At 37.8% G+C, this 144179-nt stretch overlaps 1 protein-coding gene across 1 annotated transcript; it reads right to left on the reverse strand.

Annotated features, from left to right (window-relative positions):
* Positions 1 to 32687: 32687 nt before the first annotated feature.
* On the reverse strand, positions 32688 to 114795 carry VEGFC (vascular endothelial growth factor C). Its single transcript, XM_075709631.1, is given in 12 exon segments — positions 32688 to 32802; positions 37348 to 37678; positions 37932 to 38041; positions 42126 to 42277; positions 53005 to 53195; positions 54781 to 54994; positions 114077 to 114245; positions 114247 to 114304; positions 114307 to 114414; positions 114417 to 114582; positions 114585 to 114698; positions 114748 to 114795. Coding segments are annotated over 12 exon segments (1776 nt in total).
* Positions 114796 to 144179: the final 29384 nt, after the last annotated feature.

Below are 144179 nucleotides of genomic sequence, written 5' to 3' on the forward strand. Positions count from 1 at the left end.
CAACTTTCAGTAAAAACTACTATATGTGCTTTTGATTATTTCCTTGGCATAGATGGAGGAAAAACCTGCCAAGGGTGCAAGCAAACAAAACCAGAGAAACTAGGTGCAGTCTGTTTTCCACCTCTCCTGCCTTGCCCCTTCCTTTCCCCTCAGGATTAATAAGATAAAACCAAAGATGACATTTGTGACTCTAAGACATACAATGTTTTGAAAATGCTCAGGTAGCTAGAAGTTTATATTAGTTATATTATTCTAGTGCTGGCTTTTAAAGCAAATAAAAACCTCAGGACCTTATTATTTATAACTCATAACTTAAGAAATCAGTTGTTAGCTTGGCTAGTAACAACCCAGATATGCAAACAATATTACTTCAATCTGAGAATAATCTTTAATAACCTAATCTGTTGGGTTTTTTTTGTCAAAGTGCCTAGTGACATTACATCTTTTCAATTTACAAGTAATACAAAATAATGGTAATACAAAAAAAAAATAATTCTAGGTTTAATTCAGAGAACAAATCTGTAGTTTCATAGAAACCTGTTGAATTTAGGTTTGGGAAACTGTGTTCAGAATCCATGCCATAATGAAATTCCTAACATTTTTTGCATGCTAATCACAGATGTCAAGGTGCCCTAAACATACTAGCCAGCCTTATCCTCTAGCTTGCAGGTATTTGAAACTTTTATCTTCCTCCTTTTAGGTCCATGCTTTACTAAGTTACTGAGAAACTTGCATTAGTAATGCAGGATTGCGTTAAGTTTTAGCTTTTTTATTTAAATCTCTTCAATTTTCTTTAGCAGTTCTCAGGTTTTGGAAAACTAGAACCACCTTGAATTCTTTAAAAAAGAGGAGAATTTGGGGGACTATTTAAACTCAGCATTGGGCTAGGCTATGTACATTATCAAAAATAGTCATCATTACTGCAAAATAACAATGGATAGTCAGCCTGTGTGATATTTATTCATCTTACATCTCTAAAAACTAAAAATGAACATTCAAAAGCCCTTAGTGTAAAAGTCCTAAAATGTCACTTCTGGTTTATATCAGTGAAACCAAGAACAGGCTCTAAGGAATTTATTTCTACAGAAAACATGCAAATGTACTCATTCTGTTAACAATTTTCATTTTTACATTGCCTTTCAACCTAGAAGAGCTTGGGAATTTTAAAAGTTTTACAGAGCAGCTTATAAGAGCAGCTTAGAACTGAATTGTGGTCAATTTGCCAAATCTTTATTTTTGTGGCACTTTGAGTGTTTTACAGTAATTTAGTTTATTTTTAAGGTGGAATCAGAGAGACAGAATTAAAAGACTAAGTTGTTAAACTGAATTATATTCCTGTGGGAGTGACGATGATACATTCACTTTATAAAGAAAAGTAAGAAGGGTCATCAAAAGTAAGAGGAGAATTTATTTGGATAAAACATGTAGTATTACTTTGAGTAAATACAAGTCTTAAGCTCTGAAGGTCAGGGAAATCACTCGCATGATCAATTTAATTCCTTCTCAAAGTATGTTAATGGGGGTAAGTGTAAAGTAGAAAGAAGCAAACAAGGAAGGCATAAATATTTGTATTTGTGTCTGTTGCACTAAGTCAAAACTTGTAAACCCACGGTGAATTAAAATTTTTCTGCGTATTCATGAGGACTAAGGAAGGACCTTGCATAAATTGGCCTGTCACGTTTTAGGAGAAGATCTATGGATTTTTGTCTCCAATTTATTCTTCCCTGTCAAGCTCTCAAACAGTGTCACCAAATCGGAACAGGCTGTGGCTCATTTTTTGAAGAGTTTTCTGGTTTGTGCAATCTATCCGCAATGATAATAGCTGCGACTATTTACTGGTTTAAAATGTAACCCTGTTAAATATCAACCAAAGGCTTCTGCAGGAGGCTGCCGTCTTCAGCTGGTGCGTGACTTAGCTGTTTACAGAAAGCCGACTGGATGTTTCTGGCTGTTTACAAAGTGGCTCCGAAGGTTTACTTAGCAGTGGTCTGCTTTCAACAAAGTTGTGCACGCTATTTCTGACTGATTTTTTTTTGTGTGTGTGTGTGGTGTTTTTTTTTTTTTTTCTTTTTTTTGGACTTCCATGAAAAGGGGGAACAGTTTGAGTTTGTTTAGGCCTACATTTCGCTTGCGAGCTGGCTTTAGAGCTTAGTTCAGAAGAAAGCGTGCGCCCTTCAGTGAGAACTGCTTCTGGAGGAATTATTTTCTGGGCAGATATTATAAAGGTTTTAGATTTGCTGGTACCTACCTCAATTTTGGATCCCAAAGAAGACTCGAATGGGAGTGGTTTAGGTTTACTTTTTATATTTTGCTTCTTGCTTTTAGTGCGATTTAGTATTGTTAGAAGGTCCTCAGTGAATATGAAGACAACAGCAGCACACAATTCTTGACCCCTTTTACCCCGTCATCCATAAGAATCAACCAGAGTAGTTTATGTCTTTTTCTTAAATTGTTTTGATGTATAATCGTACACATCTAATGATACATTTTGATTCTTAAAAACAGTTCTTCACTTGACTGTATATTTTTTTTTCCCCCTCTTGAGTTTATTTATCAGTTCACTACTCTGTTGCTTGACAGCAAAGCTGATTTCTCCTGATATGTTGTCTCGTACATTCCTGCAGGGAAATTGTCAAGCCCAATGATAAATTTATGATAGTACAGTCCTTTCCACTCCCACATTTGATCATAAACTAAAAGGTCTGTACCTTCTCCTGCAGGATCAAAGAGAAGTAACCTGGATTGTGAGGAAAAGAACTCCTTTTCCAAAATAAATATTTTGAATGACTGCATTGCATTGTAGGAAATACATAACTCTTATGGACTCCATACTATGAATTTTCTTCCTTGTTTTCACTGAACTGAAAGTTATTCTTTATATTAATTAAGGAAATAATAAAGTGAAATCAAAGTACACCTGCATTACTTGTAGGCTGTTCCATCTCTGATTTGATTTCCTGCCAAGGAAACCAGGCTCTTTGAGATGGAGACAATAGGCTGGAATCCATAAAAAAAAAAAATTTCAAAAAACCTAGCAGTCCTATTAGGTCAAAACTGTAAAATAAATGCATGCAACTTTTTTTTTGTTGTAAGCAGAGTGGCTTTAATGATTCTGGTCCTTTAATGCTCTGTTTTAAAATTTTAAAATTACTTCTGTATGTGTGAAGAGATTTTGGAACACCTCTGGTTTTGGATAGCTACTTTGAGATACCTTTAAATGTGTGATGGAATGTGACAAATCCATAATCTCATTTTAAAATCTTGGTCTTTCTTATCCTTATACCGTGCGTCTGAGAAATAAAAGCAAATTGTTTTTACAAGATACAAAATCATTATCATAGAATCATAGAATATCCCGAGTTGGAAGGGACACATAAGGATCATACTAATTCTTGCAGTGTGTTTGATGTTTCAGACTGTGTTTCTGTGGTGATTCTTCAAATTTTCATAGCTTCTTCTTCTTATAGGCTGCATAATAGAAATTAAATCTTAACATAAAAAGAAGGAATAAATTCATGATTAATGGCAGACATATGCAATTTTAGTATTTGTTTTCAGAATCAGTGTACATCTTACATTTACCACTTGTAATTACTTAGAATAATAAGTATTATTTCATCAAAAATATGCAGTGAGCAGCACATAAATTAATAAAAAAATCAGCACCTGGATTTCCTAGCATTACGAGACAAAATAGTTCACTGCTGCAATGGGGAAGTATTGAATGGTATTCTTCAGTCATCTATCTCAAATCTGATACTACTTGATATTAATTAACAGCTTGAATAATGGAATAAAAAGAATATGTAGCATATTTGCAGATAACAATGACCTAGAAGGAAGCCATGAAGTCTACAGGACGAGAGATTAGAATGGTTTTTAAAAATGGAAGAAAATATTTCAGAAATACATGATAGAAGGAAAAGTTGTACACCTAAAAGAGAAAAATCACAAGGCTGGTGGAATAAAGTAGGTGGAATGCAAAAATTCATGTTGGCATGCTGGGAAATATGAAGAGAAGGGTTACATATAAAACATGTCAGATAGTCTTTTTGCTTTAAATTAAGTTAGAAAGATGTAAACATGCTTTTAGAAGACACAATTCCATGAAGAAAAATGGAAGGACTTCAGGTTGTTTAGAATACAAAAAGAGAAGACTGGGTTAAATAGTGTTCACATAAATATGGGAAAACGCTACCTGAAAAGAATATTTTTATTCTTGTATTCAGATTTGGTAATACAAAAATCAGAATAGAATATAGAATTGGAAATATTTTGCTCCTTGTATATAGAAAAAAATCCTCAAGATACTAAACATAAAAGGAATAACATATTTTATCACATGGAAATGAAGAATAATATTGCTAGATATTCTTGGGTGCTGGAATATTATGATGTCAACAGTTCATGGAGTCTTTTACAAATATTGGATTGTAAAAATAAAATAAGAAATTAAAGTTGTATTGGAGTGCAAAGTGATGTCAGGGAGAATGACAGACTTCAAGCTAACCATAAAATCAGTGTCTGGAAGTAGCAACAAAACTTAAATTAATGACATTTATAGATGCTTTGAAAGGCATCTCTGGCATGATTACATTGCAGATACCCAAATATGGCAAGATCTAAGCATTTGAGGTTGATAGTAGAAGGCGTACAAATAAGAGTGAGAAACCAAGGACTTCTGTGTGTTTTAAAAAAAAAATCCCTTAGATGGCCATGGTGCTGTATATAAGAAAAGATGTAGTCTGTTTAAAAAAGAATAAGGCAAATTGTGACAAAGAAAAAGAGGTATCCTTATGTTGTGGATCAACCTTCATGTCTAGAACATGATGGTATACACCACTTCAGATGTGCAAGCAGTTCCATGCAGAATAGCATTGTGAGTGATGTATGCGGAGTAATTCTGTAATAATATATTAAACTAGTATTTTCTAGGACTAAACAATAGAAGAACTGGTTATTTAAAGAAGCAACATGCATCTACTCTTAGGTTCCCAGCTGAAAATAGCTAAATTCAAGTTCAGTCCCAGTGATATAAACCAGTCATTATAAACTAGCAGGTACATGTTCCTCTGAGCAGAAAGAGGAGGGGAGAGCAAAAGAGAAGAAAAACTCTGTAAGACCTGAAAAATGAAATAATATAGGAGCTTTGGTTGACTTTTCAAATTCTCCTGACTGGTGTGCATTGCATTTCTTTGGTTTATAATAATTAAATAGTTTCAGTCCAAGTCACAGAAAATTGTGGATGTGTTGCTTGAGAAATTTTGATTCTATGAACAATTGGTGGTGTATTTAACTTCTCACTAAATCTCACTTATTGATTAAAGAGAAAGCATCCTTGATTCATTAAAACCAAGCTTGCAGTCCTCACAAGCCCAAACAACCCAGATACAGTTAGTGATTTGTTTAAATGACTCTGATTCTTTTGAATAACTTGATGTCCTTGATAAAATTTGTAAATCAAACATGATCCTCCAGTACATGCATTAGAGCTGAAATATATTTTCTTAATTAGAAAGCAAAGGGAAATAATCCAAATTTGCAAAGATGCTAGCCTAGCTCAGTATAAATACTGAAGGAAGTGATGAAGGCTTTGTTGTGAAAAATACACGTGCATGGAGCTGTACTATGGAGCTGGGAAAAATGACCTGGACCTACTAAAATGCTGCGCTAGGTTGCTGACCCTTGGAAAACAGGTAATTTGTCCTTCAACACCAGCTTATGCTTCATAGCCATGTAACACTCCATAGAAACAATTTCAAAGTCATGCAAGAGCTGAAATGCTAGTTTTGAAAGCTATGTGTCTGGACACTTTGGAACCTAAATGTCGTTGAAAATGGAAGGTAACACTCAAATTTAGGCACATTTTAAAATTATGCTGTCAGCCTAGTCCCTGAAGAACAATAGAGGGTTGACATAGCTTTCAAAAGACAATAGAAGGAAATGCCTTTAAGGGGGCTGTTAAAGAAAAGCCTTGTAAAATAGCCACTAAGTCTTTTTTGACTCTGCCTTCACTCTGCCACAAGATGAGAGTATCTCAGGATGTGACTGTTATGGTGGTGTTGACGGGGTTTGTATATGAATGTTCAGTAAGGCTATGGTGTAACATTAGATAAAAGGTGTGAACTAAGAATAAAAGTATTTTGCAAGGAAGCATGCAGAATTACTTCTTCATGAAGTCACAGAGGTGAAGAGGGCAATTCTAATCCATTTTCTTATGAGTCTCATTGAGAGTGAAATAAAATCAAGTATTTGCCTTGAGGCTTCGTTTCAATGGAAGTCAGCTATGGGGTGAGAAATATGCCTGGACAGAGCAACAGATGTAGTATCTACTCCTGCTAACCCTATTATGATGTTGTTATAGCGTGAGGCTATGTCACCTGCAGATAATTTCTCCACACTGCTGTTTAGTGACACTATCTTGATGCCATCACAGTGTTTCAGTGTGTAACTGAAAACATAATTTAATTTGTAGGTGAAATGATAATTTACGTAGGCTTTGAAAAGTATCTTTGATTAAATAAAAATACAAAATGAATCAGCTTTTATCAGAATTGAACAGCATTTCTCATCAGTCCGCATGTAATCAGTATTGCCACATATAACCTTTTGACCACGTTTTTTGTAACTCCTTCCTCTCCTCTGCTGGGAAATAAAGAATCCTACAAACAAAAACCTGCAAAAGAACCTCTCCCCAACAAAAAACTTTCTACAATACATAAGGAGATGCTCCACTGTTTACCAGGTAGAGCTTTTTACCCCTAAACTCCACATTGGGCATACGTTATTTTTCCCTTTCTGATGCAGACTGAAATATATGGAAGCCTTCTTTGATATGGCTTCCAAAAAAAAAGGAGTGGGGGAAGTTTTAAATAACAATCTCACTTACTGCCTTTAACAAACAGGGTTGATGAAGGTCTCACCACTTCTACTCAGTAGAATATGTAAAAGCAAAGATTTGGGAGATTTTTCTGTTTAATTTCTCCCTTCTGACTAGCTTTCTGAGATTCTTTCTTTGCTCCTCAAAGAGCAGATTGCTACAGGTCAAGGAAGGGAACTTAATGTATTTGTTACAGTTTAGGAAGCATATGAAGTTTCACTTACTGCAAACAAATGTGGTACATGGAATTGCATCCCATTTGGCCAATCCTGCAAGGATATAGTTGCGTTCCTAGGTATTAAGAGGCTGGAAGAAGGTGACTCAGTAGTGGAAACTGTTTTCAGAATGTCTGCAAGCTTTATAAGGTGCATTTCATGTAGAGATTGGTCATAAGTAGGATTGTAATGTCTGTGAAACCAGCCTGTTGGATGAGTTCACATGTGAATGTCTGTTTTGAATAGCTCCATGGGGCGAAAATGGGAGGGGAAGATCTCCGACAGCATATGCAACATCTTTAGATTCCGGCCTGTGAAATGCTCTTCTAGACTTGCTTCTAGATAATAATTCAAAAGAATTCTTTACCTGAAAAAAATGAATGTCAAATGTTGTATAGCTTTGCTTACAATAGTAGGTCAGATGCTTAATTTCATTAACCACATTTTAGACCACATTCCCTACTTTCTGCTTTATCTGAAAGGATGGTGGTTCCTCCGGAAGGATGAATGTCTTCTCAGTTCCTCCTTTGAAATGCATATTGCAAAACTTCTTGGCTAAATGTACTGCTCCTTTTCTTGCAATGACAGCACCCTTTGAGGTAATTCTTCCTCCCTGCTCTTCTCATTTTATTCACTGTCAAAAACAAAAGGCCTACTGCTGGGATTTTTATATTCTTCTTGGGGCTTTTCCAACATCTATCACACAGTGCGTATGAGGTGTATGGAAAAGTCAAGAGGACGCACATTTTGGTGAAGCAGCAGCTTAAAACATAGCTCCTGTTGCACTTTTAAAATAAATTTCACTTTAAATATAAACTAAATTAAAAGGGTAAGAGATTGCCTCAGAAGAGGTTTGTTTAAATACTTACATTCGTGATTTGATTCTGTAGCTGTCTTCAGATGACCTTTAATTAAACAAATGCTTATTAGCTTATCCTTACAGTTTAGCAGCTGTCAGAATATGTAATTTTAAAGGTCAGCACTTAGGTAGCTATCTTCTAAATATCGGGGGGGGGGGGGGGGGGGGCATGCGGAGGAAGATCAGCGCTTGGTAGTTTGCTTTGCTTTGAATGGAAAGAAAAAGCCAAACAAACAGTAAAGTCTTAACAATCACTTTCATCATGTTTTAAAAGGCTTGTGCAAAGCCTTTCTCCTTTATGAAGCCAAGCAGGATTTGTCCCTTTATGATGATTGTCTTAGAGCGGTTAAAATGCAGGAAAATGAGTTTAGCAGCTGTCAAAATTAGTGCAACTCCAGGGACTAATAAAAAGAAAAACTGTAATGTTGACACATCAGATAACATCCTTGGGATGTGGGACAACACCTAATGTGCGTTTTGTCTGACCTACTATATGCGTGTGTGGCAGCCCTTGAGTATAGCAATTAACTTGAAGAGGGACATTCTGCTTGGGTTTCAAATTGTATATACTACCTAAAGGAGAATAAACATTTTACTGTAAGTCTGGGGTATCAAAACACAATCTGAACTTGTGGAGACCTGCATTGCAGTACTGATGCATGCTTAAATGCCCCTTATAAAATGTGTGTGCATTTGTTATTTCTTCAGTGTGCGAATGCGTAGATGTCTAATAATGCTCATATTTATAAAATATTTATCGGGTCTTTGAGTGAAAAAAGCCTACACATATTTTTTTTTTCAATGTATAGCAAGAAATGATAAGAATTACTAAGTATGTGTTCTTTGAAAATGCATCCAGATGCTGAAACAAACAATAAAAATATCATTTGAAAATATACGTATGAAAAAAGCAAAATGGTGTTTTAGGAGAATTTTGTTTCCAGAGTACTGGTTTAATTACCTTGAACTGAATAGGTCAGGGACTTGAATGCAGAAAAGGATAGCAAGCCAAAATGCAAAACAAAAAAACCAAAACAAAAAAAACAAAACATCACACTTGTAGGGAAGGTCTCTGTGGTGGGTTGACCCTGGCTGGGTGCCAGGTGCCCACCAAAGCTGCTCTGTCACTCCCCCTCCTCGGCTGGACAGGGGAGAGAAAATATAACGAAAGGCTCGTGGGTGGAGATAAGGACCGGGGAGATCACTCATCAATTACCGTCATGGGCAAAACAGACTTGACTTGGGGAAAATTAATTTAATTTATTACCAATCAAATCAGAGTAGGATAATGAGAAATAAAAACTAAATCTTAAAACACCTTCCCCCCACCCCTCCTTTCTTCCTGGGCTTTACTCCCGAATTCTCACCCTGCAGTGGTGCAGGGGGATGGGGAATGAGAGTTGCAGTCAGTTCATCACACGTTGTCTCTGCTACTCCTTCCTCCTCAGGGGAGGACTCCTCACACTCTTCCCCTGCTCCAGCGTGGGATCCCTCCCATGGGAGACAGCCCTCCATGAACTTCTCCAACGCGAGTCCTTCCCATGGGCTACAGTTCTTCGTGAACAGCTCCAGTGTGGGTCCCTTCCCCGGGGTGCAGTCCTTCAGGAGCAGACTGCTCCAGCGTGGGTCCCCCACGGGGTCACAAGCCCTGCCAGCAAACCTGCTCCAGCGTGGGCTCCTCTCTCCACGGGACCACAGGTCCTGCCAGAAGCCTGCTCCAGTGTAGGCTTCCCACAGGGTCACAGCCTCCTTTGGGCGCATCCCCCTGCTCTGGCGTGGGGTCCTCCCCGGGCTGCAGGTGGATATCTGCTCCCCCGTGGGCCTCCATGGGCTGCAGGGGCACAGCTGCCTCACCATGGGCTGCACCAGGGGCTGCAGGGGAATCTCTGCTCTGGCGCCTGGAGCAGCTCCTGCCCCTCCTTCTCCACTGGTGTCTGTAGTTGTTCCTCTCACATATTCTCACTCCTCTCTCTGGCTGCTGCTGCCCAGTTTTTCCTCCTCCTCCCCTTGCCCCCCCTTCTTAAATATGTTATCACAGAGGCGCTACCACCATTGCTGATGGGCTTGGCCTTGGCCAGCGGTGGGTCCGTCTTGGAGCCAGCTGGCATTGGCTTTATTGGACATAGGGGAAGCTTTCTAGCAGCTTCTCGCAGAAGCCACCCCTGTAGCCTGCCCCACTACCAGAACGTTGCCATGCAAACCCAATACAGTCTCCAGGCTTTCCTGGATGAATAGTGACCTGAGAAAGAATCCCCTCCCTCCTGCCCTAAAGACAGCGTGAAAGAGAGACGTATCTTGTAGGTCAGAGAAAGTAGGAAGAGGTTAGAATTGCCAGAAGTCAAGCTGAAGCGACTTTTGCAAGGAAATTAAAACAAACAAACAGAAAGATTCTTTAGATCTATAAATAAGAAGAGAACAAGATCTGTCTGCATGCGGTAACCTGTATTGGCCCCAAATAAGAGTAGTAGTTTGATTCACTTTTAAATAGTGATGCAAAAATCTGTAAAAGCCATATGGCTAATGGTTATGAATATGTGACAATGGAAATCACCTCTGTAATGATGGTAACAAAACTCAGAATGTAACATACTCCAAATGGAATATGGGTGGGAATTGGATAGGTGCTTTCAAGAGTTTTGACATTTCAGGTCTGGTAGCAAGTATTAAGAAAATGGGATTGAGGAGTAAAGGAAAAGGAAAAAAAAAAGTAGAAAATCAGAATAAGGTACAATTTAAGTTCAGGAAAGATATATCTTTCTAAACTAATGTAACCTTTGATAATTTCTAGTTCTGGTAATGTGATTAAGTATTTTCTAATCTCCCTAACTAACACTGTTCAAGCATAAGGCATATGCCTTCTGTGCCGACTGTGGTCATTGTGGTTTGTGTTTTGTATTAAACATTCTAAACTTGCCGTGGAGTACTGTTTTATGGCTGCTTCTGTGCTTTAAGAGCAAGGATTGCTGGGTCACTTTGATTCTGGGGATGAAACCTGATGCCCAGAGAGAGTTCCCCTCCAGGGAACTTCCCTTCCCTTATACAGGGTGCTACATAAACTCCTTGGTTTGTCTCTCATCGAAGACATGTTCTGTGTAAAGATTTATAAATAGCTGGCCTTGCCTTTACTACTGTAACCCAATACCTCCTGAATGTGATTCTTGGGACTACTAATGGGATGCAAAATAACAGTAAATGGCTTCTTGCTTGCCCGCTGAACCAACCTGCCTTCCAGTGTTCTCATTTGTGGGATTGAAAGCAGATCTCTGGCCCTCAAAATACAAAAGCTGCACTGCTACCACTTTTAAAGCAAGAACTGATCAATGAGGCCTGGAGAGAGAATAAAGGCTCTGTTATGAATGCATTAAAAACACTGGTTATTAATGGAAGTTACTGCACTGACTGCAGTGAGAAAATCTTGTTCTCCAGGGAGCTCAGAGAAAGTCTGCTTTCCAAAGGCAGAATTTACCTCCTGTTTCAAGTGGCAGTGTGGAAAAAACCCAACAGCTCTGAACCACTATTTCTTTTTCACAAGCAACTGGAGACAAAATTTATTAGAATTTTTTTCCTAAGAGATATTGGCTACTGTTGACTGACTGTATACAGAGAAAGGAGAGGATAGAAGACTGGCCAACAAAAGCTTTCACAACATTTTAACTAAGGGCTGGGACGCTTCCCATCTCTTTTTTTTTTTTTTTTTTTTTTTTTTTCCTTTTTCCTCTTCCTTGCTTAGGATGATTCATATTGTAAGTCTTCTAAAAAAACCCTGTCTTCTCTGAAAGTACCTTTTTGCTATTTTCAGGTAGACTGAAGCAGGTCAATCAGTAACAAAACAATCCCTTGGCTGGTTTGTTTGCCTCTATGATTTTGCTAGAAAATCTGTTGGCTATGCTACCAGATAGCTATAAAATTACTTGTCCTGCAGTATTAAATAGAAAATACATGGATTTTAAAATTACTGCAGCGCATAATTCTGTAAACTCGGATGCTTTCCTTACACATATATCTTTAAAGTGCATTCAGTATTGATGAAAGGCTTGAAAGCCTTATGGATATAACATTGTTACTGCAAATGTCTTGCATCATCTTGATAACTAAAAGCAACCTCTGGATGATAATTTGGCCTATTTCCATTTTTCAAAGGGGTCTGTATTGACACCATAATCATGCTAAATGTGCTGGTAGACTTAGTCAGATTCTTCTTCGCAGACATTGTCTGAATTGTTTTCACTGCCACTCAGGCTATACCATAATCTTCTCTCTGAAAGATATTCTCTTAAATGTAAATCTAATTGCTTTTTGATATTTTTGGGTAGAAAGAGGTTTGTGTTAAACATGTAACTGCTGTCAAGTTTTCAGTAGAGGAGTTTGTTTGCATTCAAAGAAAACTTGCACGGACTCCAGTGATTTCATGCAGGGAAAGCCTTGGGGATGCAGAAGTTACTGTTCAGTTTGTCCTGAAGTGGTGGCAATCCAGGTACTACCTGCATGTCAGTATGGAAGCACCACGTAAGGGAGAGAAAGGGACATCACCTCCTGTATGTGATTAGCAATCAGCTTCTTCCCTGACACCACCCAAAATCTCTTGCCATGGTAGAGAGATGTACTTTGTCCCCCTCAAGTAATTTGGACAGTAAATACGTTTTTTGGGGGGGGATTAAGCCTCCCCATTGCTGATGATTCATGTACGTCCTAACCCTAAGAACTCCTATGAGTCCTACTCCTGTGTGTCTCCCCTCTGCAGCATTTCAGTGCTAGGAAAAGGTCTTACATCTCCTCTACACCTCTCTGTGCTCTGCTGCTTAAGCCAACTTTTTTCCAAATTCTGTAAGAGTCACTTCAGGAGGCTGTTTGGTGGGTGGCAATGGATGCAGAAGGAGTATGCCTGGTATGCCATTTCAGGTGTGACACTCCAAAGCTCTCCCCTGCCGTGCCTACACACAGAGAAACACTCGCATGACTTTTTAGTGGCTTTTTGTGGCATGCCCTTCCTAGTCCCTTTTATAGAGGAAGATTAGATTAGATTAGTTCAGCACAGCTCTGGCTAGACAAACAAATAACACCGATGCACAGAGCAAGTGAAGCAGTGGAAGAGCTGGTGGGACTTTTCAAGGAAGGTCTGCAAAGATTCGAAATCTGTAAAGCAGTTCTACAATGTCCTGAATTCTAGTCTGCGTCTATACATATGTGGTAGTTGCATATTGGGTGAAAAGAGTTTTCTCTTTTCTCTCTGAAGTGAAAGTCTCCAAAATTATTCCTGATTTTATTAAACATGGCTGCAACACATGCTACAAAACCTACAGCTTGGCACATTCAAAAATCAATGCTAGTGGAAAGTGCTGCGGTTTCAGGGATGAGTGCTGAAAGCATGATGAACCTTTACCTTTGAGAATATTTTACCAGTCTGTCACATTTCTTTGTCACTCTTCTATCAATTTATCTGGAGAACACGATTTGCAGATTTTTTTAACAGTGATGTTTAATTGCTAATTGTTAAATTAATCTTCACCTAGATATGTTTCAACATCCGAGGACTTACATTCAAGATTGTCTTTTATTTAGAAGCTATAGCTTATATGGAAGTTTTGACTTTGAGGCAAAGCCTATTGGTTGGGTGGTTTTAGTCTCTATTGTGCTCACACTTGGATTAGATTATTTTAGTAGTTGTCTTGTAAATATGAATTAGCTTTTTCTGTGAACACCTCTTTGCCATTGACAGATTCTTTAAAGATGGTTATAGGTTATTTTTGCTTTAAGAAAGTTTTAGTTTGGGTGACATCTTCAGAAACAAAAAAAAAGAGAAAATTGCATTGTATTAGGTATTTTCATTTCAAATGTAATTATCATTTCAGAAGAGAAAATTGGAACTTTTACAAAACAAAATGATTACTGATATATGGAACATTTTCTGTGTTCGTATACTCCTTACAGGTTTAAGGAAATGAAATTCATTCATGTTTGGCATATCATATGCATAATACCATAGAGTTCAAAGTCTTGTTTTACACTTCAGCACTGGGAATCGGGATTTCCCAACACAATGCGGTCACGAAAAATGAATTAGCGCTGACGTAGAGCTCATGACCTCCTTGGCGCCAAGGGGCTACATTTAGCCAATTTCCTGCAAGGATATAGTTCAAGGAAAGTTTCTCACCGATGCCTAACGTAATTTATATGATCACATTTACGTTTTCTTTTAACTTTTATGGGGTGACTTTTAAAAAAAAAATCCATTTTTAATAGTTACTTGAATACCATTGCCTCACTGAAAGTAAGATTTCATTCCATTGCCTTTGTATATGCCCTGTTTGACTGTTAAGTCCCACGTTTTGTTATTTCAGCAGACTTCAAACACGTAATAAATAAATTTCCACTGGGTTGGCACTTCCTTTTTGCTTCCTGATGTAGGGATTGATTGTTCTTTGCAAGTCTCTTGGGATTTTTATGAGCTTTCTCAGAATGACTGACTTGACCACAAATTCAACCATCATAATTTTCAGAAACTGTTCACACAGAAAAGCTAATAGAGGCAATTTTTAGAACAATAGCAACTGCTACATATTGTATGAGATCAAATGCCTTCTCAGGTGTAACAGGAGATACAAACAATGATGGAATTGACTCAAAATATTGTTAGTCATGGGACTAGAGTCAGTTGCAGGGAAGGTTGTCAATATGACAAGTTGTGTAAGAGAATATTCTTAGAATAGGGATTTCTCACAAGGGTTGTCTTTACATATCCATAAAAATACTAATGTGGTTGTTTAGACTACAGTTTGGAAGCTTAGCAAGTACTGTGGAGATGAAACAACGTTAAAACTATTTACTGAAACCAGCTTAGGGTAAGAACATAGTAAAATTTTAGTTCTAAAACTAAATTAGCTAAATAATTAAATAATTAAGTATCTCAAACAGAAAAAAGACAAGAAACTAAATCATTAAAAATGTGTAATTGATAAAGCAGAAGTTCAGGGTTAAATTCAGGTGGCTAAAGATAGACAGACAGATAGCTGTCCAGTGGCATTTTAGATGTCCAAGTGAATCCTGGTCTCCTATAGGCCTTGCATTTATACCTGCCAGCCCTGAACTGGTGTGTCAGATATGCCTGGTGTCTAAAATGGCAAGAAATACCTATGTTCAGGCTCAGAAATCACCTTCTTATATTCTACCAACTATTCAATGGTATTAGCCTATACGTATATCATAGATTGATTTAACTGGTCCGTAATAAAATATTCTCTCTAATAAAACAGGATTAATAAAATCAGTTCTTCTTGACAGTTCAACAGAATTGCTAATGATCTGAGATTTAATATATCCTTCTTTAAGTACTTTTGGCTACAGCTGGGTTTTACTTCTCTTCTGTGCCAAACTGTAAAATATATGGGAAGGTGTCTGTGTCCAATGAAGAAACTTTGAAGGGAAAAAAGTGATGATCACTAAGCTTAATAGATTTTCTAACAAAAAATACTTTCAAATTTCACATTCTGTTAAACTATTGCTCATCATCTGTCTTTGCTGGTAAGATAGTTTCTCCAAAAATATAGATTTGAGCTATGATTCTGGTGCTTTGGCTACAAACAGGTTCAAGTTTTATATGACAAAATTCTTCAAGGTATACATAAAAAATACAGAGTACATTGTTTTGTAAACATTTGTAAAATGTAAATGAATTGGGATCAAGTGATTTTTAAAACATCTTATTTGGAGAAAAGGTGTGAAATTAAAGGATGATCATTACTGGGGAAAAAAGATAAGGAAGAAATAGGAGAATAGAATGGAAACTATAAATGAATAAAATACAGCAATATTAAGATGTTTTATACATAAATATTTCTTATGTGGCTCTTTAAAAGGCTCACACATTCAATATAGGATTTGTTCTGATGGAAACTGTAGGGATTACTGAAAAAAGGAAGTTTTTAATAGTAAAATACTGCTTTGAGTTTTGCTAACATTTATGTACAAAACAGAACCTTCCACCCTGGAGGAGCCCTAGAAAGCGATAACAATGGGACAAATAATTTCCTGACTCTGGGGCGATTTTCTATTTAGCCTAAGTTAGATATTGAGTTGGTATTGAACATTAAATTGTCTCACTAGTAGCTGATCTTTTGTGAAACACCAATGATTAGGTGCTCCAAAACTGTTCCCGTTGGCTTTTGGACCTAGGAAGGTCTCTTCGGTGAGGGGTGTGTTTTTGAGGCTTTGCCTTACCATTCATGCTTGCTTACAGACATCAACTATGACCATAAAATATACTGAGGTGCTGGGTGCTTTTAGCAGATGTAGCCCTACTAGGCTCATTTCCCCAAAACATTCAAACACAAGGGAATGAGGATGCTATCAGTTACAAAGATGAGTTATTTCATTAAATTTAATAGGAAGGAAAGTGACAAAGTAGCCTTGTGTATTTTGCCCTGGGTGTCTGTCTTCACACAGTTCACCTGCCTAGCATTCACTTCTTCTTTCCTGCCCTAGATCATTGTATTTGTTAGAGGTACTACAAATAAAGAATGAGGTATGAGTTATCCTCTGCACTCAAGCACTGTGGGTCACTTTTCATAGAATCACAGAAAAAAATAGTCTGGGGCTCCTGGAGCTCATCTAATCTAATCCTACCTGCTCAAACCAGGAGCAGCTTCAGGTTGCTCAGTTCCTTGTCCAGCTCAGCTTTTGAAAACCTAAGAACAGAGGTACTGAAACCTCCCTGGACAGCCTGTTCCAGTACCTAATGACCTTCATTGTGAATCGCTTTTTTCCTTTAACCTGGTCAGAATTTCCCTTGCTGCAACTTGTGATGACTGTGTCTTGTCCTCTTCATGCACCTGCAAGAAGCATCTGACTCTGTCTTCTGTACAGTCACCAGGCAGTGGAAGAGAGTGGTCAGACACTCCCCTTAGCCTTCTTCGTGGAGAACAAGTCCAGCTCCCTCAGCCTCTCCTTCTATGCCTTGTGTACCACCACCATCTCGGTGGCCTGCCACTTGGTTTCCTCCAGTTTACCCAGGTTGTGGTTGAACTGGGGAGCCCAAAACTGGGCCCCTGTCAAATGTGCTCCTGAAGGTGCTGACCAGAGGGAAATAATTTCTTGCCTTTTCCTTCTGTTTGTATCTCTTCACACAGCCCTGCTTCATTGCTGCAAGGGCACTTTTCTGGATCATGTTCAACTCGTTGCCTGCCTGGACCTTCAGGTCCTTTTGTACAAAGCTGCTTGTTAGACTGTCTGCCCTCAGGCTGTAGTGTTGCACGGGCTTATTCCATCCAAGGTGTGGGGTTTTGTATTTGTACTTTATGAGGCTTCAGTCAAACCTTGTCCTTCAGCTTGTCAAGATCCCTCTGAATGACAGCTCTACCCTACGCTATATTGACTGCTGTCCCCATGTTCTGTTCTGTTCCATCATCCAAGCTCTTGGTGAAAGAGTTCAATAGTATTTGCCTGAGAACTGTTGACCCCTGAGGAATGCCACTGGTAACCGTCATCCACCCAGACTTCAAACTACTAACAACTAGCCTTCAAACCTGGCAGTTTAGCTGGCAAGCTGAGTTTTTTCACCTGGTTCAGCTACAAGGATGCTACGGGACACTGTCAAAAGTCTTGTTAAAATAAAGGTAAATGACACCTACTGCTCTCCCATTGTCCCCAGAGTCAGTCATCTGATGATAGAAGAAAATTTGGTTAGTCAGGTGCACTTTGCCTTTAGTAAAGCCATTCAGGTCACCTAAGAAGCATAGACTTGTGTGTGGTTCACAATGAGTTTTTATTTTCAGTCTACATGGAAAAAAGTTTTGTACTTGAGTCTGATAGATTGGCCTCTCTTCCTGTTGTCCTGTTAGGACAATGTAGGACAGGGAAAAATGTCATTATTCCTAAAACATAAAAAGACAAGCTGACTTTACCTGATAATACCAAAAATTGTCTGTAGTGAATTGAATATTCTAGAGTGGAACAGTGAAAATGAATAAATTCTGTAATATCAGTTATCTAAGTTTTTGGATGTCTGATTTGGATTTCCTTTCAATTTTTTAAAATGCTTTAACCAATTAGAAAGTTTCTCTGGAGCCAACTTGGCACATATCTGGGTTGGACTGTTATTGCCCTATCAGATCTTACTGGCAGATTTTTTTTAAGAAGTCAATGTTCGCTAATACTGTGGAGCAGAAAACGAGATTGCACAGTTATTTCCTATTCCAAATATAGGGTAAAACTGGATTAAATATTTAAACACAGTAATTGTTGGAAAATATGTTTTGTAATGGTGAATAGTGCATAATTAGCATTCCTAGACTTACTATTAAAAATATTTCTGGAAAGTGTTTTAAGTGATGCAGAAGTAAGTGTCAAATATGCATTTAATTTATACTTAAAGAAAAAAAAAAAGCTTTTGTATGATAAACACAATATTTCAGACTAGTTTTTAGTCTTAAATAGAAGGACTATTATTGTTACATTACATATTCTACATGGATTAGAAGCTAGGTGGTCATTCTACAGGTATAGAATGCATACTGTATTTTCTATGCCAAGCAGCGTAACTCCTGTTAGAAGGAGTGACAAAGTAAGTCTGTAATCTCTGCTTATTAATTCCTAATTTATATTTGAATCAATTATTGTTGGGGTGGTCCATAAGTGACCCTTGGGAGTCTTGGCTTTAAGGTAAGCTCCCCTGCCCTTAATAGAGCGTGTGAAGGGCACTAGCAGAGGTGGTGGCAGAGGCTGCACAAGGCTGAGGTCGCTCCGGGGCCTTGGTGCAGGTCTGGACCTGCTGCCCTGGGGCACCGGAGGAGCAGCTGTCCCTCCAGCTTCTGCATCACTTTCGGGGCTCCGGCTTCTCCCAGCTCCTTTGGGAACCTGGCAGCTCTTGGTGATGTGAAGATCTGGGTACGTGACTCATGGATTAGTGTGTCACATTTGAAAAATTAAGACGCAGACTTCCTTTGCTCAAATGTCAAAAAAAAAAATTGCTGTTGGCACAGTCATTCACTTGGGAATAGGTGGTTACTTGACTGCTGTACAAATGCTACACTAATGAACGGAGTACAACATCACATAATTTTCCTACATTCTTACCACAGGAAAAAAAAACCATCAAAGGCTTTGATCCAAAGTAATTACATTTCTTGTTTTCATCCACCAGTTGTACAGTTTTACCATGTTGTGTGGAATGACAGCTGGAATCGTATATCCTGTATAAGCAACTACTATACAAGTTTGTACTTGGGAACTAAATGAGCTCAGAAATGTTTGTACAGACTGCCATTTGCTGAAAAGAACTGAAACTACTTATTAATTTGTCAGTGTATCTATGTCCTATATAATCAAGATAATTCAGCCATTTTAATAAGAATTTCATGCCCAATGTCATAATTTTCAGTTGTAACTAATGTGCAACTAGTACCTAAAATGAAATTGGAAAGGTAAAACTGCATTCAGCAGAGCACTTTTTCTCACCCAGCTGCATGAATTTAGAAATTTGCTATTAAGAGAACAGAACTGAGAGTTCGATGTCTGTTGCTCATTGATTAATTCAAAGTGGGAGAAGCTGTATTTAGAGTAGTACAAAGATTGATATTTTCATTATCACAGCTTTTCAAAGAGAAGGTGAGTCTGACTAGAGGAGATGCAAAATATCAGTCCTGCAATGTAAATATTTGAAGTTCTGAATCACTGAGCTCAATTTTGAGACTGTGCTGCTTTACGAGGAGAGAAACTATGTGATGCTACATTCAGGCCTTCTTCATGACAGCTTACTACTATGAAGACAGAAGGAGTAAACGAGGTTGTGTGGCATGACACTGGCTGTGGTATGATCACGGGGCAAACAGCAATCAGTCTCAGTTTGGGGAGTGGGGAGATTACCTTGAACAGCGAATCAACCAATGACTAAAGAGACAATGGTGGGACATAAATCACTGTACAATGATTGTGTATGAAATTAAGTGTTGAAGCTGAAAGGTGAGAGAAACTTGGAGAGACTTGACGTAACATTTTACCTCAAAATAACTTCCAGGAATACTACATAAAATAGACTTTCTTATCAAAACCTAAACATATAGTTCTCTTACTGGTTATATAATAGTAGGTAAATAATTCATAATATGTACTGGGAGGAGATGGTGCATCATGGGAAAAAAGGGGACACACTTGAAAAGGTTTAGGAACTGCTGCAGTATCGGAGCAAGACTGATAATCTCAAAGGCCTAGTACAGGGCTCATTTCTTTGCTCAGGGTAAAGTCTTGTATTCTTTATTGTAAAGAAATTATTATATTTGGAGATACTTTCTATTCCTAGTAATCTTTTTTTTTTTCTATCCATAATTGTATTTTACATAACAAAATGGGAAGCCGTCCAAAACAAGCTTTTCCCCAAGATTTCCCTTCATTTTGAAACCAAAATCTCTGATATTTTCTTACTCTATCTATATGCATACACATATGCATGTGTATACACACATATATATTTTTACACTCCATTTATATATATACACACATTTATACATATTTATACATATATCATATCTATATCTATAGAGCTATATTATACAAGCTTCCTTGGTTATCTAAATACATATCTGGTCTCTTCCTTGGTTATCTAAATATGTACCTGTAGGAATTTATCAGGTATTGTTCAAGATAGAATCATAGAATGCTTTGGGTTGGAAGGGACCTTGAGAGATAATTAGAAAACCTGTTATATTCCATAATTTAAAGGAAATATTACTTTTCCTTTTGTTTTGTTTAAACAGTAAGAACATAAAATATAGCATACTTTTTTGAGACCATTCAAAATGATACTATTTTTTAGCTGCAGATCAAGAGAGGAATTAAGCATCTTTTTGTTTGACTTGGATGCTGGTACCTAAATTCCACCTGTGAACCATTTCCCATTTAAAGCATTTCAGAATCTGACCTACTTCTGTGTGCAGATTCACTGAAACCATTGATTTCAACCAAAAGCAGTGGGAAGGGGAAAAAAAAAAAAAAAAGCCTTCTTGAGCTGCAATTCTGGCACTCTTGTGGGAAGGGGAAAAGATGGTTTTATTACTGATCTGGGACTGTTATGCGTTATTTTTCTCACTGTCTTTCCTACTGTCTTTCAAAGACACCCATTCCCCCTTTCTCAAGAACTGGAGAGTGATGTGGATTTTGTTGGATGTCGGTACCTTCTTGCAGTCAGTTGGGATTGTGTAGGAAACTAGTCAGGCATTTGAGTTAGGAACTGAAGGTAAATTATCTGTAAGGTTTTGTAATAAAGGAAGACCTTTGCTTCTTAGTAGGGTGTGTACAGATGTGGGGTTTTGCGATTCCATTCGGAAGGATGCATGAACTTAATTGAGCCAGAAAGGAGACTGTTGCTCTGCTCTTGTGAAGTTATTGGTGTTCCTCACAGAAAGAGTAGCTGTGGGAAAAGGTCAGAAACGGATCAGAAAAGTTGGTCAGAGGCTGTATCGTTAATTTGGGGATCAGACTACATACAAGTTGTATTATAATGTATGAGCTATATATGACATACAGTGACAGTGCCTGTCTCACTAGAGCTGGATACCAGATCTTAATACCTGGTTGTGCAGCACTTCAACCATTTTTAATTCCCATCAAAGTTTGCAGTGAAATAGAGGCTATGTCTTGTTTGTGTCTTGTCAGGGGAATTAGTCTACTATTTATGGACTGTTTAGAAAACAGATCAGCCTAATGCTGGTCTGAAAAGGCTTATGCAAGAGCAAAAAGCAACTTCTATTGTTTTTATTTTTCAATGCCTCTGTCATTAAATTTTTTTATTTCTTTTCATTTGTTGAAAATTTATGAAATATATGAATAGCACTGGAACCATGATTTTAGTGAGTAATATGAAAACCTTGCAGTGTTCTCTGACTTATTTGCAGTTAAGCATCTCTAGAGAATATGTTTAACATTCTTTTTTTCTGTTTTATTTTGGCATGAGAAGGAGATTAGATCTCTGTTAGGAATGCAAGATATTTGGCATAATCTGAAAGTAAAATAGGATTTATCAGAATTCTAACTAAGGAAAAAATTAGCTTTTGCAGTATTATTTTTTAAGTGCATTAAGGGCATATTTAATGTTCTCATACATAGTATGTCTCAGTAGCTGGAAGTATCCAGCTGAATAACTTTCTCTGTTTATGAAAATGTTTTCTACTCAGCAGATGACACTTTAGGTTGATGATTGTTTTCTTTGGTGTAAAGACAAAATAAAATGTATGCCGCACCAGTAATAAATAAGGAAAATATAACTTTGTCAAAGGGGAAAAACATACTTCCAGGGCTTTAGAGGTAGGATGGATCAGTTCTCATCAGTTCCAGAATATTGTTTTTGACTTTGAAAGACAATGGTATTTTTCTTCATTTCAGCTAAGACAAATTTGGACATGTGAGTGCTAAATATCAATGCACATGTGGGTTTTTGAAGATAGGCAAGCAGAACGTGTTATCTGATTGCTGCAACAATGGCTTTTTACTGCAAGACAATATGAAATTAAACAGCTTTCTCATTTAGCAGATAGCTTCATCAGAAACAATGCAAAGAAGACTTAAAATAGATTCATGGGCCATATGTAGCTCTCATATCTTACACAAAGTCAGGTTAAGTATTTTTGAAGCCCACTAAGTGAACTGCTAGCTCCTGTGACTCCAACTCTCCCCACTTCCCTGAGAATCCTGTATTTTCTTTAGTTTTCGAAGTGTGTGATGAGAAGTAAAAAGATGAAAATGGATTTTCAACCTTTTTCTCACAACTGGAGAAACAAGTTAAACATTCATCACCTCAAAACATCCCACCAGAATGACTGATGTCAATGATGTCGTACTGCTGATGAGCACTGTGAATATGAGTATGTTTCATTCTTTCGCATCATGCACTACAATAAAATGTGCTCTTGGTTTGTATGAGCATGTATAAATCCTTGTGAAAGTTATTTCAAGAAAGCTTCTTTTGTAACATTGGTGGTAGATACAGCGCTCACCATGTGAACTAGCCACAATGTCCACCAAATGGCAGCTGTACCACTGAGTTTGCACTGGTTCGTGGCAGTTTTCCTGCACAGAGTACAAATACAAGCATGACTCATGGGGAGGTTATCACAGTCAGGCAAAGACAAATATGTGTTACTGTACTGATGTTATATTTGAACTCATCCTGACTTTTGCCCTGAATTTATACTATGAAATTACTGATAATGTTGGGGATGAATGCTTGACAGACTCTTCACATGTATAAATAATGCAGTATTTTGCCTTTTAAGCTCTGATTTTCCTGGATGGTTTAAAAGAAAAAAATCAGACTTTTAATACTGACATAAGAGGAATTACTACGGTCTTATTCACCTCTTTAGTAATTTTAAACCACTGAAGTTTAAGTAGAGAGGCATTTTGTTCAAAGTGTTTTTCTTTTCTGAGATCTTTCAGTGGTTATACCTGACAAAACAGGAAGATGATAGCTTAGGAAATGGAAAATATTCCTTTCAATGAAGTATGTAAAGTATTAAATAATCGTATCAAGAGTTAGCATCATAAACCAAGAAATGCTCTAAAATAATCAAGTGCACACCAGGCAAGGCTGAACAAAGCAGATGGAAATTTAAGTATAATCAATAACTGTGTCAATTTACCCTACAAATTAATGTACTATTCTATTTAATATCTTTATCAATCATCTGGACGAGGAGATCGAGTGCACCCTCAGTAAGTTTGCAGATGACACCAAGTGGAATGAAGTGTCGGTCTGCTTGAGGGTAGGAAGGCTCTATGGAGGGATCCAGAGAGGCTGGATCGATGGGCCGAGGCCAATTGTGTGAGGTTCAAGGCCAAGTGCCGGGTCCTGCACTTGAGTCACAACAAGCCCATGCAACGCTACAGGCTTGGGGAAGAGTGGCTGGAAAGCTGCCTGGCTGAAAAGGACCTGGGGGTGTTGGTAGACAGCCGGCTGAACATGAGCCAGCAGTGTGCCCAGGTGGCCAAGAAGGCCAACAGCATCCTGGCTTGTATCAGGAATAGTGTGGCCAGCAGGAGCAGGGAGGTGATTGTGCCCCTGTACTCGGCGCTGGTGAGGCGAGGTGGGTGTTGGTCTCTTCTCCCAAGTAACAAGTGATAGGACAAGAGGAAAGGGCCTCAAGTTGCACCAGGGGAGCTTTAGATTGGATATTAGGAAAAATTTCTTCACTGAAAGGCTTGTCAAGCATTGGAACAGGTTGCCCAGGGAAGTGGTTAAGTCACCATCCCTGGAGATACTTAAAAGATGTGTAGATGTGGTGCTTAGGGACATGGTTTAGTGGTGGACTTGGCAGTGCTAGGTGTTAACGGCTGGATTCGATGATCTTAAAGGTCTTTTCCAACGTAAATAATTCTATGATTCTGTAACCACAGCAAAAATACAAAAAGATATGGAGGATTTTTGTACACTGTAGAACAATTGCAACTCACAACAGTAGGACGTCCTTAAGCAAAGAAAACCAAACATGTCATATCATAGATAAGAGAAGCATGGCAAAAGTGAGAAATGGGAATTAGTCACATGAACTAGATGAAGATAATTTATTCCCATACTTGTCAAGTCTCTAGAACCACAAAGTAATAGCAAGTGATAACATCCAGGACAGTTTAGTCCCTTCTCTAACATCTGCTGGTATGTTACAAGAATATGATAATCAATTAAATAGTAATGGAATCCAGGTCTTCCATTTTAAAATCAACAACAGTAGTTCAGAATATTATATTCTCTATTTCTGACCCAAATCTTATTTACTTATTTCATACAAAGTATAACAACTCAGAAGGCAGGAAGAGAACCTTTTCCATGTGTTCGGGGCAAAAAGATGTTGTTAGTACTTTCTGAATATCTACCAGATTTTACTTCACAGGGTAAACAGAAACATCATCAGTTTATCTATCTTGATCGACTTTAGGCATATAGTTATGCTGCACCACAGGCATTTGCAAAAGTGCATCTTCAGGTTAGGGAAAATTACTTTGGAAACTTGCCTCCTATGAACTGGGGGAAAGGAATGAGGCGTTTTAGGGTCTAAGTTTAGGATTTAGGTACCATTCACAGTGACTATAAAGTCAATTGTGGCTCTAACCCCTTATATACTTTTCCTTTGTGTCCTTTGGTTTTCCTCTTCAGAGATTCTTCAGTGATAAATAAGGAAATTTTAAGTGCTGATTCATGAACATTCGTAAGACTTAATTAGTTTTTGGTATGGCATTTCACTATGTTGCAAACTCCCACAGCAGGAACTATATAGTTAAGTGACCACAATTTGGTCTCAACTATCTGTTTTAAAACTTCCTGAACCATATATAAGTTTTGCTGTCAGTGGGTGTTGTTTCGAACGCACTTAATCTTAATTAACACTCCATTAATGGTGGGACGTTTAATTTTCTTTGTCTTATTTTTTCAGTCCTTTTCCTTGATGCATGCTTTGAGCTTTGCAGTGTTGCTCACCCTCTTGAAAAGCCAACAAGAATTCTAGTAGATACCTGTCGCTTCATTTTGTGTAAAAACAGTAACAAAAGTTATGGATGATGTCTTCTCAAGCTACAGTGTTCTAACAGCTGTAGTTACCTGTTTGGTAAATGTAAAGAGTTTTCAGGTAGAATGATACTATATTCATGAGTATATGTAGTCCTTCCCTCCTTGAGCAGTCAACGATGTTAGAACAACCTGTAAAGAACAGGAGTGCTTGATGACATTTACCAGGCCTTGCTACTCTGAAGACTGATCACAGTCTTACAGTGATGCCATTAAAATGAATAATACCATTTAAATCAGAAGAAAGAATCAGTGATGTCAGCAACAAGCTGCCTCCTGCAGACGTAATGGTTTTGACTTGCCTTTAGCTAACCTCTTCTTGATGTTCTTCTCAGAGGCCAGGAGAATTATTTACTTATTTATTTAGTCATGTATTTATTTTTCTTTCCTGAGTATTGATTTTTCTTCCTGGGAGTTTGAGAAGCTCCCTAATACAGATGGTCTTCAGTCTAAGCTAAAAGCAGGTCCGAGAAGCTGCCCTACGTGTCAGTCACAGAAGCAGCCAGGATCTTGGCAGCACTGGTGGCTGCAGCGACATGCCCAACTTGAAACCACTCAGAGAGAGTATGTTGGTTTAGGGACGCGCATACGCAGCATCCGCAGGACCCTGGCTGGTCAATGACTGAACTGGGACTGCGGGCTGTGGAAGGGGAGGTTTTATTAACCTCCTGCTTATTTATGGGCTTTTTGTCATATCATCGTTAGAGTTACTAAGTATTTTTCAAAATAAACGACAGGAAGTATATCTTATATTCTTTTACAGTATGTTTCAAAGAACAATGACAAGTAACAAAGTAAAGGGAAACATTAACTGGTAGATCTGCAATAGCTAAAGACGTGATTGTAAAGATTTGTAAAATCTGAAGGTTTGTAAACTTAATACAGTATAAATCTAATGCAGTAATGCACTGAATGAATAGATGAACTTTAAACGCTTCAATTCTCTAAAGCGTAACCTGTTACTATTAATCTTCCAGGAGAATAAAATACTGATTTTTACATATGCGTTTGCAGCAATATTAAAACATCTCATCGCTGCACTGTCTGTTGTTGCAAATAAATATATGAAAGTGCTGTCAGACAGTTTTATAGCTCCCCCACAAATGACACTAATGAGTACTTACTATGTATTTGAAAACTCACTCTCTTATTTTTGGAAACTGCCGTTGATAAATGCTTCACCTCTACATAAAGCATATATTTGTATTTTTTTCATAGTTTGGAAATGAAAGCAAATGTTAGTACTTCCTCTAATGGATGTAACTGACTTGATTTAGCCTCAGAAAAATACTTCAGTGTTTGCTTTTTTTAAGCTTACCTTAATTCTACTTGAGTTTAATTCCGGAGAAGCTTCCAGGCAGCACATCTGCTCATATGTTTAGATTTAAATTTTTTTTTTTCTGAAAGAGGTACAAATCCAAAGTATTTTAATGCTTCAGTAACAGGTTATTTGCCATATTTTAAAATAAGTATCTCTTAAATGTTTTATTAAAAACTGACTGGAGCAACTGAAACTGAAGTAGTATTTACCTTGATGTTATCCCATGGACTAAGTTGAGCCTAAAGCGTTGTGTGACTCAGTAGCTCTCTGCATCCAAATTACTGGACAGGGTGCAGGCTGGTGAAAAGCACATTCAGCTCATGAAGACTTACAAATACTGTCTATCCTTAAAAACGGCATTATCCTTCTGGGAAGGATCCTGTGACCACATTTCATGGGTCTTCACGGTGGTGTAAAGCATAGAGGTGGGTATGTGTGTGCTAAGGAAGAGCACAGACCTCAGGTTTTTTTGCGGTATGTTTGAAAAGTCTCCTTACCTGCCCTTGAGCCCTGGCTTTTTTCCAGACAGTGTGAATGAGACACAAACATAAACTCAATTACAAGGCTGAATTTAGTTCCAAAATGCTGTGCTGGACATCGCTGAGGACTGCATTGAGTGCAATGCTAGACTGCAGAGATAATATCCAGCTGAATTAAAGCTTGTGTTTTTTACAGGGAGGGTGATATCATAAATTGGCTTGTATGTTTTAAGTGTAATTAGCTAGGGTGATTTCTGCATCTGTTATTTTTATTTGCAAGTTTGCTTTGGAAGGCTCTCAAGTGAAATAATTTTTAGTTGCTTGGGCAGATGGGATTTACACACTTGGAAACTGAAGTTTCAGACTTCTTTTTAACACTCGTTCATATACGTATAGTTAAGAGTATCACTAGATAACTAAAAACAGATTAATCCCCATGTTGGCATGATTATTTAAAGTAGAGAGAGGAAAGAGGTCTTAATGGTAACAGAGAGGAAAGCAATGCCATTTTTAGTGAGAGATTGGACATAAAAGGGAAATGGAAGGGTTAGAGTTAACAGTGATATATCAGAAAGGCTGAAAGAGAAATACAGATATTCTTATGGGGAGACTGAGATATGGTCCAGAAATCTAAGAGAAGTAATTTAAGATGAGAAAGGGGGCAAAGGGGAAGAGTTCAGTGACCACATACGGCTGATTATAAACGTAGAAAATGGATAAAGAGTTTGCTGGAATTCACTTGAAAGGTCAGTGTCTGTCAGGAATGGATATAGTACTCTTACCCAGGAAAAATACCTGAATCTACAAAATGTTATTTTCATGACAATGTTTTGCTGAGAAGAAAAGGGAATAAATGGTAATATACAATTTTAAAGAGATTTCCATAGTGGTTTGTCAACAAGTAGCAATGCTCATGCAAAAGAACAAAGCATTGTGTTTTAAGATTCCACCCCCCCGCCCCAGTATGTGCTATGTTTTGTAATTCAATACATTCTCAAGCTGAAGTAAGGTCCCCTCATTTGTAGTTTCAGACCACAGATAAAATATACATTTTTATAATGATATATTACTGAAATTTTAGAAACTGTGGTATTGCACAATTGGTGACCTCTTAATGCTTGCTACTGTTCAGATTCCATTACAATATTTGGACATGAAAATCTAGACAAAATGAGTCCAGATATGTTATTCTATAAAAATATTTTGACCTATCCAGAGCTTTTAAGAATTTTAGTGTAATCTGGAGTCTTAAACCTGCATTAAACTGGCCTAATTTTATTAGGCCTTATTAGTCCTTCATATTTATTACAATAAAAAAATTAAATACCTGGTCCAATTGATCTTAGTATTTCATCACTCAATCAGAAGGTTGTCCTGTGTTCTTTCCCAGAAGTTTTATCTGAAAGGGAAAAGGAAAAGAGAAAGAGAACAAAAGGAAGCTATTAAATAAGTTATCAACTATTATTTTCATCTTTTCAATAAAGTAAAAAATCTTATAATATCAAAAATTATTACTATATCATATTGACTAAATTACAAAAGTTCTGAAAATTCTGAGTTGATCACCTTTAAACTTTTCTACTTGAGGGCAACCTTTTGTACCACCAAATAATGCAAAAGTACATAATATTTAATAAATAATCTTTAAATAATATATTCTTAAATTAAATATAAATTAAATAATAGTTAAAAGAACATATTCTGTTCCTCAGGCTAATCTGCTGATGAGCTTACTGGCTGCATAAATTATTCCATTCCTAGCTTTTGGCATAGATGTGATAGCTAGTTATATTTCCAGAAAATATATATATATGAGAGAGAGAGAGAGAGAGATGTTAAAATTCAAGGGCATCTGGAGTTGTCACTGAGATCTGAAGACTGAAAATGAGAATATTAAAAGCAATCCTAACACTAAGCCTTTCAAGATGATATGGTACATATGCGAGATTTCACGCTGGTCTTTCAAATAGAACTAAGAGAATTGGTTTGCTGTCAACTTGTTCAACATGAATTAAACAACCGTCAGCAGACTAACAATGCTCATGCTGTAAATAGCATGCATTCTGTTAATACAGGTAGAGAGGGGTTGCTCTGCATAGTACTATATTGAAAGAGTACAGAAACTGTTGTAAATTCCTGATGAAATACAAACATAAGTCTGTTTGCTACTAAATGTGATTTACTGCAGTTACACACGTTCCTGCCTTTTGTGGAAGGTACAGGGGTTTTAGACAAATAACAATATAAACTTTTTATTCAGCGTTAGTGCAGAATAACTTGTATATAGAATGATCACCTACATTTTTAGATCTTTCTTATTTATATATTTTAAGAATACTAAATTAAGATTTGAAATGAAGATGAAAATTGCAAGGAGATGATTATAATTAAATAACACTTCAAAACTGAAAACAGTGTAAATCTATCAGCTACTTTATATAATAGATGCAAGGAAGACCTGCTGTGCAGATTATGCCACCACTCTCTTTCTCCACAGATAAACTCTTGCTTAAATATAGATGATTTTGTGACAGTACTGAGATAAACAGAATCAGATTTTATCACATAGAATGGCATATCTGTAGCCTATACTAACAATAGTAATTGTGTTCTCGTGTATAAAGCATTTAAAAAAACCCCACTGTTTTCATGTAAAGCAGAATTGGAGAGCCTGATTAGCAGAAAATGCTATCAACTGCTTGCATAAATTATTCTACTCATCTGCATATCTTTGAGAACAGTTCACCAGTCACTTTGCTCAGACATAAACCTGATTTGTGGTAACTTTTAGAAGTCAGCTCTTTGCTTTCTTTAAATCTTAGTTTTACTTAATGATTTACATAATATATGTCCAAAAGTCTCAGTGGAAAGTTAAGAAATTGAAAAAAAAAAAAAAAAAAAAGAAAGAAAAAGATATTTGAGAAAGTAATTCTTATTGAATGCTGATGTTTGTAAGAAAGTTGGAGCTTCCTGTTCAGTGCTCTCATTTTCAAAATCCCTGCCTTCCCTGATGGGTTTTATGATTTTGGAGTGTAGCATGCTCAGTAGAAATCCAAAAATCTGCTTAGCCAGAATGATTTTTATTAGGTCTGTTTTCATGAACTCCCTTCAGATAGTTTAGACATATAAAGCAAGCATTGCTCAGTTTAGGAGGGTTTGTTTTTTTTTTTTTTTTTTTGCACAGTATTGTAACATGCACTTTTTATAATCTACACAGTATTACTTGTTAGAATTCAGATTTGCTCTGTCTTCACTTGTGCCCCCCTCCTTTTTAACCACAAGTACATATTTTATCTGTTAGATACTGGCTTCCTTAGCATCATTTCCTGGTTTCAGCTTTGGTTTGTCCTTCCCCCACTGCCTCTCTTCTGTATTGGGCTTGGATAGAAATTAAAAAGCCTAGTTTGGGAGCTTCACCTTGTTTTCTCAAGTCTTCATTGAAGTTTGCTCCTTAATTGTTTTGTTAAGGTATTTTATGCTTCCTTCAAGCGGCTGACATATAGAAGTGGGTGCCTGGATCTCTAGTAATACTGAATGAAGTTTCGGCTATTAACCTCTTGCTATTTAGATTGACATTGCCAGTTTAGACACTGTTGATTTGCATGACTATGAATCCAACTGATGGGAATTGTGTGTTGTTATACTGGCATGAAGTTGTGTTTCAATGTTAAATTGTCATCCTGAGTTCTACCTGCATTTGATTGCTGAGGCAATATAGTAATAAAGACATTCCTCAGTATTTGTATGCCTAAACTTCATCCTATTATCCTATTTGGATAACAAATAGCTGGCTTCTTAGGAAGAACATTGAGGACACTAGACATACAGTGGAAAGTGTGAACTCTCAAACTGCTTCTCATCCTGCCTATTTGTTAGACTGTCTCAACTCATGATGGGGGCTGAGAAATTAGAAGTAGCTTTCACTCAGTTTTAGGAACTCTGATATCTAAATATTCAAGGATCTAGAAAAGCAAGTCCTTATCACCAACTTTCTAGGAAATAATTAGAAATAATACAATTTAATTAATAACCCTTTTAAGAACAGCTGCTTAGAACCAGCACTTCAGAATAATGACATCTAAAATTATTTTTGCAGATCTGCCCACGCCTGTCACAAATTCTTGCTTTGCAGCTTTGCTTGTTCCACTTCTGCACCCAATAAAGTTTCCATAGTTTAACAACTTCCTTCCAGCTTCTGAAACATTTTAATTTTGAATAGATTATTCTATGCACATTGCTCTTCCCATGCAAGTTAAAAATCTTACCTCTTTTCAGAGTTGTAGATATTTGATTTCTCATTCTCTTTATTAAAGAGAAGTCCTGACCATTTTTTTATGTAGAGATGATGTCAATCCATACTAGACTGGTGGAAGTCCTTTCATATCCCCATTGGAATGTAAAATGTATTATTTTTCTTCAAAGTATTTTTGCACACAGATACATTTTTGACCAAGACATCTGATTGACTATATGTAAAAGTGCATCAAAGCATTCTGAATTATGTAGTTGTAAATTTTACAATATCGCCTGTAATACTAAATAAAAACCACAGTTGGGATTTCCACTTTCCTACTAATAACCTCCAATAGACATTATTTTACATTATTCTTTAGAAATGCTAACAAGAAGTAAAATAAAAAGTGAACATATTGGAATGTGAGTAGTTGCTGCTGTCCTTTAAACATAGTCCTTATCCTTGGGCAATGTGCAGGTTCTCCAATATTTTCATTAGTTATTAGTTGTACTTGCTTTGCTAGTTTTGTTCTAGAGACAGAAATATCACTGGGTCATGAAACACTAAGTATAACTCTTTCTGTTTCAAAGAAAGACATATATAACAGGTATGAGAAAATGTCTGTAGTCTTCCTTTCACAAAAGTGCTTTCTCTTAATCACCTTTCCCCCTTTTATGAACTCTGATAATAAAGCTGAATTGTAGTTCCTTTCTTTAGGCAGATGATTAAACATTCTCACCATTATATAATACAATTTCCATTTTATTTTAAACATACTTTGCATGATATAAAAATATTGATCACAGTGAGCTTTAACAATTGTTACTGCTATAAACAGAAATGCTGCACAATGGTTTTAGTGGAAATAAATTATATAGTCATTATCTCTTTTAAAAAAAAAAAAATCACAAGAAGGAGAACCTAGGCTGTTTGGTCATTGGCAGAAAATAAGTCCTTACTGAGTTCTTTACAAAACATGAACCTCAGTTATTTTCTACATTTGCTTTCCACATCTTGAGAAAAGCACAATGTGTCTGTCTCTGAAAGCCCCACAGGGTCTCTGGTGAACATTTAATTCCAAATATTAGCAAAGTTTCTGTTGTTCTTTTGTTGTAATGGAAAAATGTACACCAAAATAGCAAGTAGTGCTCTCTTCACTAATTCATAAGTGGTCTTTTCCAATATGTGGGTACACAGCGGCACACTTCTTCACTAAAATAAAATCCAGCATCACAGCGTTTCGTTCGGACTGTACACGGCGGTCTGTAACAACTAAAGAAATGAGAAAAAGCGGGCATTAAGATAACATGTTCATTTATATTAACCTGGAGTAGAAATCTGTGTGCATTTAGATTGTCATTTCTCGATGGGATATTTAATTGCTACAAACCCATATTTTTTTACTTCCATTTATCTTCTTGCAACTACTTTTAATTGGACTATTCTTCACAAAAGACAATGAAAGAATAATGAATGCTAGTGAAGAGAAATTATTCTATTGCAACAGATACCCATGAATATTTTTAACATATTGTCTGGTTGTAGTTGCATTCTAATCTTGAGTGGTACTTTTTAAAAATTAATTTTGAAAATATAGTAATATTTTCTGTACTCAAATTGGCTTGTTACAACCTATTGCATGGTGCCAGTTTGAGGTGGCAATCCAGAATCAGGTGATAATCAGATCTACCATCTTCTTACCCAGGACTGTTTCTCACCTTATTCACTAACGCAGTAAGACTGAGAGAGATTTGTCTACATATGTTACACTGTGACTCTGATCTTGAAAATGAGAACGTGCTTCCTTTCAAGTTGCAAACTGCTACAGCCACTCTCTGAGGCCAGTGGGGATATATCTACACTTCATACTGCATCTGTGTGCATTCTGAAGTAAGAGCAGAGCCTGCATGTTTATGGTAAATCTTAAATGAAAGAACAGAAATAGCCCCTATTTGATTAAAATAAATTTAACAGAAATAGAGCATTAAACCAAAAGTCACATCTACCTAAGAAGCAGCAGAATTTTTCTTCACAGGTTCCTTGACTGAAAAATAGAACTTACACAACGATAATATCTGTGGTTGTCCCTGAACTCTTCCTTTTCCTATTTTATTTTTCTATTAAAACAAGAACTTGACCTAAAATAACCTTACAATAACAATGCTAAATACTTTCTGGTGTATAATGGAGACAAAGTACAAGTCTGGGTTTTTTTTTTTTCAGATGCTGGCAATGAGTCAAAAGACAAAATATATGTTTCGAATTTCGACACAGTTATACTTAAAACTTGTATTTAAATAATGTGTGCCTGTTTGTGAAACACTGGTATTATGATCTATTACTCTAACCCATACTCACTTCAATTCAAAGACACTACAGTACACTATATTAAGGCGATGTCACTGTCCTCTTCCCTAGGCAATTCTTGTTTCAGGCTTGTGGCTACTCTTATTATTGTTGCAGATAAGTTAATATGTTGTGTGCTTGTTTTGGATACCAAGTCACTACTTTGCACTAATGTGTTTATGATATGAGGTCTGGATTACAGTTACATCAAGTCAAGCCAGCTAGTTCAACTAATGAACCTGGCTATGAGGAAAACAATAAGGAATGAGGAAGACTGTAAACATGACATTTATTAACTAGTCACATCTTGTTCAGTATTTTCAATGTCATTCATCATAGATTATTTCACCAGTGTGGTCTTTCTAATTAAGGGAGTAACATTTTGTGCCACTTGATATATCTGAGATCAGTGTAACAGCTCATGAGAATCTCTCAAAGCCCTGCTGATCTGTTGCCCAATAAAGTTTGGAAACAATGGTAAAAGGCAACAAAAATCACAGTGTCACTTGAGAAAAAACGCAAGTGAACTTTACCGTCTCGCATGTTTGCCAAAGAATCTAATACTCTGAGCAAATGGGCAACCGACAGTAGGTTTGTTCTGGGGAAAAAGGTACTCCACAGAGACGCAACGGATTAAACACTGAACTCACTTGCCTTTTTGCTCATCTCTGCCATGAAAGTCAGACTATTTCATGTACTGAATGACCGCAGAATGAAATAAGAGAAAAATAAGAACAACAACAAAAAAAGACAAAGCCAAACTCTTCCACCCACCTATGACATGTTGCACAAAATGAAAAGCAGTCACGTAATCATTAAATATGAGGAGTTCACTTTGTTTAGGATTCGTGCCTCCTAGTGAACTGTGAACTTCAACTTAACTTATAGTTGACAGTGCTATAAAGCATCTCTCCCATGTGAGTTTGTGTCTAGCAGCAGTCAAGGTCAGGTTACTGCAGTCTTATCCTTATTTGGGACATTTCAACAGAGCAAGAAAGCCCCTCTCCTCCTCTAAAATGCTTTGCAGCTGAGGTGCCTACTTATCTGGCCCTGCCAAAACTGACCAAAATAAATTTTTGAGGTGATAGCACAGGGTGAATAGTAGCAGAGTCATTGTAACTATATAAATGTTGCTTCCTTAGGAAACTGCTGAACAATAGACCAGGTCTTTCAAAAGATTTAGGCTGAATGTTGTTTATGGAATGCTTTCATGTCACAGATGTCTGTTTTGATGAGGACAGTCTGAGCATGCTGGAGGTAAGATAGATGTGCAGTTAATATGTATATAGCTGGCAGAGTCAGTGGCAACTTTCTCTTTTCAGTCAGTAATTGTGATTTTTGCTACCAAATGCTCACGTTTGAGATTTTGGAGAGTCTAACATCTGCACAGATGAAACTGAAGTAGGAATGCTACTTCTAGTGGTAGTAACAGCATGATCACCTTAAAAATCAGTATGTTTTATGGTGTTGGTGTTTTTTTTTTTTCCTTTTGTTTTTTCTTCCTATCCTAAATGCTATTTTGTTCCTGTCTGAAGCAGGGTCTAACACTAGAGGCAGAAGCATTTTAGGTACAGCGCATAAAAATGCAGGTGCTTCAAAACCAGCATGTATAAGGACTATCTGTCTGCATGGGGAACTGTCTAGGACATGGCTACAGGGGTCTGCTCATGTCTAGGTCTCGGCCATCTTGCACAAAGTTATAGAGTGGTACCTCCACTTATGTGGTCTTACAACAGCAAGGGATCTTTCTTTCAAAAGATAAACATGATGTTGCAGGGTTTTTATTCCTTTTACAGACAGCTTGTGGACACACCGAAAATGTGAGAAACCTATGCTAAGTGCTTTCTTAAGAAGGAGGAGAGATTGCATCTTCTATTTTCCTTGACAGCGCTACTATGTACAGGGCTATTGGTTGTAGAGCTATAGAGTAACAGCATATACAAATCTTTCTTCCTCCACACAAAGACAAACTGCTTAGAAAAGAGCAACAGCTAAAAGCATCCTATACCACATTGTCCTTGGAAGTGAGAAAGGGATTCAAACTCTTTATTGTATTCAACCACAACACAGAGAAAATCTGAGCTCAATTCCCTCCTTCCAATACTAAGTCTTTACATCAATAGAGGTGGCATCAGGTATCTATTACAGCATTTCTTAGCTTTTTAAATGCCTGACTTTTCCAGTTGTGAATGTTCTTCTAAAATACACATAGTTTATATGTGTAGCACTGCTGGAAGCGCATGCTTGAGTACCACTAAGGCTCTGTAATGTGCTAAAGCAAATGTAATAAGGTTGGTTTTTTTCCCTTTGTAAACATAAAATTGAAATAAGAACTGAACAATAGAGAAGAAATTATTTCTTATGTTTCTAACAACTCTTCTGTTCCACTCAAAAGGTCAAACACAGGAAAACAGGTAATGTCAGTTATTAATTTGAGAGACTTCAACGCAGGTCTCATTCCTAATATTACTCATTTGTTCTTTGTTCAAGATGAACTAATGTATACATGTATCTAGCAATATACTTATGCCAACTAATTACATGTTATATTAAAAAATACATAAGGTTTACTTTTGATAAGCAATAAATTACCACAGACATTTAAATGTCTCAATTTTCTATTTTTAACCTTTCTGGAATTGTTATTTGTCATTAATATAATACAAATAATTCCCATATATTAATAAATAAGTGATCTTTCTGCCCCAAATGTGATTGTTTCTGTTTTAACAAATTAATCTTACAGGAAAACTTTCCTCACAAAATATACAAAGCAGAAATAATACTCTTTGTTTCTCAGAAACTGAAGTAATTCACATTTTTATATATAGACTGCTACCACTATGGGTGTAGCAGTCGTGGAAGGAAAAGCTCCTGTGACACATAAAGAAATTGCAGAGTTTTCTTCCTGACCAAATCCCATTTTAAATTACGAATGTGGGCAGTGTGTTTTATAGTTATATATGTCTACTTTTCACAGAAATCACACAGAGCTATAAGACTTTTTATGCACTCATAAATCTTTAGTATCAGTTGAGTGAAATGAAGGATATGCAAAAATTTAGGAAGTGAAAATGAATGATGGTAATCTCCAGAACTAATCCCTGAAATCTAATTAGAAATATTTGAGTTATTTGAATTGCAGTATTTGGTTCTTGGAAAAAATAGAATGGGATTTTAAGCAGCATAAAAAAAACCGGGGAGCTTGAACTTACACCTCATTTTTGATGAAAAGAAAAAAAATCACATGAAGTAGTAGTAAGAGTACAAGAAACTAAACATGCTTTAAAATACTCTTTCTGCCTAGTAGTTTCCTCTTAGAGATGATAAAAGTCATAGAAGATAAAACTGAATTGAAGAGAGGCTTACTGTTTACTTAAGGCTTCAAAACAATCCAGCAAGACAGCTAATGACACAACCCAAAATTTTATACCTTAAACACAATGAAATGGCTAAAGACTGAGTTTTTACCTGCATGTCTGGTGATGGAACCTTTTTCCTTTTAAGAAGCATTTATTGGGAGATTCTATACATTCACAGATGCATTTTGCAGGATTTAGTGGCTGATGTTTAGGACAGGTCTTTTTACATACACACTGGCACTTATCTTCATCAAATTCCTTGTTAGGCCCACAGGAAGCAGGCAGAAGTTTGTTTTTGCACATGCATTGACACGATGATCTGTCTAATTCTTTGTGAGGTCCACAGCTTGAGGGCCGCACACCTCCTTTGCAGACACATTGACAGGTTTCTTCATCCAGCTCCTTGTTTGGTCCACAAATATGGAAGCCTTCAGATGTGTCTAGAAATAACAGCAGAGAAGTTGCACAATTATCAGAATTGTGTCTCTACCTATCCCGTATTTTTAAGGGAAGAAATGGTATCAAATTCATACATTTTAAGGTGTTTTAAGAACAAACATATGTCAAAAGACAGGCAACAACCGGTAATAGTATCAATAAAGATTCGACTATTTACTTTTCATGTTTTTAATTTCTCCTTTAGGTAAATCAAAACCTGGAACTATGTTTAATCATTTAAGCAAAACTGCTTACCAGAATCTCCAAGGTTAGAAGAGAAACCAAAATCATGCTGTGCCAAACATCTGCAAATTTGATTATTCCAGGTATGATTTTTTGGACAGGTCTTGTTTGCCACATGACACCTGTGGAATGAAATACACTGTTGATTTACTACCATAAGAACTCAAGAAAAAAAATTATTTTAGGTGCTAATTAGCTGTGTTTCCTTCCATTACAAGAACCTTTCAAAGAGCTTCAGCTCATTCATAATCTTATTTTTAACTCCTATCAAATCTGTTACTAATTAAGGTTCTCCCCACTACAGGAATCTTCAACCATTGGTTGAAGATACCTTCTCACATTTCAAGTTTTAGCTCTTACTTCTAAAAACTGACATTTGCACTTTCCTAATGTAGTTTGGAAACAGATCTAACCCTTGAATGTAAGTCTCATATAGAAAATAGACCAGTATAAAAAATCTTTGCATGCCAAACACCCCATAGGTGGTAACAGGCTTAATTTTCTACATTGTTTTTTTGCAGTACAAAAACGTTTTCACACACATAGACGTCAAAAGACAGCTGACAATAATTTCTGAATGAATGCTGTAGACCAAACTCTAATTTCTAAACCAAAATTAGATTATCAGATTCCTTTCCCCTTTATGTGCAAGTTTTGTGACATTTACTGACTCTTTCTCATCAGCCACTCAAATCCTGGACAGGCTTCTTGAACCTAAAGATACGGACTTCAGCAGTGATGCCTCTTCACTTTAGAAATTAAAGACAATAAGCAATTTAACAGTTTAATGCTCTTTACCTGCTAGAGTTTTGCAGCCAAGGTAGTGGTAAGCAAAGAAAGCAAAAAATCCTAACAGCAGTTGGTCTCTTTTTAAAGGATGCCTGAACTTAACTAGTAGGTACACCACAGATAAAATATTTGTGTGTTATTTGATCTTCCTTGCTTGCAATTTCTTTATCAGCACAGGTGACACTACAACTTTTAACAAGTCATGCCTAACTTCATGCATCCAGGCTGTGCCATTTATTAATTTTCTGTAGTATTTCTAAAATCCTCATCTGTTAAGACGGCACATAAATTAAACATTTTAAGCACTTTTCATTCCCCTGAGCACCATTACTCATGCATTCAAAAATGCAGGTGCTGGGACATTCTTCCGTGATCATCATTCAAGTATACCACTCCCCTTCACCACATTAAACGACTCTTTGCTTGTAAAGACTGCTGTAGTTTAACATCACCCTGCATCACCTCATGTTTTATCAAGCTGGTGTTTCGTGATTTCATTCTGCTAATGATCTCACTCTTGCTCCCTCACTTGGCACATACGTCCTTTTGCCTGCCTCCTGATTCTGCTTGAGAAATCGTATGGATAATTTACAGATGTATTATTGTATTCTGTTTTTAAAACAAAACAAACAAAAAACCCAACTCACACCTGGAGCAGCCTGGCTCTAGCCAGGAGTGTTCAAAACTAACTAAAAAGGAAGCCAGGGTGACAGTATGAAGAAAACACCAAGCACACATGAACGAAGAAGACAATGTTGATACAAAACCCAAGTTACCAGAACTTGAAGAGAATGATATGTATTTCAGTGTCAGGGTTGGAGACACCCAGCAAAAGGAACTGGAACTGCTTGTTTACAAATTCTGCTCCTGTTGCTAGTACAGAAAATTACGGGGGGATATGGCTGAAATTTTAAAATGACTTATTGTAATATTTTAGGAAAGTTCAGGAAGGCTAGGAAAAAAAAATCGGAGGCAAAACCACTTTGCAGAAAATTTCACTACCTCTTTCCAAATCATTGTCAACTCAACTTGGGGAAAACAAACAAACAAACAAAACCCCAAACAAACCCCATCAGCATGCTAACTTGTTACCTGTCAGTGTCAGAACAGATAATGCACAAGAGGGGGAAACATTTAATGTGTACAACATACATCCAAAACCACATCTAAAGTATGCTCATCAGCTCTGTAAGTGCCTACCTACAAACCATGGAGGGAAAAAAGTCATCATAGAGACTTGGATCTGAATTATGTATATTGAAGGCTGCTCTGCTCCCCGCCCCCACCCCAAATTGTTGAACTACTAAAACAGAGTGACAATTTTCTAAGTCAGTTGCACATCTTGATGACATTCTATATAAACAGAGAAGAATACAACTTAAGATACCATTAATCCAGGAGGTATTCTGAAACACTGGTTAACATGAACTGACGTGCCTCAGCTCCGCAAGTATGTAGAAGTAGCTACTACTTTGTAGAAGTAAAAAAAAAAAAAAAAAAAGTGGGAGAACAGGCAAAGACCTAGACCTTAATTATCAGGATAAAGTTGTGCAGAAAATATATTTTATATAAAAAAAGATCGACTATTTGTATTCTATATTACATGTCATTTCTCTCTTCTTTCTAACATGTGCCTGTGCATCATGGCATAAACCAGCCTTGAATTCTTATTAAATTAATGTTACCACCCTAAAACCAGAGATTATACTCTCAGGCTTTTCTTTTCAGTAATACAAACCAAAGTCATTACTATATTTCTGTTAAAATGAGCATGTTCATAAATACACACACATATGCAGGTCTGCCACCGTGACAAGAAAGTACATTTCCAAGTTTTGCCTTTACAACCATTTCACTAGCATTCAAACCTATAAATAAAAATGCTAAGGAAAAATAAGAAGTTGAAAAGAAATTGAGCACATTAGTACAAATTAAAAAAACCTCAGTGGGATTCTGAAAAGCAGCCAGGCACCCACCAGGAACATGTAAATATCTTTACTTTTGAGAAGCTAGAAGCACTCAGCTTGGGTTGGTTTTTTTTGTTTGTTTGTTTGTTTTGTTTTTTAGATTAATTTTCTTCTAAAAAGCCAAGATTTTAAACTTAAAAACAATACTTAAGAGTAGAGAAGGCCTGTATATATTCTGATCTAGTACTACTCTGTCTTGCCTTTGTTGAAACATGAATCCTTACTCACAGGACAGCCAGCTACCTGTGAGTGCTGCTCAAAGTCTTGTATCCGTACATTTACTTCCCTCTAACTACAGGTAGCTGTTTCCTGGCTAGAATAAACTCTTACAATGCTAATTACAACTGCTCTTAATCTGGAAGCACTGAGAAGCTGCCAAGAGTTCAGCATAATTTGACTTTATTATCGACTCTTGGGTTTTGATTTTTTATAATCTGTTAATCACGCAATTAATTAAACTATTAATAGATTTATTTCTTAGTATTCTTCTAGTCCACTGTTTATGATCCACGTTTTGATGAACATATTCAATAATCTGAATTTAAATACAATATAATCTCTGTTTAGCTGGAACATGTCAGAAAACATCCAGACTTTAACTGAATGAAAACAGAGAAGGTGACCTAGCTTACATCTCTGGGCATTCTGCACCATTCACTTGCTCTATTAAAAATGTCTACAATTCATTCTAGTTCAGCTTCTCATCATTGGTTCTTCCGTAAAGCAACTGTTATTGTTATGTATTTTTGGCCTACTAAATATTTATATATCATGAAATCATCATTCAGCCCTCTAAACCGAAAGGAAGGAGTTGTTCTAGTGTTTTAATAACAATTGCTTCAGTGCCGGATTTCTTCTATGACTTTTTTCATTCAAAAATCACCAAACAAATCAACATGCTAATTCTGTGGACCATCAATTAACCTTTTATTTCCCCTTCCCATTCTGTTTTATTTTCACTTCTGGTGTATGAAGATGTCCAAAAAGATTTGTCATCAAAGATTCCCTAAAAGCAGGCCTTTTTTTAACAGCTTTTTAAATAGGAAAATACAGTTTGAGACAGAAAATTGTCTATTCCTTGTTTGCAAAAGTAAGTATTTTTTGATAGCTTTTATGATTACTTTTTTTTTTTAAAGTTGATTTTATTGATGTTTCCTTCAAGCCTCAATTGCACTGTAGCTCTTTCCATGAAACAACCCCCACAAACAACATTATTTTTCATTTTTAAGTGACCTAGCCCCAGTTTATCCACTGGCTAAAAAGGTGCTGTGCTAATTACTTTAGTAACATTATCTCCATGTAAAACATATTAGCTCCTTTACAAAAAGCATTCTGCTACTACTACTAACGTGTATAAGTTCACCTATCTTAATTGTGAAAGTTTCCAGCAATATTTTTAAATCTACGGGTTTGCTCATAATGTGAAAGGAAAGACAAGTCTCATACTTACTGAGTTTGTGCTGCTGGCAAGGAACGTCTTATGATAGAATGAACTTGTCTGTAAACATCCAACTTCGACATGCATCGGCAGGACGTGTGATTGGCAAAACTGACGGTTACAGGTTTGGGGCCATGAGAAAGAGGCACTGTGATCTCAAACAACTATAAAAGGGAAAGCAAAGCAAAGCACTTTTTTTATAGACCAGTATCAGTACAACTAAAAATAGTATAAGGACATACAAAAAAAGCTATAAGGAATTTAAATTTGGGTTTCTGTTCTCTACCATCATTCAGTGACATATTCAGTTATACCGCTAAATCATCATGTGCAAAATGAGTACAATAGCTATGTTATGACAACATTTTTAGTGTTAAACCCTGTTATGTGCCTGTTTGCTTACTATAACATTTTAACATTGTTAAAAGAGGAGAAGGTACAAAGAATTCATTTTTCTAGGGGAAATGACTTCAAATTGGCAGCCTTTTAAAAAATCTAAAATGTAACATTTGGAAAGTGCTTCAAAAAGTTGGAAAACAAGAATAATTTTAAAAGGAGATAAGCTACAACCTAATACATCAGTTGCACAATTACAAGAGCTTGTGTAAAACAGCAGTATATGGGACTTAGATTAAAAAATTTTTGGATGAACAAGTTTTGAACCACAGCATACTGTATTTTTGACTTTCCAGTATTTCTATCAATGCAAATTATATGGTTACCCTAACAGAATGCATCTTGAACCACTAATTTTTTTTCAGGATATTAAGAATTATTCACTATTAATAAAATAATCATGTATGGCAATGAATAAAATCCTAATTTTAGTGGGAAATGTAGTTCAACTGGTGGAAGAGGACAACTTCAGTGATACCTTGTGGAAAAACTGAATGTGTGATAGACAAACAGTGAGACTCATTTCGTATTCAATTCAGGACACGTACTTTATCAAATTAAGGTTTCACTGTAAGACTCAAATCCCAATAGTATCCTGAAAAGTTAGGACATATATGTTAGGTCAAAGTCTTAAAAACTATTTTTGGTAGTATTTTTAATAGGATAATAGTGCACTGTTGCCTTTTAGGTGTTTAGTCACTCTTCCAAATATATCTAAGAATATTTCTGCATCTTCTGGGGACTTTACTACCCTTAAAAACATGGTCATTGGTTATTATTCCAGTTTCAGTTGACGAGACTGTATAACAAGACTTTAATTTTTAGCTGAAATCTATTTGCAATGCTTTTTTATAATCAATACCTTTATAGTATGGCGTATAGGCAGCATGCAAATGTAATGAAAATACTAGTAATTTTAAATGATCCAAAATATGAAGTACATCTCCAGGATGTCCTGAAAACAGTACCTTGCACCGAAGTACGCGAGCGAGCCTGGGTACTGACAAGCATGCAGGTGCAGCAGTGTGGGATATATTCACCAAGCACCCAGAAGGTAAAAGGGCATGCAACTTAAACCTAAACTGTATAAAGCATCGTGAACTCTGATAGATATTATCTATTTTACAGAACAAATTTTGACATTATTTAGTGCTGACCGCATCTGTAAAAGTTTAACATTAGGGGTGTCATCATACAAGGACTGAAATGGCAGAAGTATTATATTTGCATTTTGTTCTGTTACGGAAGATTACAGTGCTATTATTTTTGCTGCAAAAAAGTACCACATCTCTTACACTAGTTTTAAATGTGGGGTTTTTTTCCCCACTAGAATCTAAAAATGCAAACTGGTATATGTTTACTTTGCTAGAAGGAAAATCAAAACAGCAAATAGTTTCCTGCATCTTCCAAATACTGATGAAAAAACCTATCCATCTAGGGAGCTACCACGGAAAGAGTTTCTCTTGTTAGAGAGACTCCTAGCCAAAGCATGTTAACATTTGGATTCTTGCTCCAGCTGCAAAATAAACAGTACTTCTTAAAATTTTGGTCTTGAGTCATTAATAAGATAAGGGCACAAGTCCACTTCTAGTTTAAAGTTTGGTATCAATAAAACGAATGCCTAAATCAGTGTCTGCTTCTCTCAAACATAATTATCACCAGACATACCTCCAGGGTTTTCAATAAGTTCAACACAGACTTCTGGAAACAGACTTTCTAATCAACTTTTTATTATACTTATGATACTTTTTGGCTTCCAAACCAATCTTGGCTCCTTTACCCTTATCTATTATAAAAGTTCCTTTAAATGAATCACAAAAGGCATTCTTATCAAGATGTCTCATCCAAAAAACGCAATAATCATAACACAGAGCTATCATTTTCATACTAATACTTTATATGAAAACAGCTTTATGATCTGATTAATTTCTTTTTAAAATATCCACCTCTTTGAAGGCCATGGTAGGTTTTGATATAACACACAATCTAACTAGGAAATTGGAGAGGAGGAAGGTGGTGTTGTAGATAAAGAGACAGAAAGGACTATGTTTATGAAAAACAGCTTTCATTTCTGCATACAGTACACATCTGAGTCCTTTTGGGTGTCTGTTTTTTAAATACTAATCTTTAAACAGATGGCAAAATTCACCTACATACTCAAGACTTGGATCTTTTTTAAACAAGCTGAGCTTTCAGAAGGACAACACAACCATAGAGACCTCTGAAAATCTGGACAGCTAAGAATCTACAGATGCAAAAGCCTTTACTATATTAAATATCTTGCAAGAAAACTGGTTTCTAAACCACATACATGAATTGAGCAACAGAACAAAGAGTATGGACTTAATTACAATGTTACACATGTAGAGAGAATCTTGTTTTCTCTGCTCTCTTATGACAGTATGGACTTGCTTTTCCGAAGCTGAAGTAAAACTCATTGTAGGGAGAACTGGTAAAACTTAGTAACTGAAGAGTAGCTGATTCTTTGCATGGACCAAACTGCAGCTGACTAGAAAAAAGGGCATGCTCTCTTCTTCCTCTGTGCTTGGAGTAGATCAATTTGCCATACTGCAAAGCACAGCAGACTCCAGACTGCTGGAGATGGCAATGTAGGACTATTGCTACAATTCCAAACCACCTGAAAGAGGTCCCTGTCAGCCCAATTGTCCTACTGTTTGGCATCAGGGGTACACCAAAAGAAATTCCTCTAAAACATTTGAGATGTACCAATTGTAAGTGGAAATGATGGTGAACATGAATTATCTTAATCTACATTTATCCTTCCATTTAAACTGTGAAAGGTATCAGTTTAGAGGTGAATATTGCTAACAACTATTCCCATCAACACTTCAGTGGTGCAATGCAAAAAAAAAAAAACCTAGTTAAACAATGTAAAGGTAGACTAGCTTCCTTGACCTCATTGAATTACCTTCAGTTTGTTCAACTAAATTCTCTTAATAGCAATGTATTTTACATCACCCACTAGTAGCTACTGTTTATACATAAAGTAAAAAAAAAAAAAAACAAAGCCAACTATTTACGTTAGAGATTATATTATATTAGGTACTACATTTCTAGTCCTCACTTTTGGAAAGTGCTTAAAATGATCCATGAACTAGCATTTTGAAAAATAGTATAAACCAGATCTGTTTTCATTAATGGAAATGATGGAAGTTGGAATTATTGATATGTTCTTCCTACACTTTTTATTTGGCTGCACATGCTACTATGATACTATATTCTGATACATACTGAAAAAGGAGATTTTATTCTTCTCTTCTGAGAATGAAAATATATCAAGAAAAGATTTCACAAGAAATACATTCTTGAAAAGTAGTCTGTTGCAGAAAATGGATTTAATACTCAGAATAATCCTGTTTAAATAATCTCTGGCATTTTGAAACAAGACCCATTCTAAAGAAAAACTACATTCTGCTCTCCACTGTGATAGCAGCATCTCTAAATCCAATGAAGTTATTTATGTGTAAGTGAATAAACTCTCAATATACATAAGCTGGGTTTGAATTATCATCTTAATAAACCATTTAATATTAGGTAAGATCTAACCTTCTGGAATGCCTTCTGGTTTTGTTAGCATCTCTAATTTATTTCTTCCTCATCTTCTTCATCCAATAGAACAATAAGCTCAATATCTGTTGTCACTACACGGCATGTTTGGCAACACGTAACAGCCAAATGTCAATATCTAGAAAGGACATTTCTATGATATATGAACCATAACATCTGTGTATGAGGCTGGTTCTTGACTCCCTTCTTTTCTGACAATATTGCTGGTTGTGGGTACCATTGCTGGTATGCACATTGCCCACACAGGTACCTCTTCTTGGAGATCAGATGGCTTATATTTCTGTCTGATCCCTCATTCAGTAAAGGATTAGTTTTACTGTATTCTTAGAGGCCCACATCTTCTCTCCCTTCCCAACTTCAAATCATAGTAAAAATTGGACTAATTCATGCTACAGGCAATAGGGAAAAGACATTTCCTTCAGGTCTGTTCCGGGGGAAGGACTAAAGACAGACATTCAGAACCAAAGACTGCAAAGAACAAGCTTCAGTCCCCAAAGAACACGAGATCTGACAGCAGTAGGGATTAGGGCAGTTTTTTCAGTGGATAGCTTTTATTGCTTGCAGTTTTGAGAAAATGTTAGTAATTATAGTACATTAAACAGCAAATTAAAGTATATTAAATAAGCATTGCTAGAGTTAGAGGCAAATACTCAAAAGTTAAAAGAAAAAATTAGACTCAGCTTGCCCATGCTGTCCTGTACGTTTATGCTACCAACACTGCACTGCTGTCAGGAAACCAGTGGAAAACAACCACTAAAGCAATGTATGACAGCATAACTGAAGAGTATTATATATAACAAAACAAAACAACACAAAAAAACCCCCACAAAATTACAGTCAAAGCTCTGTCCTAACCTCTTCCATATGAGCTAATATCATAAACATGTCAGTAACATACTATTAATCTCAGTAACACATACTAATGAAAGCTCTGTGTAACTGAACACCACTTGAAAAGTAGTTAATGCATTTCACAAAAACTTAACACGTGCCATTCAGCCAGTCTAAGACTGTGTTGTCACAGAAACCCAGCTCGCAGATCTTCAATTTCTCACCATTTCTAGTATGTCTTTTCAAAGCACTGTGTTCATTCGCCCCTTGTCTCCTTAGGTCTTCACCCAATATGACTATTCTCCATGCCAACCTCACCTCGTTTCAGCCCAGCCAGCCAAAGTTTCCCTTTCAGTCAGCCAGCCCACGAAGCTTGATTTCCCTTCCCTCTTTTTGGGCACCATAATTTTTAGCATTCTGGCACACACAAATCATGTCCCAGCTACTTTTGGATCAACCAGGTTCCTTCCTTCCCAACATGATAAAGGTGGGTGTATCAATGACAGGCTCTCCCTAGAAGATTGGATTTAGATGCCTAGATCTGAAACTGTGTCAGATTTTTCTTCAGCTCCAAGTTATAAAGTGTTCTAGTGACAAATATATCCAAGTCTCCCAACAATTCCACTATGTCTTTTTTTTAACACTTAAAAGTATGCAGACTGTCTCAAAGATAACAAAACATACATTCCTAATACAAACAAGTGTCCTATCCTTTCCCTAAAATAAGGGAACATGAAATTTTTTTTCAGAGAAAAATAATCCAAATTTCTTTTTAAACAATAAACAATAAAGTGATATACACTTCTCTCTCACTCTGGTCTAAGAACAACCACTTTTGCTGAAGTTTTAAAGCAAAAAACTAAAAAGTAAACACAACACATCAAGCTGAGTCAGGTATCTGGCAGAGAAAATTTCAACCCCTATTGTTAAATAATAGCAAAGTTAGGGTGAGAATGACAATAGAATTTATAATGGAGTACGTTGGGTAATCTTAATATTAGGCTGCTTAAACTAGAGTTGCTTACCATTGAACAAGACTATGTGTGACTATAAATAATTTTTCCCCATTTTTCTGTATCAAGAAAAAATTCAAGAGCCTTGCACAGTAAATGGCTTAGAAATTTTGTGCTAAAACCATGACAGCCATTCGTACTATATGGATTTCTTTTTTTAAAAGTTTTGGTTGCAGGACTGGTTTTTTATTATTATTTTTTAAGGATATGTATTTTCTGTCCCACTCACCATTATCAAGATGACTTTATATCTGTCTGTCAGCCTAGCTAAACGTGAAATGTTCATCTTCAAAAATGAAGGAAGGTCATTTTTCTTCATACATTTGGATTACACAATCTGTAATAAAGTGTATTTTAGGCTTAATACTTAACCTTCATTCCACTGCACCAGCCAAAATTAAAAGGCAGCATATCCTACAGACCTGAACGTCAGCTTCTTATGCTTGTATTTTCTGCCTCCCAGTACAGACAGGTATATAATTAACGAACTTTTCAGACTAATACAAAGGTAAGTGAGTAATTAGATCACTTTTAGAATCATGTGTGCAACTACAAACAATTTTTTTTCCTGGATTTTCATTCTTTTACACATAATTTTTTTAAATCCTTGAAGATCAGTGCATACTCTACTTCTCAGGTGAGACGCACAGCAAGAGGACACGGGGCAAAGGTGTCTCTGAATTGCTCTACCCAAGCAGACTTGGCCTTTGGCACTCCGCAACCTGCAATTACCATGATGCCAAGTGCAGCAGTCTCCCTTCTTCCCAACCTTATTATTTTTTTCAGCTATCCAGCTTCCAGGCCAGAGCTGCGTGGTCCTGCAGACCACCCTGGAGTAGGCTCTTTCCAGTTCCCACACTGGCAGCGCTCCTCCTTTAGCCATTTATAGAGCTGGAGTGGAGAACAGAAACAAGGGTGGGACCAGAGTCGGGTCCACAACCTAGAGCTCTGCATGATTTTAACCTTTAAAAAAAAAAAACCAAACAAAAAACCCCAAACAAACCCTAACAGCAGACAGGAATCTCCAAATGCATGACCTATCAGAGACCCTGTAAAAAAATTTCCCATCTATTCCTTCTCACTGATCCATAGGAAAGCATATATTTTTGATTCACTGCACTGATAGCTCCTTCTTCAGACTAGAAGGACTTCACGCCATACTTTCCAGAAAAACTGTCGATTTCTATACAAAGTATTTCTTTGCTTCAGGGGCTAATTTCTTCTGCGCTATCATCGTATGTGCCAATATCCATTGTATCAGCACACATTAAATTATTATTATGATGACTGACTTCTGAAATATAATCAAAACTCTTATTTTCCTATCAGGATGAGGGAAGCTTATAATTCTAGATACTTTTCAAATACAGGATTTATGTCCCTGTCCCCCGTCCCCCAATTTACATTAACTACACTATGTTATTCTGATGGACTGTAGTTTATTTTGGCAAGTTTCCCTTAACTTGACTGACTCTCACTTTCCATCACTTGTGATCTTTGCACTTCCTAAATTGTCAGTAAGGCTGGCCAAATATAACCGGTGTAACAGAGCACAAGGTGTCTAGAGAGATTTTTCAAGCTAAGGATGTAAGACTGTTTGATTTCAAAACTCTAAACTGGGAAGAATGAAAATAAGCTATTTGAAAAATGGTACATCATCATTATTTATTTTACTATCTAACTTTTTTGAAAAAAAAAAAGTATTTCAAGGTTTATGTGTGATACAACAGGAACTTATCTGATATAATACATTTCATATATGTTTAATATGCTTGGGTTCCTTATCCTATCCTTTTATATTTTAATCACCTTTTTTTTTTCCAGCAATTTTAACAAAAACCATTTGGAATTTATACTGATATATCTCCCACTATTAATAGTACCTACTATATCATTACAATCACATAGAAAAATGCATGGGAAAAGGCATAAATGGTAAAGTTCAAATCAACTGAAAATTCCTGTGACATATGCATCTCCAAACTGTGTAAAGGAACACCATGTACATCTCAAATATGGCAAACAATTTCAAGCTGTTAGCTTGTTTCCTGTGAGAAAAGCTCCTCTAAATCTAATTTCAAACTGCTTAGAAAGATGTTTTCCCTTGAGGGACTATTACTGTAACCATGCAATAAGAAGATTTAGGACCTTTACATCAAATGATCTGAAAGCAGCCAAAAAAATGTCCATCTTGCCAGCCCAGAGGAAGAATGGAATAGGATGGCTCTTTGACATCTGCTCACTGCTTCCCTTCATCTAAAAACAAGTACCTATAGGTGGGTCATACAAAAGTACAGCTGAGGGACAGGCTGTTGCTGCACCACTCTTTGTAACTGCTGTTGAATTACTGACGTCATGGAAACAGAAAATAGCTATTTGATTAATAACAAATTAGAGAAAAAAACAGCAGAACCACATCACAAAACCAAAAACCAACCAACCACCTTTCCCCATAGACCTTTATTAGACAAGCCACCACTTACAAAGTTGGGCTATTGGGGTGTCACAGATGAAGAAGAAAAAAAGATCTACTGCATTTTATGAACTAGCCTAGGAGGTCCTCAAATGTTTTCCAAGACCTTGTACCACATCTTAAGAAATTGTCTCATATCCCAATCATGATTGTATAAACACCCCTTAGCAACTACAGGAACAGTTTTTGTGGAAAAAATGGTATTAAAGGCAAAGCGGAATACTGTTCTGTTTTTCTCTTAATACAGTTAAGTAGCTAGAAAGGAGGAACACAGCCCGAACTAGAGAACTATTGACCCCTCTCTGGACCACCACAGTGTTCCACAAGCCAATCTGGGAACATCTGACCTAGTCCATTCTCCTGGCAATCAATGACTTGCTCCCCATAAAAATAATTTCTGTGCTTAGCTCTTTTTAATTAATTTTGATGAAAGCTGATATCAACTTTCTTTAGATTTTAATGTCTGGAACTAATGCTAGAGCTTGCCCTCACAGTAAGACCTCCAGCTGAAAAGTTTATTTCCCATTAAGCACTTTCTCTGCAGGGTGAACAGTATGAAGTTTATCTTACAGAGTTTATGCACAAAAAATAAAGCTACAAAAATGGTGACTTATGAAAAAACCAAAAGATGCCTGGTTACTAACCATTTGTTCTTATTTCATTCAGCAAATAAAAGGAAAACAGTAGTGAAAATAGGTGTGTAGGGTACCTGAATTCCATAGAAGGGTCTTGAATCCAATACTTTTTTCTTCCTAATTCTCATCTGATATAGGGTAAGCTGTGGTCACATAACTTTAAAAAGATTTGAGATGATGACAGATGAAGAGATATAGCTATAGCTCTCTTCCTTTTTAAGGGTTTTTTTTAAAACTGCATTCTGTCAAGGACCAGATAAAACTGGAAATCAGAAGCAAGATAGAAAACTCAGAGATTAAATTGCTTGCTTTTACAGAATAGGTCAGAAAACAAAACAATGTTATTGCCTCTTTCTTCTTTCTAATAAATCCTTTAACATTTTCCTTTTCAGTCTCTCAGATCTTTAACTACTCCTATATCATATCATCACCAACGACATCAAGAACTTAAAAAAGAAAGTCAGTACTAGGCTAAACATTTTCTACTAGGCAAAAAAAAATTACTTCACTCAATAGACATGAACAGAAAGATGAATAGAAAGGGATTATTTACTCCAAACTGACGTGGTGCTCGAAGACCAGAAACTCTGTGCTAAATGCAACAACTCTCTCTGTAACTAGATCATCCTTCATTCAAGAAAGCTAAACTTTATAAATACATGGCAGGGGGCGGGGGGGAGGAAATAAGGTAAAAAAGGTCGTATTTCTTTGCTTATAACGTGAAAATTATATTTGCACCTTTCAAGTAACTAGAATTAGGACAGCTGTTTGTGGGAATAACTATGGGCTTGAACAAAACCAGCGTTGTAGTTTTCCTCATTTAAGCTATCTGAGTTACATTATTCCTGTGCTCTGTGGCTGTCTACCAGTAGCTCACACTTAGGATTGAAAATTCTTGGTGGAATATACCATTTCAGACAGACAGATTTGGTGAGAAATGAGGACAGAAAATGTGTTTTAAAAAATCAGGTTTTTTTCCTGTTTTCTTTATATCCCCTTTTCCTAATCCCCTCTCCAGAAGGCTCAGAGCACTAAGAAATTAATAAAAGAATGACATTTCCATGGGCTATGATTTTATAGTTGGCTTTGCAGTTGTGTATCTTCCTCATAAATATGTACTGCATCTTCAGCAAGATGAATCTAGTTGAAAAAGGAAGCAAGATTTACACTAAAATGAGTTTTCTTCAAAGTATCAGAAAGATGAGGCAAAAAGCAAAAAAGCCTGCAACAAACAAAAAACCTACCAAGTACTGTAACAAAAGCAAAATACCCTAACAAACATTTTGAAGTGTAACTATTTTTACATGATTTTTGAGAGAAATATTGTTGCAAGATAATGTGATAATTGTTATAGCTACTTAAAAAAGAATAATGCATGTATGCTTTTGCTTTAAAGGCAGCTCACAGGCTCAATGCATAATCTCTGCATACTCCTAACCTGATCACTAGCCCTGAACTTGAAGAATAAAAACCGCACATACACCTGAGGAAGATGCATTAAAACAAAACAAATAGGTACATTATACTAGTATCTCTTAATACACTAAAGTTCAGTTCCTAGAAGGCTTTATTTGCAACATGTATGCTGTCTGCATGTGTCGTAAAACAGTCTCCACAAATAAAATTACAGGCTAGTTTTCCAGAGGGTGCTCGCCTTGTACAGCAGGCAAATGGTAGAAGCAAAAAAAAGGATAGAATTAAGTTTCATGGATAATCTTGAAACTGAGAATGGAACATCGTAATTTTTTTTCCACTAAAAAAAAAAGAATATATTTTGGGGGAAAGAGTGTTAAACATTGTCTTCCAGGCAGTAGTCTCTTCAGCTGTTTTTTCCTATGTATTCTGAAATTGATTTTTTTTCCTTCCTCGTAGCAGCAATAAGAAGGTTTAAAATATGCATGATCATAAATGGATTTGCAAGGAGCACTTGGACTGCAATAAGAGTGAGAACTTACTGTCTTGCTGATGTAATTTGTGCTGATATTCATACACTGGAGTCCTTCGCTATTGCAGCAACCTCCACATCTGTAGATGGATACACATGGGGGTTTAAAGAAGGTGTTTGTAGTTGCTCCAAACTCTTTTCCCACATCCACACATACTTCACGTGGCATGCACTGAGTTTTTCTCCATTCAGTATCAATACCTGCCAAGTTACAGGGAATTTAATGTGTTATAAAGTAACTGTTTAAAAACAATACTCTCCTGCAGTAAATTAGTAGGATTTTTTTTTTTTTCTTAAAGTTTAGAACCAGAAAAATAATCCAGCCACCAAGCCAGGAAACATGAAATTGCTACTCTACCCTTAACTGGTTTAGTGGTGGACTTGGTAGTGTTAGGTTAATGGTTGGACTGGATGATCTTAAAGGTCTTTTCCAACCTAAACGATTCTATGACTCTATATGCATTGCTAGAGTCACACCCTTTACTCAGTGAAATACACATCTCTCTGTGTTAACTTCTACCTAATTTTTCTTCTTCATAGGGATGTGACATATTGTCATGGAGCAAAAGAAAAGTCACAGCGGAGCTAAGAGGGAACCTAACAAGGTTGGGCAGATCTTAGGCATTCACAGCTAAAGCTGTACATGTCCTTTACCCTATGCCTGGCGTGAGTGTCACCTTGAGTGAGTCTAAGGAAGTACTGCACGTCTCTGCAAATTAATTTTAACTGGTCCCACACAGTGCTTTGCTTGGATACTATATACTAAAAACATTACATGTGATGCCTACGCACTTAACATGAAAATAATTTGAATACGTTTACTTTGTTAACTACCAGAGTATAATATAAAGCAAAAGGTTATTATTTAGCAATTATATACACCATATGATTTAGTCTGAAAGGTGGTATTTGTGCCCAGATTATCTACACAAATTTGGGCAAACACTTTACATCATGTTACACAGCCTTTTGCTGAATACAATCTTACACTAAACAGCCATGACCTGCAGCAGTACAGGCCCCTTTATTCTCTCTTGGAACCAGTTTTTGGCAGGCTATTCAGCAAAAATGGAAATTTCAGCTAATGTATATCTTAAAGTCTCCATTAAGGTGCATGATTTCCAATATCATGTCAAAAAATACATCTCCTGCTATAAATCCGGTGTTTCTCTGCCTGCAAGCACTTGCTTAAACTGTAAGCTAATTATATTTTTATCCAGGCTATCTGAAACACTAAGGGGCATTGACATATTTGTTTGAAAGCTGTTTTTTTCTGGTTTGAGCATAACATCATGACAACTGCCCTCTTGTAACAGGAAAAAGTTACAAGTGGATTATTTGGTCTCCTAAAGCAGTAACACATAAGAGAAGAAAGCATTACCAGTCGTGACGTAATTGCAGAAAATGAGCAGAAACAGTTTGATGAATCCAACTGTTAGTGCCCTCTTTGCTTTCTGCAAAATCGTTACAGCCTCTACAAAGCAGGATTCCTTTATACCTGAAGACAAACACTCAACTTCCTGTATCTACTGAGCCAAGCAAGCAGTCTATACCTTTCTTACAATGGATGTACCAAAAATACATCTGCGGAGCAGTTTCTTTTATTATGGAAAGGTTGACTGTTAAAGATTTTATTTTATAGCCATTTTATTTTATAGCCATTACATCAAATCAAACTGCTGAGGGTGGTTTAGTGATAATGCTTAGCTTTTAAAATATTTTGACACAACAGACAAGCCTTTGGATTTTATTTTGTGTTAGAACGTGTTTTGTGTCCTGTACTTACTTTTCAGGATCTCTGCATTATAGTGTGCTGCGGCAAATTTCAGTGAATCATCTGATCTTGTGTCAAAGCTGGAGTGTTCCCTGTTGTGTTGCCAACCTCCTTTCCTCAATTGACATTTGAACATTTTCCAGTATTCTGGGTAAAGTACTGTCATGAGTTCATCCACACTGGACACAGACCGCAACTGCTCTTCCAGGTCTTTGCTTGCATGAGCCTGTCAAAGTAACGTGCAAAATTAATTACTTTCTCTATTACACAAGGTTTGCTGGAAACTAGCTTGAAAAACAACTCAGAAATTGTAAAATAAAGTTGTGCTCAAAGGGGTCCTCATTACAAAAAACTGCTTTTGTCAGTCAATGCCAACAGTACTATATTGACAAATACTGAAATGTTTTGCTTGTGCCACTGTTTCTTTATCATATTTGTCACTCAAAATATCTGTGTGAGAAAGGAGCTATAGAATTAAGCCTATGCAAGTACAGTTTGCAGATTAAAAAAAAAATTGCATTTTTATCTTGGAAAGAAAAGTTTTTGTGATAAAATTTTGCATGCCTAAACCCCAAAATATTTAAATGATGTTCACAGTATTTAAGATCATATACCCTTAAAGTAACACCACATTTTTGGCCATCTTCCCTTAGTCCAGGAAAATGAAAACACCCAGAAATGCAAAAATTAGAAAAAGTAAGAAAATAATTCAGGTGATTTTCTACCTTTTTAGGGAAAATCTTAATAAGCAAATTCTATTATAAAGCACTAATCCTTAAATCAATAGGAGTCAAGCACATTGGTACCTTTAAGGATCTGAACGGCATGCTCCCTCACTGCTAAGAGTTTCAGCTGAAACTCTTCAAGGACTGTTGTGGTTTAACCCTAGTCAACAACTAAGCACCACACAGCCACTTGCTCACCCTGCCCTCCCTGGTGGGATGGGGGAGAGAACCAGAAAAAAAAAAAAAAAATCCATGGCTTGAGATAAAGACAGTTTAATAGGACAGCAGAGGAAGAGAAAATAATAATAGTAATTAAAAAAAAGAATATACAAAACAAGTGATGCACAATGCAATTGCTCACCAGCCACTGACCGATGCCCAGCCTGTCCCCAGGCAGCGATCCCTGCTCCCTGGCCAACCCCCCCCAGTTTCTATACTGAGCATGATGTCATATGGTATGGAATAGCCCTTTGGTCAGTTTGGATCAACTATCCTGGCTGTGCCCCCTTCCCAGTTTCTTGTGCACCTGGCAGAGCATGGGAAGCTGAAAAGGCCTTGACTAGCGTAAGCACTACTCAGCAACACCTAAACCATCAGTGTGTTATCAGCATTCTTCTCATCCTCAATCCAAAACACAGCACTATACCAGCTACTAGGAAGAAAATTAACTCTATCCCAGCCAAAACCTGGACAAGGACTCTAAGCACTATACTCCTTAATTTGTTGTTTCGAAGAGTAGCCTCAAATCCTGTACTTGCACTTTCTTATTTGCTGGCTTTTACACAAACTCATTGGAGTTGCATTTTCCTAAAAGACTACAACTCAGATTTGCATTCTGATTCCTCACTTATCTGGGAGATTCCTCCATCCTCTTAGATGAAACAACATATTGCATCAAAGGACTGCTCTTATTCCCTGCCCACCCCCTCGCATCCATGAATTGCTGACTTCCCAAAGGGAAAGGCAGCAAGGAGAAAGAAAAGCATTGAAGAACCTTTAGCCACCTTCTCAGCCTACGTGGCCCTTAGATGGCAGTATGATACACAAAATATAGAGGTACGCTTTCTAAAAAGAGTCTAGCAACTGGCTGCAGACTCTCTACAGGTTACTACAAAACTTTTACCCCGATCCAAGTACAACAAGGCTGTAACAATGTAAAACGTGTGTCCAAAAGCAGAAATATGAAACTATAGAACTTGAAATTTAAGATTCTTTATCAAACTCCACTATAACAAAAAAAAAGAAAAAAAGAAAAAAATCTTTCAATTAAGTGATTTTGAACACTAGGCAAGTAAAATGACTGGTTGTGAACAGGCTGACCTGAACCAAAACTGCTCCTTGTCTCACAAACAACTAGAAGGGTACAAAACGGCACGCACTGGCGCATCTGCGTCCTTATCAGGCACCAATCCAGGAGAAGCACCACAGTAAGGCAGCTTCACAGAACTCATTTCTGTAAAGCTAATGCAGATTTCAAAGTCATTTTGTACATCAAAGTGTTATGAAAAATTAAAAAAAAAAAAGTTTTCACTAAAGCCTCGCTAACCACAGTTCGGACAGACTACTCTGTCCTGGGAGATTTTAACCATCAAGCTATCAGTGTCAGAAATGCGCTCAGTCAGGATTTCATCTCATTCCTTGCCTCCACAGAAAGGGTCATCTCCAACCCAAGCCACCCAGCAAGCAGTACTTTGGGGCCTTGCCTTCAAATTTGTTGACAACACGGAGCATCTCGCTCCCCTGTTCTCCTTGCAGGACACCACACAGGTTCTCAATCAGTGGGCCACAGAGCAAAATCCAAGCTGAAAAAACAACTAATTCAGCCGCTGCCTGCTTGCTTTCATCTCTCTCAAGAGGCGGTAAGAGCAGGGTTTGAACAGCCCCCTTCCTGCCGGGCAGTTCACTGGGAGCGCTGCAGCACATGCCCCTTGAGTAACGGGAAGCAGGGTGCTGCACCAGCACGGGAAATGCCAGCGTCGCAGATGCCTGCCTCCCGCGTGACGGGAACACGCATGGCACGGGAGGTCATGGCGTGGAGGGGGCATGTATATCCTGTCACAAGGCTGGATACCAGGCCATTACATAAAAGGCACAGGAATGGAAACTGTGTTTAGTCATCCTAGCTGATCCTAGGAGGCACCAGCAGATCACGGCGGTGACATGGAAAGAGAATCCAACCAAAGGTTCACCAGCCTTTGATGGATCCCCTGAAAGCCTGTGCAGCCCGCTCTAGACAAAACTGGTGTTTCAGATAGTCAACATACAGGCCTAGATCATCAGAAAAATAAATACTGAAACTCAAAATTACTTAGTTGATAAGAATCTAATATACGGAGCAGGAAAGAGGTTATGTTTGTTAGGAATAATCTGCGTTGATGAAATCCTCTCTGGTCAGGAAATCAAGTCATGTCTTTCCAGCTGGACAGCAAATTTGGTATACACATATCAAATGTATAAATACAAGTCAAAACATGAAGAAATTAGTGGCTTTAATAAAGTATTGTTTTCAAAAGCATTTCTTCCTGGATATTCCATGGGCCAGAGTGCCATGGGAAGGAAAGAGAATACTGCGTACGACATGAAGTGCTCCCTTAGTATGAACAAAAGGGAAACAATTTCTGTAGTAGATATATAAAATTACTTTTTTTTAAAAATGAATCATTATTATCACATCTGAATTACTTTTGTGCTCAGTTTAATAAAGCCGTCTGCTTGTAAAGATGGCTTCAATTCAAACTTAGAAATATACTACGAAAAACCAACTTGGATCACTAGAGGGCTTGTGTTCTCTCCCCTCTTCTGATTTAGCAAGAAAGGGAGAAGGAAATCCAGACATGTATACCAAATACAGTATATGAAGTACCCAGAGTCAGGAAAAAAACAAAAAGAATAGAAAATATATGTTGATTTTTCAGTATGTTTCCAGTATTACCTTGACACACAGATCAATGATCTCTTCTAGTATATTCACTGTAAGTCTACAAAAGGCATGTATTTTTGAAGTGCAGCAAATTACTCTCACCTGTGTCAAACTGTTTAAAGGAACATAAGTGTACAACAGTCAAACTTTATTGTTGACATGAACATCAAACTAAATCTTAAGTTCTGGCTGATTAGAAGAGTGTGTCCTGCATACAATAAAAGCATCAGATCATTTAAGGATTGTTAAAAAGTTTCTAAACTTTTAAGAGAGGAATGCAACTGCTTCTGTAAATACAATCATTGTCTGGCAACATTTTTGATTTTGCCCAATTTTTGCTTAATTTCACAAAAATATGGTCTCTTGGCCCCTACCTTTTATTCCAAATTCTTTGCTCTTTCTCAATTGTGCATTGGCTTTTAGTATAGGACACTGAAAAAAAAATAAAAATTAAAACCTCCAAATGGTTTTGCAATGGAAATCCAGACTTCTACACCTATTTAGAATTTATGACAAGACACAAAAAAAGTAACATCAACAAAAACGTACTACAAATCAGAGGAGCTCTAATTTTTCATTGATCTTATGCAAGCCCAGATTAGTGAAGTTTGGAAAGAAATACTGTTTGTAGATGCAATTATAGTGACCAAGCTGGTTATTCCCAAATGTAATGTTAAATTAAAAACAAAGAAAGAATACTAGATAATTGTTTTATTGTCTTAAAGTAATATAACATTAACAAATGTTTTGATAAGAGAAAGTCCACAACTTTTAGGACCAAAGTAAGCTTTATGATAGCTGTAAACAGTCCATTGGTTTTCATATGAATCAGTTACAGTGCACTCCACATGAAATCCTGGATAAATTGCTTAACGTTTTACTAGCAAGACATTCTGGGATCTATGTTCTACATCAAGAAGGAAGCAGGAAATCAGTGCCATCAGCACCTGCAGAGGAAGGAGGTTTCTCTGTCCCACATTTTCTATTTTCTTTGTTCTTTTAAGTCAAGGGGTTGGGTTTTGTGCCTTTTTTTTTTTTTAAAAAAAAAAAAAAAAAAAAAGAAGAAAAAACACCACCACTCCCTTCATAAGTATTTATCGCTCTCCTTTGGTTGGCCATTCTACTGTTTTTGTCATTTTTACGTATCATCAATGTTCTCCTGCATGATCACCTAAAAATATTAGAAGCTATAGTCTGGAGAAAGGCTTTGACTAAACCTTTGACTAGCCACTCCCTACAAGATGATAGATGATATTGAGCAAAATAACAAAAATACAAGAATGAATAGTGAATAAAGACAAGCTTGCTTCATTTCACTTCTGCCACATTATTTCCTGACAAACAGGGGAAATGACAAATACAAGTACAAATAAAGTAGTAAATCTTGATGAAAAGCGCTCTCTCACTATATTTAACTTATATCAAAGTATGTTTTTTTTAACATGGCTTTCCACTACATGGTATGTCCAGTTTTTCAGAAAATTATAGCTTACAAGGGGAGGGGCAGGATACCAAATAGGCTCTATATCCACTAACAAAATCAAATCTATAATAGATTTTCCATGCATTACATTATTTGTCTTCCACATGTCCCCAGCGTCTGCCTCTATTATTAAGAGCAAAGGTCAGAACACTTAATATTTGGCAGCACACTTGACACATAATTGATGGTACAATGTGCTATAATGGTACTTTACGCATCTGCTCCGATTATAGTTGTCAGCTCATTTCATTTTCAAGGATTTTGTTGACAATTCTTAATAGGAAAATGCTGTCTATAAACCCCTCCATTTTAATATGCTTATATACTGTATTTATTGACTGACTGAAATGTATTAAAAGTCAAGTAGTTAAATCTAATGTTGAAAGAGTGTGCAAGCAAATGGAAATATTGCAAAAGAAAAGCATGTATAAACACTTGCATAATATTTTATTGTGATTCTCATGTATTTCAGCACTATTTTTTGCAAGTTGATGCCAGTAAAAAGAAAATATCCTAATTAAATACCTTAGCTGTAGTTAATAATTAAACTCAACTTTTTCATCCATCTCTACAATCATGTAGAATAACCCTGATTTTTATCTCATACGCACAATTTTGTCACTAGTAAAATTGAATGACTGTCCGCATTTGCAAACTTTTAAGTTACCATTTAATATAGTAATGGTGCCTGACAGAAACGGTAACAGTAAGCATAATTTTTTATTTCATGTTACTTTAAATAAGTAGTAAGACCACTGCAGTTAATTTGAACTAAATCAAAACATCATGAGAGCAGCAGAGAGATTAGAACTGGTCTCTGTTCCAAAGAGTTTACAAAGCACACCAGACAAACATAACAAGTAAGAATAAAAGTGTAAAATAAATAAAATGGTCTGACCTATATTATGCTTTAAGTGATCTCTATTCATTCTGGCATTTTAAATACCAAGAATAACACCAGGCGAAGAAAACAAATAAGGGGGGGGGGGGGGGCGGCAGGGGGTGAGGAGGAAGAACGTACAAACTGGATAGGCAAAAATAAATGAGTTTGAGGAGTGATTTGAAAAAAAATTTGTTAAAGAGGAAGAACAATGCATTGGCTATGAGGATAAGCTTAAGACTACAGAAGTTTCACTTCTGTATTATACATCACATTTTTTTTTCTTTTGTCAAATATTTTTGGTGAGAAAGGTGCATAAACTGCTGGTTTATGAGTACAAGTGTTTAAGCTGAGGTAGTTAGTGTAAAATTTCGATGTTAAGGGAAATCCAATTTTTATGCAAGTCAGCATTTTTCAGATAATATTTTATTTAGGTATTCTTAGAAAATGCTGAAAAAATATCCAAGATTATAGATCTGCACAAAGGCACTTATGTTTGGTCCTTCAGTCAAACATTTAGCTGCTACCGAGGTTCTGAAACACACTCCTTGGCCGGTGCTTATTCCTCAAGTACCTACATTCCTGAACGGTTCTCAACATTCCCTAATAAAATGGCAGTACTTTCATACATTCAATGGGAATTACTTATGAAAATACCCTTTTTTGATCCGAGTCTGATTTCCCTGGGAAGCAGAGAGAGAGAAAAATCATTCTAGTTGCTTTCTAGAGCAACTGCCTGGTCTGTTGGCTTTAGAAGCTCATCTTAGATGGCCAGTTCTCCCAGGTTTCTATGAGCGTGGACAATTAAGACATTGCTGTAGGTGACATGGTATCTAATACAATTAGAGACAGTAATGCCACAGCACCATGAAAGAAATCCATATGATCTAGACATGCACACATGCATGCATAGGAACGGGAAAGGTGTCAGTAAACACCATTCCTGACTATAATGGAAAGCAGTTTTGAGAAAGGGATTGATAGCACCTTAGCCAGACCCTGAATACTATGACCTTTTTGGAAGCAATTTCACAACTAGATTATAGTAATAAAGAAAGTTCTGTTCTCATACACTTCAGTCTGATCTTTGAAATTTGCATTGTTCCACAGCAGTCGTCTTCAGCTTGTGGTCATAAATCCCTGCAGACTATTTCCAAGAATACAACAAGTCGTAATTGCAAAATAAAATACAAAAATCAAGCCCATTATCAATAGACTCGATTCACTATTCAGGAGCTTGCACTAGATGAGCCCACAAATTAAAGGTCAAAGGCTGCCCAGCAGTCATGGAAATTCGTCGGATAACTATTTGCTGTTTAAGTGCAGCTGCATCTGGATTCTTTAATTGATTCGAAGACTCATACTGAAGCTTCCAGCTAGCATTACAAATAGATGGGAAATCAATAAGGATTTGGATTATTGCTGCTGAAAGGCTTACATCTGATTAAATCCTGAAGACATCAGGCAGTGCAATCTGTACCAGATGAGATTTGTGTATTATTTTCTTGGTCATCCGCAGCTACAGTGATCAGTGGTGACAAATGTGAGGATCACCGTGCATGACCAGATGCGTGACCAGAAGAAAGGGGAAACCATTTGTAAGTAAAAACATTTGTAAAGTGAAAGTAAAGGACCACATTGTAACAATTGCTGGGTTATTAAGGTGGCTAACAGACACAGGGATGCGCTGGAAAGGATACAGCCAGCAGCATGAGAACATGCCAGTGCCCTCTGCAACACAACCACTGCAGTCTGCAAGGTTCTGGTGCCAATTGCGTGTGCCCCAGCTATGAGGCAACTAGGTTGATGCCACATGGCAGTTCTGTAGAATTTGACATATTATAAAAACAGTACGTTAATTCTGAATACTTCTAAGCAACTTTTACCTAACGTTGAGGAAAGTGAACCATGCAATTCTGAAAAGAAAACTTAAATACTTAGAAATTGAACTCTTTAACTAAAAATTCTGGCTATAAGATCTTGCTCTCTCTGAAAACAACAAAATGCCAGTTAGGCATTTTTTTTTTAATGGTTTGAATATTGCTGTTTTTTTTAAAATACTCTGGAACCTTTTATTTTCCTTCCAACAGTCAGACATATCTCATTAAAATTGGTACCCAAGAATAAACTACCAGGCCTTTATAAGAAGACTGTTTATTTTCAGTCTTTACTGAGCTTTCATTGGTATTATCATTACTTTTATTAGCAATTGCCATTAGCTTTGTCAGTAAAAGCAAACAAATATGGAGATGTTTTTTGAAGAAAACTATTAACATGGTAACACTGCAATTAGCTGTCATCACTTCAGCAGTTGTCACACAGGCAGTGAAGATTAAAGAAGCTTCTCAGTATCACGAAGAGATTTACTAAGCAGAAAGGTAAGGGACAACCCCTTTATTTTAATTTGAATGCCAGCCCATTCTGCAATACTGCTTCATCACAGTACATGTGCTATGCAAAGACATCCTAGTCCCTAACTGGTTAGTGAGAAGTGAGAGTTCTGGCCTTGCATCAAGTGATGGGCTTCGAAAAGAGAGTAGGTACAGTTTTAATGTCGTATTTTCTGTTCTATGGGTCAACAATATCTTCAAAAAGGTTTCAGTAAGAGCCGGAATAAGAAATTGCACATTCTTAAGAACATTTCTGAGTTATGCAGAACACAGAGACTACAGCATATGGGGTATTCTCATTGTGATAAGAGTATTTAGTTTTCAGTTCAACTCTCTTGTTTATTCTTGAATTTTTAACAATGTGGCTGTTTATAGGACAGAAGGATTACAAGAACCTCTTATCATTGCTGTGTAATTTCTCTCACTGCTAAGTAACTTTCCTTTTCACCAAGTTTTTAAATCAGTATTTGAAGCCCTGAGCAAATACAATTAATCAGTGGTCTAAATATTTAGCAACAGGTCACAGATATTTCTTGAATTAATTATACTTTTAAAACAGTTCTTAAAATAAATAATTTCACAGGCCATGAAACAAGATCAATTAGATTTCAAAGAAAAAGTTGAACTTTATTCCTAAACAAATGTCTTTAATAGGACAAGATTTCTGTATTGTTAAACAAGCCTTGCACAGTTTACAGATCTGTACAGAAATATTAATTAGAAGACCACCTACCTTGTCACATTGCCTGTTTCAATAAATATTCCAGCTATAAACACAATGCACTACTTAAAACTCAACAAAAAGCTACTCAACAAAAATGAACAAGTTATAACACAGCAATTCCAGTTGCAAAAATGTTTGGTTTAAGTTCTTACAAACAAGTTTTGTATATATGAAAAAGGAAACATAAGGGCTCTTAGAAACCTGTGCATTCTATTAAATTTTAGAGTTTTGAAGTGCATGCCATTAAAATTGCATTATTATCACATTTCTTCAGTTCATTTTACACAAGTCTTTAAAAAAAGGCTATTTGGTAGCTCAAACGTCATACAGCTAAGCCTTTGGCAACTAAGGTATTAAATTGTGAGATTTCATTAATAAACAAAATACCAGAAGAAGCTGTTATTTTTGTTGTCAAAGTATTACCCAGATATTTTATGTAAAGGTTCTTTGCAAAGGCAAAAGACAGAGATCATCTGAATTTTGTTAGCCTGAGGTAGGCACACAATGCAAAGGACCTGCTACCCACTGCCCACTTGTGCCCGCCCTGATAATCTGGGTTTGAAATTTGTTCCATCCTAAATTCTGTGTGGAACATCCTTTGGATCACCATTTGACATCTGTTACAGAGAAGTTACATAGAAACAAAAACACTTGTTTAGACATTGAGCCGACAATACTTTTTTCCTTGCCCTTTGATGCTGCAGGAGAAAACAGCCAGACAACAGAGAAAAGCACTATCCAATCTTAATCCCAAAATTCCACATGGATTAGAACAGTACAAAGAGAAGAAGATTTATTCTCAAGCCTTTACGTACAACATTACATTGAAAGCATTTTAAAAACAAAAGACAATAACAAAATCCTTCACCCACACAAAACGCCATAATGTTCTGTTAAGAGCAAATTATTTAAACCCAAGAAAATACAGTACTTTAACACACCAATATTTGAGAACTATGGAATAGTGTGGCATGGAAGAATACCAATTTATTCTTCCTATGTTTGAATAGCCTGTACCAGCTGCACACTTTCAGGTCCTGCAATCAGCAGCTGCGGTATTCCTCTCTACAGAAAGGGTAAAATGATGTAAGGCACACCTTTGCTTTCCCTGATGGGCTAACATTGCAAACTACGATATAAAAGATCAGTAGTTCTGTGGAGCTGTCACATTCCGTCTGAAGTATGGGGAGGAAAAAATAAAAAACAACAAGGGTTTTTGATCACAAAAAGAGAAGTAATGCTTATGTATCACTGAAGGAGAAAGCTTATTGTACCATGGAAAACCTGACAGGTATTAAGAGATTTGTCAGCAAGGCATGAGATGGGGAAAGGCAAAAGAATCCTTGAGAACAGCAAATCCAAGAACTAGACTGAGACTTGGTCACAATTGCCTTTCATGCAACCAAATCAGGAGAAATATATGTTGCCCATTATTTTTGGCTTAAATTATTCTGAATAGTGTATTGTACTGTAATGTTACTTAAATAGGGTCAGGGAACATCAGCAGTATTAAACTAGATCCTAATTTATACTGACAGGATACAGAGTAATCCAATGCTGAACACAGTATGTTGTCAGAACACGTTTTGAAGAAGGCTTGACTGCAGAATGAAGTTTTTGCAAGAACAGATTTACAAAGTATGCCCTGAGCTATCAACTTCCACTGCATTGCAAGAATATGTATAATCTCTGATGGAAGGTATAACATCCCATCTTGAAATCCATGATAGTAGCCATTAGTTGAAGCTTCCCTGTCGTGGTTTAGCCCCAGCCAGCAACCAAGCACCACGCAGCCGCTCGCTCACTCCCCCTACCCCGATGGGATGGGGGAGAGAATTGGAAGAGTAAGAGTGAGAAACACTCCTGGGTTGAGATAAGAACAGTTTAATAATTGAAATAAAGTAAAATAGTCATGATAATAATAACAATATAATAATGATAACAGTAACAGTAATAATAATATACAAAGCAAGTGATGCACAATGCAATTGCTCACCACCCACCGACCGATACCCAGCCAGTTCCCGAGCAGCGATTGCTGCTCCCCGGCCAACCCACCCCCCCAGTTTCTATACTGAGCATGACGTCACATGGTATGGAATAGCCCTTTGGGCAGTTTGGGTCAGCTGTCCTGGCTGTGCCCCTTCACAGCTTCTTGTGCACCTGGCAGAGCATGGGAAACTGAAAAGTCCTTGACTAGCATGAGCAGTACTTAGCAACAACTAAAAACATCAGTGTGTTATCAGCATTCTTCTCCTACTAAATCCAAAACACAGCACTATGCCTGCTACTGGGAAGAAAATTAACTCTATCCCAGCTGAAACCAGGACATTCCCCTATACCACCTTGCTGAGCTGCCTGCATTCTTATCCAGGCCCAGAAACTAATGAAAAAGAAAATGGATTTATTGGGATTATATATATTAAAAGGAGGCATACAGAGAGCAGAAGAAAGGGGAACAGAGGTTCTACTTATTCAAAGTCTATGGAAAGATGTAAGGAAGATGTTTAAAATTAAGCTAAGCACTTGCATAAACCTTACTGTTACACTGAAATATTCTCATGTTAAGCTTTTTATCTGCTCTCAGAAGTAAACTATTTTATGAAAAAAATGGTTTTGTATCACTGTATTGTGTATTCTCCTGGTCTCAGAGTCTTGAACAGAAGAACTTTAAGTAAACAAACTCAGGTATCAGGTTTGTGAGGTGAAAATGGGAGTAAGGGAAGAAAGAGATAAGGGAGTAAAAGTTGATTAGTACCAGGATAGTACAACCTAGCACCCAAGTCCCAGGCTCAGAGCACCCTGAGATTTTATTCTTCAGAAGCAAGGGTACGCATCTCAAGATGACAGATTCTAATACAAAAGGAAGAAACAATTAAATCAAAGTAAAGGGCTCCAGACGTTCTGAATAAAACAGATCCTATTATATTGGTCAGTTTCCTCAAATCAAAAGGTTCCAGAGTTTTTTTGAGATTTTAGCAGAAGAAAGTGTCAAAGCTGGAGAACTTATGCCGAAAAGAATTTTCAAATTCTCTAGCACTACCAGCAACCCTTAAGGAAGCATTTTTTTGAGCATATAAAGCCATGATGGAGTTATGTGCACACAAAATTAATGTAGTAAAGGGATTCCTTTGACTTTTCCCCACAGCAGCTTACTGTGTGTACCATGAAGCAGACACACATCTTTGCAGGATCACAGTCCTGGAAATTGGAATTTTGGACATACACTTCTTCATACCAAGAGCCCATTGTAGTCACTGAGGTTACCATTTACAGGATCAGACCATGAAACAACTTCTGTCCCTGCGCACGCTGCTAGCATTTCTTTTACCGAGAACTGCAATTTCCTCAACACTTTGAGACAGCAGTTCTTTTCAAACAAAGTAGATTCAGACACAGGGAACACATATCCCATTAGAGTAACTGGCAGTGAGAATGACATTTCTGGTATGCTGAATTAAATTTTGTTCCAAAAGAAAGTGTTTTGTTTATTTTCAATTTTCTTCGAACTAGGATCGCAAAAGAGGGAAAAAAGGTAAATCAATGAACTTTAAGAACATTGTTTCACATTGAAATAGTTTTAAAACACTTTGGAGAGCAATTATTAATGTAGCTTTATAAACTTGTATGGCAGATGCTGTTATGTATTTTTATTAATTTACCTGGAGGTTATTTCTGACATCCCACACAATCTCCCTTACTGTCTTACATTTCTGAAAAGTCACGTAACTGTCACCCTATATTATTAGGGGCAAAACTAGAACACTATCTATTAAATTCCTGGTTTTGCTGAGAAGGAAAGGAACAAAGACTGAAGAATTTCACTGTTCCAAAGGACTCAGAAGTGTAACCTTAATATGTCTCTGCAATCATTCGCATTTGTCATTTGGATCAATTAGAACTTTAACTATGGCATAACTGTATTTTTTTTTGAGAAGTCATTAAAATTGACTGTGCCTTTAAACAAATGTGCCCATATGCTGTGGGTACAGCTAATCACAGGCACAAAGCCCCAGTCAAGGTCAGGCTGCAAGTTTGTCTCTAATTGCCCAGTTATACATTCCTTGTTCACCCAAATCTTCTGCTGACTTCAATGGGATTTTTGTTTAGTGAGGATTACAGGATTTCACCTCCTAGCTTAAGTACTGCATCTATACATCACTGTGTGTAGTATGTTTCAGTCCCTATGGTCACAGTATCTGTAGTTTTACTAGCCCTAAATGTCATGTTGAGCTTTTTAGGTCTTTCACCTTCCCAAAGCCTTAAAACTCAGTTTCCTTGTGTTACACCTGACTTTCTTTTGCTCTTCCATGGTCCGCATTACTGGACTTTGAAAATTAGTTACCTGGCAGCCAATGTTTGTCCCACTGCTGCTACATTTTTCATTTCAAACGTGCTAATTTGCTTTCAAACCCTATTGAACTAACTACTGTATTAGTCACTATGCTAAAACACAAAGACAGTATTTTTCCTACCCCATAGTCTTTTTCTTAAATTCTTGGTTATATTTCAGCTCCTTACTAAAGCAGTCTGGTGATTTTTAGATGACCTGACCAATGCCCATAATAGCTTTTGTTGACTTCTCTAAACATTTTTGCGTGTCACAGCATGTTTGTATGATTAATTCTCAATTCCAATTTTTTTTAGATGTTTACATCAGGTCGCCTGCAGTCCTTCCTTAGTTTACCCCACAACATATGTTCATAAAACATTTTTTCATCATTATGCAAACACTACAATCTAGACAAACTGCGTGCTATCATTTTTTATCAGACCAGCTGTATGACCCAAAGGCAAGGGTGTTTCTGTGTTGTCAGTTCAGGCCTGTTGGTCTCTTCCTCATCCAGACTGAATGCATGAGGAAACCCAGACACAGCTGACAAAGTTCACTCAAGGGCCTTCTTCTAACAGTGCAAACACAAAACACCACAAGTTTGTCTCCAGTGTATCCCAGCTGGTCTGGTACCGACCCAGCCTTTCTGCCACCTCCCAGAGCACGCGACGGGCACCCGCAGCATTATGCTCTGCAAAACCCTTTGACTATTTAAAAAACAAAATATACTGAAAAAATCACCAACAAAAAAGATCCCTCTGAACTGAAGGACCCTCCAAAACAACAACAAAAAGTAATTATGCCTCAGAGACGTTATATGGAAGCCGAGGGGACCTATATAAACCGCTATGCCAAGTGCATGTGGGCAGCCCGCTCTGGGCAGCATCAACAATCCGTGGGGCTGGAGTTTGCTCTCTACTACCGTCTGCAAAGACCGCCTAGATACAGTCTTTGCTTCCTTAAGAAATACTGTGTATGTGAGATACATGTGGCACAATAATTTTCAAAACCTTGATTAATTCCTAATGCCTCCCAAAGTAATGCCCAGCACACGGATTCCCTGGAAAGTGAAAACAGATCAATGGAATTAGAAGACAACACATACAATTTACAACATGGTAACTCCCTATGCAGATCGTATCACAGGGAAGCCAAACAGCTTCAGGGTGCTACAGTTTATCTAGTAAGTTTATTGATCTATATAAATTTTCTGTGGTATTTCACAGAATCATAGAATCGTTTAGGTTGGAAAAGACCTTTAAGATCATCCAGTCCAACCATTAACCCACACTACCAAGTCTACTCTAAGCCAATCAAGGGTAGACTAGACTAAACCATGTCCCGAAGTGCCAAGATATTTCTCAAGATATTTACCAGATAAGTTTTTAGGAAATGGGATTTTGCTCAATACTCCCTCCCAGAGAAGGGCTTTGTGCAAATGTAGCTACGTCAAGCTCCCTGACCAGCTATATTCTAAACTTTCTGTTGGATTAAAAAGAAAAGTGTTAATGCTGAAAGACTTTACACGTCATTGACTCAGCCTCTGCTACTGCAAGCATTTCAAGCAAAATACCACAAGTAATCCAAGCAGAGTTGTCCAGGTAGAAAGCCAAGCACTTACTGGTCTTTCCATAGGAAAATGTTACTTGACTGTCTCACACCCTCTGAACTCCCTCACACTTCTCATCCTGTCTCGGGTCCGTACTGTCTATACTAATGTTCTCAGTTATATCTTCTCCACTGTTACAGCAGAACACCTTGATAGAAATGTAGGAAAAATAAAAATAAAATCTGTGTTAGAGAAATCCATGGGCTCCGTAATGCATTGTCAAGAAAAAACAACTATTTGTTCAATCAATTAGAAAGATGCACTGGTGAACACTGAACATTTTGATTATGTTAAACATCTAGGTTTTAAAACAAAATTTCTCTAATCCTTAAATGCTTCTAAAAAAATTACGCCTGATAACTTCTCCTACAGACTTTGTTTCTACCCACGCCAGTGGCCTTCAGCTTATGCTGGTCTTTGGGCCACATCAAATATTTCTGTTGGCCTCAGTTTTAACTATTCATTTCTGATTTGTGAGCAAGACATTAACCGTGCGCCACAGACTGAGAAGCTGTGAGTTAACAGACCAATTTTTGTCTTATGAGAGGCCAATACTCTAACATGTTTTTATTAGCAAAGCCTCTTTTCTGTACAACTGTGAATTACAGCATTTTAAAAGAGCAGAAAAAAATTACCATATTCCATTATCTGTGTTTTGGTTTTATGCTTAAACATATAACTATAGTTATTTTCCATCCTCTGGTATACATGCACTTCAGTATAATTTCATTGTCATTTGAATAAGATTTTTTGAGTAGTAGATGAAAGATGAAGAATTGGCTACATAAGAATCAGAAGCATTAACTAAAGTGACACAGTGGGTAAAGTATATTCATTTAGTTAAAAAGTCACCAGTTAGTTGCAAGCAACAGAAGATGTGTAGTCACTGCCCAAGTTTTGTAGTTTCTCTCGCTTTCAAGGTTACATTACGTTCCACTGCAGTGTGAAACACTCACTGCCAATCAATGTACGCACCGGTATTTTTCATGCTTGAAAAGCACATGCTAGTCAGTAGATTTTATCAGCTATTTACTTTAAATGCAAAAGAGCACTTGACTCCTACTGATAAATAAGGGACGTAAACTCAGTGCAGACTTTGGGACACTGCTACAAGGCTACAGTCAACAGGTGCTGTGAGGTCTGGACCACATGCAGAAACAGTAGTTAACTTTTTGGGGTTCAAGCACCAGCCTGACCATCCTACTCTTGTCCCCCTTGGCATATACAGCAGCAGTAGAGTGCAAAGGTACTTGCCAGATGATGCACAGATCAGGAGATGCTTGCTGGCTTTACAAGAGAACTTTTATGTCTCCTTCAGTATAATGGTATTCTGTCATATCAAATAAGGGATGTTGGATAACAAGAACTGGTAGATTGATTCAGTTCAAAGGCTAGACTGCTGCAATTTAAATGAAAGATATATTATCTTGCTATTCTGTCTGTAAGCAGCATGGAGCCCACATATGGAGGGTACGAATCAGAACTGGACAATCCAATTTTTGGAATGCAACTAGCCCTGCTAAGTAAGTGCACATTTTTAAACTGAACTTAAAACCGTATCTTTTCTATGAATTCAAATTCTTGTGTGGCTTATTTTGACCTTCTTTCAGTAAAGCCTGCACTAAGCCATGATAGTTTGCAGCCTGCAGACATAACAGAAAATCCTTTCCCTCCAAAGTGTCCAGATACGTATCGTCCATTCTCAGCCTTTTTCAGATTTTTAACAAATACTTGTCATTTAAGGACAGATCCTGGTTCTCTGCAACCATATGTGGTTGACTTCCTTAGCTTAATTCCAGCATTCCCTCAGAGCATTCCTTACATGAGATGCCTAAAACTCCTCCCAACAGTCTTTAAGACCAAATGACATGCATTAAAATCTCTCAGCACCAACTGTCTATACAACAGTCCTATTTGCGCCTACCGATTCTGCCCACAGACAGACTCCAGTGCTGCCAAATTCAGCACCTTTCTTAGGGCTAAACACACTTGAAGGTAGTTTTGCAGAGCACATGGACATTCCTTATATGAACAGCAATGTTTCATGATACTCTCTATTTACAGAATTAGTATTGAAATAACAACTGCAGGGAATTCATGGGAAAGACATGGGAAAGGGAGCAATACTATAAGTCTTTGTTTCTACAGCTTTGCCCAGTGGCAATGCAAAAGACCACACTCACTAAAGCCCTGTCTCACTTCTTTGAGATAGCCATGTCAGGCAAACATCACTGGCAGCAGGATTATACCTATTTAGTAATACCTTCAAACTTGAAGCAACAGAATTTCTGGGAAAAAAAAACAAACAAAAAGCACCCTGTAACTGACTATACCGATATTCCTGATAAAAGGCTTTCAAATAAATAAAATAAAAATAAATATTTAAAAGCAAGGTAGAAGTTATCCTTATTATCAAATCCTGAATCAGGAGGTATGGCATATTACAAAGATGTTGATTTGCTGTTATATTTAAAGTGATTGCCTCAGGATTTGTACTTAATCATGTCTTCAGAAAACATGAGCTATCCCAGACAGAAACAGATGCAGAAAGTATACACCTAGACAGAAAATATGGCACTTTTTCTAAATAAATAGTTTGCTTATAATTTTTTTCAAAGGAATATTAAATAGACAATGCAGTATAGTCAAATCCAGCAATAGTATAAATGGCACAAATGGATATATAGTTATGTATGTGCTCTTTCATAATTTCAGATTTATCACAGATATATCAGTGAGTCACATTTTCATGATTTCAGATATATTAGTGGGTCACGTAAATATTTTTGATGTGTAAAGCAGAGACAATGTGTGGGAGGAGCTAAAGAATTGGGAAATACAATTTTCATTAAAAATGTCTCCCAAATATAGCTAAAAATAGGTAAATGTAGCCTAAAAACTGAAATTTGAGTGGCTATTGCTTATTTTTATTCATGTACCTGATTGCCTTACAAAAGGACATATTTTCCAAGTACTTTCTTGTATTTAGCTCCTCTGAAAAAAAGTGGTACAAAGACATGGATTTAGAAGCCAAACTTTTACAACATCGCCAATGTTTGTAGCTTATACTAAAGTCCAGATTCTGGGACTCAATATACCTAACATCTCCTGATAGTGGGCAACAGTTTTAAAACCAAAACCTTAAAGGAACAGAACCACACAGAAAACCAGAAAGTTAATCAAATTTTTGCATCTTCTATTCTATACCTGATTCCCAATTCCTAGTTATTTCAATACAGCAGTAATGCTCTAAGCATCCAGAATTCAGTACTCCAAATGAAAGTCTAGAGAACAGATGCCCCTTAACACACGAGTAGTTGAACTGAACACTGAAAACAGCAATCTTTAATTTTTTTATTATCATTTATTCTTTCAAAGAACAAGAGTTAGTAAAGTTTATTACAGGAATACATTCTTTCTCCTGATACGTATATATTTTTAAAAAATGAACATACAGAACATAATGCAAGTTATTAATTATATTGAGTTAAGTTGTCTGCATTTGAAGGACAGATGTTAAGAACAGATTGAGAAAGCTAATATCTGGAAGATTTCATCCCAAGAAGGCGATACTTTACCTTGAAATACGGGTAAACTTTATCACAGACACAATTTAAACAGAAAAATTGTAATTTCTCAACAAATGAAAAAACAACACTGATTTACATTACATTTTTAAAGAAATGACAAAAAGTGCACAAGCCTCCCATTCTGTCCCTTGCATTGGTTTTGAGTATGTGTTATGGGACTCCTTTCAAGAAATCCCTCCTCCTGCTCCTCCCCATCCTTCCCCTTGATCCTCAATTTTAACATCTGTTTCTCTGGGATTTCATCTTCTTTCCTTCAGTATTAACTCAAGAGCAATTCTGATCTCACCCCCCTTGGAATCATCAGGGAAACCAAAACTCCTATAACAATACTGAAAGGATTAATGACAGTAGAATTGTAGTCTCCCTTGTCAAGCCTAAATAAAAAAAACTGGAAACCAAAGACCAATAACTCAATTTTACAGCAACATTCAAGGTTTTGACATTTTTTTGACATTTTTGACATCTGCACGTTCCCCACTGGAATGCGGGGAATCAATTTGATGGTTCTAAAACCAGGAATGCATGCGTTCCTCTCTATGTGCCTTCCCCCCCGCTCCATTACCAAATTATAGTTTGCATAAACCGGTAGGTTTAACAAAATATTTAAGTTGTAAAAGCATGGTGTATTTGTATGCTATAAACATACAGTATATTCTACTAAACTATTACTTAAGTTTGTCAAAAAGGTCTGAACGGAAGCAGGTTTGGGAGGTTTTTTTTTTTTTTCTTTTGTTCTTGTTTCGTTTGCTTAATGCTGGCAAGCACTGGTTACTCTCTATTCCTCCTAGAATGACAGAATTATTCAGGTTGGAAGGGTCCTCCAATAGCCATCTAGTCCAACCTCTTGATCAAACCTCCAGAGGGAAAAAAAAAAAAAAAAAAAAAATCTACAACCTTGCTGGGCAGCTTGTTCCAATGCTTAATCATCCCCTGCAGAAAAACTTTTTTTTCCCTTATATCCTTTTGAAGCCTCTCCTGTTTCAACTTATGACCACTGTCTCTTGTTCTAACCCTGTGCACCTCAGTGAAGAGCCTGGTTCCATCTTCTTAGTAACCTCAAGTTTTGGAAGACCACTATTAGGTCCAGTCCTCTCATACTCTCCTCACAGGGCACATGATCCAGCCCATCTTGGCAGCCCACTGCTAGACTCAATCAAGTTTATCAACATCTTTCTTGTACTTTTTTTTTCCTTTTTCCCCCAAAAACCGAACACAGTGTTCCACATGTGGTTTAAGCACCAAAGCATGAAACTGAGGAGGATAATCATGGTGCTCCTCTTGACAGAGCCCAGGATGCTGTCAGCCTGCATTGCTGGTAGGGCACAATACTAGTTCACATTCAGCTTACCATCTACCACGACCCCTAAGTCCTTTTCTGCAGAGCTGCTCCCTAACCAGTCAGCCCCAGCCTCTATCACTGCAAGGAGCTCTTCCATCCCAGGTCAAAGACTTTGCATTTGTCTTTATTGAATTTCATCAGACTCCTGTCAGTCCAGTTCTCCAGTGCGCCTAGGCCCCTCTGAATGGCAACCCTGCCCTAAAGTCTGTCAGCTACACTGCCTCCACACCTCCAGTTTGGTGTCATTCAGAAACCTTATGAGGCTATGCTCTGTATCCACCAGAATGTACCCTCTCCTGTTACTGACAAAGATATAAAACAGGACAGATCCCAGGAGAGGCCCCTGAGAAAAGGTACTTGTAACCGGCCTCCAAATAGAGTATGAAACATTAACTGCGCTATGGAACCCAATCTTCCAACCAGCTCTTTCCCATCTGGTTTTCTACCCATCCAGACCATAACATCCTAACTCGAATACAATAATACTGCAGGAGACAGCATCAAAAGCCTTGCTAACATCAAGGTCAATGACATCTGCTTTTCTGCCTTATCCACAGATCTAGTAATTTCATCATAAATGGTGATCAGATTAGTCAAGCATGATTTACCCTTGGCATAACCATGCTGCCTCCAAAAGGATCCCATTTACCTGTTCCCTGAATAAACCACAATTTGCTCTGTCAAAGGCCAGGATATATACCCTGCTACTTGCCTTCCTCACTCAGATGTTGAACTTCAGTAATTCATGGTTGCTACAAGCCAAGGCTGCCATTGATTATTACCTCCTTGGCCAGTTCTTTATTTGTGAGGACAGCATCACCCAGGTATATCACATGTACATTAGAGTCCCCTCACAGTCTCCAGAAACCTCCTGGGTTGTCCTTCCAGCAGGTGTCAGGGAGGCTAAAGTCTCCCCTAAGAACAAGGGTCTCCGAGTTGCTTAAATATGACTTTATCCTCTTCCTCGTAGTGACCAAATGATCTATAACATACGCTCTCCATAAAGTCACCCATCCCAGCCCCTCCTCTGATCCTAATCCACAAGTATTCAACCAGTCTGTCATTAACCCATCCACTCTGCTTCTTCATGTAAAGGGAAACCCCCATCCCTTTGTTCCCTGCTTGTCTTCCTATATCCATCCATCACAGTTGTTCTAACGATGCCTTAATGATGTGTCTGCATGCAGAGCTTTGTCTCCTCCTGATTGATTCCTAGGTTGTGTGCATCTCTGTGCAGGCAATTCTTCCCTGACAGTCTATAAACCAGAAGATTTATGTTTTGCTTTAGACTTCTTCCTCAGATTTGACCATCTGCTGATAGTACTTTTCTGTCTGTCATCCAAATTTTGGATTCTTTTCTCCCAACAATTTTTTTCCTTCTCTCTCAAATCTGCTTCTATCCCTCTCCATTCCAAGAAGAAAACATTAATTAAAAATGTGTACAGACAATCTGACAAATTAGCAGTTTGCCTGTCAGCTATCACACTTTCAAATTAGCATTGCTACTTTTGGGAAAGCTGTACTGCTGTAAATTAAAATGATGAAAAATCTGTAGAAGTCTATGCATTAGCATCTTCATACAGTATCATATATGCAGGCAATGGAAGGAAAGGCTATTAGCCAGACAAGGCTAAAATCTCTAACACAGTGATTTTAAAGACTGGAATTATGAACTGAAAATAGTATCTTGGATTGAGTGAACAGCCATATAGGTGGAGCTATCCTGGCACTGGTACTCCAACTACCTCATTTAAAAGTTAACCGTAGGGACGTCTACAGGTTACAGTGCTGAGATTGCCTAACTTTATTGTTTTGCATGGGATACACTCTGGACCAGGACACAGGCTCCCTAGCTGGGAGGTGCTGTTGACTCTCCTGAGGGACAAGAGGACTTGCAGAGGGATCTAGATAGATTGGAGCATTGGGCAACGATCAATGGGATGAAATTTAACAAGTCCAAATGACAGATTCTGCACCTGGGACAGAGTAACATCGGGCACAAGTATAAATTGGGAGAGGAGTGGCTGGAGAGCAGCCCTGCAGAAAGGGATCTGGGGGTGCTGGTCGACAGCAGGCTCAACATGAGACAGCAGCGTGCCCTGGCAGCCAAGAGGGCAAACCGCATCCTGGGGTGCATCAAACACAGCATGACCATCTGGTCAAAAGAGGTGAATATCCTGCTGTATTTAGCATTGGTGCAGCCTCACCTTGAGTACTGTGTGCAGTTCTGGGCCCCACAATTCAAGAAGGATGTGAAGGTCCTTGAATGCATCCAGAGGAAGGCAACAAAGTTGGTGAAAGGGCTGGAAGGAATGTTATATGAGGAGCGGCTAAGAACTTTGGGTTTGTCTAGCTTGGAGAAAAGGAGGCTGAGGGGCAACCTCATTGCTCTCTACAGCTTCCTGAGGAGGGGAAGTGGAGAGGGAGGTGCTGATGTCTTCTCCCTGGTATCCAGCGTCAGGGTGTGTGGGAATGATTCAAAGCTGTGCCAAGGGAGGTTTAGACTGGACATTAGGAAGCGTTTCTTCACCAAGAGGGTGGTCAAACACTGCAACAGGCTTCCTAGAGAGGCGGTCGATGCCCCAAGCCTGTCGGTGTTTAAGAGGCATTTGGACAAAGCCCTTAATAACGTGCTTTAACGTTTGGTCAGCCCTGAAGTGGTCAGGCAGTTGGACTAGATGATTGTTGTAGGTCCCTTCCAACTGAAATATTCTATACTATTATCTGGAATTGACTGGTGTTACCCTTTAAAGCTGAGCTGCATGCTGAAAAGCAAATCTAAAACCACGTTACAAGAAAGAGGTTCTCAGGAAAGGTGATTGTGCTGCACTGCCACAAAAAAGCATAAAGGGTGGCTGTTTTAGCTCTTAAAAAGAGGCACAGAATGGCTTGCACCACTTATGCTGCCATTTCAGGGCTTAGGTATATAGAATACAAAGCAGCAGAGCCCAAAACTTGTCCTAAACCAAAAAAAATCAGCAGGGCCTCGGTTCTGCTGGGAATATTGCCTAGCAAGACATGGAAACACTGAACAACAGTGAGGATCACCAGCCTCACATCTTAAACTGTAATTCCACTTCCTTGGCCAAGGCTGCAGAAAAGCTTTAGAGAATGATGAGACGAGAGTCTCGTTGCAGGCTACCATTTATAAGATACGCATGCTGTTTCTCTTCCAACAAGTCAACTGACTGATGGTAACTTAGTATTTGCTTAGCGAGTGGAGGTCACTAAAAAACCAAGATGTTATTGACCCCTATAGTTAGCTCAGAGAATCTCTGAGAGGAGGAACAGACACATATCTCAATGTGCTGAAAAAAAACAGTGTTAATGTTGGCTACTGAATTGAAAAACATATCAAACAACTCCCATTGGTAGGTTATTGCTATAATATTGTAAAAATTGCAGACCACTCATGGCTCCTCATTGACAAAATACTCTCAGTCCAAATTTCCAATTGTGAAGCCACTTTCATCCAGCCTTAATACTGAGCACATTTTTTTCCAAATAAACCAAGGAGATAATCCCCAAGGTTAAAGTAAAGCAATATACACATCTGTAGGGCTGGAGTACAGATTAGCCATTATTTTATATTTATTTTTGAAACAAAGCTGTTATGAAACACAAACAAACATTGTCTGGTGGCTATTCCTGTATTTAGAGACTCTTAAGTAAGACCAAATAACTGTTGAGGATAACTTCCTACATATTGCTTGGTTAGAGAAAGTTTTTTATAAGCTAGATCATAGCACAGAAAAAGGCATAGAAAAAACAAAGAGGCAGGACCAAAAGATGCTATGTCCCTGTCACTCCATGAAGCCTTTTTTTTTAAATTCAGACAAAAACAGGTTGTATAACATTATAAGAGCTCTAGACTAAAATCAGAATTATAATCTACAGATAAGTTCTGCTCGGTTTTAAACTCTGGAAAGAAAAGTCAGCCCAGTCCCTTTGCTAGAAGTGCCCACAAATCAAAAAAACCAGTCAAAAATATACGTGAAGGAGCAATTCTGTCTTTACAGCTGCTGTGACCACAGCTACACTGATTTTAGTGGAGTTCAGACTATTTACAGCAGCTGAAGATCTGGTCTTCCAATTTAAATTCTGTCTTGACTTTGAGTAATTCTGTTGAGGTCACTAGAACAGGGTTACTCAGGACATAAATTTGCCCCAAGGGCTTTTGTTGCCTAAGCTATATTTATATTACATTAATGTATAAACAGAAAATGCCTAACAAGTTCCAGTAAAGCAATTCATGTAATTAGTTTGTAACTTGTGCTTAGGTCTCTCAAGGGTTACTGAGGGTCAAATTAGGGAAACACATTTCTGAAAAGCGCAAGTCCTGAAATAATAAAGCTTCAGCTTACATTTTGAAGTGGTAGCACCTCTGTCTTATGATTTCTAATAATAATTTTTAAAAGTAAACAGATTAAAATGATAGACTAAAACACACCTGAAATGATGGAATATCATATTAAAAGGCAAATAGTAGTTTTGTGTGTTTTCACAAATAAAAATGCTTTAGTTAATTTCTGTTTAAACTTCAAAACATGCAAAAGCCACAAATAACACCACCACAAAAGTAAGATTTTTTTTCATATATTCTAAACCAGAAAACACAATTCAGATGCAAACAAAAAGCAAGTGTTGTCTATTTTGCACTATCTGTAACCCATCCTGGTTTGGAGTTGAAAATTCAGTAAAACTTGCATTATATAAAGCACATACAAGTTAGCAGGACTGGGGACTAGAAATTAAATGCCAGTGGAATGGAGCAAGCTGTTTTAAGGGAACTGATGCCACTTATCACACACATGAACAGAGCAGCCCTGTCTTCTTTTACAAACAGTAGTGTGTCTTCATTTGAAAAAGACAAAAATTATGTAACTTGAAGGTCAAGAAACACTATAACACATTCATTATCTATGAGAATACCAGCAAGAAGAATTTTTTTTTTTGTTAACTGAGCCTGTCTGAGAACCCTAAAGAGCCACTAAAATATAATTAAAATAAATTATCAAAGGTCACCATGCACCAGTTGTTCATTTGGATAACTATGAAGGCAGATACAAGTCATTGATAACTCTCATTTATGGAATTTATTAACAAGCTGCAGGAATGTGCTTGCTGCATTACATGACTATGCATATTGAACAAGTGCTTTATTTCAACTTTATTTTCTTCCATTTTACATGGCCCACAACCATTTACACTATGCGAATGCATAACATTTTTTTTTTTGATGCTGTTACATCACACCTGACATTTATCAACACACCTATTAGTTACAGAAAACTGCAAAGAAATAGTAAGGAAATGCAATCTCCTTAAGGCCTAAAGAGGACAGGTAAGTCATGATTTTAAGACAAGTACTTGTAGCATGTAGTTCGCTAGATTTATATGTTAGTACACCACACCTCTGGATTTTTTCATACCAAATATGTAAATCCCTTATTTAACAGTTGCTGACAAAGCAGGAACTTTGAAAGTGGACATCGAAAGGAATAAAATAGTCAAATCTGTTTGAATCCAGTTAACAATACAATAACATGATGCTTCCATATAATACGTAATACGTATTTCTGAAATATGGGCAGAAATGGAGAAATGCTTTTGACATAGCTCATGAAGGATAGCAAACCCTGGTAATACACGGGTATTTGTGATGCTGGTTTCAGGTTGCATTATAGTCTTATATCACAATGTTTCTAATTTGTTTGTGTAGATATATTTCTAATTTGTAACTGTAAAGAAGAAGTCCTCTGAATTAAAAAAAGAATTCAAGCAAGTCAGATATTTCACACTGAAATAAAAGGAAATATTATTGTTTCTGATTTATGGGGGAGGAACAGCTGGCATTTATTATGTCTGTGTACTACATCAATCACCAGCAACACATAAACTCTGATAAATCTACCTTACGTCCCTATAAATACAAAGCTGGTTTTCCTAGACCAGATTGTTAGCTTATGTAAAGTGGTGCAGCTCTAATCCAGCCGTCTGCCTTCTAATCAGTTCAAATGATTTACCAGGCACAAATCTAGTTTAGCTTTTACAAGTTTTTTTTTTTCTTGCAGGTTTTTTTTTTTTTTTTTTTTTTTTTTAACCCAAGCGATTGAGTTCTGCACAGAACAGGATAAACAGCACCAGTACAACAGAGTATCAGCAAGTACTGCTAGTTTTGGTCCAAGTTGCAATTACAATAGATGCCAATTTGTGCATCATTATATCTATTACAGCACATGCTGTTTATAAACAGCCAATCTAGTGCAACCGGATAGTGACAAGAATGAAAAGAATAAAGGTCATGGTACGGACATTAACCACAGAAAGATGAGTAGGACAGGAGCTCTCATGATCCGACCACCCAATGTACAGGACATTAGCACTGGGAAACAAACTGTACTTTAACTTTCCAATCTGCTGAGGAAAGAATGAAGTAGAACAGATTGTCCAGCAAGCTTCTGTTATGTGCTTATCACAGGTTTTGGTACAGAGGATAAAGAAAACCACTACAGAGCAAATATTTCTAAATTCAACTCAAACTACATGGGAGGACTTAGTCCCGAGTGTGCAGAGGGAAATACGAGTTTGCGACTGAATAGTCCATTAACCTTCAAAAGAAAGCTGATCTTCTACCTAATGGAGAAGAGCAGCTTATTGACAGATTACGCTGAGAAGACAAGTTGTTGGGTTTTTTTTTTTTTTTTTATGTCTTTCTTTTCTTTTTTTAAAAAGGCCAATTACAATCAGGCAGTTGATATGATTAACAGAGCTTCAACTAAAACGGGGAAAGCATTCTCCTGCATGTTAATCTGCACACTTTAAAAACCAAATTACTTTGTCTAGTTTTCCCTAAAATACTTTCAATTTTGCCAGAAGGAACAGAGCTATTAGTTGTTATCTTTGAGAAGGATAACCAGTCTGGAGGATTGGTGGTTTCAGGAGACTAGAAAAGAAAACCAGAGTTCCTACACCAGGGTCAACTCCAATTGCACAAACACTAGAGCAAACGATAAGCAAACAAGCTGTTTGCAAGTTCTTGGGGAGTGGGAAAAGAAGAATCCTTACCCCCTGCCCCCCAGAAGATTGTAAACTTCTGATATGGCTGTGTAAAATGCACAAATGATGGTCAATGAGTATCATTATCTTTTCCTCTTATGACAGGAAACGGTTCATTCTGATAAGGAAGCAGCAACAGGGATCAGATGAGTTAGGATAAACCCTCTGGATGGTAATAAGCAGCATCTTAACGTTTTCACATGGCGAAGAGCCGCACTTTCTCCCTGCAAGCCAGCAGCCCAGCCTAACTGCACCCAGCATCCTTCTCCCAGCCTTGTACCATCCCTGCATGCAGACACACTAGTCAGATCCAGATAGCCTCTGCTGCCAGACAGATCATACACACTTTTAAACTCACTATTTCTGCAGCATAATAAAAGTTTGCAGCCAAAACCTGCTAGAGCTGCACATCAAATATTGTATAACAGCTTTCCCCCACCCCCCCCCATGATCCTACCCCACACATGACTTTGTGAGGTCCTGTGGCCAAAGGGACCCACTGAAAGATACTGAGAAGCAAACTTGGCCCTTTCGCCAATGTGTTGCACTGGTTAAAGACTACAAGAAATAGAAACTGTTGTCATGGAGCTGCACTTCCTCTTACAATTATTCTTGAGAAAAAAAAAAAAATCTGTGTCATTTTTTCTGCCAGCTCAGATGCCTGACCCTTGTTTTCTTGGAAAGCTTGTGAATTACACGCCTCATTTTGTCCACTCTGTAATTTATTTTGACTTTAGTAAGACTTTTTCCTTGATATTCTAAGATGCAGGAAATATGGTCTAGAGGAAGTTACTAAAAAGAGGGAAGCAAAACTGTTGGAAAACTGTACCCTACATTGACAGCGAAACGCTGGTAAACAAAGGGAACACAGCTGTACTCTTGGTGCTGTGCTGTTTAACATACTCCTTCTGGATTTGGGTGGCGGAAGAGGGAGATGCTTACAAAATATACAGCTGACTACTTTGCGATACGCTGTAAAAACTTTGGAGGACAGGATTGGAATTCAAAAGGAACTTGGCCAATAAGAGAAATACTCAAAGAAAAAGAAAGATGATGAGACTTTGGTAGGACACTTCCACTCTTCAGGATCTTTTAAGTTCTGTCCTTCAAGCAGGAATACTCAACTGGACAAACACAAATTGAAGAAGTTCCAACTCTGCTGCAGCTCTCCAGAAAATCCACCTATGAGTCACAAGCTGAACACAAGTTAACATCTACAAGGAACAAACTGAAGGGACCATTGTTTAGTCTAAAGAAGAGGAGCTTGAGGGGAGTAAAGGGCTAAATGCAAAGAAGGAGGAAATGAGCCATGTTCCATATCCATATTATCCAGAACAAATAGTAACAGACTTACCTATACAACACAGAATATTTACATTGGATGTTAGGAAAAAGAGTTGTGTTGAATAATATCCATTTCTACAGATGTATACAAGTAAGCATATAAGCAAAGTTCCCTATTTGTCTCATAACAGTCTTACCTTTACTGTCCTGTACAAAGACCTATCATGGTTTTTTTGTTTGCTTCTAATCATAGAACTGTTTAGGTTGGAAAATACCTTTAGATCATCCAGTCCAACCATTAACCTAACATTACCAAGTCTACCACTAAACCAATTAAGGGTGGAGTAGCAAGTTCATGTTTCCTAGCTTGGTGGTTGGATTATTTTTAATGAAAGTAAAAACTAGGAATCATTAAGATTGGAAAGGACCTCTGAGATCATCAGTCCAACCATCAACCCGACACCACCATGCCTACTAAACCATCTAGCCAGGGTCTTGCTGTTCTGCCAGTCTTGTGGTAAAACTGCACCACCACAGATGAAGTCACAGAAAGCAATCAAGACAAATTTCCCTAATGGAAATAACAGAAACAGATCTTATTAAAAATTGTTACAAATATCCCAAAGTATATGTAACAAAATAAGGACACGATTCAAAATTTCTTGTATTCTGAGGCTTCGGCTGGATTCAGTGGACCAAATACTGCTTCAAAATTCACATGGACAGCTCTATATGGGACTTTGATTCCAGGAAAAAGTGTCCTTGTGTGTAATTAATTTTATATATATATATATATATTTATTTTAGAAGGAAAGTACAGTTGCTTTAAAAATGCACAAGAAATAATCCAATAGACTGATTTTTCATTTAATGTGGTAGATATAACCAGCCAACAAAATATCTTTCTATATTAAGTCTTTCTAAACTATTATTTAGTGCTGCAGTTAAAAAATGGCCTAAAAGATGTTGTTTGGACACCTGTTGCAAAATCAGGACTCTGTCTACCATATTGCCACCTGGTACTTTAAGAGGGCAGGGGAGAGGAAAGAGAATAAAAGGGCAACAGACCTTCTTGTGACTAATGAACCAATTCCAAATGCTTGTTTAAGGTGCAGCATCACTCTCACAAGGAATATAAATACAACTTAAAAATGTAGGAGCTCTATTGTTTTTTAGTAATTGCGCAAAATTTGTGATGACTCAGACTACAAAATCCACTCCAACCATGTAACGGCACATATATAAGCATATATAAAAGTGAACATAAAAACTGGCAAAAATGTACTTAGGCTTTAAGAAGTTAAAATAAAAGGGGAGCCACAGCAGTGAAATGTAATCTTTCAGCCATCAGAACACACTTACATTGCTGTTTAGCTACTTTTTCAATTCATGAATTCAGATATAAGCCACCCATCCCTGCACTGGGTCTACATAAAAATGGATCTATGGCTTAGCCACAAAATGACCCTCCGTTCTAGCTTGCATCATGCAGACATTCAGCAGAAGTCAGCTCTTTCTGTAAGAAACACTTGTATAGTTGCTTGATTTATTGACCCACTACAGGAATCTAACATTTCTAAGTCTCATACACACAACAGTGGGAATCATTCTTAAGTTAAAGCTTTGCATTTAGAATGATCATAGCTTACTAAACAGCTAAAAAGGAATTATGGCATGATTTTAAAAAATATTTTGCCATTTTGTTTAATAAAATATTTTATAATAATGAGATAGCCTTCTACTGAAGTAATGAGAAACCTGGAATTTAATTAGTTTGGTGAAATACAAAGTAAATTGTAATATGAAATAATATAAAATAATACCTTGCTTTCACATAAAGTAAGGTAGTTTAGGACACAGAAAACCAGAAATCTTCTTCTCTTAAAAGCAAAACCCAAAAAAGCTGGTATGTCACTAAACAATGCAGAACTCCACAAACCATACTTGGACAAGTAAAGTTTCTAATTAAAAAGAGACCAGCTTTCAATGAAAAAAGACACTGCTATGCAAATCTTGGTCCAGGTCCCACTGAAATCAATAATGAAATATCCACCAGTTTTGGTGGACAATGAACCAAGCATATACACGGGGTGCCTGAATCTGTAGAACTAGATTTGAGACATGGAAAGCATGAGTACTGCCTTCATGACTTACCATCCTCCAAAAATATTCAGCCTGTTGATTATACAGAAAGTAATCTGAAGTGGAAGATGCAAGAAGAGGAAATAACACGAGGGGTATTAACCAAACTCATTCAGTTTTGCTGCCATTTGGAATAATTCATACAGCTGAGTCCACAGTTAGTCATATCTCCTTAAGGAAGTTTACAGGAGCACTTAGAGGAGCCTTTGCTATAGACCTTCTTTGTTTAAATAAGCCCATAATGCAGTGATAATTGGTATTTACATTTAGCATATGTGCATGGCTAGCTACAATTTATCTTTCCTACGTATCATCACAGTAAGGAAAAAACGTAAGCAAAACCAAACTAACCACCATGAGTAACACAAGACCGATGAGAATTCTTAAAAATGAATGATTAGTAATTTGAAAACAGACAGACTGCTTCTTTTAGATTGCTAGCAATCAGGGAGACATCAATGGGAACTCTAAAGCTTTCTTTCACTTTCCAAATGATGCTTTAAAACAATTTAATACTTAACTACATTAGTGGTTTAAACCATAATACCAGAAAGAGTCCAGTTGTATTTCAAGAGTTGAAAAGTGAATTAGAAAACTAGATGCTGCATTGAAATAAGAGGCTTTTTTAAAACTATGATTTTCTAATTAGCAAAACTGTTCTAAAGATCTAAAAAATATATAGGTATGAATTAATCCCATCCAACACTCTGTATCACATTATGGCTTTAATCTGAAGGCAAATTACTGAAATCAAATCATCAGTCTATTTGAGCCACACAACAATTTAGAGTAAGCCTCTTTCATAATAATTATGTCATAAAAAAACCTGCAATATTTAGCTTTTCAGAAAGAATTCTCCCCATAATAAAGACACTAGCACTGCAGCTCTGACTGAGGTTACATTTACATAAACTGAGCTCAAATGTTTTGCTGTTTTAAACACTTAATTTTAGAGAGACTAAAAAAGAAAATTACTGTTCATCCCACTTTTAATACAGTTCAAGTTTAGTTTTAAGCACTTGCTAAAAATTTTTTCAAAAATCAAAATAAAACTCTTACCCACATAATTTTAAATGCTCTCTGAAACACCTCCCAGTTGAATCCTAACTCTAGCTAATTTCTAAATAAATTAAAAGATAAAGCTCCAAAGACTAACCTCATATTCTGTATGTGAGAAATTCCAATGCAAAAAGTATCCCCCTTATGGCTTTGGTCTAGACCGAAAAATAAGTAAATAGATTTTAAACCTACATATCAATGGCCATATTTTGTTCTTAATGATAGACCACAAATTGTTTGGATAAACAAGGTTATGGTGAAGTGGATAGGGACAAACACAGAACTGCTAAATGGACATAAGAGCAACACTGCTTTTCTATCTCTCTCTGTTTGGATTTAAAACCCTTTGAGGCAGGATTCTGCTCTTGCTCCTACAAGATGTAGAGCAACACAAGATGAATCACATTGAAAGGCCTAAATAATACCTAACAGTGTTAGCACAGCTGCAATAATGCAACACTTATTGCTAAGTGAGCACTAATGCATACAACAAAATTACAGATGTATCATATTTTTAAAAAAGCCACTAACTTGAATAGTTTTTCAACCATGCCAGACATGATGTGGTGAGAAGAAAAATACACAAGCAGAAACCTTTAAAAGTAAAAAGCTTTAAGATTTGCCAGGGCACAGTGTTTACACATTCAAACTATTTTCCTTTCAAGTTACATACTCCAATAGCTGAGTAACAGGCATTTTCCTTTCTATTCATTGGACTCAAAAGCCTAACTCAGTAAGTTTTGACTAAGCAGAAAAGAAAGCTTTGTTAGTAAGAAAACAAATCTGTGTCAACTAAAAAGTGCGATCTGTATCACCTGTTTGTGGACATTTGCTTGGCATACATACTAATTTTTAAACTCCTTCCAGATATTATTGTTTTGATTTTGCAATAGCTGGAAAATTGTTACATAACTCATGATATGGTATTGCTAAGATTGTAGCGGTGATCAGCTCTCAGAAGACTTAAGCTTTTAAAGACAATTTTTTTAAAGTATCTCTTTTTTAAAAGAGACACCAAATTTTTTTAAGAACGTAAAATGCAGTTGGATCAGTCAGCTATCTACAAAAAAGAAAAAAACCCTCATATCTATATCCAAAAAGAAGAGTGATCAAAACCACAAAAACAAATATATGGGCAAAACCAGATAAAATATATTAACTAAAAGTGGCTTCACAAAACACTAAGGCTAAACAAAAGACTGCATTAGATATGGTATGCTAAGTCCATACAGCTCTGTTGCATCCCAGTGTACCCAGTTCTCAGGATGTCATCTAGATTTTTCTGTTTGGACTACTGTTTGAAGATGCAATAGAACAAACCACAAAGATTACAAATCAAAATAACTCATTTTCAGTGAAAAGTGGAAACCAGCTTGACTGCCTGCATTCATGAAGTAGTGAGGAAAACAAAGGCACATGGTAAGAAGTTTCAGGAGGGAATGAAATCTGGAACAATAAAGAAGAGTAAAGGAACACGGTTTTGTAGCAAAATAGTATTTTGGACTACTACAACTCCAGCTGAGGAAGAAGAAACTTCCATCTCAGCACCCATTTGGAAGCAGAGAAATCTTGGTTGTCCTCCAAAGCTCTCTAAATGGTAGTAGTGAAGAACTGAAGCAGACAAGAGCATGGAGAAGGTCTGCAATAGCGTCTACAACTCTCTATCTTTTTTGCAACCCGAAGTCTTAGAAACCTTCATGTAACCCCAAGCTGCTCACTGACTCAACTATCTCCAATAGTTGAAGTGAAGAAACCATACAGTTGGAGTTTGTGAAAGCAGATGTTTAAGCTACTGGATGCCTGGGATGTCTGAAAGTCCTGCTCTCAGAGCTGAGAGGTACACCAAAGCAAGACGGAGTGTTCCAGCCTATCTTGATTAAGAGAAGCCTATGCAGATTCATCTTAGTGAGATCCAAGCACAGCAGACCCATGAGTAGTGGATTCCTAAACAAACAAAAAAGCTCCAAACTCCCACAAACCTAAACAAACAACAAAAATAATGGATCCAAGTCATGAACCAAAAAGGCCAGTTTTTTTAAAACTGCCTTCAGTAGAAACAATATAGGAAATATAAACGTGACCTTTATTAACACAGAAGGGAAAATCTTGTAACAAGTTAAAAAAAAAAAAAAAAACACAAAACAAACCAAACACACATGCATTCCACTTCACTTTAGGCACTAAATAATCTCAGGTTTCCCAGTTCCTTAGTCAGTGCAGACAGAAGAGAACTTCCAAGGGCTAATTTAGAATTTCAAATTATCCTCTGAAGCAGTTCGCTCTCCCTGATCCCTCTCAAGAGAGCTTTGGGTGACTAAGTTTCTAATACAGCACTCAACTAAATGCCTATAGATGCTGAATTGTGTTCAAAATGCAACTCAGTTAACAAGCACACTGAAGTGCTCAAATGGTAATAACTATTACTTTGCTCAGATTCTTGCAAATCCCTCTTTTTCCAAAGATTCACACATTTCTTTAGACTGTGGAAAAAAAGTTGACATCACTCACTTGAAGTTATTCTATACTGCCTTTTAAAATTAACAGGTATCAAAAAGAAATCAAATAGATTATTATATTTTCACACATCCTTATATAATTGCCTAATAATATTAATGTACTTCAATCTTTAATTGATCTTAAAAGTCATGGCGAAAGACTTTCTTAGCAGTATTTTTTAGTTTTTATGATCTTGAAGTACACACTTTAGTCCCACTAAAAAACTATTTATACACACACTAGGACTAATTCAAAGCCTACTAAAACCACTGTTAGGTCTTTCACTAACTTCAGAACCTCTGAATCAGATCTTGAGTCTCATAACTACCAACAGAGAGCTCACGATCTTCATGTATAGGGTCATCAGCTCAAGAAAATTCAACTACAGAAGTGTAGCTGGTAAGCTCAAAGTGGGGATACATATCTCAAAATTACAACTGCTAGCAGAAAAGGGTTGAAATTACCAGTTTGCAGCTTATGAATCCAACATTACATACACAGAGATCAGAATGCTGCACATTTATGCTTTTTTTTTTTTTTTTAACTAGGATGCCAAGCGTATAGCTGTTATTCAAAGCCTGAACATTCAAAGTAGGCCTTCAAACCAGTAGTAAGACACCTGAATTAAGAAAGCCTGGCATTGTCTTCGCTGTACCTACGTTGCATGATACGTTTCATTGTGGCATTTATTTCCAATTCAAACAAAAAAAATGCGAAGGTAGTTTGTGACGATGCATTATTTAACAGCAAATTAGCTACCTAGCGCACTAACACTGAAGCGGCTGTTGCAACACAGAACTAAGCACAGATAAAATCCTTCCAGGCAACTTGATGCAGACTCTCCCAGAGACAATCCTGTCCCAGCTACATGCCTAGAAATACCCCACTAGTCATCTTAAACAGGGGTTCAAGCACAGATGTCTTCTGACAGATTCAAGACTGTAGCTGCTTTCTAACCCTCCCTTCCCGCTGCGATGCTTAACCAAACAGCTAGTTGTTGAAAATTACAGAAGCCATGATTCTGCCGCTCTGCTCTGGTGAGACCCCACCTGGAGTGCTGCGTCCAGCTCTGGGGCCCTCAGCACAAGAAGGACATGGAGCTGTTGGAGCAGGTCCAGACGAGGGCCACCAAAATCATCTGAGGGCTGGAGCACCTCTCCTACAAGGACAGGCTGAGAGGGTTGGGGTTGTTCAGCCTGGAGAAGAGAAGGCTCCAGGGAGACCTTATTGCGGCCTTTCAGTACTTAAATGGGCCTATAGGAAAGATGGGGATAATCTTTTTAGCACGGCCTGTTGTGACAGGACAAGGAGTAATGCTTTTAAACTAAAGGAGGGTAGATTTAGACTGGATATAGGGAAGACATTTTTTACAATGAGGATAGTGAAACACTGGAATGGGTTGCCCAGAGAGGTAGTGGAGGCCCCATCCCTGGCAACATTCAAGGTCAGGTTGGCTGGGGCTCTGAGCAACCTGATCTGGATAAAGATGTCCCTGCTCACTGCAGGGGGGTTGGGCTAGATGACCTCGAAAGGTCCCTTCCAACCCAAAGCATTCTATGATTCTAAAATAAAAATAGTTTCTGTGGGTCTTCACTTTCTGTAACAATTAATATGGCTTCACATATACATATAGATAAACTAACATACTGAACAATGCCAGGTCAGTTTTGGGGTTTGCGGTTTTTTTTCCCCTTAAACAAGAAGGGAATTACAGCAACCCTTGCTACCATGCCCAAGACTTCTCCAAGACTAGCTCTTGCATACTTCAAAAGTCCCTGGCTGGTGCCCACTGCTTCCCAAACAAGGAACCAGTGTGACCCGATCTGCCCTCTCTACATGACACTTGAGCTGCATTCACAGGCTGGGAAGGGGACTCAATGGTTGAAAGAAGCATTTTCTTGAGTAGAAGTGTTTTATATGAAGTGCTACAGGTTTTCCAAGTAGAGCCTCTTAGCGAGGGAATGAAAGAAGGAGGGCAAATGCCCACAGCAGAACTTTCATGCCACAGCTATTGTGGCCTGAAATTTCAAAGCAGCTCTAATTTACTCAGCAATCTGCTTCATAGCACTCACGTTACAGGCGCTTAAGGCTGACCATCACCCTGCACCCACCGACACTTTCTTTGTGCTTCTCAGAAGACAAAAAATAAATATCCATTCTAATAGGTTTTTTTTGACTTATAATAGGAAACATCTGGTGTACACCAAAGATGCATCTAACATACTTTTATCACATGCCACACAAAACAGCACTTGATCTGGCTATATTTACCAGGATGACAAAATTAGCTGCAGTTGCATGTTCTGTCTAATGGTGCTCAGTACCCTCAGCTATGATGTTTCACCATACTTAACTATGCTTGCTTACCAGTTTAAAAAAGTAGCATGTCTTAGCACCCATTGCACACCTACAGTTACTTGGGACTCACAAAGGAGGGTCGCCAAGGGGAATCTCCCCAGGAAGCCGATTACACTGGCACACTCTGAAGGCATTTCACACAGCCTGACAAGCTTGAGTTTTGTGCAAGGTGCAACAGGTGCTTCCATCTAAAAAATACCCTTAGTGGAAGGGGTCAGTGACCACTTTTTATGTATTTTTTAGTGTCCTGAATGCTTGCCTAGGAAATGGGGATCCATTATTCCAGCACAGTTTCTACCAGAAGTTCAAAACCACCCAGTGAGTCTTACCAGGTGCCCGATTCAGCACGCTGTCTTGCTTCACACCAGGCTGCTGCCCAGGCTCCGGGTGCCTAGAGATTAGGTACTGAATGTCCCGAGCGTGGTCATGCCGACTCACAGGATCTGGCCCTTAGCAACTTGGTGCTCTATTTCCCCCTTGGTTGCCACTGAAAGATCAGACCCTTGACCTCTTACGTGAAAGTATAACTAAAAGTAAAGGCTTGAGATTTGCACCGGGGATGTTGGCTACATATTTCATTTCTTTCTACATGTGGACCTGCACGTAAGTCTGCAGATTGGGACAAAAATATGGATCAAGTTCTGTTTTCACATTAGTACAAGCCCAGAGTAACTACTGACTTAATTTTTTTTTTTTTTGAGATATACAACTGAGTAAATAAAAGAACTCAAGCCAAAATAACTCTTAGATTTATAGATTTAACTTCTTTAGTTTATGATTTTTAAACTTCTTCACAAATCAAAACAGTCACATATTTTTGATATGCAAAGTGTACTCCAGGTTGTTTAGCATGCTTAGTTTAGGAAAAGTGGTGCATTTATATTTAATTATAAAATAAATTATCTTTGTTGCCTAAATACACTGCCTGAAAGCTTAGGGTTTTTTTCTGTTAGCAATATTGCCAAATCGTATTTTCACCTTCAAATAGAACTTTTACTGTTTTATTAAAACTCCTGGAGGCAATCACAATTCAAACTTTCACATATGCTTCTATACAAAACACTGCTATGACAAAAAACTCTAAAAAATGTAATATGTCTTCCAAAGCCAGAAGGGTCATTTGGACTGAGGTGCCCAGAATTACTGACTACATTTGGCTCACAGGAATAATTCCTTCTGCACGTAGCTACAGCTTCCTCCCTCCTGTCCTCTTTTTCAGATACTTCTAGATATAAGTAAGGGCAAGCTGGGGCTGCATGAATTATTCACACAGCTTGCTCCTTGTCGTAACCTTTATAGAAAGATCGCAGCTCTTTGCTCTTCACTTAACTAGAAATGGGCATGCCATGATGATACCTGATGTAGTTTACTGATGTATGATGGATGAATGTCCGCTCACATAAAAGTGCCACGTGTGCTTGTAAGAGGACAAGTAAGGACATGAAGGCCATGTAAGAGGCAGCACACAATCTCTTATCATGTGATGAGATATAAAGCCATTACAATTAAGAGAGACACCTGTATGTTACTCACTGATGAGCATGTCTCAGGACACAGTCAGGCTTGGATATGCCACTTGAATAAAATAGACTGCTATTATCAGCTGATTTGACAGGAAATAACTACATTTTGGTCTTGTATGATTATACCTCATTAATTCCCCATGTCCTCTCACATCATGCACTAAATCGGATCACCCCACCTCAAAATGAATAGAGAATCTGACAAGCAGACAGTCAAAGACAAGAAGAACAACCCACAATGACAAACTGTTTCTGTATGAGCTGTGAAATAAATGTAAAATTATGAATGGCAATACCCAAATGATTATACACTATTTCTTACAAAACAAGAACTGGTTGAAATCTAAAGAAAGAATTGAATAGCAGGCTTAAAATAAAGAAAAGGTGGTGGGGCAGGGGTTCTACCTCCCCACCAAGACTCAATTACACAGTGCAACTCAAACTCATTGCTGTGGAAGACTCTGTGAGGCCAGAGCTATAAACAGCCATAACAAAGGAATTTGGCAAACTTGGGGTGGGTGAGTATATAACTGGGTAATAAACTTGGTGGGCTAGAGTTACCCTGGCTCAGCCCTAACCTGCTGCCTGACAGAAGCCAAAGGGCAAAAGTGGAAAAAAGCATCTCTCCACTTCAAATGCAGTCCTTCGGTATTCACAACACAATGAGGTGAAATACTAACCCAAAGGGACTTCAGCACGCTATTTCTAATGCTTTTTTGTAATTGTCGTCAGACTGAAGAGGATTTTGGCATGCCATACTACATGCGCCTGTACAAAGGTACGCTGCTTGGAGGGTCAGGTACACCAAAGGAAGATCACCTACTCCAACCTCCTGCATGCAATGGCCATTTTCATCTATGTATCTCAGGACTGAATGGAATGTCTTGGAAACATAAAGGCTCCTACCTGAGAGCATCTAGACTTGACAATCAGAATAGATGCTGAATTCACAATTTCCATTGACAGTTTATTCCAAAGATTAGTCACTCTCACAGTTCAGAAGGAAAAAAAAACCAACCAAAAAAAACCCCGAACCACAACCCCAATGTCTCTGACTTCAGTTTTTAATTTCTGCTATGCATTTTGCCATGCTACATTTTCTCTTTTCCAAAAGCTTCTACATGCTTTTCCCAGTCATCTTTTCATCTGCAACTCTTTAAGACTCTCACTAGAAGTTATTTTCCTCTCTCTCTTTTTATTGTTATGCTTCTCTTTTCCCCCAAGCCAATTTTTCAGTGCATCAGTTCATCTGTAAACATCAAAATCAGAGACAGTAGCTCAGTAGCTGCCTTCCTAGTGCCACACACAGGAGAGGGGAGGAGGGTACATCTCTGCTGCAACTCAGTTGTTCCCTTCTACATGTGTGAGGTTCTTACGATTCTTTCTCAGTGATAACACTAACAAAGGATCAGAGAAACATATTTACTATGGCTCTTAAATCTTTCTTCTAGTACTACTTCCCATTATTTAGTCTTCTATGTAACAAGTACATTCAATCTTAAATACCAGAAGGCAAATCACAGTTTTGTTTCAAGTACCATGAGTTTAAAGTCTCATTATTTTGCTTTGCTGGACTCATGATTTTTCACATTTGGGACTGCCAGCTTTTTACTACAGCAGGGTGAAAAAAGTCTTTGTATGCGATACAGCAGATACCAGTGACATAGGAAGTACTTCCGCAACAGTAATATATGTTTGTTTATTGCTCTCCCTATCTTTATTGGTTGTCATTTTATAGGCCATATAAAACACTATTGTAATTTATTACTATGGCCATTCAAACTAGCATGGTATGACAGCTGAACTGTTCCTTAAGTTAAAGTTTCCAGGCTTTCAAGAAGACATTTTCTTTAATGCTTCACTTCTGTCAGTGCTCATTGCTAATAATAAGTATGAGGCCTGACAGGGTCAGGATTATCATGCTGAAAACTTAAGGCACTCCACTGGATGTGAAGTAAGGGTTTTAATTGATTCATTTCTACTTTCCTTTCTAATGAAGTTAAACAGCCTTCTGCCATAAAAACGTGAATGGGGAATACAGGTTCTTGCATTCAGTGTTCCTCATTTGTCGTATTTTCTATGAAACTATCACTTCGAGCATTGGGGAAGAAAACTGCAAGTACAAGTCACCAAGGGTTTTTTTGCAATCATGGTCTACTAAAAGCATTTTTTTGCTATTTAAAGCAGAGAGATGCATTACATTACACTTCACAGTTTGGGGCAAATACGAGAAAAGAATAGGGTAACTGAAACACTTCTGACTCAGATGAAATGGGTAAGTGTGAGAGAGGTGACAAAGGTCTCAGTTCTCCACTCAGAATAAAACACTTATTAAAGAAGGATGAAGATGAAGCAAGAGGGTAGGAGCAGGAGTGAGAGAGACCCCAACTTTGGCATCTGAGTCAGCAGAGTGTAGGCAATTGATCCATTGGCACTGCCGCAAAGATCCCAGACTGTATCTAAAGGTACATTTGTGAAGAGTCACGTTTAGTTACGGAACAAACAGTGGAACAAGTTATAATCATGCACGTACTTCAGTCTGTGCAGGTGAGGGAATGAAGACGTGGAAAACTACTTAAAGCTATCAGATTAATGAAAGGAAGGTTAAGTCGGTTACTTCTTTCTCATGCATACCTTTATCAACTTTTATACTGCGGAGTAATATACGATGCAATACAGTATTTTAAGTGAGAAGAGCCAAAGTTAGCTCAACTCAGCCTACTATTCATCCAAATCAGATAGAGCAGACACTGTGTTTTGACTGTATGGCGAGTCAGGAAGCTAACAATTAGAAAAGCTTCTCTAAATGAAGACACAATTTTGGCTTGAAAATATGTTTCTTCTAAATAAAAACAGTTCTCCTCCTGATAACGCACATTTTCTGCACTTCAGTACAATAGATTTCAATAGTATACTTACATATGAGTATACAGACTTAAAACCTTGACATCTATAAAAGATTAATAAACATAGGAAGTCAATAGCCTAGAGTCTTAGCATACACCTAGGTATGATATTGTCATCGAGACTGTAATATCTATAATAACCAGCTCCTGAAAAACAGCTTATCAGTCTGCAATTAGAGTCTCTCCTCCATATTTATCAGAGTTGGTAAGAAAGTTGTAGGCATTGTGTAAAAATAGGCAGTTAAAAAAAAATTAAAAATTGGAAATAAATACCTATTTTTAAGACTCTATTTCCATTTTAAATTTGTTTTCCCCATTATTCTGTATCTTCTAAATTGTAACTGACCTATTGGAAACCAAACCATAAAAATCAGAAGAGACTATTTCATGGAAAGAATTTGAGTAATTTTACTTCAGCTATAGCAGAACTGTTAGCTGACGGTTTTAAGTACACATTAAATAACTTGAAAATAACACATTTTGCGTGTGTCATGTGCGTGTTTGTGTGTCTATACATATAAGGGTGGAAACAGCATCATTATACTCTATAGTTAGACCTAAATTAAGCAACAGCATCCGGATACAGAACAATACATTAAAATAAAACTATATGACCTCAGGAAATTCCACACTAAAATTATCTCTCCTTTAATTCCACTGTATTAGCACTGAACGGGAATCAAGACTACAGCTGGTGTTAGGTATGAGATGCATTGATCTAATACACAGTTTATTTTTAAAAAAATTAAAATATACTTTAGACTCTCAGCATAGAATATGTTATATAGTATTCCTATTAACCTTAGTTTCTGGCTACACGTTGCTGGAGCTGTAGGGATAATCAGACAGTAGTTCCCATCTCTTCCCTGCTGCTTTTCTTTACCCCTTTTACCTTCTCCTTCAGGCACTTGCTATTTATAACTCAGCACCAACCAACGGGATTTAAACATTAAGCAAAGCTTCAGTACTTCAGCAACCTTTTAAGCTTGATCTGAGGACAAAAGCTTCATATGCTTAAGAAAAACCCCTCAGCAATTTCAGCAAAGAGGATATGGAAAATTGAATGCAACCGAGAAGAGTTGACTCAGTTGCTTAACCTTTAAGCAGATAAAGTGAGATCAAGCCAACCAATAATCAGATGTTTTCCAAAGAATTACTGCCTCCTTCAAGGTGTTTTTGGCTCTAAGGCTATTTTTCCATTGGACATTGCAAAGTGAAAAGAAAATAGTCCCTCACAGCTGAGTTAACAGTACCACTGTGATCTGACGTTATTGACCAACAAACATCCCAGACTACCACCAAAAAAAAAAATGCCCAACTCTACTCTTTTCTATTCCCAACTGCTTATTCCTGCCCTCCCACAAGTCCTTGTCTCCTGTGCAGACACAAGCATACGTGAAGCCAAGAAGTAAACCAGACTGAAAAAGTGGTCCAACCAAGTACTCCTTAACCCTCACGCCTTCCCCCCACACAAGCTGTCATTCAGATCACGTTCCCGACTCAGATCCCCATATACTCCTACTGGCACTCGGGAAGGGACAGCGCAGGGGACAAGTAAGCGAGTGGGCGATGGGAACGCTATTTGGGCGAGCGGCACCAAACTACATGGGTTTAAGTGGTTAACTTCAGCTGGAACTGCTCCAGTTTTTCCACTTGTAAGACCCTGTTTCTAGCTGTTTATTCAAAGGTTTTGACGGACTTTAACCTGAAGGTTGATTTTTCTACTGAGGAACTGTCCTAATGCCTGTTTCTTGTCCACATTAAAATAGTGCAGCCTCCTCAGTGAAGATCTGTAGCATCTTAAACTGGCAGGGAAGTATGATCTGGAGTGAGAGAGAAGAGAAACAAAAAACGGAGGGTGCCTCAGGGGCATACTTTATCACCTTCAGCAAAATTCACCCAACAAATAAGCATTGCAGCTTATGAATTTTCAGTAAAGACTTTGGCAGATTGCTCTACTAAAATGCAAAAAGTTTTAAACGATCGATCAGTACACATCCCCTGAAGCTGCTGAACAAGACTTGCTGCGCAGGTATAGTTCTGGTCTGCAGCAGGTCAAGAAGCAACAGCACCGAGGTTTTTCCTCTTGGGTACTCTCAGTGCTTCCAGAGCAGACAGCTAAAAGGAGAAACTCGAGTGTAAAGCAACAGAAAGCAGAAAAAAGGCTCGGTCTGACCTGAGAAGAAAATGAGAAAAAAGGAAGGACACTGGGAGAGGAAACAGAGTTAGTCTGCAGCTGGAACTTGGATCTCAGAGAAGAGAGTGGGAAAAGCAGGAGCAGAAAGCTGTGATCTGAAGCTAGCGAGGGAGATGAGCGATAGAGAGGACACTGAAAAGGGACCTGGGTTGGCATTGAATTTGCTGTAGAGACACAAAGAACCAAAGGAATCAAAGAGCTGTGACAGCCTGGTGCAGCTTCATTGCCATTTATGTGCATGAAAAAGGGCAATTAAAGGTTAGGATGATGGGCACAGAGAAGGGAGATATCAAATAATTTCACAGTTTGATGAAGAGAAGCAAGTAGTAGAGAAACCAGCAAGGAACTGGAGATAGATTTCAAGCACAGGAGCTGCTCAAGAACACAGGTGAAAGACAGAAGCCTAAAGGTACAACCTGCTGCCCCCCTTGGCTATTTTAGTATTTACACAATGCTGATTTGAATGGGCAAAACACACCCAAAGGTCTTAAGCCAGGGGCTTCTATCTCTTCAGCTGGCTCAGTTTCTTCACAAATTCGCAGCTCTCAAACTAGGTTCAGCACAGCTAGCACGTGCTGCAGTAAGGGAGCTGGAAGCACTTAGGCTGGTGCTGCTTACCACCTCCCAATACCAAGCCCCATTCAGCCAGGCAGAGGAACAGGTTAAATAAGGAGGATGGAGCTGGCTGGGATGTGGGGTGACACTGAGGAGCAGGTAAGGGAAAAGACAGCACTCCCACGCTTTGGGAAACTGGTCACACAGGCCCATACCAACTGAAGCCTGTCCTCTGGACTCAGACCATACAACTGCGGGCATTTTCGCTGATCTTTTCAACGTCCCTTAACATCAAGCAATGCCAAAGAGCATTGGAAGAACATCACAAAAAAGGCAGTTTTTAATTCTAGCATTGTGTAACTTCTGAACACTTGATTTTTACTGAAGTAGCAAACTGTAGTGTTTATTTTCATATACTACATTTACATTGAATGCCTGTCAATACTACTAGATTTATCTTGGCTCTAGGCTAGCGTATTATTTATGTGGAATGACAGCAAAATATTGGTTATAAATCTTCACATTGTAGCAAGAGAAAGGTTTCCAGGCACTGAACTTGTGTCACTGAAAGACCAAGTACAAAGTAGGTGAACAATATTTATTTATTTATATGTCTTTTCATTAGTTTAATAGGGATCACAATCACTTTAATTACAATACTTCTGTAGAAGTCATTTTGGACAACTACCTCCATTCAACATTAACACAAATAATAACCCACCAAGGGATGGACATACAAACTGTCAGCATAAGTTTAGCTGCTCATGAGCTGCATGGATTTTGTTGTAGTAATTAATCTGTTTACAAATATGTCATTAACCGGACCACCCTCTCGCTACACAGAACACAACCACGGTACTATCTAATCACAAAGAAAGCTGAGTTGGAGCCTAATAGTTGATCCTGGGCCACCTGCAGGAAGCATAACTGGCTAGTTAAATTAGCAATTTGGTCCAGCATTACCAGTCCTTCACTTCAATATTTATTTTAATTTCATATAAGGAAAAAAGTACCAAAAAAATGTAGTCAAGATTATGTTATACCAAAACAAGACTTACTTCCCTGTTCAAGTTTTTCCCTCATCTTTTACTTCCATATATTGTAATCTCTTGCACATATAAAAAAAAACCCCAGTTCAACATGTGTTTTGCTGACGAATAAAAAGCTCTGTTTTACTCAAAAAGCAAAATTGGTTTGCTTAGTAAGACCTACATAAACAGCCTCATTATTTGCAAAGGTTAAATGAAAAAGACACACTTCTATCGGAATAAACTGTTCACATTGGCAGTCATGAGAATGTATTTGTGAGGAGGTAACATACCCACAAAAGAATCACTGCAACAGGTAAATGACTACTCTTAATTCATTTTGCTGCACAGTAAAGCAAGATCAGTCACTAGAATTGATTTACTTAAAATGGTTTACTTTACATTTTAAAGTACTGGTAAGTAAACTGTTGCATAGTCATTACAATCCAGCATAAATCCGTGCTGATACCAAAAGAAGTACCCTCGTCTGACTGCCCCCATACCAGTTTTTCCAACACCAGTAGAGGGAGGAGTAAGAACGCGGGAAACAGGGACAGGCTTCTAGCTGGAGCACACCTTTACCCAATTTATGCTGCAAGTACAACCTTATTTACCTTAGCCCAGATGCAATACAGTAACTTGTTACTTATATGCACTACCTTTTTCAACTACTATGGATGGACCCAGAAAGGTACAACCAATTACACCTTTAGATTGGTGTTGCTTACAGCAGTGTAATTATACTAGAAAATTAATTTATTGCAGACAACTCTTAAGTAAATCATAGCAATTTCAGTATCAAAAAGCATTTAAAAAAAAAAAAAAAATCATGTGTCCTTCTCAGGTACAGCTCTGCCAGAGTTTGGAATGAAATAAAGAAAATGCACCCAAAAGAGGGTGGTAGAAATTTCTCACACTGTTGTGATCATTACTGAGCAGAGCCACTAGGTTGTGGGGTTTTCTTGTTTGTTTGTTTTCTTTCCATTTCCTAGAAGACTCTGAAGCCAATATTGCGGTCCAGCTAAAGTATTTCCATTTCAGAGTACCAGGATGCTGGGCGCAAAATAATTCCAATTTTATGAAAGGACATTGGAAAATAATTGGTAAGCAGTGGATAAGAGTAGTCCTGCTTGAAATTCAGCCACTTTAATGATTACCAAAACAAATGTTTATTAATTCCATTTTTCTTTCAAGATTGCTACTCAGCTATGAGTGCAAGTTTTATGATAAGATAAGCAATTAATTCCACATCTTAGTAAGACTTTGCATTTACTTTAAAACCCTCAACACTGCACTAACTCATGAAGTGAAAGGGAAATTCCCATTCTAATGAAACCAGTTCTAATGTGTTCTAATGAACACACCCTGCTCTGGCTCAGAATAAGCTTTCTTTTTAATAGCTTCCTCATTAGGCAGTTGAAAAGTTAAAAAAATATACAGTGATTATAAAAACCTAAGTCTTTACAAAAGCGTGTGTTAAACAGTCTGTAAGTTAGGGGCTGAATGACAAAGAATGTAACAGATTTTGAGGAATTCAATGAGCATGTTATTTATGGAAGGAAAGAGAATAAAATCAAAGCTAAATACAGTTTTCACAGTTGTAATAAAGAATACGCTGAATAATAGCAGAATTCAATAGGTTAGCAGAAATGTGGAACAAATATTTAGAAGAAAAACCTGAAGATTATCCAGAAGAACTTCAATTTCATTACATATATTACTTGTTAGATAGTATCTCTAAGATAATCATAAGGATCTAAACATATATGCCTCAGGGGGATCCTTAGCAAGATGCACAAATTCCCCAGAGCAACATGTGGTACTTCTCTAGTGAGAGAGAAGAAAGACGTCCCAACACCACAAAGAAGAAGGAACAATAAACGCAAGAGGGAAAAAAACCCCAAACCCTAGAGGACTTAATTTTCTTTGGGTGAAGACAGAGGTTTCTAAGGGGGTAATGCTGGATGTCTGCTAAAGTTCACATTATATAATCCTTAGCTAAAGAGTTTCCCTTAATTCCCTTATCTTCTCCCTCCTCCTGGAAGAGGAGAAAAGGGAAATACGGGAAATTTTGGACCCAACCGTCTAGTTCCCAACTCCATCACCTTCCCCTAAATAATCCCACAACTCTTCCCACACCGCTCCATGGAGTAGGGCATCAAGAGCAAGACAGGATCTCCTGGTTTACCCTGCTATCAGGGCACTGCAGTTCTCTTCACCAAGTGGCATTTGGAACATGGAACTACCTACAAACAAATCCATTAACAAGGGTTCCAGGCACTATGAAGAGCTCAAAAGAGCTACAGGTTTTGATTCTGACCTGGAGGCAAAATACTGCCCAAAGCTGTCAAAACCACAGCCAGAAGTCAATTGACAAGACACCATGCACGTAACAAAGGTCTAAAGACGAAAATAAGTAACCTCTTAAAAAACCAACCAACCAAAAAAAAAAGGGTGGGGTGGGGGGGGTGGGGTGTGTGGAAGCTGACATTGGACCCAGTCCCTGCAACTGGCCAAAATACAAAATGTATTCAAATGTAACATGAAGGAATTAAATAACAGTTATGTTTCTTCTTTAGCTTGGTCTTTGAAAATTTCAGCACATATATCCCAGATCCCAAAATAAACAGCAATTTTTATTTTCCAAGTGCTGAAAATAACTTTTGTGCCCATGTAACACACAAGAATCAGAGAGAGAAGTAGAGAGTATTAACTGTAGAATAAGTCTTTACAGTTATCACAGATCACCAAAATCAGAGAAGCTCCACTGCACCTGAGCCGGCACGGTCCTGGCATGAAGTAGTTCAGGACCTACTAACTGCTCATGGCATCTTCAATGTAAAACTAGACAAATCCATGGACAAGAGGTCCATAAACAGATACTGAAGGGAAGAGACAGGGGCATGTCCTGTAATGCCTTCAGTCCAATAACTGTGGATGCTAGGAGGGTATGAGGGGAGTGAACTGCAGAAAGCAGCTAAGCCTGAATGCTCTCCCCAAGCAGAACAGCACGTGCTGCCAAACACTTGTCTAGGCAGACCTTAGTCTGCCCCAGTAGGGTATTTCTTATATTCTTATGCTTTAGGCTAGGCTTGACATGTATCTAAAAATTTGCAAGCATGGGTAGGTTCCTGATAAATTTGCTTAATCGTATGCACCTAGTTAGTGCACATAACCAAGCTCTCACAAATCTTACCTGACAGTAACTTCTTACTGTTAACAGGTATAAACAACCTTTACAAGATTGCTGGCATATTTCACAGATTACTTTGAAAGCACATTCCATTTCTTAAAAAAAAATCATTAAGGACATTAAACATACAGCTCATGGTTATACAACTCAGAAGATAGCTAGTCCCATTAAATCTCTCACTGTGCACATGTGGCAGGCAGAAAAACACATTCAAAGCATAATGAACACATAGGTTAAATAATCATACATCATCTTGAAACAGGCCCCTAAGAACAGCTTTTATGTGAATTTTGAGGAAGTAGTAATAACTATGAAATGCCTTCCCCCATCCAGTTCTTCAGTATAAATACAGGCAGTTCTTTAAGAGAGGCATTTTAATCATACTCACGTCTGACATGTTACAAAATGCTCTCCAATCAAGACACATTTTTAAAATAAATATTTAAGTGGAATTACTAGGAAAGAGAACAAAACATCACTGTGTCCCTACACACATCTGTGGTGTCCCACATCCGGAATCCTGCATGCACTCCTGGCTCTCCCCTCTCCTTGTTCTGCAGTCTTAAAGAAAGGTATGAAGTCAGATGATCAAAGGTAAGGAACAGCTTCATTACAAAAAAACAGGTTACATAAGTGAAGGATCTTTAACCTCAAAAAGAACAGTGGAAAGGAGGACTCAATAAAACCACAAGCAGCATGGACAGAACTGTTCCCTGCCTTGTCCAGGACAAGGACCGGTGAAATTCAGACATAATTAACAGGTGTCAGGCTCAAGATGAACAAAAGGAATGGTTCTTTCAGGTTTGGTGCTTGTTCGTTTTTTTAAATTTACTGTTACATGTATTAAACAGAACATCCACTCAAAGCCAAACTTCTTGAGACAGAAAGGTGTTGATGTCAAAAGCTTCTGTGGGCTCAATAAACACCTGGACAACATATAGAAGTCAACTGAAAGTTATTAAATAAAAGAAAACAAAATAATCCCCCCCATACCTCATCATTTAAGGCAAGGAAGTCTAGAAGCCGCCCTGCTGCCAACAGTCTGTAAGCATGTAGGGACACTTTCCATTTCTTTGCTCAGAAGGAGGTTGTCAAGTAGGTTCTGTAATTTGGCAGGGCCTTGGATGGTAAGGGCATAAATAAAAAGAGAAGTAGTCCAGCCAAAAAAAACTAAGAGGTACTGGAAGAGCCAGATGACTGGCTGTAGCCAGGTGCATGTTGCCATGGTTGCCCTTTCACTACAAAAAGCATGATGAGCCTGGAGACCCTGTGAACATCCTTTGCCTGCTGTTGGATTTTCCAGCTGAAGTTCCCAGCTGGCCAAGGAACAAGCAGCAGGTACACACTTGCACACCAGGGTTTCAGGGCTTCTCCTGAACATGGTCTGCGGATGAAAAAACAAAGCAAGTGGAGTACAAATCTCCCAAGCCGTTTCCATGGGATGGTTTGGGGACAAGTCAGCTGGATGTCACACAACAAGTCCCCCACAGGGGAATCAAGCAGGGCAGCTCACAGGACAGAAGATAAAAAAAACCCAACTTTTGGGGGCACTGTCTTCTTGCAGGAAGAGACATGCCCATGGCCAAAGGGCAGTCTTCATCTGGAAAGAAGGGGGTGTGAGGGGGAAGGTGTGACAGATTGCTCCTCCATGTGCTGTGCATGAGGTTTCCAACATCACTCTCCAAGTCATCCTCTGCCACGTCAGTGGGACATACTGTGCATGTTCAGTGGCTGTGCAGCAGGGTCTGTCCAACAAGACTGCCCATATTGCTGAAAATGGCATACAGGGCTAACCAGGCATTTTGTCTGACCAGGTACAGCCATTCTTCTTCTCTTATGCAACTTCAATACTCAAAAAAATACCATAAACCACCTAATCGTGGAGTAAAGCAGCAACCTGGAGACTCAAGGGACAAATACAGATCATTGTTCTGTCATAAGAGATGAGGATTTGAAAACTTCGTTAGTTTTCTGAAACCATTAACTAAGCTATTCAAAGAGTTTCATTACTACAAAGAGCCTTTTTATGCTATTAATCCAGATTAGTAATCACTGTTCAGTTTAGAGTTTGCCTAATTCTTTAGTTCTACCTGATGCAATAGAACAGCCTAATTCTTCCTTCCTTTGAAGCGTGGTCCTGCCCTCTGAAAATCCTTCACTGCTCCTTCCCCTACCTCCTGCTCCAAGATCACAGTTCAGTGTGGCTTTACTGCCATAATAGTCTGTCCACAGGTATTTGGAAAGTACACAGAAGTCCTCTACAGCTCTTTACTCCTTTCATTTGTTTTTAGTGATTTGATCACCTGCTGGCCCAGCCGCCCAGAGAAAAAAAGCAGGGTTCTCATTAATATTAAAGATCCTCATCACTTTCACAGTTGATGATCGGAGAGAAATAGGCAGGTCGTCTTGGGTAAGAAAAATAAAGGCATTTTTTCATGCATCACTTTCCACACCTTTCAGTTATACAGACTGCGTTTACACTGACTTGAGTGCCACAGTCTTGGAGGGAACTGTAGCTGCAGAGACAGCCCTTTATCAACCAATTCACCACTCCAAGGCAGCCTGGTCTCAGTCTTGAGTCCAGACTGTTCATCAAACCCACCTCCCTCAGCACAGACACAGTGAATCCCTCCTAAGAGGGGTCTGGACAATCTCATGTGCCCAGTACTATTAACACAGTATTCCTGGCAGGCGAAAGAAATTTCACTGAGGCAGCCAGGAGCTGCCCAGCTGCTGAGCCCAGCCACAAGAGGAGCCCAGACCTTTCCAAACTGCGTGTTCAAAAAAAGCGCATTCTCATGTCTGAGAGGGCACCTGGGAACATAAGGCAGAATGCACAAACTCAGCATCACTAACACTCAAGCAAGCGAGCAAGGAGACCCTCAGAGAATTTGATTTTGAGCCTAACCTCTTGGCTTCTGCTGCCTGGCAGTTTAGATGAAACCCCCATGAAAGGCCATGAAGCTTTACAAAGGAGACAGGCCAATACCCACCATATTCAGTCATGTCAGTGGGATATTTAGCAGCTGTTAATGTTCTCCTGAAAGCTGTGCCCCATGGCCTGCACAACAAGGGTGCTTGGTATTTCTATATGAACCAACATTTTGCTCTTCTCTAGCCAGCCAGAAACACACCCAACTGGAAAGACAAAATAATTGTCCATTGCTATCTTCCTTCTTGTCCTGGAAAAGAACACTTCTCCATGTTTATTGAATCTACTGTGATTCAACAGCGCAATTATTAACTGATTATTAACAATTATTATTAATTATATTATTTGCTGATTATTAACAAGATTGTCTCGTTTCCTCCAAATCACAGAATATTTCAATATTAATGATATAAAGGCAATAAAATTAAAAAAAAAAAAAAATCCTTACAGCAAAGAGCTATTGAAATCTTAACATAAGTACCTTGACATACATGAATAAAATGAAACGAAGTAAATGGTCATGTTTGTACCACGGCAGCACTCTGCCTGTTACGCAAGATTTGCTGGGGACCGGGTGGGGTGAAGAGGAAGTCATAGGCTCCATTTTAATTGGGAAACATCTGCCCCTAGGCAAGGGACAAACGCCAATAAGGCTCTACCTCCCAAGTTTACTACTAAGTTTCCTTAGACAGTTGATTATACTGCTAATCTAACCATAAATAGTGATTCTCCAAAAATGATACATACAGTCTTCATCAAGAGTCTTGGTACTGTTACATTTACATGCAACGTATGTTTCTGTCAAGCGTATCTGTAGCCAGTTACAAATACATATAACTGGAATGATTGAAGTTACGTAATTTTCCTTTCCTGTGTTATTTCTAAGAAGAAATAGCAGCAGTGGTGCTCTCTAAGTAATAGTGAGTGTACAAACAAGCAGAGACTTTATCCTCAGCAGTACACCAAATAATAAATGATCCTTTTAGGGGTACAAAATACCAACACTTTGACTTTCAGTGAAAGCTGCTTTCACGGTATCCTCCTAGTCTCCAATACACAGCAGCCGCAAAGCTGTTGCATATACTTAGCAGTTGTTAGTCAAGAAGAATGACAGGTCAAGACTGTGGTGAATTCTCAGAACTCCAAAGGCAACATTTTCAAAGAAAACAGATTTTTTTCTTTTTCTTTTTTTTTTTTTTTTTAAACATCTCAAAATGACATCCAAGGCTTGTGGCAAGAAATGCTCTCCTTTTTATTTTTTTTTTTTTTAAGGAACAAAGAAAACCAAAGTTGTTCAAGCAAGTTTTTCCTTAGGGTTTTCTTCACTTCTCAGGCTTTCCTTACGTTTTAAGCTCTTCAGAATTTTTTTCTTTCTCCATGTAAAGTTTCTTTAACACGCATATAGCACGAAGTGAGACCACCGACATGGACAGTTCCTGGAGCTCAAGTTTGTTTGAGCACTTTCAAGTGCAGCTTAAGTGTGAATCCAAGTCCACAGATCCCAGTCTTGGTGCTTATGAGCTCCATGAGTGGGAGAACAGGTTCACAGCAGTGTCCATTTGGGCCCGCTCTGGGTCACATGGCACCCAGAGAAGGGACCTCATGCATGCCACCCTCACACTGCTTCCTCAGCAATAATCCCATAAATCAGAATTCCAGTCGGCAGAGCAGGAACGTGGATCCCACCATCTGCAGACAGCACACCTCAAACAACTATCAGCTTTTCTTCACATGATTGTGCATATGGATCCCATAGTGTATACGGATCCCATACTTGCAGGGCAATGAGCATTAGTCACCAATCTGGGAAGAGGTGAATGGCTCTTACTTGAATCAGAATTATAACAGAGCCCTACCAAAATTAACATTTGACCTGGAAGTAATAAATACCTCAACCTCTACAATTGCTGCTCTTTGTTTCTCTAATGAGACTGTTCCGTGAACAGACTGCGGAGGTTACTTACCAGCTGCATCTCTCTTGGCCAATCTGAAGACAAAAAAACCCATAAAACAAACCCCAAACCTTTCATTGTCTACACAAACATTAGTAAGTAGACAGTAGCTAGCATGTGAAGCTTTACTTGGCCAGTTTTCCTCTTGGCTCTAAATATTGTGACTGATGCAGCAAGTACATTCTGGACAGCTGGAGCAGTCCACCACAAATACATTTGGTCTGCTGAATTCTGCAGTCAAAGAAAGATGAAGGACAGCTAGAATGGTTTTGCTTCTTCTGAATGATCTCTAGTAGGATATCTGCTGTTTTAGACAATCTTCACAAGTCCTGGAAATTTTCATACACGCATGTGGGGGCTTGGGGGATTGCTATGGATCTCCTTTGGGAAAAAAAAATGAGGAGGTAGCCGAATGCTGCATCTGTTCTCAGAAGCAATCCCTTCCACTGAATTCCTCTCCTCTCTCTCTCTCTCTCAACAGAGCACAATTCTTGCATAAGGAAAGTCGAAGAATTAAACCATTTTGTGGTGTAAATGTTTTTGTTCTAGATGATATCTGATTCCTGAAATTACTTATTTCACAGTGCTGCCACAAGCGGGTAGGAGTAACACGGGGGATGCCACACCTGTGACACCAGAGAGAAACACCCATGTCCTCTGCTCCCCCCAGCAGCCTTCTAGTGTCTTCCAAGAATTGTCTGATTCTTTGCCAGCATTCTCCCTTGTCCAGGATAAAAAGCCCTGCCCTCTTCAATGAGGAACAGGATGTAAAACACCTCCAACGGTTCTTAAGCGGCAACCTTGAGGTCAGGCTGTTTGAAAATTGTCACTGACTAGGTGAAGCCATTACATGAACAATACAGAGAACTACAGGGTTCAGAGTGACAGCAGTATCAGATAATTAATATCATTAACTTCCCCAAGCAATTATTTTTCATTGAAGTTAACCACAATCAGTATCCCCAAAATTTCCTCCAGAAAACATATTGCCTCAGTAACTACATCTAGGAAGATAACATTCACCCATACTCAGCAAAGACTACAATATAGCCAAAATATACCAACTACTACTATTTTTTTTTCCTTCAGTTATCAGAAGGTGTTTTTCCTGTGTTTTCTCCTCCTCCCCCAAAGAACACCATTCCTCTTGGTTACTTTGCTGAATCGGACCATCTTACCAAAACATTCATTCACTCCACTGGCAACTGCAGTCTCTAAATATTTTTAAGGAGTTATAGCCATCTTAGACAAGGCAGGAAATGTCAAAAGAAAAAAAAGATGACTAAAGAGCTAGAGGGATTGATGTACAATGATTACAACAGAAGAGTAGAAGAATAAATGACTTACAGTTTAGCTATTTCCTAACTAAAATCTGATATACAACAGAGGGGAAAAAAATACAGTAACACATAAATATTAAGTCATCACAAAAACTTCTGGTGACAGATAAACACAAAACAAGAAGCTGACAAATTCATATACAATAGGAATCCAATAAACAATCCCCCATGACCCCCCTAAGCTATCAATGTTTTAAATTATGTTGCAATTTATGCAGCCATTAGTACCTTTGAAGCAGATCATATATACATGGAGAGGAACTTGGTATTATGTATCACTCAGGTTAGAAGCTAGGTGGAATTAAGAAAAAAAGTATTGAATGTTTATAATAATGAAAACAATCATACCTATCCTACTCACTAAACAAAATGCAACACCTTGCCAAACACAAAACTCCTAGGAAGCAACTGAGAGTTCGAAAGAGCTTACATCTTTCAAATAACAACCTTGCTTGGAATTTCTTATAATTCATTCTACAAACAGCTGTAGCACATTTTTTACATTAAACAGGGATATTAAACTTCATCGTATACCAGTCTGGCTTCAGTTGGATTCCCTTTGTTCCAAGCATTTTGTTTTAATGAATCACTGACCACATTCAAAAAAGCAGCAGCTGAACACAAGGTTCTAGCCAGACTTCCTATCCTGGATGCAGGGTATCAATGGGAGAGGATTATTACCATCAGCCTCAGCTACAACAGCCTGAAGAGCAAGTCCTGGTTTATTTTTACTAAAATAAGTGGACACGCACCCTTGAAGAACATGCAAGCGTTTAAATACACACTGAACCTAAGTGAGCGTAAAAATAATATTTTTGAGGGGATGTTTCTGTAAGCCTCCAAACACTGCAGTTAAAATGATCCCCAAAGCTTTCTTAGAACCTTCAGAAGTGCAGTTATTTGTCAGCAGCAATCCTGTGAAATCCCTCACAGACACACAAGTGTGCTTACACAAGATACCCAGGAATGCACATACCTACACCAAGAACTAGAAAGAGCCATGAGCTCTTAGAACTTAGTATTGTACTCTACTCACACAAAAGGCTAGGCCAAGGTTTAATAATTATGTTTGCAGAAGCACTGCTTAGTCTTCATAATAGGTGCACTTATATTACTTATGTTCATCCCGTTGTAGCTGATATGAATCATGCTTCTAAAAACAGACAGCATCTTCGTGTGCGTGCGTGTCCATGTCTGAAAAAAGAGACCGGCTACACACACACGAAAAGGAAAGTTGCAGCAGACAAAACAGCAACAGCAGAAAAAAAAAAATAACATTCTCCCTACCCACTCAATTTAGCACTGCGTGAGTACTGGGAGTGAGGTTTGTGTTGTTTTCAGAGAGGAAAACCTAGCCTCATCTCTCACCAGTGCATGTAACATCACGAGGCAGGGGGAGGCACACTTCATAAACTTAGAGGTGGCCATAGAACTGATGGGTTTGAGAATACACCAAGATACAGTGACAGGAGGAAACCCCAGAAATTGATGCTTCTCCTCCCACTCCCACACTAACAGTAAACTCCATTTAGCCATGAACTAGGGCATTTTATGATTAGATTGGATTTAAAATAATAATAATAATAATAATAATAATAATGGCATCTCTCAGCTAAGATAGCATCCAAGATAAATGGAGCTCAAGCACGTGCACCTGTTTTCACTGCAAAAAGCAAATCACAGAATCACAGCACAAAACCTGTTCTGTACATCATTGCTGTCTGTCTAAAGAGGCCCCAATGCCACTTTCAGGGATGCACTTTAGAACAGGCAAACACATTTTCAGTTGTTATTCCCATTCTAGAACAAAACTAAGAATCCTTGCATATACTTTTAAACCTCTTAAAACCACGTGGGACGATTGACCAATATTGCTTTTGTACGGTCACATAATCCTAAAGGTTTGACTGTGCAACAAAATGAAGGTGCAGCTACAGCAAATCCTCCCAGCTGTGTGGCTTCTTTCCAGTTACTGTTACCACAATAACCCACTCCTGCTATTGTTACCCTATTACCAATAGTGCAGTCTAGGTGCATGCTACTGTCACAACTTCATTTCAATAACTGCTTGCGCAGTCCCTCCAGTTCATTTTGAAACTTTCAGCAAACAATAAAGAATTATTTTATTTATTTTAAATACTTTGCCCTCCCAGGTAGACAGACAGCGTATGCTCACCACACGTTCCCAATTCAAAACTACCTAAAGAACAAGAGCCAGAGACTAAATGCATTGTAAGAGTTATTAAAATATTCATAGACAGTACAAGGAGCTTAAGTTTCAAGTCATCAGTGTCACACAACTACTCACCCTCTCCTCGCTGCAGCTGCTCCGAGCATCCCTGCTGGGCAGCGGGTCCCTGCCAAACCGCAGAAACTCCAAGGGCAGGAGGGCTGATTTCCCCATCCCACCTTACACAGAGAGAGTGCTGAAATACCAGGTTGCCATCTCCAGACGGAGAGAGGGAACAGGGGGCCGCCCTGCCTCCTGCCCTGCCAGGGAGAGGCGGGGTGCAGCTGTGACGGGGTCACCTCATCAGGGCAACCCTCCTGTGCTGCAGGAAATCTGAAAGAGGTGATTTACCGGCAGGGTTCATTCCCATCCCACTGAGCAGACAGTTCAGCTGAAAAGTATTAATCTGGGCCCTGTAAGCTTGTTAAATAATGAACTTTACCCTTAGGCTGAAAAAAAAAAAAGGGGGGGGGAGGCAGCATTGCACAAGCTTATCAGTGCCCACTTGCTGCAGAACATGCCCTTGCAAGAGCTGTGTATGAAGAACTACTACTATTTATATCTGTAACGCTTCCAAGTTGCTGCAAATCTCTAGGACAAGATTAATGCATAACACTTACTCACCTGCATAAAAACACAATACCCTTATTTTCTGCCCAGCTTTTCCTCCTACGTTGGAGGACCCTCAACTTCAGCCACACTTTTAAAAATGTTTCTAAAGCTGAAGTTCTTGAAATGGGAGTAAGGAGAAATAAATATATTGTGTAAAGAGTTGACCTAAAAGGCTGTATGACCTGCACTTAGGCATCAGTTTAATACACAGCAGTATGGCATATGGATGAAAAGTAAAACCAGAAAGCATAACATCTACGAACACAAACTCAAGTGATCATGCATTTTTCATTGAAGTTAAGAAAGTTCAAGCAGATGACTTTTTACTGACAATATAATCACATTTTCCTTGAAACAATTACTTACAGTTTACTTATTTAATCCTTTCACAATGACTTCAGACATTCATCTCAACATTCTCTCATCACAGGAATAAATATGCGCAGTACTCACTCACTCACTCAGTTCCAGCAAAAGCAACAAACTCACAACTAAAGCTTCCAACATGACTAAGTCTACTTGGATCCAGAGTCATCCTCTCTCTACTACTCACCAGTAGTCAGACACAAAAACATTTTTCTGTTAACGTAATCGCTTAACACATGCTATCCCACTCACTTGCCAGTCTCTTGGCCTTTCTTCCTCTGGTTTGCTGACAGTTCCCCTTCTTCCAGGGAGCACTTGCACTTCTACGCAATGCACTACAGTGGCAGCTCCCAAAGACTTTGAGGTTTCTTCAAGAAACAGACTCACTGTCCGCAACACGTGCATGGGAACATGCAGCATCGCTTAAGAGAATATCTTCACTATCAGCTGTTCTACCTCAGCAGTTTAAGTGTACAAAGTGTGCACCGTGCTCCAGTTGGATTCTTTCTACTGTTTCAGCATAAGCTATTCTGAGGCTTTACAACTCAAGCACCAGTTTCACCCAGTAAATAACTGGCTTACAATCATGGGCTGGAAGGAGTTGAGGTATTTTTACCCTTCACTAAGTTTTGCTTTTTTTTTTAATATATATCTAGTCTAAGTGATAAGAGTGACGGGCTGAATTGATTTAATGTTCCTATTTTTAAATACTTAAGTCTGAAAAATACTTGATAAACATTCAAACAGCATGATCACTGATAGCATACCAGCATTCAGAACATTGCAGTGTAAGCATCCATCTGTAATAGGAATATTTGAAGAGAGACTACAGTATACTCAGTAACATTTTCCATGCAGAATATTATTTGAAAAGCATGAATTCTGTGAACAATACATGGTCTACAACAATTTGAATACCCAAAGTAAGTACAGCTGATGTACACTATCAAAACTTGACTTCCCATGTAGTGATGGTAAAGTCTCCCAAACTTCTATTCAGTAGAACAAACAGCATAGGAAAAAAAAAAAAAAAATCAGGATATCAGCTTAACTTTTAATCCATACACTTCCCCCGTGCCCCATAGTGAAATGAATAATGAATGAGCTGGGTCATGATCGCTTTCAGTAAGTATGTCAGAAATTTTCAAAACAATGAGACGAGGGTAAGAGTCGTTATAAGCTCAGACATCAAAGGTCTTCCTAATAACGCCACATGCTTATACAACCACATACTGTGCATCATTTCTATGCATCCACATAGCGGGAACGGCAAAACCACAAGTACCAAAGGTACTTGAATTCCATATTACGAAACTTCCTATGCACGCAAAAATTGACACAGAGTTGTAAGCATTTGTGACTGGAATCTGAGAATTGAAGCCCAACCTTCGCCGTGCGCCCGGGCAGAATGAAAATTTTCAGACTCGAGTGTCACCTTACACCTCCCGTCAACTCTGTCACGTAGCAGCAACTCATCCAAAGCGTCAACAACTCCAAGAGACTTTTCAACAAATGGCAAGTCTCGGGTTTTGTTGTCACCAGCCCCCCACGCCTCCCCCGCCGCCCCGCTCCCGTGCACAGCTGCTCCTCCGAGCGCTCCCCTACCCTCCCTGCCCGCCGCAGCACCCCGCAGCTTCGCGCGGAGCCGAGCGGCCTCGGCCAGCGCCCCGGGGCCGGCATCAGCCGGGGCCGGCATCAGCCGGGGCCCGCGGGTCGCTGCCTCCCGAGCCCCGCCGCGGCAAACGCCGGGGCCGCGGCCGGCGGCTCTCCCCGCCGGGCAGCCCCCGCACGGCGGCAGGAGCGGAGCCCGCGGGCTGCCTCTGCCCATCAGGTGTTCCGCGTTTCTTTGGAAATAGTTGTTCCCCGTGCAGCCTTCCTTCCAGCCACCCTGAAAACCCAATTTTTTTTTTTCCCCCCTCCTTAAAGAAATCCTTCCCCCACTTTTAAAGACCCCCCCACGCACTCAAAAAGGCTTCTCCCGAGTGTTCTCCTCGGTGGGATTTCCAAGCGATCCGCTCAAACGGACTCGGAGCCACATGCCGCGAGGAGCGAGCTGGCATCCGCAGCGGGGGCACGGGCTTACCTTTGCCTCCCCCGCGTCGGGCTCCTCCTCGTAGTACCCCTGGCCGGACTCGTAGGCGGCGGCGGCGGCCGGCTGCCGGGGTCCCAGGAGCACGGCGCCGGCAGCAAGGCAGCAACCCAGGGAGAGCACCTCCAGCAAGTGCATTGTGCAAAGATGGCAGGGCGGGCGCGCCGCGGGGCAGCTGGAGGAATGCAGGCGAAATTCTGAGGCTCCTTCTCTTCCTCTCTCTCCCCCGCTTCTTTCGCTGTCCTCTCCCCCCTCCCTCCCCTCGCAATATCCAAGGCAGTAAAATCCGCGGGATGCAGAAGATGCGGTAGCAGCAGCTCCTAGACGCCTGCAGGGGAGTCCCCAACTTTCCCAGCCGCTTTGCAAATTCTCACCGAAGTTATCCGGAGTTTGCCAGGTAAAACACCCACCAGGAAACCGGACATCCGAGGCCGCGCTCACTCAGGAGCAGGGGAGGTGGAAAGCGCAGAGAGGAGGAGGAGGAGGAGAGGGAAGGAGGGAGGGAGGCAGGCAGGGAGAGCGAGCGGCAGAGCGGGACCGAGCGGCCGCTCGCAGCCGGGGAGCTCCCCTCTCCCGCGGGGGCCGCGCCGAGGGGCTCCGCTCCGCTCCGCTCCGCCTCGCCCGCCGCCGAGGGCTCTCCGGACGCCTGTCAGCGGCAGCGCGGCCGGGGGGTGCGCGGCGCCCGGGGCTGCGCGGCGGCGGGGGCCGCGCATGGCGAAAGCGCCCTCTGCCTGCGGCTCGGCGCGGCGAGCGGGGCCGCCGCGGCCTTCCTCCTCCCCCCCGCGCCTCCTCCTCCTCCTGCTGCTGCCGCCGCGGCGCCGCCTGCCGCTGGCGCCCGGGGCCGCGGATCGCCCCGCACCGCGGGCGAAAGGCCGGGCCGGGCCGCGCAGGGGAAGCGAGCGGGCCCCAGGCTCCCCCTGCAGAGGCCGGAGGGGCGGCGGCGGCGCGGCGGAGCGACGCTTGTCCCGCCCCAGCCCGGGCTGCGCCGGGGGGAAGCCGCCCGCCCTGGGTGCCAGCCCGCCCTGGGTGCCAGCCCGCCCTGGGTGCCAGCCCCGCGGGGGGAGCAAAGCGCCCGCCTGGCTTCGTGCGGCTCCCAGACCGAGGGGTGAAGTTGGTTAAACGCACGCGGAGCCTGTCTGAAACCCTGCAAGAAGACGCCTCTAAATCAGTTACTTGTTGAGCAGCGTTGGCAGCTCCACTTGAGAAAGTGTAGCAGGCTTCTAGCTTTTTTTTTTTTTTTGGCCGAGCAGAAAAGATTTTGCCATTTTAGAAAGAGTGCCCCAGAGAGTACCGTATTTATTTGTAGCCTTCCCATCAATGGCATCTTGGAGCCATCTCTGAACAGAAGTCATACCCCATCCAGAGCCCTAAACAGATCGTAGATAGTAGCTCCTTACAGCGTAACGGTGATGAAAAGTAAAAAAAAGTCAAACGGTAAAACCAAAAGAGATCGCACCTTGCTAACAAAGTGACACACTACAGCCTGCCCAATTCTCAGCTACGCAAAAGGAAAAAAAGTTACATTCCCTGTGCTATTATTTTTGCTCGATGTGAACAGCATTCTTGAACCTTGTGTAAATATTTAGAAGGCTTTTCAAATTGTTCTGCATCACTTTCGTACATCTTTTGGTAGCAAGACTGTATGGGAAAAAACCCTGGGGGCAGATTCCCAAGTGCCTTGACTGGATGCTGGCGGTCTGCTCCTGTTACACTGCTCTTATTCTTCGGGAATCCCATTATGTAAATATTCAGGGAACGACATTCTGGGGGTTATGCATAAAGGTGTCTCTAGCAGGCCTTTACGTACCTCCTGTTCTTTTTGATTTATTTCTTATCGTTTTCAAGATGGTATTTCAGCTTGCTGCTACACGAATTAATTATTTTGATGCTAGGAAGTAATCACTTCATTTGCAATCAGAATGAAATCTAAAGTTTAAACAGAGCTGCATTTTTAAAGTTTTTATAGTTACTAGAAAGTTATTAAAGCACTAACAGTTTTTTTAACATCTTCACAACACAGTAAAGCAATGAAGCAAAGACAGTGGTAGAAGTTAAGCAGAACAGATGTGAAGATATAAAATAGTGTACATAAATTAAGAAGCCTATTGTTCTTCAGTGGACCCTTAGAGCGCTGCGGATCAAAGCATAGGATTAAAGCCTAAAGAGAGCATAGTCCAGGATGCAAAACCCATCTGAAGAGAAATACAGCATTACTGATTTGAGTGTTAACATGTTAAAATCTCTCAGAAATATCACAGATGTGTAGAAAGCAAGTTCTTTTGCAGCACATTAATAAAACCTGCCTGACAAATCATGCACAGATAATATTATTTCAATAACTGAGTGCCATGCAAGGAGCGCCTCACCGTAACTAAATCACAAAACAGGATGGAACATACCGCTCCTGCTGTGCCATCATAATATCAGCTGGCTTCGTTATTTATTTCCCCAGTTCCCCAGCACTTTCATTCTGTCCCTTTCGCTCGCCCCCCCCCCCCCCACCCCCCCAGTTCATAGAATATCCATCATGGGATCAAAGGCTTTTATGCAAGAGAGCATTTCCACCAACTGCTCTGTATGGCAAGTTTAAAGTGTCATAATTGAAAGCTAGTAATCATAGTGCCTCAAGTCACAGTCTAATCATAAGGTTTTTAAAATAAAGTGGTTGAAATCTATGATACTTTACATCTTCCATTTACAAACAAATACTCCATTGGCTCTGGGACACTTTACAATTTTCCTCAATTCAGGCTGTATTTCTTTCCATCCCATAAAAGATGGCTAATTTAAAGGTTTACCAATTTAAAAATCTTTTCTCCTTTCCCCACCACCTAATGATTAATATTCCTCCTCTTGTCTTCAACTTAAGCAGAAATCGGCCTACAGGACAACTAATTTAAAGTTCTAAATAGCACTCGGTACACTGACAGTGAACTGGCCTTGTAAACACAAATGACTACAGAGATATCCCTAGCAGTGTAGAGATACAGGTCTAGGTCTTACCCTGTTCTGTTTCAATGGCAACGACAGCTACTATTGACAAACAAAGGAAATTTTTTGTCAGATGTAAGATTCCATCAAATTAATTCTCTCGATGTTGTTTTAAAATTGCATTAAAAAAATCCAGACCCCATTCGGTTGTTCAAGTCGGCGTAACATACATCTGTCACACACATTCCTCTCCTGTGCCTAGACATACCCGGTACGTTCCTTTCTGATATATTCTGCTTCTGAAACGTGGATGTGTTTCAATACCTGTTTCCCATCTCCATTCATTAGCAGTACAAAAAGTCTGAGAGGAACCACTATAAGAAACGTGAGCTGAGACTGGGGAATAGAAAAGTGTCAACAGCAGCAAGAAAAATCAGTAGCATGCTATTCTGATTCGGCCTGTTTGCTTATTGTAGAGTTAAGTGCTAATGTTGAATGTTTTCTTTTCACAGAATGTCATTTCCGTTCTCCTTATCTTTAAATTTTTGTGTTTGATTCAAACTAATCTCCTTTGCATTCTCCTCTTAAATAGACATATAGAGACATGCCCAAGAGTTAAAATCACAGATAGCGTGGTTTGCTTTTGTTTCAACACACATAGTCTTACTGGTGACTTTCAGCAGAATTTATATTTAATGTAAATCTCAAAGGTATGAAACATTGTTCCCTGAGTGCAGCAACTCAAAAAGACTGTGGAAATGCCATTCTGGAGTCATTCCAAAAGATGAAGGCACTGTAGTAAGGTTCAGTCCTTAGTTCCTCTACAGATAGGACTCCCCCATATTTCCTCTAATGCTTAAAAGCACGGGAAAAAAACAAATTGGGTATTGATCAGTGTCTTAAACATCAAAGACCTATGTAAATATTGTAAATGAGCCTGATACGTATAGGGGAAAAAAGAAAGAAAAAGAAAAGGCATTTCAGATTCAGTGCCAAACTACTAGAACAGCTGCTCACTAATGCATTTTCTGCCAAATGAATCTTTCAATCCCAAGTTTTATTACACATTTCTTATCATATTGCTTATCCACTTGGAGTAACCAGTTCTATGGAAGAGAAGACTTAGCTACTGAAAAAGGATGATGCATTGCATTTCACGCTGTATTACACTTCTCAAAGCCTCTTCTTTATATAAAACGTGTATGATTTAGTGGAAACATTTAGGAGCACTGCACTTTTACTTATGTGCATAATGGCTTGCCTCCTTCCTCACAAGCAGATTTAAAAACATATCTTTTTTTCTACGGGCCCTCTTTAGTATTTCCTTATATGATCCTAGAAAAGGCTCTAAGCATGGTAGCTTGAAGATAATCAAAAGCAACCAAAATCTTTTCCTTTACTTTGATCAGGCATCCTTACTGTAAAACTTAACCCATGGGAAACTGTTCTACACCAAACCTCCAGCCAGGGATCCTGAAATGTAGCTTTATCCATTCAGTTTCTCTAAAAATATTGCCAAGATGAATAACTTTAATTCAATGAGAAAGACATCACTGCTGCAAAATAATTTTCTGCAATGCTTCACCTACTAACCTGTACTTTATTATCGAGAAATTTCTCTTTCATTTGGTATAAAAGTTGGTCTCTCTTGAAAATTAATCAACAAGACAAGAATCCTTTGACACTAGTTGATATTCAGGGATTACAGGATTATTGGTATTTCTTTGTTCTCAGGGTTTCTCTTTCTAAACTGCTAAAATCAAGACTATTGGCATCTAACATTAGAATTTCTCTATGCTATAGACTGGACGACTGCACTAGCATAAAACTCTTGCAACTCTTGCTATAATAAGGGGTTAGTATGATGCAAAAATGGACAGCACAAGGCAGCATCTCAAGAAAAGTTTTTGAATTACCCAAAGCAAATTACTTATCTCTAAAACTGCCCTAAATTTAGAATTGAGAAAGTCCTAGCACACATTTTATTCAGCTGTCTCACGTTAGGATCTTTCTCTTTACCATAGCTTTTCTTCCCTCTTGTGATGTAAGGCCTAACACAAGAACAGGTATGCAGAGGATATTGATTTAACATCCTGTAAACTAATTAATCTCTCCACGTAGCGATGATATTCATTGTTTGTTTTAACCTCTGATCATAAACAATAAAATGACTGATTGTAAATCTATGCTGCCTCTTAACTGAAAGCTGCGCACAGTCTAAACTGTGTATAACTGAAGCCTTGTCACTATATAAACAAATTTAGATTCAACAAAACATATTAAGACTTAACAGCACACGACCACTACACATACAAATGCTTATCATGTTACATACCTTCCTGCAGTAGTCTTCCAAGTGACAATCTACAAAATAAAGAATGCATTCAGAATCTTTTTTCCCCAATTATACTTACAAAATTTTGGAATGTAACAGAACAAAACAGTCCTAAATCAATTCAAGCGACACTTCTATACAATTGATAGAACAATGGTAGAAATAATTATAAAGAGACGCAGTTTCCACTAACTTTGTTCCTGCATACCTCTTCTCCACTCATATGTATTCTACTGCATTCCCCCCCTTTTTCTTCAGCGCTTCAAACCTTCTTCTGCTCAATATTTTGTTCTGGAAATTAAGAATATGCTAAACCCTTCAAATACAAATTGCTGAAGTATTAAAACTTAAAGTTGTCAAACAGTATTGAGACAAATTCATTTCCAAGCCCAGAACAGTCTAATGTATTATTACTCATTATGATCATAGTTTTTCCTTATTATTTAATAGGTTTTCCTTACCAAAGTAAATTATTTTCTCCTATGTAAAATAGCCTTTTACATATTTGAACGCTTACCCTTCCTTACTTCGTCATCTTGTTTTAAGCTACATAAGACCAGGTTTTCCAACATTTCTGTATAGATTTTTATTTTCTAAAGTCCTGCTTATCCTTATAACTGTCATTTGAATAATCTTTAGTTGATCCAGGGGTTCTTTGAAAGATGGTGCCCAACACTGAAAAAGGGTACTTCGAAACTGTCCTCTGTTGTACAGAACAAACAGGAGCAGAACAAAAAAAAAACCAACCCATTATTCTGCATGTACATTCCCATATGAGATTTGCCTGTTAGACATATTCACGTTCAGCTTGCAATCAGCTGTAATTCTTGGTTATTTTTTGAGTATTTTCTATCCAGCCAGATGTTCCCTTTCCTGCAGTTGTAGATCTGACTCTTCCAACATAAGTGGAGCGCTCACATTTCCTAACAGAATGGTGTCCACTATCTCCTATTTTTTTCTAGTAATTTCTTGACTTTATCAAAACTATTTCCACTTTTAAGCCTACCTGTCTGTGCTGTCCTTGATAGCTAGGATCTCGTCTGTAAATGTAACAAAGTAAAGGGTGTATTCCGCCTATGCTGCCCTTGACGCCTTGTGGTCAGCAAAAGCATTGTTAGTGACCGATTGCAAGGTTTGGCTGAAGGTTGAAACTTCCCTCCTGAGGTGCTGGTTCAGACTGCAGGGATTGCTTAAGCCCATCTTACTGATTCGGAAACTAAAATGCCAAAATGTGACATTCAGATCTCAGATTCTTGCTTAGCCCCATCTTCATTTTTCACATAGTTGAAAATAGTTGGAAATCGGTTTAAAATGATGAGAGGCTTGTGGTTTGGGTTGGGTTTTGGTTTGGTTTTTGGTTTGGGTTTTTTTTTTTTTTCCTTGATACAACAGGTAGTGAACTTCTGGAATTTGTTGTTATGAGAAGTTGGAGGCAGACAACTGTGAGGTTTAAAAATAGATCAGACAAATTAATGGAGATCAGAACCATAAATTGATACAAAAAAAAAAAAAGAATCAAGGGGAAAAAAAAAAAGGTAAGGGTAGAGGAGTACAGTGTTGCATACTTAATTCGATGAATGCAGATGCTGGAAAAGTGTGAAGGAAATGGACTGCAGAAGCAGACAGTCTTGTGTGCTCTCCCTAAATAGCATGCTCAATTGCAGCTGCTGGAGACAAAAAACTAGATAGACAGTCTAGACAGATGGTTTGTCCGAGCCAATAGGACATTTCTTATATTTTGAGGGAAACTGAATCAATTTCTCATTGATTCAGAGCCAAACCACAAAGTAAATTTGTGCTTGTCTTTTAGTCTCATGTTCAGACCATGTATACTTAGTCATAACAAAAACACTTATTTTTACACATCATTATTGCACCAGAAGCAAGTCCAACAGATAGGGTTGGAAGAAAGTACACAGGAAATCCAATTTGTAAAATATTCTTTATAATCTACAATGAAATGAATAAAGAGTGCTATCGCCATTACCATTGAAACTAGATTTAATCGTTCCATCTTACAAAGAAAAAACCTAAACCAAAACCCATGTAATCTGCTTTTTGGATAGATATCACAGAAAAACAGTAAATCAGCAGTTCATTGGGGTTTTTTTGGTTTTGGGTTTTTTTTTTTTAAACCAAATGATAAGACAAAGCAAAACAAGAAACCTACATACCAATTTTCGGTCAGGAAGTTACCATTACTAATAGTTTGAATTGGCACCATGCTTAACTTGGTTACTAAGAAGGTTTTGTTCTTTGCTAAACAATTGCTTAATAAAAAACATAATATGGTTCCTCCAAAAAGTTGTATGTTTTATGCTGAATCAAGAGTGTTATTGTTGCTATCAGACCTAAGTATCCATCCTGGGCACAAAACCAGAAGGATGAGGAGCCACCATCTGTAAGAATTCAGAATTCAATCCCTAACCTTTCCATTTTCCAAAAGCTGCTTAAAAAAAGAAGCAATGACAAAGAATTAAAGAACAAAGGTGCATTGATATGCAGATTGCATCAGAGGCCACAAGCAATTCTTTCCTTCACTGTCTGACCAGGAAATTTCATTTTCCTAAGCACTCAGCATTGGGTGACACAGATCCTAGTTCCCTGTGATATAGCGAAAGCTGCGCTAATTTCCCCCCTTATCATTAATGAATTTATGTAATAAGAGATATTCTTAGATCTGTTCTTGACTGTTTCTTCCTTTCAGCACAACCTGTTAATCTCTCTTCTTTGGCCAGTCTCTTGACTTTCAACACTTCAGACTATACTAGGCAGCTGATGCATGCAACACGGAACCGGATCATCGCTGGGCAAAGCAGCCTTCAGTACAGCACATCCGTCGTCCTTCTGGTTGCTTATCTCTTTGTAACTTGAATTTAAGCAGCTACTACTGATCTAAAAAGCAGGTAGCATGCTGGGCCTAATCTATTTTTAAAATTCCTATCCCATCACAAACCTACAGCTATACTCCACAGGGACACTTCAACTAATCTGTCCCAGCATAAAACTCTTAAGTGCAAAGGGTAGAGCAACAGACGATTTTCACTAGCAGGTTCCAGCTGTGGAACTCAACCTAATCTTCTCTATTGATAATGAATATAAGCCTGAGTGTATTCAAAACTAAAAACAACCCCAGCTTCTTAGTAAGACTCCCTGCAGCGATGGCATCTTCCCAGGGTAACCAGCTGATCCGGACAGAGAAGGGGGAGGTAGAGACACAAGCATATAGAACAAAAAAAAGCTAAAATTCACAGCTATTTTATTTAAAAAAAAGTTAGGTTCCAAAATGTGGATGATTACGTTAAAATAGTTTTCAGAGATGCACAGAAGTCACCTTTTCTTACTTTTCTGCTTTAAAATTTTGATTGGTCAAAAAGTCAGCTTCATCATCACCTGGTTTTTTGGAGCCAGATTTTGGGTTTCCTCCCTAGTAACCCCAGCAGGTTAGTCATAATTGTGTTCTAGTACCTTTATATAACTGCAGGGCCACTCACAGCCATCTCATCTAAACAGGATAGAGTAAAGGCCTGGTGATGCTTCCATCTTATTTTTCTGTTCCCATGAAGTGGGACCAGTCAGGAGCAGCCCCTGTACTGCAGAAGGACGGTGGGATGAGGTGCTGGGTTCTGAGCTGCCCAGAGGAGGTCAGGCTGTTGGAGAACCTGGAGAAGCTCAGTGAACCCAAACTACACGGCACTGCTGCTGCCTGCTACACAGACAGCTACAAGAGAGGTGATACAAGCTATACTACAGTTTTAAAGGCATTTTTATGCTTATGAGGGTTTGCAGATAGCAGATGGCTGCACCACACACTTTGTGCTCTTGGGTTACTCCTAGTAAATCTCTAATCTCTTATAATTAAAAATAGATGTTTACTGGTGGATCTTTGGAGTTCTAGTACTCTAGCTGGTAAAATTACATAAAAATTAAAATAGTCCAGAGGGATATTTGTTTCCACACAGTTCTGAAATGAGTGTTATATTCACATGGTAGGCTAATGTTTATAGTCCACAGTTTAGCACCAAAATCTTCAAAGCAGCCAGATTGAATTAGGAGCAATCATTAATTGTAATTATATACTTTTGCATTTTAATAGGCTTCTTTCAAATCACATCTGATTTTTATAAGGGAATTTTCCTTTTCTTGCTCTTATCCAAGCATGTCAATGATCTATCCAAAAAGGATAAGACTTTTTCACTCAAATGGGAAAGAGATGTATTCATGTAGTGACATCAGTAACAAGGCTGTTAGTATTCATAGGAGTCTTAAAAAATCATTTGAGTTTTAAAACTATGGAGGAAAAGTGTATTCCCTTTTTTCCAAACAGAACTTCAAAGTCTAGACGTTACAGTACAGTAGTTTCAAGGGGTTTTCTGCATATTTATTGTGTGACCTATTGTTTAGTTAAACTGTGTAACAGATGCTTTGTTAAATAATAAAGCTGAGTGCCAGTAGGAATAAAACAACTTTGAGTTCAATCTAGTCTCAGTCAAGGTCAAGAAGAGCTGGGACTAAACTCAGTGAGTTTTCAAAAGCTTACCCTAAATATACAATATCAAAGTTCATAATTAAGAAGGCTCATTTCATCAGTCAGCTTCATGTTTGAACATCAATGGGAGTAATTATAACACTACTCATTCTTTCAGGTTGGCTTGAACACTTGAACTTATAAGCAAACTCCTTTTTTTCCCCCCTCTTAAAATGCAAAGCCAAACCATTTGATTTTAACAAAACAGAGCTGTCAGTTTGACATTTCAAAGCACATTTAACTGCTTTCTTTCATTAAAAAAGATAGTTTGTCTTAAAAATAGAAATTTACAGACTATTTCTACTAATTTTCACCATGCAAAGATTAAAAAAAAAAAAAGTTTCTGCTTGCTTGACCTTTTCTTCAGTTCATCGGTTGAACTGTATTTGTTCCAGCCTCCACAATACACAGAAATCCCCAAATTCATGCAAATGCCAGGATGCCTCAAGGGCACCGTTGCCTTGATATTCCTTTTACATCATGCCAGCATTCATTGACTGACACAGGGGCAAAGAATGTGAAATCCAAAAGGAGAATTACAATTGTTTTCAACAGTAGTCATGTGTGGGCAGATATTCAGCAAAACTAACAGCACCCGGAAAGAGTAAAACAAATGGAAGAGGATCTCACCTCCCTTTTGTCATCCCAGAATTAAGGTTCTAAAGCCAAATGTGTGGTTGCCCATTACCGTCAATGAAGAGTGATAGGCCCCTTCCAAAGGAGAAGTCATTCTCCATTTCTTTGGCACTTACTTTAGCACATGCACTAAAATATGTTTTCTCTCTGTTGATAGGGGGAGACTATATGCCAACTTTGAAATCCCTAAACTTACGAAGAAAAGTCTCATGCCATCTACATTGGAAATCTACATTGGAAAATCTGTCCCTGGGGAGCCCACATGCCATAAGGGGTTGTCCAAGAAATGTAGGAGGAAAGGAGGCCAGGAATTTAAGTGAGGCAAGTAATTAAATCCATGATATTAGTCTCCAACTTGGCAATTTGACTATCAAAATGGACCAAAGGTAATAGTGGCATACTTGATAAAATAAGAGGAGCGTTTGATTGTTGACTGACTGACTTCATGCTTTCATTTCAGATTTGTGTCTTGTTCATTTTGTTTAGCTCTTTATTGAACAAAAATTGAAAGGTATGATAGATCTCAATGTTTAGACATGTCAGTAGGTTTTACTAGAGAATTATCAAATTAGTGAATAAAAAAAATAAAATCACATTTCAGTTGGCTGAAGTCAGTCTAAAAAGTTATAAGGTGAAGCTAACATCATGTTGGAAGATGGTTAGTGAATTTCCATGAGATCCATGGGTAGTTGTTATCTCAAAGTTTTGCAATTTTTTTTTTTTTAAACATTTGTAATACAACAAGCTGTTTCAAATACAGTTCGTAAGGAACACCTATTTCTGCTAATTCTGAGAAACTCAGAAACTAATTCTGAGCACTTTTCATAATCAATCACTATAGAGACTGAGAATAAAGTATTATTTACAGCAGTAAAAGAAAGATTTATTATGGTCTTTTAAATTACTTGTCATTATAGAGAGGTTTTCATCTCCATAGGACATGGTCGAAAACTAATTTATCTAGACAAAAATTCCATCAAGAGAGGAAAATTACGCTGTCAAATATACTATATAGTGCAAAGTCCTTTTCCATCTCCATCTTACGTAATACACTGCGATTCCTTTAGTTGGTATAAAGAGTTACAGAACCAGTCTAACTGTATGATCTCTTTCCTAGCAGTACAATATTCACACTCTGCCAGCAACCAGAATACGCTCAATAATCAGAAATTAAAATTATTACTGCCTTTTTTCTGAATTATCCATAGTCAGAGCTCTTATAGTCAGGGTCAATATCCATACAGGAGTCCAAGTCATGGACAGAAGGGATACTCAAGAGTTTATTTTTTCCCTATCTGTATCCACAGTAATCTTTTTCTCCAAATTTCCCATTTTCTGATGTTACCTTACTTTAGTCTGTTTTATAGACTAGTATGCAGTCATAAGACAAACTCTCAAAGCCCACGAGCTCAGCTACATGGGAAGAGAAAAACCAGAACAGAACGTAGACAGGATTTTTTTTCTTGTATCTGGCCATTAGGTGAGTGCAGCTCTTTCTTTGCTTCACTGCTGGGGGAGTTCTGTACAATTGTCCATGAAGGAGAAGGCAGAGTCAGGTCCTAGAAGTATTGAGATTATTTTATAGAGCCAGGATTTTACGCATTCTTTCTGTACATCAAGCTCAGGGGTGTGGCGGTGCGGGGGGAGAAACCCAAAGTCTAGCATATGCTAGTATAGCAAATGAATCTCTAAAGTGAATACTTGGACATCATTCGGCTTAATAAAGCTGCCAGCAGCAAGCAGTGCTGCCATCGGTGCTTTGCCACAGCATTGTGTAGATCCAATCTAGGAATTTGATGCTCAGATGTCCATTTTAGATCCTTAATGCTCTCATCTTTCCCAGGGAGTGATTTCTATCTGAGAGAAGTTTTCCACCAAAGACAATTGGACTGTCAAAATCAAGCAGAACAGAAATAACATATTGCTAGATGATCTGAAATTCTGACTGAATTCTGGGATACAGTCTTGCTGTTACAGAATATGCCATAAAAAGTGCTAGGTGCTCTACAAAGTGAGAAAGTAGGCTACTGATTAAATGAAGACAATTGCATTTTAGACACAAGCAGGGTTGGAAAAGCTTAAAAAGCTGAGGTGGAGCAAGAAACAGAAAAAGAATAGATTCCAGGTCAGAAAAGAAAGAAACCCTATTTTTCATTTGATCAGTATGAAATCTTTTTAAAGAAACACTAGAGTAATTACTTTAAGATCAAATTACTACGCTAGTATTAATAAAAAGTCTAATTTTCAAATTCTGACATTACTTTCTCAGGGCTTAGTAGTTCCTCACAAGGAAGGTCACGCTGTAGACTTTGATGAGTGTAAATATAACTAGAAGAGTCTTCAAAACCTCATGATGGGGCCTCGTGGTTTGGTGGTTGGGGTTTTTTTTTGGGGGGGGGGGGGGGTGGTGGGGGTGGTGGTGGGGTGGTGGTGATGGGGTGGGGTGGTGGGGTGGTTGTGGTGGCAATTGGGCTTCCCCCCCCCCCCCCCTCCAAATACTACATATCAAAAGGTTCTCATTTTACACTCCTACCCCCAAAAAAACCCAGGCAACACCTCCCCCCACTTTTTTTCTGCCAATCTTGTAAACTCTGAAAACTAAAAAAAAAAAACAATTTGGCTCTTCCTAGTTGAAGAACCTCTCTTATAAAAGACTACTTTGTGAGAGAAACTTGCTAACAATTCTGGTGATGTGATTAATCTGTTACACATAGGTCCAGTTGATTCTCTCATGGGTCCTTTAGTATTTCAGGAATAATGCATTCAAAATATTCTGGTTAGCAAAGTGAGCAGATACTGCTCAATAAATAAAGGTTACAGTTTTATCAAGGAAGACAAAACCATATTTATGGGTTCTTTTTTTTTTTTCCCCCCATAACAGAGAGCATGCCATTTTTCTTTCCTTTTTCTTGCACCACAACTACAAGCCTTTACAACATGTATTACTGATAATAATAACTTTATGAGGATTTTAATCTAACATGGTAAACTGCCTTGCTGGACTCTGTATAATAATAAGGATCTAGGGTTTTGGGGTTTTTTTTAGTGAATTGGGAGAGATTTCTGTAGAACTACTATGTTTTATAGAGTATGTTAATTCCTGGAATTGATATGCATATCCCATAATATACACAAAATATATCCTAAGCCTGCCAGGTAAAGAAGTGGGCAGAAGGGTATTTTACAAGTCTGATTTTTTTTTTTTGTAGTTAAAAATACATTTAACAAAACCTCACAAAGCCTCTTAGATGATACCATGGATGCACAACATGGCTAACATTAAGTATTAAAATCTAACATCACTTCGCTTTTCCTCTTTCAGACAAGACTTAGAATACTGTTCTGACCCCAACATAAAGGAGAAAAGGAAAAAAAAAAAATCTAAGGAAAAAAAAATACAACCACCCAACTGGGAGTCACTAACCTATAATTTGCTCATTGAAATCACCACTGTACTGCTTGAGGAGGTGAGAAACAGGAAGCATTTTACCCACAATTATAAAGTCTTCTAAGTTGGAAATACAGATACTTGAGACAAAGTGGATTCCTGTATGTCTATCTCATTGCAGAGGAACTCCTTTGATTCAAAAACATAGCTCTGTTCATCACTGATCCTGGTCCAGTTATATATGATTGATTATATGTCCAGATCAGCTTTTTGAAGACTATTGGGGAATGGTGTTTCCAATAAGAGTCTCAGAATTTCACAAACTAGTGGAGAAGCACACAGAATTTCCTTACTCACATAGTGCTATGGCAATCCTTACACTCTGCATGTATTATGGGATGTTTTTTCAGCAAACCCGATGTGAAAACTCCCCACAAGTTGACCCCTTCCTTCTGTTGGAACCAAATTTATGGTTATCGTTTAAACAGCACTGCTTTTCCTTTGTGTATCTCGCAAGAATGAAATAAGTGGAAACAAGACAACTGTGTTCCAGCCATTCTTTGTTTATAGCTAAATATCAATTATTTTATATAAGCGGTATGATTTGCAGAAGTATCAGGTTTTATAAAAGCTACTAAGTTTAGTTTCTCTGAATGCAACACTTGGCTTCTCTACATTTGAGACTCAGCTTAGAAAATTCTGCCCAATACCTCTATACACATTCTCATTGCAAACATTAAATGTCTACCTGTGGATGAGAACATTCTACACTTATCCACCATAACTTTCTTGTGCAATAAATGCAAACTACTCAACTGAATTAATAGCAGAGGAGAAAGAGTGCCAACTGAGATACAACTTCCACATAAGAGATCTATTCTTCAGAAGCACTGTACTTTTAATCTCTATTTAGAACGCCGATTGTCTCTTACAAAATTATGAACGGATAATAATTCCACTGAAGTTTTTTTCTCCTGAATTTAGGTGGTCTGTCACACAATAAATTTCACAGCTGTGGTAGTATTATTTTTTTTAAATGATACCATGTATGTGGCCTTCATTACATAATTAAGCAAAAAGTAGCACATAACCTTCTTTTTGCATTAACTACAGAGGCTTATGCTTGATTTTTATTAAAACAAGAAAAAGATAGTTGTTATTTACCTTTTTTTGCCACTTACCTGAGGTAGTAATTCTAGGAAGTTGCAAAGACTATGATTACATTATGACATTAATTATGCATTCTTACTTCAAAGAAAAAAAAAATTGCGTGAAGTAACATATCCTATTAATCACAGAGATTTGAACCCATCTAATCTTTCTCTATAATTTTGGCTGGAAATCTATTACAATGTCAAATACTATTAGTGAAGCCTTAGCTACCCAATATACGCAACACAACTTCTTGCATGAGAATTGACTCGACGGAGCTATAAGACAATAAAAGGGCAGCAGGGCCTGTGGCCTCTGCTCTCCAATTCAGTAATGTAAAGAAAAAGGGAATTCACTAGGAGCTGTCAACTCTGAAACATCTCAGTTCAACATGATTTCAGCAAAGATCAAATGGAAAAGGCTAATCTTGTTTTCTAGACACTTAAATCCAATTTTCCCAGGCAGATTTACCCCCTGGTTTGTCCAAATGTGTCTTAAACAGAATATCTTATTTTGAATTGTCTTTTTTTTTTTTTTTCCCCGCCTAATACAACAGGCACAATAGCACTGAATACATCAGTGTCACAGTTATTGTTTCCAAAGATTAGGCAGAAGGCCACAAGACATCTATGGAAAGTGGAAAGCATGTCACTAATACTCTTACAGTACATTTATACTTTATGAAAATATTCACTTATATTTGTATATCAGAAATTTTCAGCTTGTTATCCTTCCATACTTGTAATCATCCTGCATTGGTAGAAAGCAACACAAACCTTTATTAGATCTGCAGGGGCCTCTAAGTTCTTTTTACTGTTGTTTAAATAAGATTGACAGGAGTGCAGTTTTACTAATATTTGGTGAGTGGTTTGTACATGGAAGACATCCTGCTGCTCAGTCATATGCATGATACCAGAATAGTTAAAATAAAATTAATAAAACATGTAGCCAAAATGTTGCTTAAGATGGGTTACCTACAGAAAAACTGTAGTTATAAAGATTCTACAAATATGGGATTTAAATAGGTATTTTCCCCTTTTGGCATCTGATTTTTAACTCTGAAAGCATTTCTTTGTTCTACTCTAAAGATTTGCCTTCTCCATTTCCATGATTTTTCCCATTTCCGTTCAGCAAGATTTTATTTTCAATTCAAAGACCAAAGTGTTAAAATGAAGTAAGAATTTATGTTGTACTTAATTAGCAGAAAAGTTTACCAAGTTTTTATCTGTGAATTTGACTCAATTCACAGTGTTATAAGAAGTCCACCTTGGATATAATTTAGAGCCTTGTATTCTTTATTTGCCTAGGAAAAAGAAAAAAAACCCCAATAACAAAGCCCAAACACCAGAATAAAATTGATATTCCAAAAGTAGTAAAATCCAAAGTTTACTATGAATCAATAACAAAGTTTTCCACTATCCTCACTGAGAAAGTTTCATCCCTAGTGTTTTACTTTTTAGGCAGAACAGTACATGATGAAGAAATCTATAGAAATTTTGGTTTTCAAATGCCGTGGTCTTGGCAAAACTGATAGCAACATAGGTCCTGCATTTTGTGTTGCAAAAACAATCTCCGATTCTCCATCAAGTTCAGTCCTGTATTGAAAGCAAGGGAAGTGCTCCTTTTCCAACTTGGCATACTCAGCAAGATGTCTTTCTATTTCTTCATTCTATAGGAATGAAAATGTAATTTAAGGACAAGATGAGGCTTACAGTAAGTTGATTCTGTCATTACAGAAATGCTTTCTTTTCCATTTAAAAATTACTACTTGTTTTGAATAGAAGAAAGCAAGCCAAGAATCTAGGCAGGTCATACTATTTTAACAAACAGCTCCCACAAAAATAGTCCTTTTTAAGCTGTGGTAATGTACAGGTGTGTGCACTCAGAATGGGAGCACAAGGGTTAACTGTTTTTTTTCCCTCTGTTAAAACAGGACTTCCCCCCCGCCCCCCAGTCACAACTGATGGAGCAGGGAAACAAACTCACATACAACTCTATGCCTCTGGAAATATTTATACTTATTCTGAAAACAAAAGAAAAAAACCCACCAAAACACAAAAAATGCAAAATATTCCTCCTCCCCCAAATAAAAATTTGTATCTTAATGTTTTGTTTTATTTTGCAAGATTGAAGAAGAGGAATAGTAATAACAAATACTATATAATAGGGGAAATTGGCTATATACCCAGGATTTTCCTCTCCAGATATCTAGTATTTACTAGGCTAAGATTGGGGTTTTTTTTCCTTTTAAAAAAAATTTAATAATTCCTTTTTGAACCTAATATGATCACAAATTCGTAAAGGAGATTTATCGGGGTTTGCAAAGCCATAAAACTCCATCAGAAGCAGGGAATTCATATCAGCCTCTGTAAAAGCTCAAACAATACAGCTACAGATGACTACCAGGAACCTGCAGCAAGCCACTGAAGAGCATGAACCAAAAACCAAACCCACATATTACCAAGTTTCTTTTCCTTGGTGTCATGTAAAATGTCATCTTTATCCAAAATGTCAGTTCTTATATAATCAAGTCCTATCTTCCAGACTCATGCAAAACCACCACTCATTTCTATCAGTCGGTAAGTACTGTTACATGACAAAGCACATAATAAGGACAAATTGAGAAAGATGAGAGTCTACTATTTTCAGGGGTAATGGACAGCGTACGACCTTAGCCCACAAACTTAAGGTCCAGGAGTTTGTAAGATTGCATTTAGTTGTAAAATTGCATATTAAGTCATTTTAATGACATTACTTTGACCAGACAGAGAAAAAACATGCAGTGTATAATTTAGTGTTGTCAAGAAAATGTAATACTAGCTGAGAATTGTTTTGTGTTGATTCTGAAATTGAATTCTCTGAAGTGAATTTGGGACAAAAACTTTCTGGCTGTGAAAAATAGGTACAATGGAAGAAAGAAAGAAACAAAAGTATTAGGCAGAATAAATTAAGAGAACTAATAAATCAGTAAAAAAAAATTAATAAAAAGTTATTTCAGTTAAGACAAAAGGAAAAAAAAACCCAAAAGCCCAGCAGTTAGCAGATGAAAAGATCTTTATCTTCCCCATTTTAAAAAAATAAATAAAGCACTTATTTCATCTCTCTTATTGCCACAGTATTTTAACTTAAATTACTAAGGAATGGGAACTAAGTAAGCAAGAGAGGAAACAAGAAGAATAATAGTAGTAACTCAGGCAGCAAGTATCAAATTAGATGAGTTATTTTGCTTATACATAACAGACACTATTTATTTTTTATTTTCTATTTTTAAAAAGTCAATATTGTTGTCCAGGATAACTATGAAAACTATGTAAAGTGTCAATGAAGGAAACCAGTAAGAATCTGAAAGAATCCGAGCACATATTTTTAAAAGATGCAAAAGTCTGTTTGATGCAATATATTAGTCATTTAAAAACTAGATGATGGAATCAACATATAATTGCCCTCATAGATGATATAGCCTCTGTAGGTTACATGAGAAATGTTTAAGAATTCTTGCATCACTCATATGACTAAATGAACAGCCACTGCCTACCATCCCAACCTAACAGCCATCAGAATATACGATAGTCTGCATCACTCCCAAAGAATTTTTTTGCAATAATAACCTGTTTGAACCAGAAGTGATTGAGAAATAATAAACACCAAACCCATAAAACCTTTTTCAGACAGCTGTATCATCAAAGTAATGTTTCTTTTTCAGAGATGCAAGATATTTTTTCCAGAGGTAAATTCTGACATGATGTACAAAATGTTTTCCTACTGTTTTCCTGTTAGGTACCTTTAGATATTTCTGGAATAGATACAGCTTGTACATTGAGTGAAAATACTGGGGAAAGAGAGCCTGCCTAGCCTGCTATCTTGACCCTTACAGTGACCAACAGCAGGTACCTGGGGAAGATGAAGGCAAGCACATAGCTATACTTCCCCAGAATATTTTCTAGACCTCAGCAAGATGCAGCTCAAAAACTTCTTGAGCAGAAATGTTATCTTTTTTTATATAATAGTTCTTAAGTTATTTTTCTTCCAGGAATCTGAACCGTCACCCTTTGAGATCACATAAATTTTCACTATCCATAACACCATGTGGCAGCTTAATAACATGTTGTGCGAAGAACCATCTTCCTTGGTTTGCTCTGAATACCACTGGTTTTATTTTATGCCTCTCATTCTTATGGTGGAACTAAAATAAATCCCTATCCACCTTCTCCTCTACATTTCTGATTTTGTAAACCTCCTTCCGCATACCCCTTAGTTTTCTTTATTTTTTTCCCTGAAGGTTCCTAGTCAATATGCTTTTTCTTCATGCAGAAGATAGTTTTGCACATTTGATTATCTTTGTCATCATTGTCTAAACCTTTTTTCAACCATAACTGAAATAAAAAAAAAAAAAAAAAAAAAAGATTGCATACAGTTCTTGTATGTTTGTTGCAGATTTAAATAATCAAAGTGGTGTTTTTATTTAATTCCTCTATTACATTCCTAATAATTCTTAACATTAATTTCTTTCTTTATTACTAATCATTAAATCAAGAAATATTCCTTATGTGGTTACAAAAATTCGGTCCTGAAGAGAAATCTAAACAAACAAAACCTAAACCAACCAAACAAAAAAAATATGCTTTCATTTTGCAAGTCATACAGCTTTTTATGCTGATCCTATGGCTCCCTGTAAAGTTACAGATGCTATACTTGACTTTAGAATTTAAAAGTAAAGATTAAGTGGTATTTTAAGAAAAGTGCCTAATTTGCTAATATCACAAAACCTGCCCTTGCTAAGAGGTAGTTTTAGTGTTTTCAGGATACCATTCTAATGCTGCAATGACTTGTTCTTCCTAAAGTCTTATCTGACACATACAGACCATCCAGAAACTTCTTATGTGTGCAAGATTCTTAAGAAACACACACTAATAAGAGACACACTAATACTTTAGACCCCCACCCTGTGGATAAGAAAAGGCTCAAAACTGCATTATAGCACCTGAAACGGTCTATCAGTACTATTGCTGCTAGAATAAGATTGGATGCTACTGTTCTTGTCTCTTTTTTCCCGTTACCCCCCTGGACTGAAAGCATTTTGCTGTGTAATGGACAGTAACTTATATTACACCCCTGTAAGAACCAAGGCAAGAAAAATACACTTGCAGTAGCACATTCACCTTCTGTAAGGGCTGAACGTGATGTACTAGTCAGCATATCAGAGGCAGTTTCGGCTGACGAGCAACTGACAGTGACATCTGTCAAAGTCATTCAACTGATGGTCCTTTCTGGAAAATTACATTCATAGGCAAAGATGTGTATATGCAAGATAAAATATTCAGTTGGGTTTGTGGTTAAGATGTCGTTTGCTGCTGCCAGCTCTCAAAAGATTTATGGTTTTCAGTTTGAGTTCTCTATTATACCATAAAAGATCATTTTAAGTGCTCTTCACTTTGAATTTAGGGTTAAAGAACAGAAAATCTTAACTGACCAAGTAAGATGCAGTCTTGTTGCAAGCCCTATGTTGCCTTTACTTCAGGCATTTGGCTTTGGAAAGCTTAAAACAAGTGAAAAACTGATGGAAGTTAAAAAATGAGGAAGCTTAATCTAGCAAAAATGTAAGACGACCAACAAACTAAAGCAAATACTAATGAAAATAAGACATCTATTTTTAATCAGTGAGCATGACACTGAAACAAACCATCACTACAAGTCTTCTACTTAGATCTAGATGCTCTTTGATCTAGGTTACAAAAGACATGTTCTAGGTTACAAAACTCAAGGTAACAAATTCTCACATACCGTGTTATACTGGTCTGATGAGATCTAAATCTGGGAACGCAAATTTTTTTTTTTTTTAATTCCTTCCCCCCTCATGCTCCCAGTAAAGCCTTCTAGAAAATGAAAATATTTACTCATTAGTACTATGTGCATTTTTTATCAGATGTCCTTGCTCTCATAGCTGACAAAATACAAAATGTGTGGCAAGGATCTGAAAGGCATATTATCCTTCTTTCAGAAGGTATAGGTATGAACATGTCATTTTTACTAGTACTTTTTGGCATCAAAATACTCAGCAAGAGAGTTACTGTTGTTATATTTGTTACTGTTTAAGCCAACAGTACTCAAACTTGTAAGTAATATGGACTCAGAAATTTCAGTATACTTTTAATTGCATTCGTCTTACAAGTTCTGTGCATTTCAGATAAGAGATCTAGCTATATTAATTACCAAGCTGCCAGTTGTGGCTTCCTGTGCTTGCCACTTTCCTGCTTCCCTTTTTCAGCTGCCCAGCATGGAACTTCTATGCAAATGCAGTTTAAATGACATAAATGGATCCATATACACTGTTGAACTAGCAAGCTAATTTGCCCAAGTGAGTAGTAACCAGCAAGCAGGTAATAAGCCTCATTTCTGCAACTTTTTACTTGGTTAGTATTAGAAGTGCTTCTGAGGCCCTACCTAACAAGAAGAGTTCTGAAGTAAATACTAAAACTGTGAACTTTCTAGAAGTGGAATATAATAAAAAAGAACAGTCAAGAGCTTCTATTACCTTTTTAAAATCCTATGGCATAAGGGACCATTTATAAAAGTGTTAAACTATACATTATGCAAAATTGAGCAGTATATAAAGTGTCTAATGATGACAATAATATCTGTGGTCATGGCTGAAATTCATGAAGTCTTTTCCACTCATTTATTCTAATATAACTGTTTAAGAGTAACTAACAGCTGCTACAGAATGAAAATGCTTGACTAATGTGGTCTTCCAAAAATTCATTTCACAACTGATTCCCTTGGCTGAGATTACAGATATGAATCAGTTTCTCCTAACTAAGCGCCTGACCATATTTTCCAAATTCTAATGGAAAAGAAAGTGTAAAGTGAAAGACTCCATCGTACCAAGAAGAATGATAATTTATCATTTGAAGAAAAGGTAGAATAGCTAGAAAGAATTCACACTGTCAGTGCAAGAGGCAATTAATACAATACAAATAAGAGCATAATGAGAAGAACACAATTGCTGAAGCACAAACTTTTCCTCACCCCCTTCTGGTTTTCTGTTTTCTAATTCTAAGCGTCTGGGATAACAGAGAGAATTGAAAATGGGAAGAAATATTTTCAAACCACTGTCGTGAGATGATTTACTGTGTATGAATGGTTAGTAAATATTAAAAAAAAGTGATGGTAACAGCATTAAGGAACAGGCAGTTAGGAAAAGCAAAGTACAACACTTAGCTCATGAGTTAATGAACTTCAGTTTACTGGATGTAGCCTCTAAAAGACAAAGAAAAGATGTTGTAGGGGCTTGTTGCACACTGCCTAACCCAAAGATTAGAATGATTTATTACTTAAGCATCTATGATATATAGGGTAAAGGAGTTATCAGGGCATTCAATTTAGGTTATGTATGCTAGAATCCTGTATAGTAAATCATTAGAATTTCTACAAACTCTAGATAATTTTCTAATACAAACAGAATCAGGTCCAACATACAATCTTTCCAGGAGACTGCAGATTAAACACCCAGCCAGAAACTGGTTACCTAGGGACCAGTAAGTATGGGCTGTTTATATTATGGATGAACAGAGGACATTTCCAAGCAACACCCACTCACTCAGTCTCATATATCACATACACAGTACATCAAAAGGACTAAATGTTCACTGATCTTGGTATAATGAGCCAAAGTTAGTAGTAGGCTAGTAGAACTACTCCCAAGAGACATGAGTGTTTATTTGCTATGTGGGTCTGGGAACTCAGATCATATTCCTAGTCTAAAAATGACAAATAGCATTACAATTATGGGTATCTTCCAAAATGAAAAGCAGCCCACATGGTCAACAGACTACTTGACTTTAAATTACCATTTAGTTTTAAGGAAAGTCAGCACTGACCTGTAAGTCCCCATCCCTTCAAGGAAAATTAATAGTTGGATCTAATCTATGAAGGACTAAGAGCCATGTATAAAAGAGATAAAACATTGTCAGCTATAACAATTCAAGTTAAGCTGTGACAATCAGTAAATGCAGGCATGCCATGTCTGTCTCAGAATTACAATTAACCTGGTTATCTTAAATAACTTGCTTTTCATCTTACATTTTCCATGTAAGACTACACTGGTATCTACTGCTAAAGTGTGTCATGCTATGCAAATAAGATGTAGTTAGAAAAGCACATTATGTTCCAATTTACAGTGGTTTTCTGTATCAATGGCAACTTAATGATATCACTGAAACAAATAAAATAGCAAAGTGAATAATTTACGAACTGCATACAGAATTGCATCCTAGTTTCTCTTTCCACCTGGGTTTATCAGTTGTCATCCTACCTTTAGTCAGTTTGGATATAACAAAAGCTTCAAGGGTACAGGGACCGTGTAAAACACCACAAAAATATACATTCAACCCTACTGTTTGGAACTGTTGCTTAACCACATGAACATCTGCTCAGTTGTAGGGCTTTCCATAATAAGAAAAAAAAATCTAGCTTAATGAAGTTAATAAAAATCTTTTTCTGAAGTTTACTTTAGGTAACTAGAGCAAAAGTAAGAACTGAAGCATTAATAATTTACAACAAATATAGTCATGAATTAAACATATTTGCTTTACATAGACTACTGCTAATTATTTACAGTCACATTGAATAGTGATGCTTTTTCTTTCTACCCCTGCCCCAGCCCTTGAGAAGAAAATATAAAAGCTTTAATAGTCAAAACATGTTTTCTTTAGTCTCTCTCGCCACAAGAAAAGGTTGCAAAAAAAGGGAAGTGTGTGAAAAGTTTGAGAAGGAAGTAGCTCAGAGATTGTGCCCAGATAGAAACTTAAGTCAAATAAAAAAATTTAGTTGGCTGATATACTAAATCAGCTAAATAAGCATAGAGCAATATGGACACTTCAGTTCTGCAGAATATCCATTAAACATCAAGACTGGATGACTTATTCTAGAATTGCTACAAGGTCCCAGGTGTAAACTCTTATCCGAATTGCACTTCACCATGACTTGCCTACTGTATGTCCTGCTGTTTCAGCTGTACATGGTGAAAGAGACCAACACAGCTGCACAAGAGAAGCTCTTTGCTGGGGTAATGTCAAGGAGAACTTTTCTGCTCAGAATTGACATAAGTTTGTATCATGAACAACTGATGGATAAAGAACCTTACTCCCCCCGTTAACCCACCATTTGCTAGTGCCACAGCATAATCTATTTTTTGCTCTTAAGACCCTATTTTGCTACCAGCTTCCATTCATCAGCAGTGAAAAGAAACAAATCTGCAAATTGGAGACCTAAGGAAATTTGATTGACCATCCTCAAAACTCTTTTGCCTAATATGGATTTAGGCTATATATTTTTAACAGGGCTCTTAGTAGCATAGCAGTACTCCTCCAAAAAAGGAATGTTACGAGAACTAACACAGAGCCTCAAGGCAAGGGAAAGATTCAACTCGCCATAAAAATCTCATTGCCAAGAACCTTGAGACACCATTAGACAATGGTTAGCATATTTAAATAAAAGAGATAAAATGTTGCTCAGATCACACTCTGGGAAAGAGGCTGCACTAATATCCATGTTTGTGTTCAAATTTTTAGCATATTTTTGGATTAATTTCCTTTGCTGCCTGATCCAGCAGCTGCAGTGATAAATCCCAGATCATTTGGCAAAATCCTTTCTTGCGTCTGAGAGATACCTGAAGTTAGCTAAACTAAGTTCTTGTCTCAGGTAACACATGTAAGTTATGTATACATACTGCATTACTGTAAGGTGAGATTTTATGGAACACAGAAAAACCAGCAAGGCTAAGTGCCATACCCAAAGTTGCACAGGTCATTAAAACCATGAAGATAAATACTATCTTGGAAATCACAGTTTAGGCTACTGCTTACACAGCTACCTAAAGCAACAAGTTATTAGGCAAGTGTATCATTCACTCCTGAGAGCTTGATTGTGTCAGTGAATGTATTTTTTATTCACAGTCTGGGAGGCCAAGCAGTCCCTGCAAGGTACTATTTTTAAAGGAATTTTTAAAACAATTGCTGTTGAGAGAAGAGTCACATAAAGCTGCAGGGGCACAGCACAGGCACATTCAAAAGGTTTTGAAGTGGCCAAACTTTATGTACACAGAAAGGCTAAACATTTCTTGTTTCTGGGTCACAGGCGATCAAGACCTTTGACCTTCAAGCTATAGATCTCTTACGCAGGCAAATTACTTACACTGCAATACTTCATAAACAACAGAAGCCCTAAGTGTCCCACCAGGCATTACAAATAGGGTGGGGTTACACTTGCGATAGATTTGATTTGGATGGAAATGAGCCTCCCTGGGAAGTCTACTTAAGCCTTTTAAATAATGCCTGAGAAATAGCACGATGATTTAGTTTTAGAATCATAGATAATGATGCTGCTTTGTTGTTTTAGGAACTTAGCTGGTATGAGTCACCATAGACATTCAATTCAGATTTATTTTTTCTTTAAATTAGAAATATTACACAGTAGATGAAAATACATCAACTTCCAGTTTGGTAGAGTGATTCTTGTTTTAGCTGAATTCAGTATTTCACTGCTTTCCCCTTATATGGTCATAAATAAATACTTAAAACCCGATGTGGAAATAGAAGAAAAATGCTAATTATAATAGCAACTTGTCTAGGCATGTCCAATTCGTACTGCCACTGAGTTCTGAAGCTTCTTAGTTTTATGTATTCAGTAGCCTAAAATAACTTACATTTTAAGGGGCAACTAGAAGCCCACACTTTTACCAGAAAAAAGGAATAGTCGCTCTAATCATGTCACTTTTCTCCAGCTAATGACATATATAACCCTGTCATAATTCAACAGATGATAAAGTGAGAAATGGGATGGTTCCTGTTGGAATAATTCCTTCTCACCCTTTAAATTGCATTATCTCTTATTTATTTCTCCTTCAATTCAGTGTCCTTAGGAACCACCTTAAATCACCAACAATTAATAGATATGTCAATATCTAGTACTCTATAATATTCAGAGGCATAATCAGAAAGAAGTCACAGGACAACTGCCTATGATACAGTAGCACTTCACTCAGAAAGAGCGAGCTAGGGTAAAAAAAAAAAAAACCAAACAAACCTTCCTTTCCTTCTGCTATTTTAATGCTTAGAATGTGCTTTAGGCTGTTAGAACAGTAACAATAAATAAATGTTAAAGTATGCTCCAGCCATATTAAGCACATCAACATATGTGGATTCATGGTCATTTACCCCAGATGCAAAAGTCACAAGATTCATCCTTCCCCTTGGGAGAGTAATAAGTCACCAAATTCAGCCTATACTTTGAACTGTTCTTCTAGAGCTGAAAGAGCTCCTGGAACAACAACTAAAGGTTTATTGGGCCAAAAACAGGGAGCAGAATTGAAAAAAGAAATCTAGTGAATGGGGAACTCATTGGGGAGGTGGGAGACTCATAGCATATCCATATCATATCCTTTCAAGGTTTAGGCAACAGTAACCATGGTTCATCCTTGGGTAGGTAATACAAAGTTAGACACTTATTACTTGACTCAATTTTACTCAAAGTTTAGCACTGATATTTTGAAAAGACTATCCTAAATATCTTAGTATCATAATAGCATTAACAAGATGTTTAGGAAACATATGCATTCAACACTGAGTTTTTCCTGTCCTTTATTTGAGAATAAATGTTTTTTTTTCCCCTCTATGTCAGATGCTGTTTATTTTAAAAACTCTGGCTATTTATAACAGGAAAAAAAGACGACCTTATCCAACAGACAGAAGTAATTGAATTCTAGCAATAAAGTGGTAAATCTCATTTATGTTAGTCTTTCTAAATCTAAATTATCACAGAAAATCGTTAGGTAATTTTGACAGTTATCTTTAATGTAGCATTTGTGTCTTGAATGCCTGGTACTATTTGGTTCCTATTATGCTACCCAGTTCAGCTATTAAAGTGTTCTGTAACTTTGTTACTTATCTTACATTAAAGGAAATCCACGTAGCTGATCAACTTGTGACGTACTATTCATTCTATATGTCTAACTGAAAGAGGAAGGGCTTGTCCAAGTTTTTGGTGACATTTATAAAGCTCTTTGAAAATAGTACAGCATTTAGCCTCAGGCTTTTAGGTAACAAAACTCCCCCTCTTATTTCACATAAAACCTTTTCATCTATAAGATCTTCTGGTGACTACCTGAGCAGTATATGTAAATATAGCCTCATCTGTAGGTATGGAAATTAATAGCTTTTTGATTTGTATCAGGTTTTTAATTCAAAATATGAGTACTTTTGAAACAGTGTAAGATACTAATTTGAAAAAACCCCACATGATCACTACATAGTGGGAGTCTACTAAGTCAGATAACATACTAGGCTTGAGCAATATTTTGAGCTTTATAAAGTCCTTAACTTTTTTGAACACTAATTTAACTTTTGACATTCAAAACAAAAATGAGTTCTCACGCTATTAGATTTCTTAGTGTTAAATGATACCTGGTTTCTGAGTGTGTCTTTTCATTGTATGCACATTACAGTCAACAGCATTAAGCTAGAAAAGAAATTTAAATAGACATAACAAAATTAGATATTGCAATAAGTATCCCAGTCCCAAAGAGTATTCCTTTAGGTAAACGTAGGTTCTGTGAAGTGTTATTTAGCGTATTTCATAGTTCATCTTTAGAGTCAAAATAGTCATAAGATCCTATCTTATGTCAAGGAAAAGTCACTTTAAAAATTGTGTTAATAAAATATCTCCAAAATAGACTATTCCAATATAAATGTGATATTTCTGAGCAAGAAATATCTTGAATATGTACTTCCCACCACCCCAAACTGAGCTGTCTTTCATTTTTTTGTTTCACTAACCTATAAGGAAAAATTTAATAAATTGGAACTGTGTAACAAACAAGAGAGATGTACTTACTATGGTAAGTACAAGAGTTACTATTAACTCTTACTAAAGAAACATTTGTCTTTTTTTCAGCATATCAGAGTTGTTTAATGAGGTAATAACATGTTTAAGATTCAGAAACAAGATTTCTCTTTATTATATTTAACACCAAGTCCCTCCCTCCTTACTGCAAATGCAAATACATTTGGACCAGCAGTTTTGGTATAATTCCTGAAAAGTGCAGTGTATTATCTTGGGTAAATCAGTAAGAATTGATGATATTAGACATTTCCATCTGCTCTAAATATTTATTATTTATTTATTTTACAAATATGTGGTAAATTAAGAATCTAGATAGAAGATCCCATTATAGAGTGCTTTAGAAAAACTCCTCCTAGATGTTACAGTCCTCTTTCTATTTCATCTTTTTTCTGCTTAGTGTTTTTGGCCAAAACCTGCACATAAACATCTTAGACTGTTAGGCTGTATAAGATCTAATAATAATAACACTAAGCTTCACAAAAAAAGACATTACATTTTGTGTTTTTGTGATCTCTTCTACTGAACTTCTCCAGGAATCAAGAATAGTTACTTATCAGAAATTTGGTTGCAAAGAAGAAAATTCAGTATAAATTCACATATCAAAACAGCAAAAAAAAGAATCTGTTTAACAACCATAGCAGTCTTTATGAATTAGATGCTAACCGGGCAAATCTGAACATGGGGGTGGGGAGGAAAATCGAACTACTACTTTCAGTGTATCTTTTCCCTATGTCTAAACTTTAGTTACTTGCCATGAAGGAGAAAAGAGTCAAATTACAGATTACAAACTACTACATTTTACACATTTATTCACAGTATGCTTTGTATTAATTTTTCCAAATCCATTGAGCAGGGAGCAATACAGTAGTTACTTAGACATTCAGGTCCCAGATTTTTAATAAAAGTAGAAAACATGATAACAATGTAAAAATAGTTACCAACACTACAATCTCAAAGAAGAAAAACACCTTTCTAATGACCATATTTTCACTCTGAGAAGGAAAAAAGGACACTTTTCACAGGAAGATCTCATTTCATTTAATTTTTTCTCTTCAGTTACTCCATTAGTTTTCCTCCAATTACCGATTAACTGAGGTATAGTTTCTTTCATTTACCCATCCAACCTCTGTCACTTTTTAAAACAACAAAACAAAACCACAGCCCACAAACTGAAACTAATTGGGGCACTCAATTGCATTAGAAAACATCTGCTACACCTATTCAAAATTCTTTTAAAGGAAACTGTATCAAAGTACTATGATTACCTGCATTTTGACCCAATCACCAAATCCCAAAGGATTAACGTGACTTTCCACAGTTCCAGAAACTACCCTGGATCTCATTCTATCTACCTCCTAATTCCAGAAATATAATCACAAGTTAAAAAGCTATCAGAAGGAAGGGTAAAATTTGCTTTGAAAGTCTCTAGATGGCACCCATTTTAAACTGTTTTCCACTTGTAAAATGGTATTTTTGCAAGAACAATCACCGTTACTAAATTATGTACTGTTGGACATCAGAAAATAGGAAGATTAATTCACTGAGATTAAGTGGTTTCAGTAACAGCTGTCTAGCTAAAATTATAATTATACAGAACAAGATAATAAGCTTGATTGATTTCAATGGTTAAGAAGAGAAAACATAGGCCAAACTGTGAATTGGTACATTTGTCTTAACATGTACATAGCTATACTGATTTTTCTTGCAAATTGGTAGTATATAATTAACGATACGTTCACTCCTATTGATCTAGTTTCACATTACAGAAACATTACTCCTTCAGAAATGCTTCATTATATTTCTTTTTCACATAAACAGATTCCTTGTTCATGATCTTAACATTACTTTTTCCTCCATTTTTCTATTTCATGCAGTTCCCCTACTCCTCCACCTAAAGGCCTGCTAAAGATTCTAAGAAGTAAACAAAGCACTTAGATGAGAAAACAAATATTCATTAAACTACCATACATCACAAGACTTACTCCTACTGAAATAAGAACTTTACCTATGAGTATAATTAAACCAGGTCCTAAATGCATATGTATGCATGAAGATGTGCTTCCTCAACAATATATGGACCAATTCCTTTCAAGCTTTTCTAAATTCCTTTCCCACTCATTACAGTAGAAATTTTTCATCAGAAGAAATATTATCAACATTAGTTTATCACATTAAATAATATTACCTTCATGATTAAAACTTAGCTGTTTTAGAGCACTCTAAAACAGAC

The sequence above is a fragment of the Pelecanus crispus genome, chromosome 4, assembly GCF_030463565.1.
Source record: "Pelecanus crispus isolate bPelCri1 chromosome 4, bPelCri1.pri, whole genome shotgun sequence".
Lineage (NCBI taxonomy): Eukaryota > Metazoa > Chordata > Aves > Pelecaniformes > Pelecanidae > Pelecanus > Pelecanus crispus.